Raw genomic sequence first — 142831 nt, forward strand, 5'->3', positions numbered from 1 at the left:
AGTTTTCACTTTTTGTAGGACTCTTTTTTGAGTTTCAGATCACTGAAGATCTCCTAGTTTACAGTTTGAATAGTATTTATACTGATAGTAACAGCATTTAGTGTAAATTAAACTTGACATGCATAAATTAGTTTCGTCCCTCCAGACTCCTGTAAATTGCCAGTGCCGTTCTTATACCTGAAAAGTTAATGGGTTATTTTGGAATGGTGAGGGCTGAAACAACCCCCAGTTAACTTAGTATTGCTCTGTGTGTATTTTCCCATTCACGAACAAGGCAGATTAATACTGGCTGAAAGGTAGTCTGACAACTCACTCTGGCCTGGCAGCCAGACCAGGTGTGTCTCAATAGCTCAAGAACTTGGGTCTTGCACAGAGAAAACCTAATCTTTCCCCCCACCCCACCTCCGATTAGCAACTGAGGGCATAGTGTGGGTATCTGTGAAATAGTTCATAGTTGCCTTAAGGCATTAGTAGCTTCTAGCTCTTGCTATTGTCTTGCACAGGGATTTGGGTAGTAAAATTTGAAAACATCTCTTGAAATTAGCTCAGTTCGAGCTGCGTCATGCTATCAGATTGGAGTCGTAATCTATCTGGTAGGAGACTGGGGAACAAGTCCATCCCCCAGCTGTGTTACTCTTGATGTCTTAGTTATTGCAGATACTGATGCTGATAGCGTATGATGAGTTGCTGGAGTATAGGTAGCAACAATGGAGGGAGAACCAAGTCTGTCTAAGGCACATTTAGGACCAGGGCTAAAACTAATGGACAGTCCTAATGTGAGCTTGTTCATAGCTTCATCTTCATCACTTGGCATTTTTATAAGACAGGCCATAGCATTCTACTTGGAGTGGGAAAAGTAACCAGTTAGGCCCTGGTGGGGCTCTTTTGGGTGTAGAGGATATGGCACCGTCTGTCATCCCCTCACAGAATAAAGCAGATAAGATCACTGCATCTGAAGAGACATTCTCATCTGGGAACGATGCATTTCCAAATCTTTCTTCTGAGAGGGAGGATGGTGAGACTCCCATGTTGCCAATTAATCATGAGGCAGGGGAGCATTCAAGAGCAAGAGGGAATTAATTGGTAAAGCTAGTGAAATAAGAAGGGCCATAAATATTATCACAATATCTGGAAATTTCTGTGATGCTGTCTCCAAAGGCAACCAGCACCTGTAGAGTACAATACCTGGTAAACGGCAGAGGCCAAAATCATGGGTGTGTGGGAGTATTTTTCCACTGACAGTGGAACTATCTGTGCATCTTATCTGTTGTATCAATGGATAGTGTAATATGAAACTGGCACCCTTTGTTCTCCACACACCCAAGCGTACTTCCTTTTGGAAAACCACACCCATGGTACCTCATTTGTGGGGAACTACATGAAACACAATGTATCACTGTGGACCTTCAAGAAGAGAAAGGGTGAACAGAACTACATCTCAGGTGGAGGAGAGCCTGTCACCAGAGCGTGTCTGAACAAATGAATCCATTGCACTCATCCCAGCCCTCAGCTTTCCTCTCTCCCCAGAAGCCTGGGGAAAGAGGTAGACTTTGCCAAGTGCCTTGAAAAAAACAGATCTGGCAGCTAGAACTCCGCATATTGTATCAGCACTATGGTTCTCATAGACCACTCCATTCCAGCTGAATAGATTCAACTTCTGAGTGTCAGACAGTGGGAATCCCTTGGCAGCATGACCCCAAATGTAGAGCTCCTTGCCAGAGAAGGTCAGACTGAATGCAAACTTGATGGTGTTGAGATCAAAGGATAAAATGCACAATTTCTGACTCAGTGTTTCTGACTGAACTGGTATTTAGCCTTGCTAAAAGCAAGTCTAATCAAAAGTTTATTTAGAGAACAGTGAAACTGTGTGGAATGCTTTTGTGTGTGTGGCTACAGTGTGTTTTACGAGTGTGCCAGGGAGACCACAGTGACTTTTTACACCGTGAATTTCTTAGAACAGCAGAAGTCACATTAAAAACATTGTTTATCCGGTACAAAACAAAATGCACATACACAGACCATAACAAAAGGTGTCAATGCCCAATTATAGCCCAAAAGGAACTCCTGAGCCTCACATGACAGCACAGCAATCTTTTTTAGACTGCAGTTCTGATTATATTGAAAAGCTCCAGCATGTTGCTGTTCTCCTCCTACTTCTCCGTTCTATTTTGTTAGGAACGGTAGTTTTTAGCATATAGCAACTGCAAGAGAAGGTAGGAAAAGTGGAGACAATATAGGAAGGGGAAGTTCACTACATGTAGTTTAGCAGACTCCAACCTGTCTTAAAAAAAAAAAATTAAAGGCAGTGTGAGAGATAAATTAATAGGAATCCAGACAGCCCCGCCTTGCTCCATGAAGGTGCTCCTCCCTCTTCATGTCTGGGTTACTAGGGTGCTGGGTTCTTCCTCCTTCTAACTCCAAATTTCACAGGAGAGCTGCAGTGTGCTAGAAATAGCAGCAGCAACGACGCATCGGCAGCAGAGCCAATTTTTATTTGTTTTATTTGGACACATCAAGCAGGTTTGTAGCTTAAGAGAAGAAGGGAGTGATCTACTCTTTGGGATCGAACTGCAGGTATTTACACAGCAAATCCTTCTACTAAGAATGTGTTGAGCAGAGAAATGCAGCAGCTGCTCCAACTGCAGGACAGGTCTAATGGGGGTGGGGTGGGGGGCATATTTAAAACCATTGAGAGGTTGGAAATGTCTCCTTGAAAATGACCAAAATACTGCACAAAAATCACCACTGTAAAATAAGATTTTTACTTCTCTTTCTGTAAGCAGTGAGAGTTGAACAGGTGATCCAGAGTAATAGAGACAGCCCTTCAAAGGGTGTTTCACTCATTCTGGGGAAAGGGCTGAGTTTCATTTTGAATTATGCTCTGTAGGCTGGTGTAAATTTATGTCTATATACTTTCCTAGCCCACAACAGATTTCCCATTGACGTCAATGGCTGGGTTTGCACATAGATCAAGGGTAAAATGTGGCTTTATTGAATAGTGAAATGTCTAGATTTTTTAAATCATAATTTGATAGTTCTTCAGCACTATTACATTAATTTAGATGAAATATATGGGCCCAATGAATCAAAGAGGTTAACATGACTCTGTCACTGTCCAACATTAAATAGTGTTGAAGAAGGTCTGGGATTTGGTATACAGAGATCTCAGCCAGCTTAGTACCATGGCAAGGATGCCATTAAAAATTCTTTTAGCCTTTTATTAAAGATACAGAAAAGGAGAAAAACAGTTAAAGTATTTGAAATGTAAAGTATTCAATAAGACTTTCATTTTACCAACATCCCTGTTTCCCTTACCTTTAGCTGGAGAGAGTCTTTAGTAGGAAAAAAGCCTTTGTTTGATGGTCTCCTAGATGGTAATAGCTGTCCTTTTTGGGGAAAAGAGAAGAAGTTAGTTGTTGTTGCTGTTGCTAAAGTCCAATTCCATTTCTTAGGCTATGTCTATGCTATAAGGTAGCGGTATGAGTCCCCTGCTCAGGTACACATATTTGTGGTAGCTCGGTGAGAACTAGTGTCAGTATAAATAGAAGTGTAGCTGCAGTAGTAGGGGTAGCAGCAGTGGAGGCACGGCTGTGTTACCAGCTTTCCCCGTTACTTTGGGGTACTCTCATTTATTAGGGTTACTCTTCTGGGGGGGTGGTATTCTGTACTTCTATCAATGCACTGCTTGTGTCACTTGTGTTCTCGTAGGGAGCTCTACTTCTCCCTGCTGCAAGTCCCCTCCCAATGGAGCTGTCCTGCAGGACCTACGGTTCCCCAGGGCTGGGTTCTTCCAGCCCTAGAATCAGATGAACACACACACACGCTAACAGAGCAAGTCTGAAAGGGCCGGGTCAGTCAGCACTCTCAAGATGACCCCTTATATGTCCCTGGACTCAGTGGGCTGGGTCAAGCAGTATTTCCAAGCTGCCACCCTCGAATGCCACAAGTACCAGACCGGAATAGAGTGCGCCTGAGCAGGCTGGGTCGAGCAGCACTTCCAAGCTGCCACCCTCATATGTCACAGGTTCAGCACCTCCCTATGCCCACTTTCATGTTACAATTGTTCTGGTAGTAACCCACTTGGGGAGCAAACCCCACAGGATTTTTGGGCGCTACAGGGATCTTTAGCTTAGGTAAGAGGAGTGTTGCTGCAGAGTAAATGGGGAAGCCAGAAACACAAAAGAGTGAAGTTCAGAGAGAGAGGGAAGGAAGCAACCAGCTTAATCCTAAAACTTATTGATTGAATAATAGTGATAACCACACAAGGAGAGCCTAAACAGACATAACAATTACATTATTAAAGATTACAAAAACTGAACAAAGAAGTCAGGGTTAAAAAGTTATATCTGAGGTAGAAAAGAAAACACACACAGAGAGAGAGAGATGGGGTCTCACCACTCCATGAAGCTTGAGCTGGTCAGGGTACCCAGGTGATGGTGGTAGCCCAGGGTCCTGAGTGCTGGAGACAGGCAGAGCCCCCAGCACGATCAGTCAGGAGAAGATGAAGTCCCAATGAAACTGATGCAGAGTTTGAATTTAGGCATCAGAACACTTACTTGAGCATGGGTAGGGGTCTTTTGTAGGGAAACAACAATGGTTCAAGGGAGAACACTAGATTTGTTTATGGGTAAACTGATGACTCAAGGGTTTTCTTTCGGCTAGACAATAGGAACTGATCATTGTGTTCCTTCAGGGGAGTTCAGAATGCAATTAGGCAGCTTCAGTATTTTGGATATCAATCAAGGATTCATTACTAGAATTGGTCTGATAACTGCTGAGTTGGGTGTGTGCAGGCGTGGGTTTATCAACATCTGGAGCAGAGATCCCCCATCATGCAGTGCTTCCCTGCTTTTCTGGTCCCAGAGTTCTGTGCGGTTCTTGCCTTGGAATCTCTGTTCTCCATTCTGTATGCTAATGGAGATGCCTCCCTGTCCCATCTTTGATGCAGATGAGGCTAGGGGAGTTGCCTTAATCTTGTCACCCTTGTCAGGAGGGGTTTAGGTGTGTCTCCCGCTGCCTTTTCATTGCTTTCTGAAGTCTTTCTTCTGATCGGTTTTGGTTCAAGCAGAGGCTGTGTGTGTGTGTGTATGTTTCATGAGTCAGACAGGCTGGATACTGTGCCCTGGTTCCTCAAGAATACAGAGCTGACTGGTATCAGCTGAGCCATGCCAAGTATGTACCCATACCATTTTCAGGGAGGTTTGTACTCAACATGGCTCAGCCATGCCTCTATTACCACTGCCTGGGCTGCCATGGCCCCATAGCTACTTATGCTTGCAGTAGCTGGATGAGAGCTAACACAAGTATGTGTATATGAACAGGGAAATCACACCCCTACTTCACAGAGTAGACATAGCCTCAGCCAGCTAGTGCCATGGTAGCCAGCTTCCTCCCCTGCACAAGTCATTTTTTTCAGAACCCCAAAAAGGGAGTGATGGGTGGAATAGCCCATCCCTTCATGATTGTGTCCACCAGTTAGGCCTAATTTCTGACACACCAATTTTGGTTCACTGATTTCTGGTCCCACACTTCACTTGTTTACTAGGCATGATCTTAACACAGTCCTTGAATTATAGTTTCATCGATTACAAGGCCACAAGGGCCCATTGTGATCATCCAGTCTGATCTCCCAGATAACACAGGCCATAGAACTCTCCCAAAATAATTCCTAGAGCATAGCTTTTAGAACAACAGCCAACCTTGATTGAAAAATTGTCAGTGATGGAGAATCTACCAAGACTCTTGGTAAATTGTTCCAATGGTTAATTACTCTCACCATTAAAAATTTACACCTGAACTAGTCTTGCTTCAGCTTCCAGCCGTTGGATGTGTTATACCTTTGTCTGCTAGACTTAAAGCCCATCGGGGTGCCGGAACACTGGGACCAAGGGGCCATAGCCCTCCCACTTTTTGAAACCGGACGGACCTGGCCTGTCCACTTTTCCCCATGGCGGACCCTGCCCCCTTCCCCTTCTTTTCTCCCTGAGGCCCCACCCCCTGGCCAGGCCAGCAGCTGGTGGAGCCCGCCTGGCCAGGGAACCCGGGCAGTTGTGGGAACCATGTGGACCCTCCACCTGCGCATGGTGTGGGGGGCGGAGAGCAGCCTCCGGTCTGTGTCCCTGTCCCCCGGGCTACCTGCCTGGCCCAGGGTAGGTGGAGGTGGAGGGTTTGCGATTCCGCACTGGCCCCCCACAGATGCCCATGTGGCTCTCCCTGACCCGCTCCGGCCAGGGAGGGAGGGGGCTCAGAGCTCCAGCCCTGCCATGATAAGAGCCATGTGGGCAGCTGTGGGGAGCTGCGGATCCTCCACATGCCCTGAGTAGGGACTCTGGGGGGGTGGGGACATGTGCGGGGGGCCTGAGGAGAGCAGCACCCAGCCCCATGGGCAGGAGGAGGGTTCGTGGTGGCTCCCCACAGCTGCCCGTGCAGCTCTTACCCTGGCCAGACTGCTATGGGAAGCCTGGGTCCCTCCACCTGCTCTGGATATGGGGCTGGGGGGCAGGAACATGGGCAGGGGGCTGCTTTCATTCATCCCAGGCGGTGGGAGGCTCCCTGGCCCCACTCTGGCTTCTGGCTTGGCTGGGGGTGGGGCCTCTGGGGGAAGAAGAGGGGTGGGACTGGAACGTCAGTGGGTTTGGGGGCCAGTCACTTTTGGGAAGGCTTCGATGCCCTTGAAGCCAATTATTAAATATTTGTTTCTCATGTAGATACTTATAGACTGTAATTAAATCACCCCTTAACCTTCCCTTTGTTAAGGTACAGAAATTGAGCTCCTTGAGTCTATCACTGTAATACATGTCTTCTATCCTTTAATCATTCTCGTGGCTCTTCTTTGAATCCTCTCCAACTTATCAACATCCTTCTTGAATTGTGGACAACAGAAATGGACACAGAATTCCATCACTGGTCACACCAGTGTGAAACACAGAGGTAAAATAACCTTTCTACTCCTACTTGAGATTCCCGTTTATGAATGTCACGATTACATTAGCTTTTTTGACTACAGCGTCACACTGGCAGCTGATTATGAACCACAACCCCAAAATCTTTTTCAGAGTCCTTGCTTTCCAGTATAGATAAGTATATAAGTAGGCCTGTGTGTTTGTATTAATTCAGTTTTTGTGTCTCTCTTTTGCACCTTTTCCAATCAGCATTTATTGTTGTAGGTTATTGTGACACTTCAAGAATTTTCTCTCACTTTTCACAGTTCAGCTCACAATTAGGGTGAATTTGTAGGTCAGGTTATCACAACAATACCCTATTATCATAACCAACATCACCATTGGGAAATTATACTCAACTTTAGGAACACAGCTTTTTCTGCCCATTGTTTCTCTTCTTTTCCTGACTTGACCTCTCTGATGATCTTCTCTGTTGCTCCTCTTCACTTCCTTCCTGACAGCAATTCTCCTTTCTCCCCTGACAAGGAGCTTCACTCTGAATTAAACATTGGAACAATTCACCAAGGGATGTAGTGATTACACATCACTTGAAGTCTTTAAATGAAGATTGGATGTCTTTCTAAGAGAAATATTGCAGTCCAGCCTCAAGTTACTGGGCTCGGAATTACTAGCAGTATTCTATGGCCCGTACTTCGCAAGAGGTCAGACTAGATGATCACAATAATCTGATTTCTGACCTTAAATTCCTATGAATTCCCATTCCCTTCCAAATCCTAGCCACTAAAATGATTAGCAAGGAAATAGTCAATGCTGTCACTTAAAGTGTCATAATTAGGCTTTAGCGGCAACATTTTAATGAGACTAATGAGGGTTTGGAGAGGGTGCACCCCTCTGAGTCATTGTTTCAGGCTGGCATTGTTTTAGGCATGCATTACATCCATTACACTTCAAGGATTTTGTCACAACCGCTATGACTGGAAATTTATTTTATTTCTAATGAAAGTTCAGGTTCTTCAGAATTTGATCATGCTAGGTGGGCCACAAATGAGTCCAGCAGGCCTGATCTAGCCTGCAGCACAAGTATTTTTCACCTTTGCCTTACATTAAAAAAATACTACAGCATTCTGTGCTAATGATCCAAACTGTACAGTGACCTGTAGACACCAAGAGCACTCAGGGGTAGCAGCAGCAGAACTTGTAACAGGCAGGAGAACCCCTTGAAGTGCCCCCCTATCTAGCAACCTGTGGGGATTGTAGTTTTTTCCTGATTGGTGGCAGCTTCTCTCTCTGATGTGAGTTTTGTGCCCTGGCCTGTATCCCCTGTAGGCCAGTGTTCTATGATGAGATGTTGGCCTGGGGTGGGAGGTGAGGGGGTTGGGGGTGGGCAGGGGACTGTTGCTTGGAGTAGTCCTGTTGGGTTCTGGGAAGTGCTTGCACCTGCCCACTGCTAAAGGACCCTCCCACAGTCTACGGGGAGGACCTACTGGGCCTGGGACTCAAATAATGATGTGCGGGAGGGGGAACAATGGAAAAAATAACAAGGACAGGTGTGGGGGGGTCAAAGGGTCAAAAGTAGGAAACCTGAAGGAGTTACTTGGAGTAGTGCTGCAGGGGAAATAGGCTGAGGGAAGGCATGGTGGATAATATTGGTGTAAAGAAGGAAGAGGGAATGAGGTGAAGGAGCAGCGGTAGGAAATATTCCAGATTCTAGCATTGCCGGGACTCTATCTAACCCAGCTCCATGTTGGATGGAACAAAGGTGGTGTGGGGACGAATATTACAGGAGCATGCAGTGACTGCCTAAAGAGGATGCCATCAAAATCCTCCACGTCATCAGGTGAAGGCACACAGGCAGTTAAATCAGGGGTGGCATTTCAGATTTTGGTGGGGCGGCACCTTTAACTGTGATTCCAAGGGCTAGGTAGGCACCTGTAAAATCTAGTTTTCTTTGCAGATAATAACTTTCAAATTAGCTGACAGGAGCACTGTATGCAATTCGCATGTAAAGAAAGAAAATTACATAAATATTAGACCCACTCAGCTCTTACACTAACATGTTCTCACATCTGTGTCAAGTCACTTAAGGGACACTGGTTAGGTTTAAAATGTTAATGTATATTCTTTGTTACTAACTCTTGAATACATTAATTGAAACATTTGTAGAAAAATCTAGATCACTTTCTGTCATTTAGGCTACTTACCTTTTGCAGTTCACCAAGCTTAGAATTGATCATTTAATGATTAGAAACATCCTACTAAGGCAAGACCCCAGGAGTTTATATTGCACCTGCCTGGGGCTCTTGGGGTGTTACCATACTACAAATAATAGATAAGAAACTGACTTTAAACAGGAATGAAACTGACACTTTCAAGTCTCTTTTACAGTATTGCCAATCCCATATGTTCAAAAATCATGAGTCAGGCTCATCAAAAATCAGAAGATTGGTTTAAATATGAGATGATGTAAAAATAATAGATTTGGGGTTCTTTTTATTTGCCTTCTGCTTTTTGAGCCTTTAGGGTGCACTGGGGTCATATATTGAAGCTTTCTCCACAGCCACGAAGGCTAGAAACTTCACTTTTTCTTAAGAATGAAGATTGATATCATCACATATCACTTGACTCCAGGAGCTGGAGCTTTAAAGAAAACAATAATTTAGCATGAGACTCATGACAAAATCATAAGATTTGGCAACACTGCTTTCACTTCTGTTTAAAGGCTTGTTACTTTCCAGAAGACTCTTAAACACAACACTACAGTGACTCACAGGAGAATATTTTAAACCAAACACCAAAGAAAATTCCACATTTTAAAGTTGAGGAAAAAATTGAGTTTTCTGAGGTATATCAGGGCCACTGCAGGCAGGAAAGGAAAATAAACAGGTGCAGGAGCTCTGGGCAGCTCTGCCTCTTGAAAAAAAAGGTTGGAGGGTCCGATCTTCCAGTCCTTAATCAGCTAAAACTCCTTTTGCCATCAGTGCCTCCACTCAGAGAAATTAACATGTGCTCAATAACTATACGCTTTGTACTTAAATATCTGAGTCATCTTATCCAAGGCTACACATTTTATACCCATTGGCTCAGGGACTATATTTTCTGTCATATTCTGAACAGTGCTGAGCTCACAGATGGTGCACAGTGAATAATACAAATCATGGCAATAATCATCGACTTTATGGACTCTGTGAATGAGATTTCTGTTCTTTTCGCTGGAATTGGCCCGAATACAGCTGAAACCCTAAGAATGTCAGGCATAAACACATCTGATACTCATGCAACACTTTCTCATTCCTTCCTTTTCTCAAACTCAGAACAAAAAATGACAAAACAAAATCATTTTCAGTTAAAATATAAAATTTCATAGCAGACATTGCTCTACAACCCAGCATGGGGCAGAAACTGCCACCTCCTGGGGACTAAGTGATCTCCTCTCATCTGACTCTCATTCTCACTCTTTCTTCATCCTTCCTGACCTCTGTGCTGCTTTTCATGCTATCAACCATGACATCCTTCCCAATCACCTGGGATCAATTGCTGGAGTCTCAGAGAACTGGCCTTCTTGGTTTTGCTCCCATCTGAGTCCTCTTTTTTTGCAGCATGCAGCAGATAGGCTGGTCCAGTGGATAGGGAACTAGCCCTGAGAGGGCTGTATCCCTCCCTCCGCCCTGCCCAGGACTTCCTGTATGACCTTAGGCCAGTCCCTTAGGGACAGAGTTTCAAAGTATTTTAGGCATCCAAAGATGCAGCTAGGCATCTAGTGGGGTTTACAAAGAACCTAACCTTCTAGGTGCTTTGAAAATCCCACTAGGTGACTAAATACCTTTGAAAATCTGACCTTTAGTCTGTGTGTGCCTCAGTGCCCCATCTGTATAATGGGGATAACCGAGGGGCTGTGAGGAGAAATAGGTTAGACATTGTGAGGCACTCAGATACTATGGGGATGGGGCCACATAAGAACCACAGGCAGAGTGGGAACTTCTCTATGCCACTGCTAGCCCTTCCTTGGGTTTTGGCCCCTTCTTTTCACCCATCCCCCTCACATCTCCCTCTTTTCTGGGGGCTTGTCTACACTACGCAGCTTTTAGTGACAAGGCTGTGTCGACACAGCCTTGTCGCTAAAAGTCAGCATGTATAAATGCTCTCTGTCAGTATTTGGTCAGCACTTTTGCCGCACTTCCAGCCGCATTCGCTTTGTCAGCAGGAGAGCGCTCCCGCATTCACACTGCTGCTTGCATAGGCAAAACTTTTGTCTTTCATGGGGAGTGCTTTTTTAAGCACCCATGAAAGACAAAAGTTTATCGACAACTTTGCAGTGTAGACATACCCATCATAGGCGTGCGCAGCACATTTCATTAGGGTGTGCACCCAGGGAATTTTTTTTTTTAAAGGCGAACATTTAGCACACAATTTTCCACACTGAAAAAAAACAGTAACCTAGTTAATATAATTAATAATAATAATAAAATCAACTCATAGAATTAATGAAAAATGTGTGTATACTATCTATGAGATTATTATATGAGAAATGAAAATGAGCTTGCTTTGGGATTTTACAAGGCACTTATATCATTTAAACACATTTGGTACCCTGAGTAATTATAACACTTCTTGCCAATCACATAAATAGGGATCTCATGGTCTCCTTCCTTCACTGCATTGCAGAGGCTCAGGTGTTATTGCTGGCTGCCCTAGGGCTGCAGAAAACCCTATAGGCAAAACATATGGAAAGAAGAGGATCAATTTATACAGAGGGCTGAAGGGGGACTCCCATAGTGCATTAATTAACACTTAATAAATACATCAAAATTAAATACATTACAGAGATAAGAACCTGTAATAACAACTTTACTTCGTGAGAAGCTCCAGAGAAAGAAGACCCAGAGGGAGTAAGGGTAGGGGGAATCCCAGGGAGACCAAAGGGGCTGGTAGAAGGAGCAGACAGAGAACAAGGGTAGAGGCAGAGTGGCTGCAGGGTTTTCCCAGTCTTCTGCATCTCCCCTGTGGGTGGAGACACTGATCTCTATCACTGTAAGAGGGAACAATAGAATGGAATGCCCAGAAGAATGAATGACTTGAGGACAATTCCTGAGGGACCCATACCCTTGCAGAGCTTTTCTAGCTCTGACATTTACATTTTTACATAGGGTGGAGGTTTGGCCCACAGAAATAAAAATCTGCACATCTTCCATGTGGTTTTGGACCAATGGAAAGAAACAGGTTTCAGAGTAGCAACCGTGTTAGTCTGTATTCGCAAAAAGAAAAGGAGGACTTGTGTCACCTTAGAGACTAACCAATTTATTTGAGCGTAAGCTTTCGTGAGCTACAGCTCACTTCATCGGATGCAAACAGTTACAATTCAAGTGACTTTTAAAATTCCCTATGAAACTGAGTTAACAAAATAAATGAGCTTATGAACAACCAGAAAATGTACTTCTCAAGTGAAAAACTGTAACTGGACTTCTTTGCAAAGAAATTGTAAGTTTTCACACAGGAAAAGCCACGCACTGTCTGGAAAGGAAGAGTAGATTAAATTACTTGCCTCAGTGAAACTAAATACCCAGAGAATTGCTGTGTTTGTGACGAGGATGACCAGGGTTTGCTCACCTGAGGCTCCCCCTCCCCGTGCTGTAGAGGCACAGCCGGGCAGGTCTCCATCTGCAAGCAGGCCCCCTGCCTGAGGTGCAGCTCCCATTGGCCTTGGTGGCCAACAGTCTGGGAGCCTCCTGGCCAATGAGCTGGGGGTGGGAGGGGGAAGGCAAAGGGGGAGATGGTAGGGAGCTTGGGAGCAGGGGAGGCAGGGGGGAGGGGAGCTGTCTCTAGAGGCACAAAGGGGGGGGCTCTCTGGAGAGGGGTGATGGGGGCACCGGGGCTGGTGGGGATCTTTCATGGGGGCAGACGGTTGTGTGGGTCTCTGTGGGGTTGGGGGCAGCGATAGACAGAGCCAGCTGCAGCCTGGGTCTGGTCTATGGGGGAAGGGAGTGTTGCTATACCCCCCCCCCACCTCCCCAGGAAGCCCCCTCTGTACTGTGTATTTTATATCAGCCCCAGGGTGCCCATCGCTGCTCCTTTCTCCTGCCCCTGGCTCCATCTGTTTGTCTGCCCCCACAATGCCCCCCCCCCATCTGTGTCTGACAGTGACAGACTCCTGCTCCTCTATCTGCATGCAGCTCCCTCCCCTTCCCTGCTGGGGAGGCGTGGTCAGGCAGCTCTGGGAGGCAGCGTGTGCAGGGACGCCGGGGAGGGGGAAGCCGCCCCTGAGGTGAGAGCGCTGCACGCCCCACACGTTGCCAAACAGTGGAGCATGGGCACCACGGCCCATCTCGCCGCCTATGTATCCAACCCACCCTGCTCCCTGTCCCCTGACTGCCCCCGCCCCTTATCCACCCCCATGAGGCTCCTAGCAGCGTTCGGCTCAGCACGGAGCCAGACACGCTGCCCTGTGGGAGCACGCAGCACCCCCCCCAGAGCTGTGCCCTGCATTAGGGTGTGCCTGGGCACACCTGGCACACACCATGTGCACACCTATGATAGCCATGTACACTTGGTTCAGAGGCCTTGGCTCAGGCTGTATTTCTCCTGAGTCCCATGCATTCTCTTTTCAACACATGCACACCTGCCCCTCAGAGGAATTCCTGTTTTACAGGTTCATCTAAGGACTTTCATTTCATAAGATCCTTAATTTAACTACCAGCCCTGTCTTATCTTAATCATGCTGCCTCTCTTTGTAAACAAAATACTGACCCCCTGCCCTAGGGGCACAAGCTGGGAGCAGCACCTCTCCTCTGCAGACCTCATATTCCACACTCAGGGTATGTCTACTCCACGAAATTAGGTCGAATTTATAGAAGTTGGTTTTTTAGAAATCATTTTTATATAGTTGATTGTGTGTGTCCCCACACAAAATGATCTAAGTTCATGAAGTGCATTAACTCGGTGGGGTGCTTCCACAGTACCGAGGCTAGCGTCGACTTCTGGAGCGTTGCACTGTGGGTAGCTCTCCCACAGTTCCCGCAGTCTCCGCCACCCATTGGAATTCTGGATTGAGATCCCAATGCCTAATGGGGCAAAAACATTGTCACGGGTAGTTCTGGGTACATGTCATCAGGCCCTCCCTCCCTCCGTGAAAGCAACGACAGACAATCGTTTCGCGCCTTTTTTCCTGAGTTACCTGTGCAGATGCCATACCATGGCAAGCATGGAGCCCACTCAGCTCACTGTCACCCTACATCTCCTGGGTGCTGGCAGACGTGGTACTGCATTGCTACACAGCAGCAGCTCATTGCCTTGTGGCAGCAGATGGTGCAGTAGGCCTGATAACCATTGTCATCATGTCCGAGGTGCTCCTGGGCGCAGGGACTGAAATAGGAGTGACTCAACCAGGTCATTCTCTTTAGTCCTGCCGGCAGTCCTATTGCACTGTCTTTTGGCGAGCAGGCAGGAGATGAGGATGGCTAGCAGTCCTATTGCACTCTCTTCTGCCAGCCAAAGATGTAAAAGATAGATAGAGAGAATCAAAACAAGAAATAGACCAGATTTTTTTTGTATTCATTTGCTCCCCCCTTCCTCCCTCCCTCTGTGAAATCAACAGCTGACAATTGTTTCGGTGAGCTCTGTGAGGGGCACCTTGAAAAGTTTAATGAAGATTCAGTCCTGCCTGAAATACCAGGAAGACAGATAGCTCAGTGGGTTGGGCATTGGGTTGTGCATTGACCTGCTAAACCCAGGGTTTTGAGTTCAATCCTTGAGGGGGCCATTCTGTGTGACAGTTGTTTTTGTTTCTCCTTGATGTAAAGCCACCTCCTTTGTAGATTTTAATTCCCTGTAAGCCAACCCTGTAAGCCATGTCGTCAGTCACCCCTCCCTCCATCAGAGCAACGGCAGACAATCATTCTGCACCTTTTTTCTGTGCAGACGCCATACCATGGCAAGCATAGAGGCTGCTCAGATCACTTTGGCAATTAGGAGCACATTAAACGCCACACGCATTATCCAGCAGTATAGGCAGCACCAGAACCTGGCAAAGCGAAACCAGGTGAGTAGGCGACATCAGTGCGGTGACGAGAGTGATGAGGACATGGACACAGACTTCTCTCAAAGCATGGGCCCTGGCAATGTGGGCATCATGGTGCTAATGGGGCAGATTCATGCAGTGGAACGCCGATTCTGAGCCCAGGAAACAAGCACAGACTGGTGGGACCACATAGTGTTGCAGGTCTGGGATGATTCTCAGTGGCTGCGAAACTTTCACATGCGTAAGGGCACTTTCATGGAACTTTGTGACTTTCTTTCCCCTGCCCTGAGGTGCAAGAATACCAAGATGCGAGCAGCCCTCACAGTTGAGAAGCGAGTGGCAATAGCCCTGTGGAAACTTGCAACGCCAGACTGCTACTGGTCAATCGGGAATCAATTTGGAGTGGGTAAATCTACTGTGGGGGCTGCTGTGATGCAAGTAGGCAACGCAATCAAAGATTTGATATGATATCAAGGGTTGTGATCCTGGGAAATGTGCAGGTGATAGTGGATGGCTTTGCTGCAATGGGATTCCCTAACTGTGGTGGGGCGATAGACAGAACCCATATCCCTATCTTGGCACCGGAGCACCAAGCTGGCGAGTACATAAACCGCGAGGGGTACTTTTCAATAGTGCTGCAAGCACTGGTGGATCACAAGGAAACATTTCACCAACATCAGCGTGGGATGGCCGGGAAAGGTACATGACGCTCACATCTTCAGGAACTTTGGTCTGTTTCAAAAGCAGCAGGAAGGGACTTTCTTCCCAGACCAGAAAATAACCGTTGGGGATGTTTAAATGCCTATAGTTATCCTTGGGGACCCAGCCTACCCCTTAATGCCATGGCTCATGAAGCCATACACAGGCAGCCTGGACAGTAGTGAGCAGCTGTTCAACTACAGGCTGAGGAAGTGCAGAATGGTGGTAGAATGTGCCTTTGGACGTTTAAAAGTATGCTGGCGAAGTTTACTGACTTGCTTAGACCTCAGCAAAACCAATATTCCCATTGTTATTATTGCTTGCTGTGCACTCCACAATATCTGTGAGAGTAAGGGGGAGATGTTTATGGTGGGGTGGGAGGTTAAGGCAAATTGCCTGGCTGCTGGTTACGTGCAGCCAGATACCAGGGTGGTTAGAAGAGCACAGGAGGGCGCGGTGTGCATCAGAGAAGCTTTGAAAAACAGTTTCATGACTGGCCAGGCTACAGTGTGAAAGTTCTGTTTGTTTCTCCTTGATGAAACCCCCCACTCCTAGGTTCACTCTACTTCCCTGTAAGCTAACCACTCTCCCCTCCCGCCTTTGAGCACCACTTGCAGAGGCAATAAAGTCATTGTTGCTTCACATTCATGCATTCTTTATTCATTCATCATACAAATAGGGGGATAACTGCCAAGGTAGCCCGGGAGGGGTGTTGTAGGCGGGAAGCACTGGGTAGAGTGTGGAGGAGGGAAGGACAAGGCCACACAGCACTTTAAAATTTAAAACTTTAAAACTTATTGAATGCCAGCCTTCTGTTGCTTGGGCAATCCTCTGGGGTGGAGTGGCTGGGTGGCCGGAGGCCCCCCCACTGCGTTCTTGGGCGTCTGGGTGAGGAGGCTATGGAACTTGGGGAGGAGGGCGGTTGGTTACACAGGGGCTGTAGTGGCAGTCTGGGCTCCAGCTGCCTTTCCTGCAGCTCAACCATACGCTGGAGCATATTGGTTTGATCCTCCAGCAGCCTTAGCATTGAATCCTGCCTCCTCTCATCACGCTGCCGCCACCTTTCAGCTTCAGCCCTCTCTTCAGCCTGCCACCTCTCCTCCCGGTCATTTTGTGCTTTCCTGCACTCTGACATTGTCTGCCTCCATGCATTCGTCTGTGCTCTGTCAGTGTGAGAGGACAGCATGAGGTCAGAGAACATTTAATCGTGAGTACGTTTTTTTTGCCTTCTAATCTTCCCTAGCCTCTGGGAAGGAGAAGATCCTGTGATCCTTGAAACACATGCAGCTGGTGGAGGGAAAAAAAGGGACAGTGGTATTTAAAAAGACATGTTTTATAGAACAGTGAGTACACTCTTTCATGGTAAACCTTGCTGTTAACATTACATATATAGCACATGTGCTTTTGTTACAAGGTTGCATTTTGCCTCCCCCCACCGCGTGGCTAACCCTGCCCTCCTCCCCCCACCACGTGGCTAAGAGCAGGGAACATTTCTGTTCAGCCACAGGCAAACAGCCCAGCAGGAACGGGCACCTCTGAACGTCCCCTTAAGAAAAGCACCCTATTTCAACCAGGTGACCATGAATGACATCACTGTCCTGAGGATAACACAGAGAGATAAAGAATGGATGTTGTTTGAATGCCAGCAAACATATGCTGCAATGCTTTGTTCTGCAATGATTCACAACTACGTGGTACTAGCCTGGCGTGGTAAAGTGTCCTACCATGGTGGACGGAATAAGGCTGCCCTCCCCAGAAACCTTTTGCAAAGGCTTTGGGAGTACATCCAGGAGAGCTTTATGGAGATGTCCCTGGAGGATTTCCGCTCCATCCCCAGACACGTTAACAGACTTTTCCAGTAGCTGTAATGGCCGTGAATGCCAGGGCAAATTAATCATTAAACATGCTTGCTTTTAAACCATGTATACTGTTTAAAAAGGAACACTCACCAGAGGTCCCTTCTCCACCTGGCGGGTCCGGGAGGCAGCCTTGGGTGTGTTCGGGGGGTACTGGCTCCAGGTCCAGGGTGAGAAACAGTACCTGGCTGTCGGGAAAACCAGTTTCTCCGCTTGCTTGCTGTGAGCTATCTACAACTTCATCATCATCATCTTCCTTGTTCCCCAAACCTGCTTCTGTGTTGCCTCCCTCTCCATTGAAGGAGTCAAACAACACGGCTGGGGTAGTGGTGGCTGAACCCCCTAAAATGACATGCAGCTCATCATAGAAGCAGCATGTTTGGGGCTCTGACCTGGAGCGGCCGTTTACCTCTCTGGTTTTCTGGTAGGCTTGCCTCAGCTCCTTAAGTTTCATGTGGCATTGCTTCGGGTCTCTGTTATGGCCTCTGTCCTTCATGCCCTGGGAGATTTTGACAAATGTTTTGGCATTTCGAAAACTGGAACGGAGTTCTGATAGCACGGATTCCTTTCCCGATACAGCGATCAGGTCCTGTACCTCCCGTTTGGTCCAGCTGGAGCTCTTTTGCGATTCTGGGACTCCATCATGGTCACCTCTGCTGATGAGCTCTACACTCACCTGCAGCTTGCCACACTGGCCAAACAGGAAATGAGATTCAAAAGTTCGTGGGCCTTTTCCTGTCTACCTGGCCAGTTCATCTGAGTTGAGAGTGCTATCCAGAGTGGTCACAATGGAGCACTCTGGGATAGCTCCCGGAGGCCAATACCGTCTAATTGCGTCCACAGTACTCCAAATTTGACCCGGAAAGGCAGATTTCAGCACTAATCCCCTTGTCGGGGGTGGAGTAAAGAAATCGATTTTAAGAGCCCTTTAAGTCAAAAAAAGGGCTTTGTCGTGTGGACGGGTGCAGTGTTAAATCGATTTAACGCTGCTAAATTCGACCTCAACTCCCAGTGTAGACCAGGGCTCAGGGCTGCTCTTCAGTTAAGAAACCTTGGGGGAGGGGGGAGAGCAGAGCCCCCCTCTCTTGTCGCCCCTAAATGGCACCCCTGAGTTGAATGCTGCCCTGAAGAACTGGTGGGGGCATCTTTTGTCCTTGGGGCTAATAATACCACCTTACCTCACAGAGGTGTTGAGAAAATAAAAGTTTGTGAAGCATTCAGTTATTGTAGTGATAAGCAACACAAATAAGCCCACGAGGAAATTAATAATTCTGTATTCAGAGCAGGATTTGTTTTGAATCATGTGCAGTAAATAAGTTCTGGGGTAATGCATTGTACAGTGAAGAGCAAACATAATAATGAATAGCTGTTCAGGAAGCAGCATTCTTCCTGTGCACTGAATGAGGCAGGGGTCCTGTGGAAAAAAATGGGATGTGATCATGTAACTAAAGAATGTCTTCTTTCCCAGCCAGTTCTACCCTCCCATTTGGGGCTTCCCATTCAAATCCCAGTCTTCCCTACTCATTGGGGTCCCCTTCCAGTCTCCTGCACAGCCCGGTCCAGTCTCCCACATTGGGCTCCTCTTTGGATCCTCAGTTTTCCTCCCCTGCTTACCACCATTCTCACTCTCTACCCCCACCCCAAGGATCCTTGTCTCAGTTTCCCCTCCCACAACAACTCCCATGTTCAGTCTCCAGGCCCCTCTCCCCCCAACTCCTTGTCCCAATCTACTCTCTCACTGCCACTGCTTGTCCCTCTCCCCCCGCCCCCCGCACCGGTCTGTTTTTTGTCTGCATGAGTCAGGTAGCCTTCTTCTCCACACTGACTGGGCACCAGCAGGGGTAGCCTTGAAAACACAGGAGAGACAGACTCCCTGCTCTCAGTTCCAGAGCCATAGTAGCCCCCAGCACCAGAAGCAATTGCAGTGAAAGTCCTGCTCAGTCCCTGAGGATGGAATCCTCAGAGAATTTAGCTGCCAAACTCTGACAAGTGTCTACTGAGCACATGTGAACTAAGAGTTTTCTGAGGCTTAGATACTCACTAAATGTGGGCTGTTTTTTGTGAGAATGGCAAAAAGCACAGCAGTGACACAATGGCCACCCCCTGCCAGATTTCAAACCCCTGCTCCAAAGCATGAGGATGCTAAACTTTCTGAGTAAAATAGTTGTCAGAAGTATTTTAACATGGGTAAAAAAACATATTTCCCCCTAATCTGTTTCTCAGAAATGGCTGGACCCTTTTTGTTGAAATTTTCCAAGAACAATATTGGGCCTGAGGCAGACATTTAGCATGGAAAAATTCAGCCCAGATGGTTTAAGTCTGGCCAAGACCCTCAAATCATGGTCTGATAATGGAACAACCTTAAGTGTAGGCAGTGCTACCAGTGCCACCTGTAAAATTGTCACCTACGTCTTTATTCTGGAATTACCGTTTCTCTGATGTTGATCTCAAATTTATCTCCATAGTAGAGAGAAACTGTTTGGGTTTGTGATATAAGACTACAGAGGTTCATGTTTGCTGCTACCCATACTGACTATCATTAAGGTTAAGCTTTTGTCATGATTATCTTTAGTAAAAGTCATGGACAGGTCACGGGTAACCAACAGAAATTCATGGAAGCCTGTGACCTGTCCCTGACTATTACTAAAAATAACTGGGAGGGAGAAGGGGGGCTGACTGCCACGGTGACTGACAGCTCCAGCCCCTGCTGCTGCCACAGGGGCTGAAGTCAAAGAAGTCACAGAGGTTCATTAAAGTCACGGCATCCGTGATCTTCATGACTAAATCGTATCCTTAACTATCGGATATATACTTCCTGATTTGCAGTTTACTATCCATGAACTTGACCCAGTGTAGGAATACCGCAAGATAACCAATCCAAAGTCACATGCCTCATTACTGACAACTTCCAGCATTTTCTTCATGTGAGGTTCTTATTGGTTCACCATCAAATTGTATTATAATAGGTCTGTTTCTCCTTTCACGCCAGAGGAAATCAGGAGTAACTGCTTTGTGGTTAATGGCACTGTATAAGGGTAAAAAGGTGTGATATCAGAAACAGGCCCCAAATGTTTAAGTTGTGTATGTCATTCTTAACTTTGCTTTTTTTATCTTCCTTTCTTTATTTTCAGTTTACTAACACGATTGGTTGAGACCTATTCGAAAAGTTTCTCACTTTGGAACATTACCCTTCAATTTTAATTTTCCCTTTGAGACATGACATATTAAAGTTATTCATTAATGTTATAATGTCACTCAATGTAATATTTTCTGAAAATCCAACGTGTATTTAATTTGTTTTATGCTAATAGTTTAATATCTTTTTTCATTTCTACTTTACTTTAGTTTTTCAAATGACTTTAGATGCTCAACCTTTCCTATATGATATTGGAAAAAGAACTGATTATGTGGGCTTTGGACATGAAGAGCAAGTGGAGCACATCAAGGCATATGTTTGCAAACCATCTTCTGTCACGGACAAAGCTGTGATTGTGATTCATGACATATATGGATGGCAATTCCCAGACATTAGATACATAACTGATCTAGTGGCAGCTGAGGGATACGTGTAAGCATTATTGTTTTACTGATTTCTTCCCAAAGAGACGCACTCAGGTTCACCAGATTCCAATTTCCAAATTGTGTTTTCCATATACAAGGAGAAATCATGTCATTTCAGTCTGAATTACTTATCTAAGAATAAAGGACACATAAAAAATGGTACCTTCCTGACAGCTCCCAGTGTAAAATAGATTTTCTCAGTTCAGGCTGCAACAATTCTCGGAACATAATGGCGGCACAAGCAGAGTTCTGAGAAATGTCAAGGTGCAGTGCACTAACAGAAGCACCAACAAAAGGTTGCTGTGTTTGAGTGCCCAGCAGTGTGGGTGATTTAAAAAACTGAAACTGTTTTAAACTGAAATTTAATTAGAAATACTAACAAGAAATGTATATTCATGGTAGGTTGTGCAACCTCTCTTTAAAACAAAACTTCTTTGAGACTAGACAACATGACAATATTTCTTTTAGCTTTCATTAGCAAAGATGTAACATGAGAGTGAGAGAGAGCGAGTGTGCATAGCAATGAAGATTTCTTTTAAATGCACTGGCCTTTGGATTTGATTTTTTAAAGATAAGGTGATATAGTATCAGTTTATTTTTCTACAGAAACACTGAATTTTTTTTAGAGAGACTAGGTGGGTGAGGTAATACTTGTTACTGGACCAATTTCTGTTGATGAAAGAGACAAGCTTTCAAGCTTCTACAGCTCTTCTTTAGGTCTGGGACAGGTGCTCAGTCTTACTACATCTTGCTAAGTAATTTTCTGACTACTGGAATAGCATGATGATTAGAAGGTGATACTGACACTAACCATGTGGGTGACCATTATGGGGCAAAAAAGGGCCAAATGAATATTTTGTTGTACATAGATTTTCCCTGTTGTTCTTGCCCGGACCTAAAAGTTGAGTCAATTTTATTTTTCATACAGAGCCATCTGCCCAGACTTTTTTCTGGGGAAAAAACCTTGGACATCCGCTGATCACTGGGCTGAGTTTGGTGACTGGTTGAAAGATCGAGATCCCACAAAAGTGGACAGGTAAGATGTATATTTATGCTGGAAATTTCAAAGCTTCATGGGCACCTGAACATAAAGATATGGATTTAATGTAGCAATTAAAGAGAATGTATGTGCCTTTAGGCAGCTGCATGGGCTAGCTCTGATGTAGCTAGATCAAAGCTAGCTTGAGTAATAACAGCAGTGAAGCTGCTGCAACACGGGTGGCTGCAACAGCTGGCCCTGCCTGCTCAGGATTCTGGGTACATATTCAAATAGCCTCCATCCATGTTGGCTTCACTGCTATTATTATTCAAGCTTGCTTTGATCTACCTATCTATGGTGTTGCAATCAGTCCTCCAGATTACAGAGTAGACAAATCCTGTGTGGGAGGGAGCATAACAGGAGTTAAAGGTTGAAAAGTTAGGCCATCCCTGGGCATACTAAGAGAGGAGAGCTGCTGCACTATGTTCTTCCTTGGGGCCAGGTCAGTGCTTCAAGGCTGCCTGGGGGGAACTGCAAAAGATGCCTACTGAGGGGGAAAGAGGGTTACTTCAAAAGTGTGGGATCACAAAGTGCTTTTTATTTTGCAAAAGTGTAAGGATGTGGAGGAGGGGTTACAGAAAGGGAGGAAAAACTAGGAGTAAGAAGAATTGCATGGATTTCAGTTTATATTTAAAAGTGCCATGAAAGGAGCTTATTTTTTAATTTACCAGTTATCTGACCAATGCACTTGTGGTGTGCTGCTGGCTGGGCACCCAGACGTGTGTGAGTGTCTCTTGAAAGTAGGATATGAGTCTGGGCTCTCCCACTTTGTGGAGATGGTGGCATAATTACGACAGCCACCTAGGACAAGGGCACACCAAACTTCTGGCACTAGTAGCACGCCGGGTGTACCGTGACTGAGGCAAACACTGAAGGGGCTTCAGCTGCTAGATCCAGTAGATGTTAGACCTGGTGGGTCCCAATAATCACTCTGATGTTTGGCTAAAGTGAAGGGGTATTTTACTAGGGCTGGCAAGAAAGGGAAGGGTTGCAGATACTCTAGGTCAGGGTGGGCAAACTAAGGCCTGGAGGCCGCCTCTGGCCCTTCAGACATTTTAATCTGGCCCTCAAGCTCCCGCTGGGAAGCAGGGTCCAGGGTTTGCCCTGGTCCGGTGCTCCAGCTGGGAGCTTGCCCCGCTCCACGCGTGCTGTGGCTCTGCGCTGCTCCCGGAAGCAGCGACATATCCCTCCTCCGGCTCCTATACATAGGGGCAGCCAGTGGGCTCCACATGCTGCCCCTGCCCCAACTGCTGCTCCTGCAGCTCCCATTGGCTGGGAACCATGGCCAATGGGAGCTGCAGGGGCGGTGCCTGCGGACAGGGCAGCTCGCCGAACCACCTGGCTGCACGTCCGTGTAGGAGCTGGAGGAGGGACATGCTGCTGCTTCTGGGAGCTGTTTGAGGTAAGTGTCACCTGGAGCCTGCACCTCTGACCCTCTCCTGCAGCCTAATCCCCTGCCCCAGCCCTGATCCACTTCCCACCCTCCGAACCCCTTGGTCCCAGCCCGGAGCACCCTCCTGCACCCCCAACCCCTCATCCCCAGCCTCACCCCAGAGCCCGTACCCCCAGCTGGAGCCCAGCCCCGCACTCCAACCTCCTGCGCCAGCCCGGATCCCCCCTTCCGCACCCTGAACTCCTCATTTCTGGCCCCACCCCAGAGCCTGCACCCCTAGCCAGAGCCCTCACCCCCTCCCATACCCCAACCCCCAATTTCATGAGCATTCATGGCCCACCATACAATTTCCATACCCAGATGTGGCCATTGGGCCAAAAAGTTTGCCCACCCCTGCCCTAGGTACAGTGGCTTAAACAGTTACAGCTGAAAGTGAAACAAAAGCAGTTCCTGTCTGGGCCTCTGGGGACAGTCCAGCCTTCAGGCCTATTGCCAGGGGTGCCCTCTGCAGTCCAGTCTCCTTCAAAGCAAATAGGGGCTTGCAGATTTCCAAGCCAGGATCTGGTAGGGGGGTGTCTCACTGGGATCCCTCTCCGCTGGCTCCCTGCCCAGTCTCTGCTGCTCCTCCACAAGTCTTGCACAGACCTGCTCCCAGCGGCAACGTATGGCAGTCATACCCTGTGCCTCAGCTTTTGCTGCAGCCTGCTCCGCACACAGTTCTTGGGGCTTGCCCCCTGCATCCAGAGTCCCTGCTGCTCTTGGCGCCATGCCACCACTGCTTCTCAAAAGTGCCAAGTCTCTTCGTGGGTCAGGGTCTTTCCATACAATTTCTGCCCCTTCCTCCTGCTGGGCTTGGGGAAGAGCATGTGCCATGGGAGGGGAGTTGATGGGAATGGTAGTTTCCAGTTCATCAAATTCAGGATAGTGGGATGGGGGGAAAGGTTGCAGTTCTGTAGTGGGCAAAGTCTCAGGGGGAGGAGATGCTGAGCCTTGCCTGGCTGTGCTTCCAGACGGTTTATGTGCGCAGGGTTTGGGCCAAATGGAGAGATACAATTCTATGTTTGGATGGATGCTGTGGGGCTGGAGTTGGAGTTTCCTGGTGGTGCACTGGAGTAATTTCCTCCTCATGCTCAGATCCACCATAGTAAGTAGTGAAGTAAAGGGTTATCAGCTTGGTGTCACCCCTCTCTTGACTCCTGTCTCTTCCTTTGCAATGGCCATGTCCTCTTCAAGGGTAGCTGGAGTTTGCTTCTGGAGAGGTCCCGGGTCACAGCAGGGGGTTCTTGTAGGAGGGTTGCTCTGGTCTACGTATTTTACACAAGGAAAATGGTGGGGAGAGGCACATCTTTATTACTGACAGACATACAGACCTCAGCCACTTGCTTGAATGACACTGTTGGCAGGGCAAGGTGCCTGCTGTGCTCTGTTAACCTTGTAAGGGCTGTGGCTTGTGCTTCACCGTGGGATGGACTGTTGTATTCACACCTGGGAATGCTCTGTCTTTCACATAAGGAGCTGCAAATCTTGCCACTTGGTGAGGGGCATTTTTGATAAATGCCCCACTCCTGGCTGCAGTGAGTCTCAGGAGTAGCAGTGGGAAAAGATCATGAGAATGTGGTCTTGTGAACAATATAAACGTGCAACACCCTGCCCAACATACTCACCTGGAGACAGCTGTTTCATGTGGGTGGTGGGCAATCCCCACCTGCTGTATGGATTGTAGCACCATTGTCTCCCCTTCTCCCCAACCACAGTTCTTTTCTTTGGCTTTGGCACACGCAGCTGCTGTCTTCTTAACCTCTCTGCAGAGTACCAGCCACTTCCCAATGTCCTCCAGACTACTCCTCTGGTGTCCCACAGCTTTCACGCCGCCTATCACCTGTATCCATAGGTACTGAGGCTGGCTTTGATCTTTCTCCAAACTCCATGTGGAAAGGAGGCAAAGTTTTCCATGAATCAGTTCTTCAAGTAGAATGCTCCCATTCTCTGTCAGCCATTGTCTGCCCATCTCACATCACACTTTCCTTCTCCAGTTGATGATAATAGGATTTATTCTCTTGCACAGCTCCTAAGCAAAATGTGCAGGATTACCCTAGAACATATTAAAGAGAATGTTTCCTGTGGGAGGGAAATATCGATGCCTGCAGAGGAAATGATCAGCTGAATGCTGATTCAGTGTGTCAATGGGAGGTCTGTCTAACATACATCCCATATATCTGATGCTTCCTTGACATATCGTCCAATATATTCACTTTACACAGTGTGTACATACACTAGTGAATTAGTATTTTGTCATTGCATGCCAGTGCTTGATTTCTGAGGGGAGCTTTCAGGTCCTTTCTGCAGCTCTTCTCTAAATACTTTGAGGAAGACATCTAAGTTCCTCTGATTAAATTTATCACTTTTAAACAGCAAATGAAATGTAGGTACAGTTATCTATAGTCCATACCGACATTTGCAACAAACCGGTTCCTGAATTCAGGGAGGCACTGTTAGTTCTTCAGTGTCCATCAGGAGAGCCTGAAACTTCAAGAAACAGACAATAAAGCCAGAGTGACACCCATCTACTCTGACATTGACTGATGGGCCACTAAGCACTTCCATAACCTCTTAGGAGTAGCTCAGTGCACCCAGCTTATCCCCTACTCCTGCCGGCCCAGCTTCCAACTATGCAAATCCCAGAATCCCTGTGTATAACAATATTACTGAATTTTCAGAACGGATAGTTGCTGAACATTTACCTTTTAGAATTCTTTCCCAAAACAAGGTGCAGATATATAAGCACTTACCTATCAGCTTAGACACCAAGTTTTGAAAATCTAGCTTAGTATATGCAATTACATTTAAAATTTAAAAAACTAAAAATCAGACCTCTGAAAAATAATAAAATGAAAATGTTTTCAAACTTGTTGAGACTTCTGAAATTAAAAAAAAGAATTGACCATGGTATATATTATATATTCCCAAATTTGTTACATTACCCTTCATATGCAGTACATGTGCCTTTTTGTGTAGTAGTTATTGTCAGTTTAATTTTGGAAAAATGTTTAGTTGGATAATTCTTTAACACTCTGTCAAGTGGTTGGCTGGAATTATTTTATGCTACATCACAAAGTATGAGGTGGGTCATAATATAGTCATGTAATTTGTTTACCTAAATAAGTATTTCATTTTTACAGAATCAAGCTAAGCTCTTCTGCTCCCACAATCCATCATGTAAAATTCTGTTTGTGCACATTTGCACTTGCTTGCATGTCTTGTTCTTATTAGTTCTCTTCTGGATGAAGTAATTCTTAGTCAGTTCTCCTGGAAATGGTAGGATAGCTCCCAATTCAGATAATTACTTCAGCCCATGATTAATTTACTCTACTTAAGTTCTACTGAAGAAAATGTTTAACTTTAAGCACATGCTTAATTGCTGTCCAATATAGGGATACTCTTCTGAATTAGGGCCATAGTTCCTAACCCATATTTAAGAATAGCAATACCTAATCTGGGGCTGGAATAATTTTAAATGACAGAAGGAGTAGATGGGGACAATTTTATGTATTTTTGGGTTTTCTTTTTAGATTTTCAGATTAAATCTGCTATAGATTTCTTAGTTCACTTTTGTTTGTATGTCTTAGGGAAGCTGACGTTGTCTTGAAGTATCTAAAGGAGCAATGCAGTGCAAAGAAGATCGGTGTCGTTGGGTTTTCTTGGGGTGGAATGGCTGTACATCACTTGATGCTGAAAAATCCTGAATTAATGACTGGCGTGTCCCTCTATGGTAGTGAAGATTGCATGTAAACTTGAGCAGGCTCACTTGATTATGTAGAGTATATATTTTAGATGTTGCTTTATATAGATTTCTATAAGTATTCAATTTACAGGTGAGCTGCAGATTTAAATATGACTATTTATTTCAGCAATATGTGCTATATGCTTCCACTAACTAAAGGGAAAGCCAGTATTTAAGATGTTCACACAACAGAAAATGTAATTTTTCATTTTTCACTGAATGTCCTCACCAGCGCTATAACTGCTTGGAAAATTGTGATCTTTTCCCCCAGAATATTTTGTTTTTCATCAGAATAAAACATGTGCTAATCTGTGAAATATATGAATGCCTTGTCTACCCTAACACTGTAAATTGATGTAAATTACACTAATTAAGTTATGTAAATTACATAAGTTGATGTAACTTATATTGATTGAAAATGGTGTCTACACTATGCTATGTCGATGGCAGAGTGCTCTCTCGCCAACTTATCACATCTTCACCAGACCCACTAAATCAATACCTCTGCATCAATCACAGTGGCGCCGATTAAGCTCGTAGTGAAGACTAGCCCTAAGAATCAAGTATTTCCTGATTTCCACTTGACTGGCTCTATGCTCCAGCAGGGTTCTCTGCTCTCAGCATTGCCATGGCATAATGCATACTGGGATATCCCAGAGCACAATAATTTGGGATATAAATGGTCTGAAAGGAGAAAAGGTAAGTTGTCTGTTGTTCATGTGCTGAATGCCCAACGGAGCCTAGTTTGTAGGAACATTGCAGGAAGTTAGACTGGACATTTGGCACAGACGATGGCAGAGAGGATTCTGCTGCCTATTCTGATGGGAGGAGCACATCTGCCGATGGTTAAGGAGTTTCACAATGTGGGAGCCATGTTGGTTCCCTGGTACAGCAGCAACCAAAAGTGCTTTCTTTCATCTTGGCTTGGCAAGGCAGGTACAGCGTTTCCTTTCAGATATGGACCTAGCCACACTTATCCATGCCTTCAGCCACTTCCAGTTTAGATTGCTGTAATGTGCTGAACATCAGTCTTGAGGACCACTCAACTTTCATTGACTGCAGAATGCAACTTCTCTTATCTGCTTAGTGATGCTTCTTACATCTTGGCGTTCCATAGACTGAACTACCCCCAATTGGAAGCCATTGCCAAGAGTTGCTGATTTTTAAATCCCTATCCAACTTGGATCCTGTCTAGCTTACATATCATCTTTCTCCTTATGCTCCATCCCAATTTTTGGGATGAGCAAGGGGCTGTTGACTCTAAAGTTTGCTGCCCTCACTGGTCCCAATAACCCACCTTTGTTGACATTCAGGATATCTTGCAGGGCCCATGTACATGAATATACTATCTTTCATTTGCTGGGTTGGCTTGAGGAAAGTTGAGCCTCTTGAGGTTCTCTGAGTGTTTTTTTACACTATATTTTATGCTGTGTGAGTTTAAAGCTGATTTACGCGTGCACGTAGCATTTGTGACAGAACATTTTTATAATAAAAAATAAATATTGCTGAAGTAAATAGAAGTTTTGTATTTAAATTTGCAGCTCACCTTGAAAGATGTCACATGATTTAAATACTCTCTCAAAATGTGTTATAGGAATAATCAGGGACTCTGATGACAGATATAATTTGCTGAACCCGACGTTTTTTATTTTTGGGGAAAAAGATCACACCATTTCGTATGACCAAGTAAGTGTTTGTCTCAAAACAGATTTCTCTTTTTCTGACATGCTTTTATCTTATAAAGCAGAATTCTGGCTACTGGATATCTGTGTAGGCCTGCTAGGAAACCCTTGGGGAGACAGGAGAGCAGAGCAGTAGCTATATTTTAGCTTCTCCTTGAGATTACAGAGAAGCCACTGTATAGCTTCTCTTTCGGGGGGACTGAACAGAAACATGGTGGGGCCAACGGTCAGCCTCTTTGTATCACAGCAAGCAAGGGCTGAATGTGTACAAAGAGACTCCAGTGGGTACAAACCATACACTTTAACCACTTCGACATTTGTGCTGCCTCTTAGAGGGCACAGGGTTAAGCCACTGAATTTAGACTCTGGAGACAGAGGTTCAGTTCTCAGCCCTGCTCCAGAACTCTCTGAGTGACTGTGAGCAGGTCACCTAGTCAGTCTGGGTATACTGGGAAACTGAACTAGGTTAGAAAAGTGGTAATGAACATATTTTACTTATAATACCTGTAAACCTTATGCCCTGGCTAGATGAGGAAATATAGTGTTTTTTTTTTAAAAAGGAATGATGTAAGATTAGCTATAATTAAAATACCTAGCTCTTATATAGGGCTTGTCATTAGTAGATCTCAAAGGAGGTCAGTATCCTTATCTCCATGTCACAGATGAGGAAACTGAGGCACAGGGAAGGAAGTGGCTTGCTCAAGGCCAGAGCTAGGAATAGAACCCAGCTCTCCTAAGGCCCACTCCAGTACTCTATCTAGTAGGCCACACTGGCTAATTAGTACATTTCCTAATATACTTTTTCCCAGTGTAGACATGGGTGACCATGCCTTGGTTCCCTCTGTAAAATGAGGGTAGTACCTCCCTGCCTAACAAAGGTGCTGTGAGGGTAAATTCACTAATGCTTGGTAGGCACTAAAATACTAAAATGACAAGGGCCCCATAAGTACATAAATAGGAGTCAAGAGCCTGGTCTGCATATAAATTCCCTGCCTGTGCAGTGACAGTGATGGCACATCACCACAACACCATAGTTTATGCTGTAGGAATAGTCCATAAGTGGGAGAGGACTGACAGGTTTCAGAGTAGCAGCCGTGTTAGTTTGTATCTGTAAAAAGAAAAGGAGTACTTGTGGCACCTTAGAGACTAACAGAGACTAACAAATGTATTAGAGCATAAGCTTTCATGAGCTACAGATGAAGTGAGCTGTAGCTCACAAAAGCTTATGCTCTAATACATTTGTTAGTTTCTAAGGTGCCACAAGTACTCCTTTTCTATTCTTCTCAGATATACTTGATATTTTTTCATAAGAATGTTATTTAATCCATGTAATGTGCCTACAGCATGGAATAGATGCATCAGGAAAATCTAAATTCCATACAAAAACTGCATTAAGAGAATCCTGAGGTGTAAAATGAAACACTTACATGACAGGAAATGCCAATATTAAGGTTGGATGAACAACTTTGTGCCCTTATCCATATGCATTAGGACACAGGATGAAATCCATTCAAGTGTTGGTATTGACTTCAGTGGGGCCAGGATTTCACCCACAGTGTTTAATTACATGATCCTTACATTATTTTTGTTCAGTAGAACTCTTGCCTTATTCACTGGGTAGTATGGATAGTGCTCAGTTAAGGAAGAAGCTGATCTATATTTATTTTTATTTGCATTATTTAAACGTGTGGATCCATGCCTCAGATATGGCTGTCCCTGCACTGACTGAACAAAACCTTCATTCACTACATACTGTCCAATTTCCAAGGTGAAGGACTCAGTACTCTTCCCCAGCCTCATTCACTACACAATGCTATTTCACCCACCCTGCAAACTGAATAAGGCTTGGGCCTTTTGGAAAATATAGTATGTGATTACATAAAGACTGCATTGTAATGCATACACACACGAGGGAACAATTAAGATTGCACAGGCCACATTACCTTTAATTTTTCTTCTAAGTGCTTTTATTTTTCAAGGGTTATTTAATATATTTTTTTTTAAATGGAAATTCCTAGGTTCTTAAAAAAAGAAAAACAAAAAATGCCCTAAAAGCTTCCATCATCTGTAATGCGCTGTACAGCAGTGGAACTCTCTGTCCTGCACTGCATGTGCTCCGGTGAGGTACCAAACCTAGGCTTCATTCCATACACTTCCCTATTTACATCTGAAAAAAATACATGAAAAGAATGTTCTGACTGCAAAGTAACAGAAATTTTACAGTTGCTCATGCAACCTTAATTCAGACCCTTTGGGCACAGGAATTATGATACATTCTTTAATTACACAAACACATACACTTTTGAGACCCTCCTTTCTCTTCCTTCCAACTAACAGACCTTCCAAATTCTGCAACAAATGAGACAACTGCCTCCTTCGCTACCCAACCTTGATTCAGCCCCAGAGCACAGTTCATTCTGTTTATTGAATGAGGCAGGGGTCCTGTGGGAAAAATAGTATGTGATAATGTAGTTGGAGACTGTATCATAATGAATATGCACAAAGAGGCTGAATTAAGATTGCAAAGCGGGGCTTAATTTTCTAATTTCTGAGTGGTTGGCTTTGCAACCTTAATGTTCTTTTAACATAGGATTGGGTATAGTGCAGAAGGAAGCAGGAATCCTTTACAGTCCTACCTGCTTACATACTCACCTTCACAGATAATACTGCACAGCCATCTGCACAGGTCTACACATTAAAAATGAAATTCCCCTCCACATCTGGCCCATGCATGTGCAACTGAGGGTACATTCACACTTCAAGCTTGAGGAGACATACCCACGTTAGCTCTGATCGAGCTAGTGCACTAAAAATAGAATGTAGCTGTAATTGCGTGAGCAGGAGCAGGGTCTTAGACAGGATTGTACTCAAGGCAGCTAGCCCCTCCCACCACAGAGACCTGTGTCTTTCTCCCTTTTGACTGGGGTTTGTCAAGCTGCACCATTTCTGTCTACTCTGTGATATTCCCAGCAAGCCAGACTGCCTAAACAGGACGGAGTCTGCACTTTGTTTTCTCTTTGAATGCTAAGAACAATGTAATTGCCAGCAATTATGAGTTACCACATCTTTTTCTAAGCAAGCACATTTATTCTTATGGTGAAAGCATTACAGAGCAAACATAGTAAAAACAATAAAAGAATCTACATACTTCTAAAAAGCTTACCAGAGATCACCTCAACTCCAGCCTCTGGCTCTGGTAGGTATCACTTGTTCAACTGGGTTTTCCCCATGGTTACAAGTTCATAACTGTCTCAGATTCAGAGCCAGAACAACCATGAATAGTTCAGTCTTTCCTTTATACAACTTGGGCTTTTAATACTGGCCTTACGTAACAGGTGATCCACAGACAAAGGCCTGCTCCTCAGGGTGTAACTTCAAAGGCTGGATTTTTGCATAACCGGAGGTGCAGAATTTGAATTCACCTTACCTGAGATATTTCCCAGGAAATCCACTTCACGCGTATTGTCCCAAAAGCCCATTCTTATCTGACACATTGTTCAGTAGAGTCCTTTGATCACTCAGGCCTTATATTGGATCTCCCCCTACCGAAGTTACATACAGTCCTGGCCCACAATAATACATAAACTTTGTATTTGGTACAATGAACCCCAAGGATACTAAGACTTAATTCACTAAGGTTTCTTAAGGATATGGGAGGAAATTACCATATCTTTCACAGAGTCATATTTCAAAGATAAGTTTTCTTCTTTGTTAGTTAAGAGCCTGTAAAAAGAGGTTCGTTAATAAAAATCTGGCCTGAGTGTTAGATAAGTAAAGAAGATACTAATCACATCTTCCAGAAAGCCAAACAATGGACAAACTGAGAGTTGACAAGTTAAACAAAAATTAAAAACAACACAATAATGGAAGATGCTCTGTGTTGCAGATCATCTTACTGGAGAAGAAACTGAAACAGTACTGTCAAGTTGAATATAGAATTAAAGTTTATCCTGGACAAGTTCATGGCTTTGCAGAGTTAAAGCCAGAAGATATGAAACCTCGAGATAAACCTTACATTGAAGAAGCAAGAAAGGATATGATGAACTGGCTGAAAACATATGTTTAACAGAAATATAAAGTCTAGTCTGTAAAACAATATAAAGTAATATATTTTGGGGATTTAAGAGTAGCACTTGATTGAATTATATTTTACAGAAAATATAAAGGTCCTATTCCTATAACTTTGAAAAAGAAAATCTGTACTGTTTTGTAGAGAATTTACAACAATTAAAAATAGTAACTTTTTCATTTGTAGTTCTTAATGTTTATAATCTGATTTCATATTGAATCATTGTTGAATGAAGAAATCATTAAGCATTAAAAAGTTGTTCAAATTCAGCCTATCTTAATATAGTTATAATCTGCCGGAAAAAGTTCTCCAATTTGTATAGGGCATATTCTTTTAATGATCATATTTTAATCATAATTAATACTAATGGAAATTGAGAGTGTGGACTCCTTTGATCTATACTATCATGACAAAAGTGACCATACATCCTAATTTCACCAGCAGAGCCATGTGTTTTTTCTAAATGATGTCCCAGGAAGTTTTTTGGGGGACACCTGCAATGTCCTGTTTTTTCTTTTAATAAGTCAAAACATTTTTTTTATTAACAACTACAAAACATTTATACAAGACATATTGCTGTACTTAGTAGAATTTGCTGTTTGTGTAACAGGAAGGAGCAGTCTAGCCAAGTATGGTGAACAGAGAGCAACCGATGTGAACAGATAAATCAAATGACTGCAGACACTGTCAAAAGGTGTTGTTCTGCAAACATGGATGACACCAGTCGAGTGTTCATTATAAACTCATTTAGAACCCTATGTCACTGGAAAAAATTCTTCCACTCTAAGGCCTGGTCTACACTGGGGGGTTGGGGGGGTGGGATCGATAGAAGTTACGCAACATCAGCTATGTGAATAACGTAGCTGAAGTCGACGTACGTAGACCTACTCACTGTGGTGTCTTCACTGTGGTGAGTCGACTGCTGCCGCTCCCCCGTCAACTCTGCCTGCGCCTCTTGCGGTGGTGGAGTACAGGAGTCGACAGGAGAGTTCTTGGGAGTCAATTTATTGCGTCTAGAGTAGACGCAATAAATCGACTCCCGCTGGATTGATCGCTGCCTGACGATCTGGCGGGTAGTATAGACATACCTGAAGGAATATGCTCATGTCATGGTTGAGTCAGAAGCTAGCAATAGTGCACAATTAAAAATAATTCTGTAAAAGTATTTTGTATTCTTAAAAATGACACCTCAAAAGTGCCTCCATATTTGATTTTGATACTAAGATCTCCTTAATCATTTAGATATATCATACGTCATGTTAGCTTCATTGTTTGTTTCGTGCACTGTCAAGCTCTTGCTGCCAAAGGAAAGCCTGAAAACTTCCACCATGTCTTTCTTTAAGCTGTTAAAATACTGAATTGCCTTCAAGGGTATGTCTACACTATGAAATTAAGACTCAAAGAACTGCCTTAAAGACTGCCAATACTTCTTTGCTTTTTGTATCACTTTACAATAACATAGGAACCTTTCATCAGCAGCCAGTACTGGGTTTACAATGGTGCCAGTCACTGCAGAAAGGGCCCACACAGGTGCCTGGACTGTGGCCCTACCCCCACTCCAACTCTTCTCCCGAGGACCCCCCTCACTCTGCCTCTCCCCAGCCCTGCTCCTCTCCACCCCTTCCCAACCCTGTTGCTCACCCTTAAGGCAGAAAAAAAGTGCCCTCCCATGGCTACCTCATTCCTGTGCCTCTGATGCCAGGTGTCTGTTTTTTTACTGGAAAGTCCAGTCAAAAGTCCAGTTATAGGAGTAACCGAAATCAGCCTCTCCACCAGGAGGGCGGGAAGAGCAGCTGCTGTTGCCTGGAGGAGCTGCAGCTCAGTTGGAGAGAGAGAAAGAGAATTCACTCCCAAGGACCCTGCTCTGGCAGATAGAGGTAGGTACCAGCTCCATGCTGCCCTGGGGGATCCTATCTGTCCCCCACCACCCCGCAGTACTTGCCCCTGACTCCTACCTCGCTCTGGCAGGGCACTGACACCCCCTCGCCTGCCCCACTGTGCTTGTCCCTTGCCCCTTCCTCACCCCCAGGATTGAGCCAGGCAGCCCTCTGCCAGCCCAGCCCTGGAATCCCCCACCCCAGCTCTGCTGGTGCCTCTCACTCCTGACCCACAGCCCAGCCCTGGGCTACCCCCCTCCACCCAAAAAAAAATTAAGGAATAGTGATAGTTGAAGGCAAAAAACCCCAACCCAACCCACCCTTTTCAGCGCAGTGAGAAGAGCATCAGACTTTTCTACTGTTGTTACTGGAATCTGTGCAGATATTGAAATCTCAAGGGTTTTTAACTCTAATCCTGCTCTGGTATATATACATATATATATAATACATATATATATACATATACATATAATATATATACAATATATACTTTTGTTTTATAATTTTACTATTATGTAGAGTTTGTTACCATGTCCAGAACTCTTTTTTTAGGATGCCAGAGAAATTAAACACTACTCTTATTGATCAGATTAAGACATTATTTAGTAATAAATGTAATTAAGGTCTGGCTTTAGAAAGTACTATGCACTGAGTGGTCAAAAATTGTATGGGGTTATGAAAGACCAAACTAGGCTCATATATGGGGAAAAGTTTCATGTATATTTATGCCTGCCTTTCTTGGAAGTGGATAGTTGGTCCATGTGATTAAGTTTTCTTGTTTGTCAGAAGGGAAGTATATGGACATATAAAGGCAAAGCATACAATAGCTTCATTCACTTTGCTTAAACCCCTAAAATGGGGAGGAAGGTGGGAAGGATCAAGTGATGAGGAAGGGGGAGGAGGGAGAGCAGGGAGTGGCAGGGTCAGGGTGGGGGCAGGACCTCAGGGGGAAGAGGTGGGTGGGGTGGGAGGAGAGGTTCCAGCACTCCTGCTGTAGTGTCCCATGGGTCCGAGTCCACAAAAAAATAGGTTTGGGGCCAAGCCCACAAAAGGTTAATCAGGCCCTGTCAGCAGCTCCTCTTTCATACTGAAGCAAAGCAGCTCTTACAAAATGAAATGCTAACTTGAATTCAGAGTGAAAGTGGAGGATTTCTAGAGTGATCAGCAGCTGAACTCTCAATGGTGGGTAGATGAATGTCCTGTATGTGCACCACATTTATCAAAAAATCTTGGAAATAGTGTTACATCAAGACAAATTTTTTTGAAGCAGAGGAATGCCATCAACTTGAATGGGACCTTGTTTTGCTCAGGTAATTAGTAGTTGTTTCTAGCATGGTTAAGTTTAGAACATTTCTGCTGCACAAGGTATTGGAGAGAGGGGTCAGGAAGCTTTTCTTGATCTGGAATGGGGCACCGGTGTGGTATATTTGGGAAACCTTGATTTAGATGAAGTACAGCTCCATACTAATGTAGCACCATTCCCTTCAGCATTCCTATTGACAGCCCTCTGTTCCCCAGGGCAGGAATTTTCAAAGGCACACAAGGGGTGAAAGGAGCATGTCCCATTTACTTTCACTGGGCCTGGTGTGCCTAAATTCCCAAAGCACTTTAGAAAATCCTAACCCCATGCAGTCCCAGCAGTAGCTCCCTCACATTTCCCTCTGCCTTGCCTCATTTATTGCCCACCCACTGCTGCTCTCACTTCTGTTTTCTAGGCTGTAAATACTGTTTCTTTTTACACCAGTGGGAGTCAGACCCACGCTCTTTCTCCTGGGTGCTGGAAATGGAGGACTGCAGGCTATTCACAAGCGATCTCCCAGTTAAATCATTTGGGGGTAGCCATAATCACTGAGGCACAGGTTGAGGGTGACAGGGCTCGCCCTCATGAGGAATAAGCATCTGCTTCGAAGACAGCCCAGCAGCGATTTTATGGTACCTTTCCCTTGGCAGTGCAGGGCTGTAAAGACGCTGCTCCCTACTCAGTTAAGGGCACAAGGGTGTCCCTCAACCTCTGACCGCCAGCAGCTTGGACTGGCTGCCAGGGGTGGCTCACTGGGTGATTGCCGGTTCTGTTCATTCCCCCCGAAGCAGCTGAGCAGTCACCCGGGCAGAAGGGTACTGGGCTAGCTGGACCATTGCTCTGACCAATCTGGCCACTCTTATGTACCAGATCCTTCCATGCTGGGAAGCCTCCGGCCCCACCCCTGCCCGCTCGCTCCTGTTTTGCTCTGCGCGTGTATGATAAGCGCAGGCGCCGGGAGCCGGGCGCTAAGCCGAGGGCCCGGGGCCGGGGAGGCGGCGGCGGCCAGGAGCACGCAGAGAGCTCAGCGCCCTCCCCAGGGAGGCAGCCGCGTCTCCGGCCCCTGCTGCGCGGGAAGGGGCGATCAGCGCCCTGCGCTCCAGGTGGGTGGCGGGGCGCAGCAGCCAGGGTAGGGGCCACCCACGCAGCGGCCGCTCCCTCCCGGGGCGGGGCGGCTTCAGGCCGGACGGGGCTTGGATCCGGCTCCTGAGAACGCCCCCCCCCCCCTCAGCGAGAAGCCCCACGTTCAAGCCGAGTCGCTGTGGCCGTGAGCAGGGTGCCCAGGGGAGCCGGGACACGGGCCCGACCCCGGCCGGCCGCCGCGCTGCGGTGATGCGCCGGCGGCGGGGGAAACGCGCGGGTATGGAGGGAGCCCGGCGGCGACCGCAGGGGGCAGGCAGGAAACACCGTCCGCTGCCGACAGGGTGTTGTTGCGTTTTCCTCACACTAAAACCAAGCGCGTTGGGAGTAGCACAGGTCACCGTGCCGCCCCAGGCACCGATCCTGCCGTCCTCCCTCTAGCCAAACCGGGTCTGGCCTGCAGGGGACCTGTCTCCTGTGACTGGGCCCGGGGCACTCCGCGCCTTTCCTGATCCTCCGCCAGCCCCGCTACCCAGGCAGGCTCTAGGACCCTGGCGTTCAAACTTTTTTTCTGGCAACCCAGTTGAAGAAAATTGTTGATGCCCCTGACCCAACAGAGCGGAGGATGAAGGGTTTGGGGGGTGTGTGTGGGGTGGGGGGGCTCAGGGCTGGGGCAGAGGGTTGGGGTACGGGGGTGAGGGTTGCAGGGTGGGGTGAGGAACGAGGGGTTCAGGGTGTGGAAGGGGGACTCTGGGCTGGGGCAGGGGTTGGGGTCAGGGCTCTGGGTACAGGCTCTGGGGTGGAGCCGGGGATGGGGGGTTTGAGGTGCAGGAAGGTTCTAGGTTTGCAGGGGCTCAGGGCTGGGGTAGTGGATGGGGGCATGGGGTTACCTTGTGCGGCTGCCAGTCAACAGCGCAGCGGGGGTGTTAAGGCAGGCCTCCTGCCTGTCCTGGCACCACGGACCATGCTGCACCCCTGAAGCAGACAGCAGCAGGTCCGGCTCATAGGTGGAGGAGCGTGACACTTGCCAGCAGGTGCCTCCCCCGCCTCCCCCGCTCCCATTGGCTGGTTCCTGGCCAATGGGAACGTGGAGCCTGTGCTTGGGACTGGGGCAGTGCACAGAGCCCTGTGGCCCCCCTGCCTAGGAGCTGGATATGCTGCTGGCTGCTTCTGGGGCACTGCATGGTGTCGGAACAGGTAGGGACTAGCCTGCCATATCCGGGCAGCACCGCCAATGGGACTTTTAATGGCCTGGTCGGCAGTGCTGATCAGAGCTGCTGCGACCCAGTGCCTTACGTTCCACAACCCAGTACTGGGTCACGACCTGCAGTTTGAAAACCACTGCTATAGGACAACAGCAGAATGTCTGTCTCTTAACAGCCCCCTGAAGACTTGAGGCTTTTTAATAATGCTAATAAAGTGGGTTTCCTAAGAAAGTAGGGGGAGGGGAGTGTCACTGGTAAAATGTTTCTGTTGGTTTTCAAGTAAGCACAAAATCCAGAGAAGAAGGGAGACAGTCAGCATCCCCCCCTCCACCCCCATACTGTTACCAATCCCAAATTTAGACTGTCTTCCTGTTGGCAAGTTCTGTTAAATTATCACTCTAAAACACATCTTGGAAATATAAATATAGCACCTTTCCTACAGTCTCTGTCCCCACAGCAGAATGCAGAATGATGGAGGTGGGAAGGGCTGTAAGTGTGACAGCCTCCACCTTGGCCATCACTGGGGACCTTCACAGCTAAAAGCAGGAGACTCTACAGCTTGCACTCAAGATCCAAGCTCTGTAATCACGGGCTGTAACAAACTCCTATCCTCTGTGGATCAGGTACAGAGGCAGACACATAACTTGCACTGACCAGTAAGGTTACATAAACTAGTTTTGCAGAAGAGCTCACTGGCAGCTTTTCAATTAAGGTTGGTTGTTTTTCTAAAAGCTATGCTCTAGGAATTATTTTGGAGGAAGTTCTATGGCCTGTGTTATACAGGAGGTCAGACTGGATGATCACATTGGGCCCTTCTGGCCTTATAATCTATGAATCAGTGAAACCTATTTGTGCTGTAAGGGCTAAATCCTCCTGCACACAGCGAGCCTGATTGGCCAGGTTCAGTGCAGGGGATTCCTAGGGGTACTTAGGAGGAGGCAATTATCACCCCTTCCCCTCTCCCAGATTGTGAAGCAGCTACAGAGCTGCAGTGTAATGGCTGCTGTGGCCCTTGGGAAGTTGCTCCCATGTCCTAGCTGTGCAAGTGCTAATGGCTGATGGATCTGCATAGTGATTGATCCACTGGTCCCTTTCCTTCCTGCCCCACCTCTAACCCCCAAAACCTTGTGCATGGGGACAGTCAGGGAGCTTGCAGGCAGTGTGCAAACTCCATGTATGTGTTCCCCAAACTACGTTCCTTTCCCCATACTCCATTTTTGATTCAGATAGGAGCAGGACTTGCCCGAAGGCAAGAATGAGATTTTGTTGAATGTGTTGTCGCTTTGTCCTGGTTGCAACAATGAAAAACAGAGGAGTCCAAAGCCCTGAATCACTGAAGCATTACTCCATTTCCACATCAACTTAGTTAAAGTTAAAAGTGCCAGTATTTCATTAAAGGCCTGCATGTAACAGTATAAATATGCCGTGAGCTCTGATGGTGCATCTGATGGGGCGTATTCTACAATGTAGGAGACCTTCAAATGGTAATTCCTTGCTGTTGGTCTCCGACAATAAAGCTTTCTGTTCTGTTCTATGTAGGTTCTTATGACCACCCTCATCACTGTAATATCTGAGTGCCTACGAGTAGTGCATTAAGCAATGTGATGAACATCTGTCCTGTGTTTGTTCACTCCAGGAAATGTCCACAAGGTGGACCCACAGACTGGCCAGGAGGAGGATCTCTGAGGTAGTTAGTATAAGCCATTCAGGGCTTTAAATATAACTACTAACCCTTTGGCTGTAATAGATAGGTAGAGTAGTGCATTGATATAAAAAGGGCAGAGGGATCCTGGCAGCTGTCTGCACCAGCTGAAGTCACTGAATTGTGTTTAAGTTTACACCAAAGCACAGTGCATTGTCATAATCTAGTCAGCAGTTCTGTGACAAAATTCAGGACCTAGAATTCAGGACCTTTTTCGAAACACCACGGTTAGTGAACATCAATGACTTGATTGTGACTAACAAATGCAGACACAGCGTGATAAAAGTTTTTATTTGCAAGATCCAACATGCCAGACAATTGCTTCCCAAAGCTTGCACAATGATGTTGCCTTTGGGATATTATTAGAACTTGATAAACCTGCCAGTTCTAAAAAGCAAGGTGGGAACTGTATCTTGGGGGTATTATATGCATGGTATTCATTGTCAAATAAGATTTTTTTTCTACCATAGAAATAGAAGTAGTGGTATACCAGGCGGCTTAATGGAATCTACTCTCCATAAGTCAGCATTAATTTCAGAGGGCTGGATTTATCTCATGGGAATAATTTATTTTTGTTAGTTAAATTTTAATGAACCAATCTGTACAAATTCACATTAAAATGAAGTTCATCAAACAAAAACATAGTTAACAGGAGATACGCCCTGTGCAACCCAAATACATATCAATTAAGAAACAGCATTAAATGGATGCTAGCAGCCAGTGAACTTGTTCCGCCAGTGCTTCAAAGAGCAGCAGCAGCATTCCTAATAGGGAAGAGAACCCTTGAAGTGCCTCCTATCTGGCAACTTGGAGTCTGTCTTCAGATTTTCTTGGGGATTGTAGTTTCTTCCTAATTGGTGGCAGCTGCTCCCTCTGATGTTAGTTGCATGCCCTTGTCTGTATCCCCTGTAGGCCAGTGTTCTGTGATGAGAGGTTGGCGGGGGGAGGGGACTGCTTGCTTGGAGTAGTGCTGCAGGGGAAGTAGGCTGACGGAAGGCATGGTGGGTAGTACTGGTGTGAAGAGGGAATGAGGTTAAGGAGCAGGGATAGCAGATATCCAGATTCTAGCATTGCCGGGACTCTATCTAGCCCAGCTCCATGTTGGGTGGAACAAAGGAGGTGTGGGGATGAATATAATGTGGCCACACATTCACCCTCTGCCTAAACACCAGATCTCGCCAAAATCCATTTACCATTTAGTTTTATTTTTAAAGGGGTGGTGTTCACCCACCATTTGAGTGGTGAGGTCCACCTTCTTCAACTGACCCAGTCAGAAACATAGCTCAGGTTCATTTCCACAGCTGCTGAGCTTGAGGCAATTTCCCCCAGGATCCCCAAAGGCCTTGTCTGCCCCATACTGTACGGTGGTGGAGCTGACTTTCAGTAGCCATTAAGTAATAAAGAAGGGTGGCTTCTTCCATTATTTGTGGGAAAACAAATGTATAGGGGGCAGGGACGGATTAACTCTCCTGTGGGCCCAGGGCTATTAGATTTTGTGGGGCCCCTGTATACAAGTCTCTTTCCTAATTTAAAACAAAAAAATCACAATTATGGCATCGAGGCTATTAACGTTATACTAAACTTGCCTTTTAATTAACATAAAGCCATTCTGTGGTAACATTTCAGTCTTAAAATATATAGAATATAGCTGAGTTAATTCAAAATAGCCTACTTCTTACCCTAGAACAGCTGTTATATTAGTTTCTTTCTGGAAGGGAGTTTGGGTACAGGAGGGGGCTCTAGGCTGGAACAGAGTGTTGGGGTGCAGGAGAGGGTGAGGGGTGTGGGCTCTGGGAAGGAGTTTGGGTACAGGAGGGGATTCTGACCTGGAGCAAAGGGTTGGGGTGCAGGAGGGGGTGTAAGGTGTAGGCTCCGGCCGGGAGGCGCTTACCACAGGTGGCTCCCGGCCAGCAGGGCTCAGGCAGGCTGTCTGCATGCTTTGCCCGCAAGCTGCTCCCAGAAGTGACCGGCTTCTGGCATGTCTCTATGTGCCCTTGGGGTTCCCGGCCAATGGGAGCTCTGGAGATGGTGCTGGGGGCGGGGGCAGTGCACGGAGCCACTTCTCCCCCCCCCCCCCCCCCCCGGTCAGGGGTTGCAGAGACATGCCAGCAGCCGGCTGCTTCCGGGAGCAGCATGGGGCCATGGCATGCAGGCAGCCTGCCTGAGCCCTGCTGCATCGGGGCCCCCTTTAGCCTGGGGCCCTGGGCTGCAGCCCCTAAAGTCCCTGTGTTAATCCATCCCTGACAGCGGGGTGTTTGGCTATTCACATCTTTGTGCTTGAATTACGTATTTCCCTGTTGTAAAGCCCTGTTCACTTTAAATTTGCCTTGGTAGCTTCAGAGAGAAATTGCCCAAGGCAGAATTGTGAGGGGAGATTCCCCCCTGCTCTCCAAAGGCACCAAGGCCCCTGTGGCCCTACCGCTCCCTCCCAGCCATGTGGGCTTGGGAAAGAGAGACCCTCCAGGGAGGAACCAACTAGAGAGAGCTGGAGGGAAACACAGAAGCTGGTGCAGCAGGACACTTCTGATGACTGCTGATGTCATCAGACTCCTTTTTCACAAGTCTAATTTCTACCTAATCTGAGTTAGATGAAAAGTGTTACAGACCTGCTGGCTCATTACTGGGTACCTAGTGCTCTCCCTGGCTGAGATGGAGGGAAATGAGCTAGCCAGAAGAAGGGTCTATAATATCTTGGGTACAGGAAAAGGAAGTAACACGGTGAGGTTCGAAGGGACCAGGCATGTGAGCAGGAGCAGCAGCCTGGCTGCTGTCTGTGTGGAGGGAAGGCTGGGTAGCAGGCAGAATGAGAGCTGAGACTGAAGGCTGGACAAGGGGCTCACAAAAGCAACATGATCAAGTTGCAGTGGGGGAGGTTTAGATTGGATATTAGGAAAAACTTTTTCACTAAGAGGGTGGTGAAACACTGGAATGCGTTACCTAGGGAGGTGGTAGAATCTCCTTCCTTAGAGGTTTTTAAGGTCAGGCTTGACAAAGCCCTGGCTGGGATGATTTAACTGGGAATAGGTCCTGCTTTGAGCAGGGGGTTGGACTAGATGACCTTCAGGGGTCCCTTGCAACCCTGATATTCTATGATTCTATGATCCAGGGACTCAGCCTATAGGTAGGAGGTGTGAGATGGCTACACATATGGGTGGCCAGAGCATGGTGTGGAGGGATCTCAATGAAACAGTTACCCTTCCAGTGGTTTGCCCCATGCACAGAGCTGGGAACTGTGGGTTGAATTTTGTAGCTGTCAAAGTGAGTGCCCTCATGGTATTTATTTTCCCCCAATATAGTTCTTTCCTGTTACGCTTAGACTCCATGAACATTTATGAGGACCCACTGATGGCTACAGCCTGTTAAGCAAGGTGGCCACTCTCACATTTCCACAATACCACATGGGGGGCATTTGTAAGAGCCAGAGGGTGCGGAGCGGTATCCCCGTCTAATATTAGACAAAACCACATTTGGTTTTATCCCAGTACTGGACAGGGGACAAACCTCTCAAAAAGAGGACTGCCCAGTTCAGTACTGGATGAGTGGCCTCTGTACTGTAGAGCCTAGTGCATGGAGTGCCTATACCATATGCCTCTGAGCCGGTGGCACACAGCACACCCTATTATCAGGCATCTAGAGGGCATTCTGTACTACGGCAGTTGCAGTGATGCCCTGTAGTGGGGTCAGTTACAGTACTTTGAGATATATGAATCTTTGTCCTTTTAACTTCACATCAGATTTCCAGATGGCCAATGAAGCGAGACCATGCCCATGTGACATTGGAGACAGGTTTGAGTATGGGGGGCTTGGGCATGAAGTGCAAGTGGAGCACATCAAGGCGTACGTTTGCAAACCATCCACCAGCACGGAAAAAGCTGTGGTTGTGATTCAAGATATATTTGGATGGCAACTCCCAAATACCAGATACATGGTTGATATGCTTGCAGCTAATGGATACATGTAAGCAATTCTTTTTTCTTGTTTTCTTCCTAAAGAGACATTCTCAAGTTCACTAGGTCCAAATTATGACCTGGTCTATGGTGTCTTCCATACCCTAGGAGCAACCTTATACTTTCAGTCTGTATGACTTATTTTAGAACAAAGAAGACAAAAGAAGAAAAAGTGGACTCTTCCTGAGAGACCGCAGTATACAGCAGGTCTCCTCTGCATAGTTGTTTTCAGACATGATTGTTGTCAGACATGGCACAGCAATTGTCAGAACATAGTGGCTGCACAAGCAGAGTTCTGAGAAATGTCAAGGTGCAGTGCACTAACAGAAGCACCAACAAAGGCTGTTGTGTTTGAATGTCAAACAATGTGGGTGATTAAAAAAATTAAACAGCTTTCACTGAAATTTAATTAAACAATAACAAGAAGTGCATGTTCATATAAGGTTTTGCAAATTCTCTTTAAAGCAAAACATCTTTTAGTCTGAACTACATGATGGTTTTTCTTTTAATTTTTGCCAAAAAGATGTAATGGACTGTATGCACTAGAGCATTGCATACAATCCTTCTTTCCCCTGCTCCCAGCTAGAAACAGCTTGTCTCAAGCTTCTGAGGTTCATAAGAGTTAAATCCAACAGTGGGGCACCAATTTCTAGCAAATCCATGTGCTGTAAACAGGCAGTTACTGTGTAATTACAACCATACCTGGGGAGCTGGAACTTGACCTCTGCTCCAGAAAAGTGGGCCTCTGCCTAATTTTGTAATGTTCTGGCTTTGAGTGCTGGCCCCCTTTAGTGGCTGCAGCCCATTGAGGAAAATGGAATTAAAATTAGTGGCAGCGAAGGACAATTGTTAATCTCAAGAAACTGAGGTCTGGTTTTGGAACTAGTGCCTATCCTATAATCTGGTTTCGCTTTATCTAGTAGTTGAATGCGTCAATCAGCAGGACAAGAATGCTCTGTTTGAATTCTGTGTATGCTCCAAAGCTTGTCCACCCTGGGTCTGTAGCTCACTATCTCTCCACTGCCCATTAATTTCTGATCATCTGATGTTTGCACTTCCCTCGCAAGGTGGGGAGAGAGTGGAAAGCTGGGAGGCAGGCAGCTTTTGGCTCCCTCTCGTGTAAGGTAGTTAACTGGCTGAGTACACAGAGATGTGAGCAGGGTGGGCATTCAGTGTAGGATGTGACTGGTTGGACTGGCACATTACCATCTAGTGGCAGGAATGCAGGAGTTTATTTTAAGTGCTCTCCAACCTCCCGCCAGAGCATCACTGGGATGGAGAGCCCTTGAGCCTGAATTTCAGGGCCCTTGTTAAGGAAAATACCCTGTGTTATCTCAACAGGCTTGCTCCTGTGGAGAGGAATGTGTTCAATATTTGTAGTGCAGTCCTGGGTGATAAATTCATTCTCCAAATAATAGTCTGATTTAAGTGACATTACGTATAGCTCATGTTTAAATCTCACATTAAGCTTAATAATACAGGGCCATTTTGTGTCAGCATTGTTTAAACAGAACTTCCCATTACATTAAATGGGGACTGTCAAGGTTCCTTCCCCACTCTGAACTCTAGGGTACGGATGTGGGGACCTGCATGAAAGACCCCCTAAGCTTATTATTACCAGCTTAGGTTAAAAGCTGCCACCACGAAAGTGTTACACAAAGAACAGGGGAAGTGCCCACTTGGAAATGTCTCCCCCTCCCAAAATATCCCCCCAATCACTACACCCTCTTTCCTGGGGAAGGCTTGATAAAAATCCTCACCAATTTGCATAGGTGAACATTATGGATCTTAACCCTTGGATCTTAAGAACAATGAAAAGCAATCAGGTTCTTAAAAGCAGAATTTTAATTAAAGAAAAAGGAAAAGAATCACCTCTGTAAAATCAGAATGGTAAATACCTTACAGGGTAATCAGATTCAAAACATAGAGAATCCCTCCAGGCAAAACCTTAAGTTACAAAAAGACACAAAAACAGGAATATACATTCCCTCGAGCACAACTTATTGTATCAGCCATTTCAACAAAACAGAATCTAACGCATATCTAACTAGATTGCTTACTAACTCTTTACAGGAGTTCTGACCTGCATTCCTGCTCTGGTCCCGGCAAAAGCATCACACAGACCGAGAGAACCCTTTGCGTCCCGTCCCCGCCCCCCCAGCTTTGAAAGTATCTTGTCTCCTCATTGGTCATTTTGGTCAGGTGCCAGCGAGGTTATCTTAGCTTCTTAATGCTTTACAGGTGAAAGGGTTTTTCGTCTGGCCAGGAGGGATTTAAAGGTGTTTACCCTTCCCTTTATATTTATGACATGCCCCCCAAATCACAAATAGGATGAAACGCTGGCTGTGATTTCTTCCTGGAGCTCTAGGAGAAAACAGAGTTAATAAGACACATGCACCTCTAAATATACTACCAAGTATATAAAGACGAACAATATTTTCCACATCTCAAGGACGATTTGAACCAGTTGATTCTGGGAAACTTTCATGGGAGAGTGCATCAGCCACTTTGTTAGAAGCTCCTGAGATGTGTTGGATGTCGAAATCAAAATCTTGGAGAGCTAAACTCCACTGAAGAAGTTTTTTTGTTATTTCCCGTAGCGGTATGAAGCCACTGTAGCGCAGCATGGTCGGTTTGCAGGTGGAAACGCCATCCCCAAACGTATGGGCTTAGCTTTTCCAGAGCATAGACAATGGCGTAACATTCTTTTTCACGGACTGACCAGTTGCTTTCCCTCTCAGACAGCTTCTTGCTGAGAAACACGACAGGATGGAATTCTTGATCCAGTCCTTCCTGCATTAAAACTGCTCCCATACCACGCTCGGACGCATCTGTGGTTACTGGGAATGATTTGTCAAAGTCTGGGGCCCTTAGCACAGGGTCAGACATGAGTGTCGCTTTAAGCTGGTTAAAGGCCTTCTGACACTCTTTGGTCCAATGAACAGCATTTGGCTGTTTCTTTTTGGTTAGGTCTGTCAGTCGGGCTGTGATTTGGCTGTATTGCGGCCTGTAATATCCAGCCAAGCCTAAGAAGGATTGGACCTGTTTCTTTGACTTTGGGACAGGCCACTTTTGGATAGCATCCACTTTGGCCTGTAGGGGGTTGATAGTTCCTTGACCCACCTGGTGTCTAAGGTAAGTCACTCTGTTTAGGCCTATTTGACACTTCTTAGCCTTAACAGTTAGTCCTACTGGAATGCGTTACCTAGGGAGGTGGTAGAATCTCCTTCCTTAGAGGTTTTTAAGGTCAGGCTTGACAAAGCCCTGGCTGGGATGATTTAACTGGGAATTGGTCCTGCTTCGAGCAGGGGGTTGGACTAGATGACCTTCTGGGGTCCCTTCCAACCCTGATATTCTATGATTCTACCTCCCTTATGTGCTCGTAGACTTTTTGTAGATGTTCCAGGTGTTTTGCCCAGGAATTTGAAAATATGGCCACATTGTCAAGGTAGGCGACTGCATATTCTCCTGATCCCGTCAGGAGACCATCTACAAGTCTTTGGAAGGTGGCGGGTGCATTCCGCAGCCCAAAAGGGAGTACATTAAATTCATACAGCCCAACCTGTGTGGTGAAGGCTGACCTTTCCTTGGTGGATTCATCTAGCTGTACCTGCCAGTACCCCTTGGTTAAGTCCAAGGTAGAGATGAACTGGGCCCGTCCCAGTTTCTCTAATAGTTCATTTGTGCGTGGCATTGGATGGTTGTCTGGGCGAGTTACAGCATTTAGCTTATGGTAGTCCACTCAAAAGCGTATCTCCCCATCTGGTTTGGGAACTAGAACCACTGGAGATACCCATGCACTGCCAGGGGGGCGGATTACCCCCATCTGTAGCATATAGAATGGGAGATCCAGGATAGCAGTTTTAGCTTGAGGAGACACCCGGTAAGGTTGGACTTTAATTGGGTGAGCATTACTTGCCTCAATGGAGTGGTATGCCCGTTCAGTCAGTCCTGGGATGGCTGAGAACGTCGGCTTGTAGCTAGTGCACAGCTCCTGGATCTGCTGTCACTGCATACGCCCAAGGGTCATGGAGAGGTTCACCTCTTCCACACCACCAGCACTTTTCCCTTCATAGTAGACACCTTCAGGCCACTCAGCGTCCTCTCCTCCCTGGGCTGTAAACTGACAAACTTTTAATTCTCTAGAATAAAAGGGCTTTGGAGAATTAATATGGTACACCTTAGGCTTTCGGTTGGAGGTGGGGAATGCTATGAGATAATTAACAGCTCCCAGGCGCTCCTGGACCGTGAATGGCCCTTCTCACGACGCTTCCATTTTATGGGCCTGGAGCGCCTTTAAGACCATGACCTGGTCCCCTACTTTGAAGGAACACTCTCTGGCATGTTTATCATACCAGGCTTTTTGCTCTTTTCGAGCATCCTGTAGATTTTCTTTAGCAAGGGCTAAAGAGGTTCAGAGGGTGTTTTGTAGGTTGGTGACAAAGTCCAGAATGTTAGTTCCTGGAGAAGGTGTAAACCCTTCCCACTGCTGCTTCACCAACTGTAATGGCCCCTTAACCTCACGGCCATATACAAGTTCAAATGGGGAAAACCCTAAACTGGGATGTGGTACAGCTCTGTAGGCAAAGAGCAACTGCTGCAACACTAGGTCCCAATCATTGGAGTGCTCATTTACGAATTTATGTATCATGGCCCCCAAAGTTCCATTAAATTTCTCCACCACGCCATTTGTTTGATGATGGTAAGGGGTGGCAACCAAGTGATTCACTCCATGAGGGGTGAGGGGAGGATAGCTCAGTGGTTTGAGCATTGGCCTGCTAAACCCAGGGTTGTGAGTTCAATCCTTGAGGGGGCCGTTTAGGGATTTGGGGCAAAAATTGGGGATTGGTCCTGCTTTGAGCAGGGGGTTGGACTAGATGACCTCCTGAGGTCCCTTCCAATCCTGAGATTCTATGAGCATCCCAAAGGCTTTCCATAGTTCCTGCCAGGAAATTAGTTCCTGCATCTGTGAGGATGTTGGAGGGCCAACCTACCCGGGCAAAAATGTATGCTAGTGCCTGGCACACACACTTAGCCCTGGTGTTGCTTAGAGCTACTGCTTCCAGCCACTGGGTGGCAAAATCCATGAAAGTCAGTATGTACTGCTTCCCTCTGGGTGTGTTTTTCGGAAAAGGACCCAGAATATCCACAGCTACTCGCTGAAATGGAACCTCAATGATGGGGTGTGGCTGGAGACGGGCTTTGACCTGGTCTTGGGGTTTTCCCACTCTTTGGCGTACCTCACAAGACCGGACATAGGTAGAAACATCCTTGCCCATTCCCTCCGAGTGGAATGATCTCCCCAAACGGTCTTTGGTCCTGTTTACCCCAGCATGGCCACTAGGATGATCATGGGCTAAGCTCAAGAGCTTGACCCTGTACTTAGTTGGAACTACCAACTGTCTGAGGATGCCAGTCTTCCTGGTGTCCACCAGAAAGGGTTTCCTTGTGTAAAAGTCCTCTTTCTACAACAAACCTGGATCGATTAGAGGAGCTGAGAGGCGGTGGGTTGCTCCGTGCCACCATCCAAGCTCTCTGGAGGCTTTCATCTGCTTCCTGTTTGGTCTGGAACTGTTCCCTTGATGCTGGAGACATCAGTTCCTCATTGGATTGTGGACCTATGCTTGGTCCCTCTGGAAGCAATGTAGGGGATGAGCCTGTTTCCGTTGACTGTGAACCACTCTCCAGTGGTGCACTATGTTGGGGTTCAGGCTCCAGCTGAGCCTCTTGTATAGAGTTATCAGCTGCTGCCGGTTCAGGTTCAGTGAGGCCCTCTGGTGTTGGGGTTGCAAGTACTGGATTCAGTGCTGGCAATGGTTCTGCGGCTGGCTCTGTCTGGGTCTCTGGGATTGGATCTACTACTGCTGTTGCAGACTTGGCATGGGGTTCGGTTCTATCACCTCTGACCGGGTCCTGGTAGAAGTTTCTGGAACAGAGCTCGGCGTGACTGCTTGCTAAGCCTGGCTGCAGGTGACCATTCCCACCCTCTTGGCTAGCTTCACATGATTGGCCAAGTCTTCCCCCAACAGTGTGGGGATGGGATAATCATCATAGACTGCAAAAGTCTACGTTCCTGACCAGCCCTTGTACTGGACAGGCAACTTGGCTGTAGGCAAATTGAAAGAGTTGGACTTGAAGGGTTGAATTGTCACTTGGATCTCTGGGTCGATTAAATTGGGGTCCACTAAGGAAGCATGGATAGCCGACACTTGTGCTCCGGTGTCCCTCCACGCGGAGACCATCTTCCCGTCCACATTCACAGTTACCCTCCGCTCTGAGGGAATCTGGGAGGTATCTGGGCCTGAGACCTCTGGTGTGATTCCGGTGCAATGAACTGTAATCTGTTGGGGTTCTTGGGGCAGTTGGCCTTTACATGCCCCGGCTCGTTACATTTAAAACATTGTCCAGCTGATGGGTCACTGGGGCAAGGTGGGTTGCTGGGGAACGGTGTGGCAGGACGATAAGGTGTCTGGAGTATTCCTTTGTGTGTAGTTCGGGCCTTGGGCTGCCCCCGGTAGTAGGGTGTGGTCTGAGGGTGTCCCTTCTGGTATCCGCTCCAACTGCGACCAGGGTTGTTCCTCCCTCCACCTCTTTTGTTCCAGCTTGCCCCGCTTCTCTGGTGGTCTGGGACTGCTTGTATTGATCAGCATAAGAAGCAAGATTTTCTGCTGAGTCCATTTCCTTATCCCATAAACATTGTTTTATTTCCTCCTTGGACATATTCAGGAATTGCTCCTGAGCTATCAAATCACACATTCCATCAAAGCTAGTGACACCCCTTCCTTCAACCCATTTATCTAACAGATCCTTCATCTGGTTTAGATAAGCCACATTACTTAGTCCAGGCCCTCTCTTAAGGGTTCAAAATTTTACTCTGTACTTTTCAGAAGTAATTTGAAATTGCTTTAAAACCAAATTCTTGAACTTATTATAGTCAGAAGCCTCATCAGTAGGCATCTTATTGAATATGTCCAGAGCTCTTCCAGTCAATTTTGCGACCAATGTGGTCATCTTGTGAGCTTCAGGAATTTTATGGAGAGTGCACAGTCTCTCAAAGGTGAGAAAATATTCAGCAATATCACTGGATTCATCATACTGTGAACATAGTCGCTCCCATTTGTGGATTGTTGGGGAAGGATGGTTAGGGTTATCTAGTAGATTCCGCTCCAGCCCTTACCTTCTCCAACTCCAGTGCATGCTTCCTCTCTTTTTCCTTCTCCGCCTCGGCATGCTTCCTCTCTTTTTCCTTCTCCTCCGTTTCTTTTTCCCTTGCCTCCATAGCTCTCCTGTGGGCAGCCTCTTGGTTTTTTTCTGCCTCGTTCGCTGCCTCCAGTTCTCTCCTGTGGGAATCCTCTTTGGCTGTTTCTGCCTTGGGCTCTGTCATGGTTGCCTCTCTGTTTTTAACTAACTTTACACCCGAAAGTTAGAAATAAAACAAACAAACAAAAAACTTGGCTTGTCAAAAAAAAAAAAAAAAAGGTTGTGCTGTGACCGGATACCTGTGTTCTCTGATAGTGATTGTCAGCCTACAGAAAAATCCTTTTAAAAAAAACCCTAACACCTTTGTCTCCAGGCAAATAGGCAGAAAACCCTCTAGTTGCTCTTAGCTAGAAAAAACCCCCACGTCTTCAGGTCTGTGAAGAACTTGTGAATTTCCCTGCAGGAGGTTAACTACCCTGCCTTTAGGTAGAGAGAACTCCAGCTCACAAAAGACAATTCCCTTTTGTCTCTGCTCTGGACCCCAAGCAGAGACAAAAAAACTCTAACTGCTTTCAGCTTAAAACCTGCTTTCAAGCAGCCCAAAGGAAAAAAAAAAGTCCTTTTAAAATCTATGCTTTTGGTTCACAAAAATCTCAAATTGATCTCAGAATGATTTCAAGTTAATCCCACTGCTCTGCCACCATGTCAAGGTTCCTTCCCCACTCTGAACTCTAGGGTACAGATGTGGGGACCTGCACGAAAGACCCCCTAAGCTTATTATTACCAGCTTAGGTTAAAAGCTGCCACCACCAAAGTGTTACACAAACAACAGGGGAAGTGCCCACTTGGAAATGTCTTTCCCCCCACCCCCCCAAAATATCCCCCCAAGCACTACACCCTCTTTCCTGGGGAAGGCTTGATAAAAATCCTCACCAATTTGCATAGGTGAACATTATGGATCTTAACCCTTGGATCTTAAGAACGATGAAAAGCAATCAGGTTCTTAAAACCAGAATTTTAATTGAAGAAAAAGTAAAAGAATCACCTCTGTAAAATCAGGATGGTAAATACCTTACAGGGTAATCGGATTCAAAACACAGAGAATCAAAAGACACAAAAACAGGAATATACATCCCATTCAGCACAACTTATTTTATCAGCCATTTCAACAAAACAGAATCTAACGCATATCTAACTAGATTGCTTACTAACTCTTTACAGGAGTTCTGACCTGCATTCGTGCTCTGGTCCCGGCAAAAGCATCACACGGACCGAGAGAACCCTTTGCGTCCCGTCCCCCCCAGCTTTGAAAGTATCTTGTCTCCTCATTGGTCATTTTGGTCAGGTGCCAGCGAGGTTATCTTAGCTTCTTAATGCTTTACAGGTGAAAGGGTTTTTCCTCTGGCCAGGAGGGATTTAAAGGTGTTTACCCTTCCCTTTATATTTATGACAGGGACTTCTGTGTAGGCACTGATAGCATGATATTGCCCACAAAATCTGAAATGTGGACTATCAGGATATCAGCACTTGAGTTTGGCCATTTATTTCAGCCAGTCATTCCTTAGGAGGTCAGTTAATAACTATTTTATTTTTTGTATTACTGTAGAACCTTCAAACCCCATCTCAGACTGGGTCCCACTATGCTGGCATTGTAAAAAACACAGTAAGAAATGTTATCTTCCCCAAAGAGTTTTCAGTCTAAATACTCAAGACAGACAAAGGATTGGAAAAAGGGAGTATCCCTATACCCATTGTCATGGCAAATGAGCTTATGTGATTTAATCATTAAAGGAATATTGTTAAGCAAATCGTATTTATTTGTATATATATTTAAAATAATGATTTATACTTTTAAAGAATTATTAATAATATTTAACAAAGGACAAAATTGAGGGGAGTGAAATCACTACCATATCACAGATTAATGGAAACATTCCTTGGTTTAAAAGATTACAAAACATCTCAGGATTTGATAAATAAACTTACTTTGATTTTTCATACAGAGCCATCTGCCCCGACTTTTTTGTGGGAAAAGAACCTTGGAATCCTTCTGATGACTGGTCCACGTTTGGTGAATGGCTGAAAACACGAGATGCCAGAAAAATAGACCAGTAAGATGCAAGAGGGATGACATCCCTTGTCATGGATCAACTATTCTTTTCTTTGGTCTGAGATTGGGGTGCACCTAGCCTACCAGCCTGATGGGCTGGTTTAAATGTTCCACCTTTGGCGGTGGCGGGGACCAGGCTGCCTTAAGGGATGAGGTTGCTCTTCCAGTGGAGAACTCTATCATTTGTTGATAGGACTTTATTATAGTCTTTGGATGTTGGTGCAATAGCTGCTAAACATTGTGTCCACCAGCTTCCTCCTCACAGGTCACCAGAACTTATAAATGACCTGTGAGAGAGGAGACAGCCAAAGGCACAAGTCTCTTTCGGAGACTGACCAACTGAAACATATCAATATTTTAAGATTATATGACAGTGGTGGTTAGGGGGCTTCTTCCTTCACCCACTTACTTCCCTGGTCCTTCTCACATGAACAGAGAGCAACAATACCCGAAGTCCAAAGGTGCAAACAATTTGATGTTTATTGGTGTGAACTTCCAGCAAGCATGATTCCAGTTTCCTTCCTTCGTGTCCCCCTTCCCAGCTCTGACACCATAGAGCCTTACCTGTGTCCCTGTTCCCATTCCTGCCCTTAGCTAAACATGATTCCAATTTCCCGACCCCCATTCCCTGTTTCCATTTCCCCCCCACACACACTTCCTGATTGACTGCAGACTACGTAGTAAAACTTGAGTTCTGCTTAGCTATACCTTAACCAATCATTTTACTGAAATTTAACGAACCAATCCTAACATATTGTAACATGATTATGTAACCAATTATATCCGACCACCTTAATTAGTTTACACCCAGCAAAATTAATTATACAGCAGACAGGAACAATCACAGAACCAGATAGAGATTATGCAGACAAACAATAGGGAAATGGGGACTACAGTGATAGAACAATCACAGAAATGAGGATTTAACATCCCAGCTATTGATAAGTGAGTTCTTGCCAGACAGGATGCTATCAAACTAAGTTTCCTTTTACATCTTCTAGGCACTTTCCTTTCTCTGGAGGCGATAGGTGTTATCAGGACAGGATTGTATTCCTAACAGCCCAATAGCACCTTCTTTCAATGTGACTAGGTTGGAATGTGAGGATGTGACCGGTCCCTTCCCAGCTTATGGCTGCCCCAGCTGCTTAGCCAAAGGTCTTAGCCTAAGAACAGGGCCTCAGACTGTCACAGTAAGAGAAGGCTCTTATACTGGCAGACAGTGATTTTGATTGTTTCTTTTATACCTCTATAACTAGCCAAGTGATAAGAATACACCTAAATTCTTAGCGTATAAGCCTTCACAGACAGGCCTGAATATCTATATCCTAACAGTGGTGTGGAAAGGTTTCCTTGGTTCCACCATAGTTTCTGAAAAGTTGTGCACAGCATAACTGTCCCAAGTGGTTGACATCTGGATGAATCTTTACTGCCTAACTAAGAGAGTTAGTATGTATAGTTAGAATACAATCTTTTTTACTGTCAAGAATGTTCATATTACTTTGCAGACTAAATTGCTTGGATTTGGATTCAGTTGTTTATTGCAAGGAAGAAAGAACAATAACTTGAGGGGACAGGCATTGAGTCTTCCCTGGTTGGGTTTCAGCTAGTTTTGCTCACTGAGGTAATGGAGATACTGAGGTGCTTCATGCTAAAACCTATGAGTCGGACCCTTTTCCTCCTTGGCCGAGTAAGGCCAATAAGAAAGTACTGGTGCATTGTCAGTTAAGATTTTCAGGGTGTCCCTGTGGTAGGTGGGGTGAGGGACAGAGCTTCGGTAGCTCTGAAAGATGCTATTGTGAGGCCATTGCTCAAGAAACTATCCTTGATATCAACTTTGCCCAGCTATTGAGCTGTGTCCCTCATCCCACTTTTGTGGAAAGGTAGTTGAGAAGGTTGAGGTGGGGCCGCTGTGGCAGTTTCTTGATTCCTTAGTTGACCTTGACTTCTGTCGATCTGGACCTGGGTAAAGGGTAGAAAGTGCACTGGTTGCATTAGTTGATAAACTCCACCCAGAAATGGACAAAGATAGTGTCTGTGCCAATTTCTGTAACAGTCATTTGATGATGAGATTTTGTTGGCTTGTTTATGGACCCTGGCAGGGTCGATGGAGCTGCTCTTGTATGGCTCTGTGCGTACCTCTGAGAGATCCCAAAGGTAGTTTTGGGGATTTGTTCCTCTGTCCCAAAGGCTCTTTCCTACAGGGTACCACAGGGTTTATATTATTATTTCTCTTGTACAGTGTATACATGAGGCCTGTGGGAGGAGATACGGAGTCTGATTTATTCAGTGTGTTGCTGATACTTAGATCTGCATCTCAATCGTATGGTTGGAGCAATAGAACAAATTACTCTGTGATTAGAAAGGGTTGTGAATGACAGCTAGCTGGCTGCAACTCAATCCAGACAAGATGAGAGAATGTTGGTGGCCAGTGGAAGCAGGCAGAAGAATCGGCAGGAATTGTACCAGTACCTCTCATTGAGAGAGCATGGCCGCTATTTATAAAACTGGTACACGTGGGCATTGTTAGATTCTGAGCTGCTCCTGGGTGCCCAGGTACTGGCAGTAGCCAAGAGCGTTTTATTCCATCTGCACCTGGCAAGACATTTCTCTTTGATGAAGGGACATTGCCACAAATATCCATGTGTTTGTCACCTCAGGATTAGATTGCTTTCATGTGCTCCACTTAGGGCTACACTTTGGGACCTTTTGGAAGCTGAAGCTGGTGCAGAATGGTGCAGTTATTAAGTTGCATGTTGGAAGCACAATTACACCAGTGCACTGCACTAGCTTCTAATAAGCTTCCAAGGGAATTCAAGGTGTTAGTTTCTACATGTCAAGCTTAAAATGGTTTTGGTCTTGGTTGCCTGTGAGATTCTCCCCCCCCCACCTGTGCCATACTGCTACAGCTGTGATCAGCAAAGGTGCTGGAGTTGGTGTCTCCTGAGTATAAATGAGAAGGAACCATTGGCAGGGTGCTTTCCATGAGGGTCCTTGGCCTCAGAATTCACTTCCCCCTTGGTTCCTCAGAGCCCAGATTTGTTACCCTTCCGGGCACACTGCAAAGCACATCTCTTTCTTGGGATTTTGAGCGGGGGTGGGGTGAGGGTTGTCAGGGTTTTGTGAAGCAGTGCAGGGATTATGGAAGACACAACTGATCCACATCCAGCATACTCTTGGCTCATTGCTCTCATTACCCGTTTGTAGGAGAGCATCACACCTCCTCTGCACAAGACAATGGCTCAGGGGAGGAGGTGTTAGGCTCTGCCTGGCATTTCCTCCCTGTACCTTACATGTTCTAAATGTTGGTCCCAATTGGACAGACAAAGTGTCTGGCGTTTCACTGGAGGTTTTAGTGCTGAGGGGCTGGTGGTAGAGTCTTGTGTTGGTCTGATTCATATTTCACATGCCCAGGTGCAGGGGAGTAGGGGATAGTGTCTGAAGTAAAGAGTTGTTTGGGTAGAGTGTAGGCTCAGATGTTACATCTCCCCCCTCCTTCCCAACATCAACTCCCTTTAATACAGTGGTTCTCAAACTTTTGTACTGGTGACCCTTTTCACATAGCAAGCCTCTGAGTGCAACCCCCCCTTATAAATTAAAAACACTTTTAAATATATTTAACACCGTTATAAATGCTGGAGAGGAAGTGGGGTTTGGGGTAAAGGCTGACAGCTTGTGACCCCCCCATGACCCTCTGAGGGGTCCTGACTCCCAGTTTGAGAACCCCTGCTTTAATACCTCTGCAGTGGTCATGTCTCCCTCTGGGCTGGCTGGTGTTTGAGGAGTACCTCATGTTTTGGAAATCCAGCTGTTAGAGCAATATGCAGACCTTTTCCAGATTTGTTACACTTCCCTTCCTGCAGTACACCAGACATTTTGTGTAAGAGCTAAATTACAGTTATCATCAATGTTATAATTGTTTGTTTAATGGCATTCCCTGGAGACTGCTCTACCACTTTTTAAAATACTTATATACAAGATAAGAATTGAGCCATCTTCACAGATCAGTTTTAATTCTTCTGCCTCTGAGGTCTGTAGTGTAATAAATTATTCTGTTTCCACACATTTATATTTCCTTCCAATGTGTGTTATTCATGTCTTCCTCTCATACCTCTCATTTGTCCCTTTCTGGATGAACTAATTATATTAAATACTCATCTCTTTTTGGAAACTGAGTTATGGTTGTCAGCCTGCATTTTAGATTATCAGCCCCTAATCTCGGGCTCGAATATCTCTCTTTAAAAAAAGCATATATAAATTAAAAACAAACAGAGAGAAGTTGTGGGGGGGACAATTTTATGTACTTTTGTATTTTCTTTTCTGATTTTCAGGGAGTGCTTCTACTATGGATTCCTTAGTTCACTTTTGTTTATATGTTGTAGGGAAGCTGATGTTGTCTTGAGGTATCTAAAGCAGCAATGCAGTGCAAAGAAGATTGGTGTTGTTGGATTTTGCTGGGGTGGCATTGTCGTACATCACCTGATGATGAAATACCCTGAGTTAAAGGCAGGTGTGTCTGTCTATGGTAAGTGGAGAATGCATGGGAATGCAATCAGGCTCACTTACATATGTGTAATAGTTCCAACTGAGGTGGCCAAGAGTGCTTTCTTTCATCCTGAGTTGGCAAAGAAGTTGTGACATTTCCTTTCAGGTATGGACTTCTCCTTATGCTCTATCCCAAAAGATGAGGTCAGCTGAGTTAGCCTTGCTAACAGTCCTGGATTATAATTCTTTGGCTGTTTACAATAGAATTTGCTTCCCCCATTGGTCCAAAGGAGGCCACAGGATAACTTGCAAATCTTATTAATTCAGATATTCAGTCTTTTGCTTGAGGGGTTAGTTCGAAGGGGATTTAGTCTCTTGAGTGTCTCAAAGGGGTTTTTAGCTGTGTTCTAAATTGTGTGATTTTAAAGGTGATGTACACCTAGTATTTGGTGCAGAAACATTTGAATAATGAAACAGAAATGAATATTGCTGAAGCAAAGAGAAACTTTGAACTCTGAAAATACAGTTCACCTTGGAAGCTGTATCACTACATTTTAAACACTTTTTTGAATTTTTTCCTAGGAATAATCAGGGACTCTGATGACAGATACAATTTACTGAAGCCCACATTTTTCATTTTTGGTGAAAAAGATGATGTCATTCCTCTTGATCAAGTAAGTTGCTTTTTTAAATGAAACCTCTGTTGATCAGTATTATTTTCTTTTTTGGACTTGAACCTGTCCCATCAGTCTTGGAAGCTGAAACACAGAACAGCCTGGTGGTAGTGCATGAGAACCAGAGAGTGAGAGAAGAAAATGGAAATTTACTACCTTTGTTTTCATTGTCTAAGCTGAGTGAAGGACCAAGGAACCAAAGCCAAAACAAAACCAGAAAATGGCATTGAAAAAGTTTTGCCTTTTCTGCCTCAGAATTGGTATTAGTAACACTTTTTTCCAAAAATCTCACCCCTCCCTTGAGATGTCAAAGCAATTTTGATCCTTTGGAGTTGCTAAGGCTGTCACCCTGCTGTAATCGGGAATGGGGCATTCTCTGAGCAGACTAGCTGGCTATGGAACTCACATCCCACCTTGGTTCACAAAAGCATGGATTTAGGTAACCCTCATGACACTGAAAGTCTCAGCTGTTTTTCCAGGCTTCCCCAGTGATGGAGGTATTGAATAGGGACTGAGATGGGGACAGCTGGATAAAGGATGTTTGGTGACAATGACTGGAGGCCTGGTTTTTGTAGATGCATTTCACATTTGTGTTCTGTGGACCCCTGCCTCATTTACTACACATAGCTTCGGTAGTGACTGATGCAGTACTCTTCCCGAGCCTCACTCACCATCAGAGCCATGTGCTGAAAGAGACTGGGGCCTGGACTCATAGACTTTAAGGTCAGAATGGACCATTGTGATCGTCTAGTCTGACCTCCTGCACATTGCAGGCTACAGTACCTTACCCACCCGCTCCTGGAATAGACCCCTAACCTCTGTCTGAGTCACTGAAGTCCTCAAATTATGGTTTAAAGACTTCAAGTTACAGAGAATTCTCCATTTACACGAGTTTAAACCTGAAAGTGATCTGTGGCTCTTGTTGCAGAGGAAGGTGAACCCCTGCCCCCCTCCCCCGGGTCTCTGTCAGTCTGACCCAGGAAAAAATTCTTTCCCGACCCCAAATATGTGTGGTCAGTTAGACCCTGGACATGTGGACAAGACCCACCAGGTAGATACCTCGGAAAGAATTCTCTGTGATATATGTGCATCATTCAAGCAGTATTCAATACGCAGTATTCAAGCAGTGGAAAACAGGTAAAGTCCTTGTCTCCACATTTGGAATTCCAGAATTCAGTTTTCTTGATAAAAGCATTCACTTTGTCATAGAGATTCAGAATGTTAGTGTCACGGTCTTGCATGGACAAATTTAGATCATTCAGCTTGCTAAATATATCTGCAATGTAGGCAAGTTGAGCTAACTACACAGTGTTGACAAACAGAGGTAAGAGGGGATGAAAGATCAGAAAGAAATGCTGGCTGTATTTTAAAGAATCCTTATTGAGGTTACAGGGACAAACCATCCCGATGTGTAGAAAGAATAGTAAATATGGCAGGCGACCAGCTTGGCTTAACAGTGAAATCCTTGCTGATCTTAAATACAAAAAAGAAGCTTACAAGAAGTGGAAGATAGGACAAATGACCAGGGATGAGTATAAAAATATTGCTCAGGCATGCAGGAGTGAAATCAGGAAGGCCAAATCACACCTGGAGTTGCAGCTAGCAAGAGATGTTAAGAGTAACAAGAAGGGTTTCTTCAGGTATGTTAGCAACAAGAAGAAAGTCAAGGAAAGTGTGGGCCCCTTACTGAATGAGGGAGGCAACCTAGTGACAGAGGATGTGGAAAAAACTAATGTACTCAATGCTTTTTTTGCCTCTGTCTTCACGAACAAGGTCAGCTCCCAGACTACTGCACTGGGCAACACAGCATGGGGAGGAGGTGACCAGCCCTCTGTGGAGAAAGAAGTGGTTCGGGACTATTTAGAAAAGCTGGACGTGCACAAGTCCATGGGGCTGGATGCGTTGCATCCGAGGGTGCTAAAGGAGCTGGCGGATGTGATTGCAGAGCCATTGGCCATTATCTTTGAAAACTCATGGCGATTGGGGGAAGTCCCAGACGACTGGAAAAAGGCTAATGTAGTGCCCATCTTTAAAAAAGGGAAGAAGGAGGATCCTGGGAACTACAGGCCAGTCAGCCTCATCTAATTGCCTTCTATGATGAGAGAACTGGTTCTGTGGATGAAGGGAAAGCAGTGGACGTGTTGTTCCTTGACTTTAGCAAAGCTTTTGACACTGTCTCCCAAAGTATTCTTGCCAGCAAGTTAAAGAAGTATGGGCTGGATGAATAGACTATAAGGTGGATAGAAAGCTGGCTAGATTGTCGGGCTCAATGGATAGTGATCGATGGCTCCATGTCTAGTTGGCAGCCGGTATCAAGTGGAGTGCCCCAAGGGTCGGTCCTGGGGCTGGTTTTGTTCAATATCTTCATAAATGATCTGGAGGATGGTGTGCATTGCACCCTCAGCAAGTTTGCAGTTGACACTAAACTAGGAGGAGAGGTAGATACGCTGGAAGGTAGGGATAGGATACAGAGGGCCCTAGACAAATTGGAGGATTGGGCCAAAAGAAATCTGATGAGGTTCAACAAGGACAAGGGCAGAGTCCTGCACTTAGGACGGAAGAATCCAATGCACCGCTACAGACTAGGGACCGAATGGCTCGGCAGCAGTCTGCTGAAAAGGACCTAGGAGTGACAGTGGACGAGAAGCTGGATACGAGTCAACAGTGTGCCCTTGTTGTCAAGAAGGCCAATGGCATTTTGGGATGTATAAGTAGGGGCATTGACAGCAGATTGAGGGACGTGATCGTTCCCCTCTATTCGACACTGGTGAGGCCTCATCTGGAGTACTATGTCCAGTTTTGGGCCCCACACTACAAGAAGGATGTGGAAAAATTGGAAAGAGTCCAGCGGAGGGCAACAAAAATGATTAGGGAACGGAACACATGACTTATGAGGAGAGGCTGAGGGAACTGGGGATGTTTAGTCTGCGGAAGAGAAGAATGAGGGGGGATTTGATAGCTGCTTTCAGCTACCTGAAAGGGGGTTCCAAAGAGGATGGATCTAGACTGTTCTCAGTGGCAGCTGGTGACAGAACAAGGAGTAATGGTCTCAAGTTGCAGTGGGGGAGATTTAGGTTGGATATTAGGAAAAACTTTTTCACTAGGAGGGTGGTGAAACACTGGAATGCGTTACCTAGGGAGGTGGTGGAATCTCCCTTCTTAGAAGTTTTTAAGATCAGGCTTGACAGAGTCCTGGCTGGGATGATATAATTGGGGATCGGTCCTGCTTTGAGCAGGGGGTTGGACTAGATGACCTCCTGAGGTCCCTTCCAACCCTGATCTTCTATGATTCTTCTATGATTCTAACTTCTGTGCGTAATTCAAACGGTCTGTCAAGTACTCTCCCTCTTGAAAGCCAGCAAACCTCTGTGTGAAGCAACAGTTGCTGATGTTCTGACCCCATCTCTTCGCAAAGAATGTGAAACAGGCAAGCATTGAGTGGCCTGGACTTGATAAAGTTGACAATTTTGACAGACTCGTTTAAAACTTCCTGCAGCGAAGAAATCATCTTTTTTGAAGCAAGTGTCTCTCTGTGTATGATATAGTGCATCCATTGCAAGGAAGGATTTTCTTTCCTGATTCTAGCTACATGTCCATTCACTCTCCCAGTCATTTCAGGGGTCCCATCAGTGCAGATGAATTTGCATAAATTCCAACTCAAATCATGTTCCGAAAAAAAAGTCAGTTAGTTTAAAAATGTCCTCTCTGGTTGAAAAACAACAAGGAGTCCGGTGGCATCTTAAAGACTAACAGATTTATTTGGGCATAAGCTTTCGTGGGTAAAAAACCACTTCTTCAGGTTTTTCCCCATGAAATCTTAAGCCCAAATAAATCTGTTAGTCTTTAAGGTGCCACTGGACTCTTCGTTGTTTTTGTGGATACAGACTAACACGGCTACCCCCTGATACTCTCCGGTTGAGTTTGCCTTTATACTTTTGCAACACGGTATGTGCTTGTTGATATCAGTGGTTTCAGGGTATCAAACATAAGAAATCAACTGAGCTTCTCCACTGATATCCGTGGACTGATCAAGCTGAAGGGCAAATGCTTTTGCCATTTTAAGTTTCTCTACAAGTTGAGAGACAGTATCCTCAGCCATGTCTTCAATTCTACGACACACAATGTCATTTGATAAGGATACTTTTTTGAGAGTATTGGCTGCTTTTTTATCAAGCATGTTTTCTACAGGCTCCACAGTGGCAGGCAGAATCAGATCGTGTGCAGTTGTCTACAGCGTCTTTGGTTTTGCTATAAGAAGGGAGACGGCATATGAAGCTTTGAGTGCTTTTGTAGAAATAGTTGAAGTTTTTTTAATTATAAGCTGGCCAGTCTGGAACTCAGAAAGCTTTCTTTGAAAATATTCTACTGGTTTACTGATATGCACAGAGTGTTTTGTCTTCAAATGTCATTGCAAATGCGCTGGCTTCATACTGTTATTAGATACCGTTTTAGTTTATCCTATAATACAAACCAGTGTGCATGCACAAAGTACATTTTCTAAAAGCCTTCACTCAGCAAAATTAAAACTGATTTTCATAGAACTACTGACATTCGCATCAGTGACATAGGGATTGAGTCACTGCCAAATTTCCCACTTCTACCACCTTCTGCTGAGCTCCTCAAAAAGAGTCTCAAATGTTTCTCCCCTATCTCAGCTGCACTTGCTTTATACTAAAAATTGGCTGCAATGTTTTTGCCTGAAGTTTTCAGTATCATTCACTCACAGGTTGTCAGATGTGCCAAACTGCAGCCCAACATTGTAAACTTCTATAGAGAACCCTTTAGAATAAGGATCTAACAATGGCCATACTTGGTCAGATCAATAGTCGATCTAGCTCAGTATCCTGTCTTCCAATAGGGGCCAATGCCAGATGCTTCAGAGAGAATGAATAGAATGGACAATCATCCAGTGATCCGTCTCCTATCGTCCACTCTGAGCTTCTGGAAGTCAGAGGCTAGAGACACCCAGAACATGGGGCTGCATCCCTGACCATCATGGTTAATAGCCATTGATGGATCTTCCATGAACTTATCTAATTCTTATTTTGAATCCTGTTATAATTTTGGCCTTCACAACATCCCCTAGCAATGAGTTCCATACGTTGACTGTGCATTGTGTGAAGAAGTACTTCCTTTTGTTGTATTAAACCTGCTGCCTGTTCATTTAATTGGGTGACCCCTGATTCTCGTGTTATGTGACGGAGTAAATACAATGTCCTTATTCACTTTTTCCACACCATTCATGATTTTATAGACCTCTATAGTATCCTCCCTAAGTCCTCTCTTTTCCAAGCTGAAAAGTCCCAGTCTTTTTAATCTCTTCTCGTACAGAAGCTATTCCATACCCTTAATAATTTTTGTTGCCCTTCTCTGTACCTTTTCCAGTTCTAATATATCTTTTTTGAGATGGGATGACCAGAACGGCACACAGTATTCAAGGTGTGGGTGTGATGTTGATTTATATAGTGGCATTATGATATTATATATCCCTTTCCTTATGGTTCCTAACATCCAAAATGTTCAGGGGAACTATCCAAAATGACTCCAATATCTCTTTCTTGAGTAGTAACAGCTAATTTAGAGCCCATCATTTTGTATGTATAGTTGGGATTATGTTTTCCAATGTGCATTACTTTGGATTTATCAACATTGAATTTCATCTGCCATTTTGAGGCCCAGTCACCCAATTTTGTGAGCTCCCTTTGTAACTCTTAGTTAAGTCCAAAGCTGACTGCTATCTTGAGTAATTTTGTATCATCTGCAGATTTTGCCACCTCACTGTTTACCCCTTTTTCCAGATCATTTATGAACATGTTGAACACCATGTTGAACAATAAGATCCCTGGGGAAAGAGTATTTATCTCTTTCCATTCTGAAAACTGACCATTTATTCCTAATCTTTGTTTCCTCTCTCTTAACCAGTTACTGATCCATGAAAGGACCTTCCCTCTTATCACATGACCGCTTACTTGGCTTAAGAGCTAGGTGAAGGACTTTGTCAAAGGCTTTCTGAAAGTCCAAGAACCCTGTATCCACTGGATCCCTCTTGTCCACATGTTTGTTGACCTTGTCAAAGAATTCTGATCGCTTGGTGAGGCATGATATCCCTTTACAAAAGCCATGCTGACTTTTCCTCAGCAAATCGTGTTCATCTATGTGTCTGATAATTCTGTTCTTTACTCGAGTTTCAACCACTTTGCTTGGTACTGAAGTTAGGCTTACCAGCCTGTAATTGCCAAAATCGACTATGAGCCTTTTTAAAAAATTGGAGTCACATTAGTTCTCTTCCAGTCATCTAGTACAGGAGCTGATTTAAGTGATAGGTTACTGTAAGGTTTCTGAGGTCTTCTCTGGGGCACCCCATTCGGTGGCAGCAGGAACTTGGTGCTCATGCCAAGTGGAGAGGTTAGTCATCCTGCTTTGTGGCCGAGCCACTGGGCATGTGCTAGCTCTGGCCTCCTGGATGGGTGCTGGACTAGTAAGAAGTCTGTGGCTCTGGTCTCCTGGCTGAGAGCTAAGGCAATAAATAGCCAAGGGCTCAGGCCGTCTGGGCATGGGCTGAGTAAACAGTCAATAGTTCAGGCCCCTTGAGTGTGGGCTAAGCAGTAAACAGCCAATGGCTCAGGCCCCTTGGCCTAGGGGTTAGGGGCTGGATGAGTGCAGAGTGTGGGGCAGGGTAGGGGGACCCGGGCCCATCCTGCTCCGTTGGGTCCAAGCCCAGGGTACTTGAAGTGATGGGTGATCCTGTTGCTGGATTGGTGGGGAAATGCGAGGTCACTGCTTCACCTCCCGGCAACACAACAGGTCCAGTGTCCCCTTTCCCTGGCCTGCTTCCTACTGGTGTTTGCTTGAGTTGCTCCATGGCCTCTGGGGGCCTGGTTCCTTGTCTGTGAACTGGATGTCTGTCTCTGCGTGTCTGCTCTGGATTCCTTGCCTTTCCCTCAAGCTGGCTTAGAAGCGTCCGCACCCTGTTGTGAGCTCTGTGGGTGTTTCAGCTTCCTGGAAAGGACATCTGGTTCCTTCCCTCATCTGACCCCCACTGAACTGCGAGACCCTGCCCTTATACTTCCTGTCCTGCCCTGCACTTCCTGCAAGGGGGAAGGAGCAGGGCTAGCTGTGTCCAAAAGGGTGAATTAACCCCCTCAGTGCAGGAATAAGGGCACTCCACCTCATTACAGTTACATACCACACTTAGTAGTTCTTCAGTTTTCATGAATGAAAATGCTTCTGCAGCTTTAACTTTAAACATTACTACATATTCCACCTGTAACAAATAACAATGTGTGATCTTTGCATTAACTCCTGAGAGGCTATTGGACTTGTCAGTATGTTTTGTATATATGAGTGCGTGCCTGCATGGGCCACACTGAGAACGCCACACTCAGGGCAGAGTGCAAAAAATAGGGCAGACAATCCCCCCCAAATGGTGGTTTATTCTATATTTAGATTCACCAAGCCAGTAACAAAAGAGCTTCTGTAGCACCACACTGGTTAACAAGAAACCAAAGATGCCTTTAAGCATTCCACCCTTTGCCTCCTATCTAGGCAAACAGGTCTAATATAGTGAGAGGTTACTGAAAACCTGATTCACTATATGTGAGGTTCACCAGTCCCAAAGGACCAGACACTTATCCCTAGGTCAGTATGAGTCTCAGATCTTACTCAATAATCATGCTGATGCCGATTCTTTAGTAACTGAAAAACTAAAGGTTTAATAATATAAAAAGAAAGAAAAGAAGAAAGTTATTGAATGGTTAAAGGATCGTATACATACAAGTGATTTTCAGTATTCATAGTTCAGGATCATAACAATGTTGGAATAAACTGCTAGATTGTAAAAGTCTCTCTGGAATCAATTCAAAGGGTTATAGTCCAATAGGCAGTTCAGATGTAGAGTCTGTTAGAGTTTTTCCATGAGAATTCCAGGATAATCCAGGTAATTACCTGGAGATCTTGGTCCTGTGGTTTAGACCTTCCCTGCTTAATGTTTAAGCAGACCTGAGATGACAGGATCAGGCCCAAGGCTTCTCTTTCATAGCTCACTAGCAGGCTGACAAGTCTCCTCACAGAAATTGTCACAGCAGGGCCTTCCCCAGAGGAAGAATAGGCAGTGCAGATAGTTTGTTGACATTTGCTTTTAAATTAATTTTCTAGTTCCTATGTATACACAGGTGATTTAGTTACACTATAAGACACCAGCTGGTCATTCATTATAACACAGATAATTAAGCTGAAGACAATATAGATAATATTATTAGTTTCCTACGGTATCTTGCATCTTTGACCTTAAGGTTAACTGAACCATTTGCATACATAATGTCAGGCAATTAAGACATGAAAGGAAATTAGCATTAACAAGCTAATTTAGTTACCTTGTTAAACTTCTAAAAGGATATTCGTAAACACAGACAAATACACTTAACACCTCCCCTTGATTTCTGTTACTACAAATGAATGCTGGTCTAGTACATCTCTTTGAAGTTCACATACAAGTAAATTGTTTTGATTACAGTTGTAATGCCGCCTGTTAAGTTGTTATTGGACATACACAGATTGGCTGGTCTGTCAGTGTCACAGTATCATTTTATAGAGTCCTATTTCAAAGATAGTTTCTCCTGTAGTTAAAAGAACCTGTATAAAGAGGTTGGCCTGAGTGTGAGATTAGTAGAGAAAGTACCAGGGTGAGGATACAGCATGGATTTCAAGGAGTCAAATAGTAGGCAAGATGAGAACTGGCAAGATGCACTAGGTTAACTTGGATTTTAACTTGAAGAGTGGTCAGTTTGGATGAGCTATTACCAGCAGGAGAGTGAGTTTGTGTGTGTATGGGGGTGGGGGGGGATGTGAGAACCTGGATTTATGCAGGAAATAGCCCAGCTTGATTGTCATGCACATTGTGTAAAGAGTTGTCACTTTGGATGGGCTATCACCAGCAGGAGAGTGAATTTGTGTGGGGGGGTGGAGGGTGAGAAAACCTGGATTTGTGCTGGAAATCACTTTAGATAAGCTATTACCAGCAGGACAGTGGGGTGGGAATAGGTATTGTTTCATATTCTCTGTGTATATATAAAGCCTGCTGCAGTTTCCACGATATGCATCTGAGGAAGTGAGCTGTAGCTCACGAAAGCTTATGCTCTAATAAATTGGTTAGTCTCTAAGGTGCCACAAGTCCTCCTTTTCTTTTTGCGAATACAGACTAACACGGCTGCTACTCTGAAACCTAGGTTAAATCAGTATCCCTTATGGAAGAATGTTCTGTGTTACAGGTCACCTTACTGGAGCAGAAGCTGAAACAACACTGTAAAGTTGATTACAGAGTTAAAACTTACCCTGGGCAAACTCATGGTTTTGTACATCGGAGGAGAGAAGATATTAATCCTCAAGATAAACCTTACATTGAGGAAGCAAGAAAGGACATGATCAGCTGGCTAAATAAATATATTTAACAGAAGCATATAGCCAGACCTGCAAAACAAAATCACTTAGTATACTGTGATAATCATCTAATTAAATTATATTTTTATGGGGAAAACATTTTCTATAATTATTTTAGGGATAAATATTTGATAAATTATATTTTAGGGAAAACACACAGGCCATATTAATAGAAGTTTGACAAAGAACGTTGGAGAGACTTTTTGACACTAATGAATTGTACTTTTATTTTGTAGTTATTCACACATGATTTCAAGTTGAATTCTATTAAATGATTCTCAGATTCAACTTAACTTAATATTGTTCTAATGTGCTGGGAAAAGTTCTCCAAGTTCCTTGAGGTTTATCCTCCTCACATTTTTGGTGAGTTACAATTAACTGTGCATTGTGGCCCCAGTTCAGCAAAGTATTTATTGAAGCATGTGCTTAAATCATCAATACTTAATTTAAGCACATGCTTAGATTCTTTGCTGAATCCAAACCTGAGAGATTAGACTTGTAAGACCTGTACTCTCATGGCCACTTTGGATTTCTTAGATGTCATCAGTGGAGTAACTTTCCCCCAAAATTTGGGGGGTGGACAGGGCAACAACAAGGAACTGCTTTCTCAGATGACCCTGGGTCTTTCCTTTCCCTATGAGGATCCTGGCTGCCACTTGGCCTACGTTTACCTCAGGTTGGGAATTTACAATGATAATGTAGTGCAAGTATGGGGACTTCTTACTGTGAAATTGCATACTGTGGTTGCTATTAAACAAGAAACTTTTACTTTATCATCTTATCTACCTTATTGTAATTTGATGCACTGTTTTACATTTCTGGCATGTGATAATCGTGGTGAAAAAAAAAACTTGGTAAAATTAAAGGATTTCTTCGTCATGGCAGCCTCTGAGTATAAACATACAGCATCAAATAATTCTATGTTAATATGTTTATATTTCAAAATAATAAAGAAAATAGAAAATAAGAAAATTAACTAACTGTATTTTTGTTTGTTCTAGTTTATCGTTCCTTTTTCCCCTTCCTGCTTTGATGGGCACCACTCCCACACATTTTTATCCAGGAGGGAAATAGATATAGCGATATTGGTCTTATTTTTGCCTTCAGTTACTCTAGTGTAAATCAGGAGCATCTCTCCTCAATTCAACAGTTACACCAAAGTAAATAAAAGAAAAATCAGGCCATATATTTAGAGAAATGGTGTATGGATTGTACACTGTATTACAGAACATGTCAATCTTGTGACTAAGCAAAAAACTAAACCTAGAATCAGCACAGCCTTTGTTTAAAATGAAAAGATAAAATATCTGAATACACACACAGTTAAATCTTGTAGATAAAATTGTGATTCATTAACTAAGAACTGGCAATACAAGTCCAGGTCAGCACAAATTCCAAACAACTTCATTGTCAGGACTCGTTATGTCTTCCTGAACAGCCTCGTTCTTTCTTCCTGAAGTTGAATAGTTTTAAATAAATCACCCTCAAATAAAAAAATTGCTGTGTTTCTAAACAGCAACAGAACTGAATCAGCTGCTCAGCCAAGCACAAGACACCAAAGGTTAGTATGTAATTTAATCTACAATTTTAGGTGGAGGGAAAAGTTTCAAAGTACATATGATTAACTGTTTTAAAAACAAACAAACTCAGAGAACTGCAACACCATGACACAGGGAAATGAAATGGAGATTGAGATATTTCAGATGAGAAAAAGGTTTTGTGTAGGCTTTGCTCTCATTTCTTTTCACTTTGAGTTGCTTTATATACATTTAATACATTGTATGTGAGGTAAGTTGTATTTAACTTTTTCAGTGATTCAAGCCAAACAAACCAAAGAAATCCTGAATTGATTCTAGAACTCTTTCCCCTCCCCATGTAGATCGAGATAGGGGGAGTAGGGGTGTGTGATTTAGCATGTTGGACTCCTGTCACATTTAGGATATGCCTTCCCTAGGCTAAAAAGTGTTTTTAACATATCACTAAGACATTTGTTAAAACCTTGGTGTAGAAAGCACAATTTGTATTTTAACACATTGGCTAGTAAAGATCAACTGAAGGCTCCCCTCTAGAGTTGACTGATAACAACTAATGTGCTAGAATAATGGATTTGGACTGTATGAGTCCAAACTTTTGAGCTTACACAGAGCTCTTCTTCAGGTCTAAGCTCTATGTAAGCACGAAGGCTTGTCTGTCTCACCAACAGAAGCTGGTTCAAGAAAAGATATTACCTCACCCATCTTCTCTCTCTAATATCCTCAGACAGACATGGCTACAACAGCACTGCATACATCAAGAGCTAGTAAGTCGGATCAATCAATCAAAGTCTTATCAGAAAATTTTATTACACAGGTGAAAGTATCCTAGCAATGAACTATTCTGGACAGGTGATTTTGGTACCAGCACTGAACAATGGATCATTCAATACAGATCCCTACTAATCTATTAATCAAATTATGGGACTGTCTGTTGCCAAACATTACTCTAAGGTTAGAATTTAGAATGTAGACAGTTAATTACTAAAACATGAATTTAATTTAAAATTGCCTCTCTAGGTGATAAATCATAGCCTTCATCACACACTAAACCACAAATATAATATGCAATTAATGATGCAAACTACCCTAATTTCACAGGAAATTCACTGCTACTGTAAGCTCTTAGCCATCTAAATAATTGCAGCCTCGTAATGCTGAGTGGAGTAACACCTACATACTATTAAAAATCTGGGCCTAAGTCCCATTTTTAAAAGTGACGTAGGCACTTAAGAGCCTTTCAGTGGGAGTTAGGCACTTCTGAAAAACCCAGTAGGCACTTATCTGAATCTTTAGGTCCTTAAATACCTTTAAAAATCTGGCCTTTAGTGCCATTTAATTAAAACGAAACCACTGAAAGTTACTTTTGCCTTTTACTTTAGGGAGCTGCATGTTTCTTCCGATCAACTGTGTATCTAGGCTGATTGTTTTAGACACTAAAGGTTTCTCTCAGTTATCGTTTGCTATAAGCAAGCATTCTTGTTATAAGTAGTGCTAGGCTGAGTTCAGTCACCTTGATCAATTGGTCCATCAGCCCTCTCATAGAGAGCGCCGATCACAACACACCATTCGTGTTGTTCTAGCCATTTCTTCAGCTACCCACTGGCCAAGCTGTCTGATCGGCGTAGTGCACTGCAGCCCTGAAACACTGAGCCCAAGCGATCCACCAGCCTCAGCCTCCAAAATAGCTGGGATTACAGGCACGTGCCACCACGCCCAGTTTTGAGATGAGTTAGTGTAATTAATTCTTCCAACCTCAGCTCTCTCAATTACTTGATGTAGCATTATTTCTATACGTCTAAGATAGAGCTTGTTAGTGAAACACAGTATGCTATACACTTAAGTCATTTCTGAGATGCATTTTGCTTGAAAATAATCAAGTCTTCCTTTGGGTACATATATTATTGAAACTTGGTTGCTACTTACCAGTTACAACTGGTGTGAAGGTAAGTTCTCCAGCTCAGCTTGACTTTGCAATGAATAGTTTCTTGAGACAAATGGAAAGTTCAGTTCAGGTAGTTTGCATTCAAGACCTTCTGATATCTCTATTTTTTTCTGAATTTTGCAGAAGTCTCCTATGGGACTTCAAAGGAACAGCATTAAAACGTTGCTTGTCTATGACAAGACTTTAGTTAGGACCAGACAACTGGTATGCCAGTGAAGGCCTTCTCAGTCTCTCTTGTCTAGATGTTTCAGTTTGGGAACAAAGTTCTGATGGCATTAAGCTACATTTATCCACTTATGGGCAATACGGCCTGGTTCTTCTTAGCAAAGCTGATCTAGGCCAGTCAGAAAGTGATGCATGCTTCTGATGAAGAGTTGAGATAATCCAATGAATTCCTCCATTTGAAAAGCTGATTTGACTCAAACAACATACAACTGATACTTCTTACTAAGTTTTGAAGTGGCCTATCAGAGTACAAGTCCTGTTCCTTCTCACCATCCAAAGACAGAACAAATGCTGTGTTTTTTACTCTTGGAATTGTTCACTGCTTGTGGTTTGTGTTACTGGAATTTGAAGTCCATAAGTACAAAACCGCTTGAGCCATACCAATTTGTGTAAATCATCTGGTCATATGGGTATGCAGACTTTTTTGTCCTCAGTTTTGCATTTGGACAGACAACTATTTAGATCATCCTATACCAGGGCCTAGGCAGCAACCTGCCTCCACAGGATGGTTTCCATGAGCATACTTAGTGTAGTCAACTTTATACATCTCCTTTTATGTACCAGGCAGCATGTTCTTTGTCAGTGCTCTTATGTCTTTGCAACATGTCCATTTTAAAGTTTATACAGAATTTTAAGTAAAATTTCTCCACATTGTTTAATACAGGGGTCTCAAACATGCAGCAGGCGGGGTGATTTTTGTGGTCCACCAGCTTCCCGTGGCCCCCCCAGCATTTACCTAGAGCGGCTCCGGCCTGGTGTGCACTGGGGTCAGGGCAGCCCTGTCCTGCCCCCGCGCCACTCCAGGAAGTGGCCGGGACCTGGGGGAGGGGGGCAACAGGGGTCTGTGTGTTGCCCTGGCCGCTCCTCCAGGTACCCCCCCGAAGCTCCCATTGGCCGCGATTCCCCATTCCCAGCCAATGGGAGGTGCAGGGGGCGGTGCCTGGAGGTGCGGCCAGGGCAACACACAGACCCCTGTGCCCCCCGCCCCCAGGTCCCGGCTGCTTTCTGGAGCGGTGCAGGGGCAGGGCGGGCAGGCAGGGAGCCTGCCCTGGCCCCGGTGCATCCTGGGCCGGACCCGCCCCTGAACCCCTCTTGCAGCTGAACCCCCTGCCCTGAGCCCTCTGCTACACCCCACACCCCTCCTGCACCCCGACCCCCTGCCCCGGGCCCAGTGATGAGCTGCCAGAATCTGAAGAACTGGTTCCTTCAGTCACTCGGGGTCTTCGGCGGCACTTCAGCGGCGGGTCCTTCACTCACTCCAGGTCTTCGGCGGCCCTGAGGGACCCGCCACCAAAGGGCCGCTGAAGTCCCGGAGCGAGTGAAGGACCCACTGTCGAAGACCCAGAGCACTGCCGGGTGAGTATAAAGGCATTCTCAAGGGGAGCCTCCCCAGCCGGGAGCTCAGGCAGGCTGGACAGGATGGTCTTGCAGGCCAGATGTGGCCCATGGGCTGGAGTTTGCCCAACCCTTTAACAACCAGTTCTAAACCAGCTTCTAAATTTAACAACTGGTTCGCGCGAACTGGTGCAAACCGCCTCCAGCTCACCATTGCCTGAGCCCCCTGCTGCACCCTGCACCCCGACCCCCTGACCTGAGCCCCCTGCGGCACCCTGCACCCCGCACCCCTCCTGCACCCCAACCCCCTGCTCTGAGCACCCTGCTGCAGCCCACACCCCTCCTGCACCTCAACCCCCTGACCCCCTGCCCCACCCTGCACACTGACCCCCTGCCCTGAGCCCCCTGCTGCACCCTGCACACTCCTGCACCCCTTGGGGGCAGGGTGGGGGCGGAGTTGAGGTAGGGATTTCATGGAAGGAGTTGGAATGGGGACAGGGAAGGGGTGGGAAGAGGTGGGGCAGGGGCGGGGCCTCACGGAAGGGGTGGAGTGGGGGTGGGGCCGGGTCAGCAGTAGGGGGTGGTCAGTGGTGCGGCCCTCGGGCCAATGTACTAGTCCTCATGTGGCCCTCATGGTCATTTGAGTTTGAGACCCCTGGTTTAATAGTTTGTATACTATTCAGTCCACAATGAAGTAATTTATATGGATCACTTGAAATATTCTGCAGCAATATAAAGTAATTTGATTAATTTGGTTGGTCCGACACTAGCAGAATGTAGCCATTAACTTAATGAAATAGTAAGACAAAACAGCTATATAAATCTCTGTATCAGCTCTGTTCTCTTTACTCTGTTTGAGTCACTTGTATATGCTGACCTCTCTCTGTATAATAGCTAATCAGCAGTTAACCAGGCCTTGTGGTCATTTCATTCTTATAACATTTTTGTTCACCTTAAAGATTTTCACTTCTCATGAGCTTTTTACCATACTGGCAGAATGTATCACTTCCATAATATGTAATAAATACCTCATAAAAATTTTGTGAAATATTTGTTAGGTATGTTCTTATTGATCACATTCCATATATAAAACAAACACCTTTCTTCAACCTGGGCTGGAAGTTGCTTTAGCAGTGGCATTTCTTCAAATTGAAAGAGCCCATTACAGAATGTTTTAGAGAGCTTTAATTCTTGCCATAAAATGTCTTACGTTTAATCAAAACTATGTATGTATCTTTACTTGCTCAGAAAAGATTATTCACTTCCAAAGCACTGTGTCACATATCAAAACTTCAAAATGACTAGACTAATATATACTATGAGTTACTGAGCACATCACAGAAAAGAAGGAAAAGAACCTACTTCATCACAACAGCAGTTTGCGATGATCTTATCTAGGGAGATATTACTCTTAATTTTTTTCACTGTTTTATTATTTGTACTACTGTTGGATCATATTAAAGAAGTTCTGTATTAAAATCACAAATGAGTTTGGTTCCCCAGAGTTTAAATTCCAGGGTATTACTAATGAAGAGGTCTCTTGGTTTTTGGTACTCTTTCTCTCCCTCTATGTGTGAAACTTGCAAGCTGCTAACTGTGTTAGTACATTCTAAGACAGAGTCTGTTCTCAAAGCAGTTCACAGAGAGAGAGACTCAAAGCAATACTCTAACAACAGAAACAGCACCCAGAGACTCCCCGCCCTTTTGTTGTATTAACAATTGTGATTAAAATAGAGATAGAGGATGTATGTGGATGGATGCTTGGTGTGGATAATAACTGAATGATCAGGGAGGTGCCAGCCTAAGAATCCAGTGTCCATCGGCTGAAGAAGGCGTCAAGTGGAAATAACCAGAGGACCCCACCCAGAGGGCAGACTGGAATCCACCCAACAGCCTCAAGAATGGGAGAACCAAAGAACAAGATAACATCTTGGAGCTGTCAGGAATGTGCTATCTGCTGATTGATTCAGCAACAGCATGATGAAGCAATTCCCATAGACTGGCATAGGAAGAAATTCCTATAAAAATAGACTCTAAAAAGTGAGAACTTTGGGGTCTGATTCTGCAAACCAACTTCCAGGAGCATCAGATGAGCATCTGACAAGGCCCTGCTCCCTCCTCATGTCCAGGCCACCTGGCCAGTGGCTTGGCATGAGCAACTCTAAGGCTGGTAACTATGATAACAACCTTGCAGAACCTGTGTGTGTGGGTGTGTATGTGTGTGTGTGTGTTTGTATGAATGAATGTGTGAATAAATATGAGATTGAATGGAATGTTATAGCTATAACTAACTGCTTACTATGATTCTTTCTGTATTCACAATAAATGTGGTATTTTGCCTTTTTCCCTTTAATAAGATCCTGCTGGTTTTTATTTTATTGGTACAACACTACCACAGCACCTAGGAACCCTAGTCATGGCCCAGGACTCCATTAACCTCGGTGCTGTGCAAACACAAATCAAAAAGATGGTTCTCTGCCCGCAAGAGCATATAGGCTAAGTAACCAAATTACAGCTCTCTGTGAAATACAGCAAAAATGCTGCTGTTTGACAAGTATTAGAAGTTCATACCTAACATCAGTGCTATGCCTAACATTATCAATAGATTCCATATTTCACGGTGCCATCATCACATTGCGTTCAGACATTTTCTGCGTGTGTACTTAAATATTAATAGTTTAATATCTTTTGTCCTTTCCATGTTTGTATCCCAGATGGCCAATGAAGCGAGACCATGCCCATGTGACATTGGAGACAGGTTTGAGTATGGGGGCCTTGGGCATGAAGTGCAAGTGGAGCACATCAAGGCGTACGTTTGCAAACCGTCTGCCAGCACGGGAAAAGCTGTGGTTGTGATTCACGATATATTTGGATGGCAACTCCCAAATACCAGATACATAACTGATATGCTTGCAGCTAATGGATACATGTAAGCAATCTTAATGTTTTCTTCCCAAAGAGACATGGTCAAAGTTGCTAGGCCAAAAATGTTATAGACTTTTTTTTAAAACCACACCACGTATGAAGAATTTCAAAGACTTTGCTAGCATGTGTTTTTTCTAAACACATATGTCATCTTAAAACAGTGCAAGTAGCTGATCACTAGTGAGTAACCATACAATTAGGGCTGTCGATTAATCAGAGTTAACTCACACAATTAACTCAAAAAAATTAATCGCAGATAAAAATATGAATTGCTATTAATCACAGTTTTAATCGCACTGTTAAACAGCAGAATACCAACTGAAATGTATTACATTTGATGTTTTTCTACATTTTTAAATATATTGATTTCAATTACAACACAGTATACAAAGTTGACAGTGCTCACTTTATATTAATATTTTTACTACAAATATTTGCACTGTAAAAATGGCAAACAAAATAAATAGTATTTTTCAGTTCACCCCATACAAGTATTGAAGTGCAATCTCTTTATCAGTGGTGGGCAACCTTCGGCCTGTGGGCTGCATGCGACCTGTCAGGGTAATCTGCTGGCAGGTCACCAGACAGTTTGTTTACATTTGTACGGCCGCCCGCAGCTCCCAGTGGCTGCAGTTCACCATTCCCGGCCAATGGGAGCTGTGGGAAGTGGCGTGGGCTGCATGGACATGCCAGCAGCTAAATTTTTTGTTATATCTAAATTTTTTGTTGCACTCAAAAATAAAACAATGTAAAACTTTAGAGCCTACAAGTCCACTCAGTCCTACTTCTTGTTCAGCCAATCGCTCAGACAAGCAAGTTTGTTTACATTTACTGGAGATACTGCTGCCAGCTTTTTGTTTACAATGTCACCTGACAGTAAGAACATGCATTCACATGGCACTTTTGGAGCCAGCATTGCAAGGTATTTATGTGCCAGATATGCTAAACATTCATATGCCCCTTCTTGCTTCAGCCACAATTCCATGCTGATGACGCTCGTTAAAAAAATAATGCATTAATGATATTTGTGACTGAACTCCTTGGGGGGAGAACTGTATGTCTTCTACTCTGTTTTACCTGCATTCTGCCATATATTTCATGTTATAGCAGTCTCAGATGATGACCCAGCACATGTTGTTCATTTTAAGAACACTTTCACTGCAGATTCGACAAAACGCAGAAAAGGTACCAAAGCGAGATTTCTAAAGATAGCTACAGCACTCAACCCAAGGTTTTAGAATCTGAAGTGCCTTCCAAAGTCTGAGAGGAATGAAAGCATACTTTCAGAAGTCTTACAAGAACAACACTCTGATGTGGAAACTACAGAACCCAAACCACCAAAAAAGAAAATCAACCTTTCTGCTGGTGACATCTGACTCAGATGATGAAAAGAAACATGCATAGATCCACACTACTTTGGATGTTTATCGAGCAGAACCCATTATCAGCATGGATGCATGTCCTCTGGAATGGTGGTTGAAGCATGAAGACATATATGAATCTTTAGCACATCTGGCAAGTAAATGTCTTGCGACGCCAGCTACAACAGTGCCATGCGAATGCCTGTTCTCACTTTCAGGTGACACTGTAAACAAGAAAGGCAGAATTATCTCCTGCAAATGTAAACAAACTTGTTTGTCTGAGCAATTCGCTGAACAAGAGGTAGGACTGTGTAAACTTGTAGGCTCTACATTGTTTTATTTTTGAATGTAGGTTTTTTTGTACATAATTCTACACTTGTAAGTTCAACTTTCATGACAAAGAGATTGAACTATAGTACCTGTATTAGGTGAATTGAAAAATACTGTTTCTTTTGTTTTCTACAGTGCAAATATTTATAATAAAAATAAATATAAAGTGAGCACTGTACACTTTGTATTCTGTGTTGTAATTGAAATCAATATATTTGAAAATATAGAAAATATCCAAAACTAAATAAATGGAATTATATTGTTGTTTAACAGTTGGATTAATCTCTTGATTAATCGCGATTCATTTTTTAATTGCTTGACAGCCCTACTTACAATAATTAGACAGTGTGTAGATGCATAAAGAAGGAAAGGAAAACAAAACCAAACATCTGATTTTCAAGTTTCTGAGATATTATTTAAAATATCTGTAGTATCTTTTAAACAGCCTTGTACTTTTTGGTCCTAATTAGCATTACTTATAATGGCAAAAGTCCTAGTGAAGAAAAATGGAATTTTGCATGAGTGTGAAGGGCTGACCCTATAAGAGTACTATATTCAGAAATATAGTAAAAACCTAAAGTCATTCCCACAATATTAGGTTAACATTAGTTCCAGCTCAAATTTATATTCTTGTAAATTGTAGAATATCTGCAAAACTGATAATCAGTTCTTAGGGTATTTTAATAACAGTTAATAACTTATCAAATTCCTTAATTAACAAAGTCTAATAAGTCAAAGTAAACTGCCATGCTCTGGAAGTTCTATCAAATCATTCTATTAGATTTAGACAAGTAATGGGAACAGATCTGTATAACTGTGTGTGAGCATTATGGAATAAACAGAATGAATACACATTAAAGTATACAGACTGTCCCATAATTACTCCTTACTGCTATTCCATGGACCTAAAATTGTTTTACTTTTTCATATAGAGCCATCTGCCCAGACTTCTTTGTGGGACAAAAACCTTGGGACCCTTCTGATGACTGGTCCATCTTTAATGACTGGCTGAAAACTCGAGATGCCAGCAAGGTAGACAGGTAAGATGTATATTTAGTAGACTGTTTGTATACACAGCTCTCATTGATAGGAGTTTTGCCCTAGTAAAGACTCCAGGATCAAGTCCTAAAACATAATGGACCAGATGCAGCTTGGAATAAGAAAGCACAAATCCCATGGAAATGTGTGGGTCAAATTAGTAGTTATGTAAACGGTGGAGTCAATAGCAAAGTAGTGACATTAAGCAGGTGTGCAAAACAGCTATAAGTTATACATGTCAGGAGTGGAGATGGAACCATCGAAGGAAAGGAGGTGGGGTGGAAACCCTATCAAAACTCAGCAAGATAAAGCAGGCTTCTCCTACTTTAACTTAGGTCACACTACTCCCGTGCTTCCTAGGGTACCATTTTGCCCTGCTGTAATTGTAAGATGTAAAATTAGTCACCAAAGACTACCAAGCTGATGTAACTTACATTTGTATTGCACACCCACAAAGTCCCAGGTCAGCGTAAGTTACACTACTTTGCCACTCTACTAGTCACTTAAACTTGTTTTTTACCATTTACACCTAACTGCACTTCACCATTACACCTATTAGTTCACTGCTGAATTTCATTCAGCATTTTCAAAATTTGCTTTACTGACTTCATGCAATGTTTACTTCCCTTGAAACAGTTCAAGTAATAATTTGATCATAAATGGTGTTCTCTTGAATGGGCTTCACTTAAATTTTATTAATGTTAATTGATAAGATAAGAAATCGGGTCCTTTGTCCAACTGTATTTGTATTTTTAGACTCAATTAAAATTCTAACCACTAATACGTGTAAAGTAAAAGATTGTTCTGATTGCACCTCATTACACATTCAGTATGTTATTCGTGCATTATGCTGTTTTCTTCTCTAGGATGAACTAATCCATTAAATATTCATGTGTTTCATATAATTGCCAACTCATGTTTCAAAACTGCAGTTTAAATTCTGGAGTTGTTGTGTTCCAAGAAGATACTAAAAACCTAAACAAAATTAGAAGTGACTATTTTATAAACCAATTGTATTTTCTTTCCAGTTTTCCAGTGCTATTAGATTCCTTAATTTGCCTTTCTTTATATGTGTTAGGGAAGTTGATGTCATCTTGAAGTATCTAAAGGAGCAATGCAATGCAAAGAAGATCGGTGTCATTGGATTTTGCTGGGGTGGAATGGCTGTACATCACTTGATGCTGAAAAATCCTGAATTAAAAACTGGGGTGGCAATCTATGGTAAGTTTAAAATGCATGTAAACTTGAGCTCACTCACATACATAAATATAGCATGTAGTTTAACTATTACTGAATATAATCCATAATGATTTAGATTTATGTGCTGTGGATTATGGGGAGAGTTGGGAGAACTTCCTGGGGGCCTTAAAAGCTCATATTGCTGCTTTGATTTGCTGATCAGCCAAGTTAATTAATTATTTCTATATGGTTATTTTTGTTGCTCTATGGTCATCACTTGTGAATGTATGTCTAATTATTTGTCAGAGCACGTAGAGCTTTTTCTATGGATTTTATTGTTATTTAAATGTAAATAAATAGTAAAATACAAATACAATATAGTTTGCCTAGTGATTTGCATCATTATTTCTGAGTATATTTAAATTGAAATCATAGATGTATATATAATTATGAATGTTTATATGTGTCTTTGTAGCCCTAGATCTATGAAGCTTTCATAACAGAAAAAATGTGAAATCAACTTTGTATAGTCTGCTACAGCATGCTGATTCTTATACCATTTCTAACTGATAATAAAGGCACATCACATTCAGTTCAATTGTGTCTCAACCATTTGGTCTGTGTCAAAACTAGATCTGTAGGCTTTTTCAGTGGGGCAAAATGCCAGGCATGCACTCAAGGCTCAATGTAATACATACAATTGTCACAAAAGATTGACCCAAGCTGTGAAGTATGGATTTTGAACAGGACCTGAATCAGATGTCCCCACAGATCTTTGGGTTCAGTGCTGCAGTGTCTGTCTACGCTGGCAAAAGTCAGGTGATTAATTCACCACCAGTACAGCTCCACCAAGGGTATCAATGATGGAAGTTGTAGGATAGCCATCCAACCTGGTGATAAAAATGCTTGTCTACAATACAGATTTTTCCATTGTTCTTACTAGGGGAACTGCACTGATGGGGAAATACATCAGTGTGGTTTTTTTTTTGCCAGTGCAGGTCCAGGTAGACCAGTTATAGAGCTGGGCCAAGACACTGGATCTGGAGCCTCACTTCCCCAGAGCTGGAAGAGAGGAAGTTCAGATCCAGTGTCTCCATCTAAAAAGAACGAGGAGTACTTGTGGCACCTTAGAGACTAACAAATTTATTTGGGCATAAGCTTTCGTGGGCTAAAACACACTTCATCAGATGCATGCAGTGGAAAATACAGTAGGAAGATATATATACACAGAAACATGAAAAAATGGGGGTTGCCATACCAACTCTAAAGAGACTCATCGATTAAGGTGAGCTATTATCAGCAGGAGAAAAAAAACTTTTGTAGTGATAATCAGGATGGCCCATTTCAAACGGTTGACAAGAAGGTGTGAGTAACAGTAGGGGAAAAATTAGCATGGGGAAATAGTTTTTAGTTTGTGTAATGACTCATCCACTCCCAGTCTTTATTCAAGTCTAATTTAATGGTGTTCAGTTTGCAAATTAATTCCAGTTCTGCAGTTTCTCACTGGAGTCTTTTTTGAAGCTTTTTTGTGGAATAATTGCGACTTTTAGGTCTGTAATTGAGTGCCCAGGGAGGATGAAGTGTTCTCCAACTGGTTTTTGAATGTTATAATTCTTGACATCTGATTTGTGTCCATTTATTCTTTTGTGTAGAGACTGTCCAGTTTGGCCAATGTACATGGCAGAGGGGCTTTGCTGGCACATGATAGCATATATCACATTGGTAGATGTGCAGGTGAACGAGCCTCTGATAGTGTGGCTGATGTGATTAGATCCTATGATGGTGTCCCTTGAATAGATATGTGGACAGAGTTGGCAATGGGCTTTGTTGCAAGGATAGGTTCCTGGGTTAGTGTTTTTGTTGCGTGGTGTGTGGTTGCTGGTGAATATTTGCTTCAGGCTGGGGGGCTGTCTGTAAGCGAGGACTGGCCTGTCTCCCAAGATCTGTGAGAGCGAGGGATCATCCTTCAGGATAGGTTGTAGATTCTTAATGATGAGCTGGAGTTCTTACAACTACAATACCCACCTGCTGAAGTGAAGAAACAGATTGACAGAGCCAGAAGAGTACCCAGAAGTCACCTACTACATGACAGGCCCAACAAAGAAAGTAACAGAACGCCACTAGCCATCACCTTCAGCCCCCAACTATAACCTCTCCAGCACATCATTAAGGATCTACAACCTATCCTGAAGGACGATTCCTCACTCTCACAGATCAGCCACACGATCAGAAGCTTGTTCACCTGCACATCTACCAATGTGATATATGCCATCATGTGCCAGCAATGCCCCTCTGCTATGTACATTGGCCAAACTGGACAGTCTCTACGCAAAAGAATAAATGAACACAAATCAGACATCAAGAATTATAACATTCAAAAACCAGTCGGAGAACACTTCAATCTCCCTGGACGCTCAATTACAGACCTAAAAGTCGCAATTATTCCACAAAAAAACTTCAAAAAAGACTCCAATGAGAAACCGCAGAACTGGAATTAATTTGCAGACTGGACACCATTAAATTAGACTTGAATAAAGACTGGGAGTGGATGAATCATTACACAAACTAAAAACTATTTCCCCATGCTAATTTTTCCCCAACTGTTACTCACACCTACCTGTCAACCGTTTGAAATGGGCCATCCTGATTATCACTACAAAAGTTTTCTTCTCCTGCTGATAATAGTCCACCTTAATCGATGAGTCTCTTTAGAGTTGGTATGGCAACCCCCATTTTTTCATGTTCTCTGTGTGTATATATATATATATATCTTCCTACTGTATTTTCCACTGCATGCATCTGATGAAGTGGGCTTTAGCCCACGAAAGCTTATGCTCAAATAAATTTGTCAGTCTCTAAGGTGCCACAAGTACTCCTCATTCTGTTTGCTGATACAGACTAACGCGGCTACCACTCTGAAAAGTGTCTCCATCTGTAACTTTCATGTTTTGATTTAGTGTTAATCATTATAAATTGCTCACTATAAACATTTTAAATGTATTTAATTTTTCTAGGAGTAATTAAGTACTTTGAGGATAGATACAGTTTGCTCCACCCCACATTCTTCATTTTTGGTGAAAGTGATGATTACATCCCTCTTGAACAAGTAAGTTCACCTTCAAACACATTTATATCTTCATTGCTTTTTAAACATTGATTTAATAAGATAACATTTTGTTCAGAGAAATTAGAAAATGAATTAGTATCTTTCTTGCCTCTTAAAAAAGGATATAAAAACTCCTGTTATTGTTCTCACAAATTATTTAAAGGCATACTGTCAATGTTTCCCATCTCTAAGTATAGATTTTATAAAATAAGGGGGTCATGGTAAGAGAGGGACTAGTAGCTGTAGATGGAGTCAAAAGGAAGGCATTCGGCAGGCACAGGAGATGAAACCCTCCTTAATCAAAATGAGGTTAGGCATTAGGTCAACACCCTGCAATTGGGATCAACAGTTACAGAGGGACAGCTCATTCCTAGGCTTTCCCTCTTCTTCCTGCGAGCTCATTCCTAGGCTTTCCATCCCACGAAGGCCAAGAGAGCCACTGCTCTTTACCAGGCTTTCAAACAGTTTATGAAGTCCAATCAGAAGGCAAAAAGCCCTGCAAACAACTGGGGTCAGATCCTCTTCTGGTGTAAATCAGCATAGCTCTGGTGAGGCTGTAGTGATTTATACCACTTGAGGATCTGGTCTCCGGGTTCTCTGTTTACCTCAGGGAAATCCATCCTCCATCAGGGCAGCCAGCTCTCTGTCCCCTTCTTCGGTGTTATTGCCTATTTCCCTCCTAGTTATTCCCTCCTACTGGAGCCCCCTCCCTTCAGGGTTGACATTTCTGGCAATTTTGAAGGTTTCCCTGGAAGGGAAAACTAACTAGTGTAGTTTCATTGACCAAGCTGAGAGATGTGCAAAAAGAAAACAGAGGGGGAGATTATGAACCCTGTAGCGAGGCAGAGTGGCCTCCCGCCGAGCCTGAGCCCCAAGGACCCCTACACTCCCTTGGTGGGCGAAGCAGGGCCAACCCCACCCCCTTGTACCTGAAGCAGAGGGGAGTGGCAGGAAGTGTAGAAGGAGGGCCCTGCAGCTCAGTTCGGCTGGAGCCATGGAAGGAGGCAGACGTTTCCAACCAACTGCAGAACTCCAGAGCTGAATCAATGCTGTGCTGCGCCCTGCCCCCAGAGGAGACCAGCCCATGATAGGAGTTGCCAGGACTGCTGTCAGCCCTGTATCCTGAGATGATGGAATATCCTTGGACTACAGAGTCCTGCACCTGGACTAGGGTAGGAAGTAGCCCAGAGAAACTAGACTTTAGTCCGCTTTTGTTGCTGGAGCATGAGTAAGAATGTTTCAGTTGGATCCCACTGACCCAGTGGCAGAACCCTCCACCACTGTTAGGGCTCTGGGCTGGGACCCAGTAGAGGAGAGTGGGCCCGGGTCCTCATACCCCCTGCTGCCAGCCCCACCCTGTTCTATCCCTGTTTATTATCTAAAGGCGTTATTAGTAACTAGACGTAAATCTGGATTCCATGTAGGCTAAAGTTCCAGGCTTAAGCTTGGCTCAGGCTCTGGTTCAACAACACTAAAATACTGCAAGCTTTTCTTATAACATTTCAGATCCATCTGAACCAAAACACTTATATAGGCACAGTGCTCAATGTTTTCCGGATCAGAATATAGATTTTTTTTGTGTTGTGACAGGGTCGGGCCAGATGGCTATAGGAGAGTAATAGAAGGCAGCTATATTAGCCCCAGGCTAAGTAGGTCCCTTTTCCCTGGGTAGGATAACAGGGAAGGTTCTAGAACAATCAGGAACCTTCTGGAGACAATTAAGACAGGCTGATTAGAACACCTACAGCCAATCAAGAAGCTGCTAGAATCAATTAAGGCAGGCTAATCAGGGCACCTGGGTTTTAAAAAGGAGCTCACTTCAGTTTGTGGTGTGCGTGTGAGGAGCTGGGAGCAAGAGGCACTAGGAGCTTAAGAGTGAGAACGCGGACTGTTGGAGGACTGAGGAGTACAAACATTATCAGACACCAGGAGGAAGGTCCTATGGTGAGGATAAAGAAGGTGTCGGGAGGAGGCCATGGGGAAGTAGCCCAGGGAGTTGTAGCTGTCGCACAGCTGTTCCAGGAGGCACTCTAGACAGCTGCATTCCACAGGGTGCTGGGCTGGAACCCGGAGTAGAGGGTGGGCCCGGGTTCCCCCCAAATCCTCTCAACTCCTGGTCAGACACAGGAGGAGTTGACCTGGACTGTGGGTTCAGAAAAACGGCCAAACTGAGGGCTGCCGTGAAGCTCCAAGGCGAGCAAATCCGCCAATAAGCACAAGACCCACCAAGGTAGAGGAGGAACTTTGTCACAATGTATAGAATCATAGTAGGAGGGAGCTGAGTAGCCTTTGCAGGAGCCCAAAGGAAGATATGCTGCAGGCTTGCATCCACTTGTAGATTTTTTTTTTCCATCAAAAATCATAGGAACAGGTTAGAATCACAAGCTTTGAATCTGTGCAGCTTCCACCCGCCCAAACACAAATTCAAAGTGATTCCAGTTTTGTCCCTTTTCTCGGTCCAGTCTCCACTACTTACTACTTGCTGTAGTGCTTGCTACCAACTGGACTACTCATGGTAGTAAGCCCCACATCAGGAAACAAGTGTTTTTATCTTTGCAGAGACCTTTAAAGATGCGATTCCACTTACCTACACAGTTTTTGTAATTTTGTACAGTCATAGCTCAATGATTACTAGAAGAAAATAGCCCATAAAAATACAATTGGGGTAACAAATCTAGTCTGGCCCAAGTGTGAGATTGGTAAAGAAGGAACTGAGATGAGGATACATCACATCTTTCAGGAAACTAAATGATGAGCAAGCTGAGAATTAGTAAAAATAATAGGTTAAATCAATGTCACTAACGGAAGGATGTTCTGTTACAGGTCACCTTACTGGAGCAGAAGCTGAAACAACACTGTAAAGTTGATTACAGAGTTAAAATTTACCCTGGGCAAACTCATGGTTTTGTACATCGCAGGAGAGAAGATATAAACCCTCAAGATAAACCCTACATTGAAGAAGCAAGAAAGGACATGATCTACTGGTTAAATAAATACCTTTAACAAAAGTATACTGCCAGATCTGTAAAACACAATCAAGTAATTTGTTAGGTAGACTTTAGAGCACATTGTACTTTTATTTTTGGAAAAAATAAAAATCATTTTAAATTTAATTAGAAGATAAAAAAAGATAAATGGTTGTTTATTTACTTTTCAGCAGTAACACTTTCTAACAATTTTTATTTGTATTTTTGAACTTCCTTGAATAAGTTGATGCCAAAATATTTTCAAGTGTAGAACACCTTAAATTTAGAAAAAAGTTTTGAAATCTGACCTATATATCTTAAGATTGTTACAATCTGCTTCGAGATATACCCCTATCTAAGGGGTTCATATATCCCTCAATATTTATGAGTAATTGTAAGAAAAGCTAATGACAGTTATGTGAATGCACTGAGAAAATATTTCTCCTACAGCCATCGTACAGTACCTTGAGCTGTGGCTTCGTCTGCTCTAAACTAGGCAGGGTTGTGCTTGGACATTAGATGGGAGACTTCCCAGGAGAGTGGCATCAGTGACTCAACAATTAGTACCACTCCTGCTGAAGCAAACATTTACTAATTCTCCAATCCCAGCATGGTGTTAGGGCCACTGTTTTTCTGATAAGATGTTTAATCAAGTTGCTTGTCCCACATACTTGTCCCATGAACTGTTGCAATAGCTAGGGAAATTATGAGAAAAGGTGTTGATGTGATGGTGTCCCCAGGGTGCAACATGGAACTGGGGTACCGCTGAGCCCTCTGTCCCACGAACCTGGGCTCCCTCTCACACTGTGATGTTGTGACAAGCTGCAAACCTCTGGCAGCTACTGCACTCACACAGACATCCACAGGTAGGGACACACTTAAACGAGTTACATGAATACTTCTCCCAACCACTCCTGAACTAACAATAGAGAAGCTCCAGACAATTCCCTGCAGCTTCCCCAGCCTAGGACCCCAGAGCTGTACCTTCTTGCCCTAGTCAGAAGCCTGACCAATGTATGTTTATTACCCAGGCCGCACTCTCGCCTTCACTCAGTGTGGAGAGGACATGCATAAGCCTTTGTAACTGTGCAGAGATTTCCCAAGCGCTTCAACCAAAACACACTGGTTTAGTTAAAGTATAAAACAGATCTATTAACTACAGAAAGATAGATTTTAAGTGGTTATAAGTGGTAGGCATGGAAGATTAGAGATAGTTACCAAAGAAAATAAAAGATCAATGAACAATCTAAATCTTAAACCTTATTTCATTCGGCTGTGTTTAGATCAGCATTTTTCTCATCCAACTGGATGTTACAATTCTTAATACACAGGCTTCCACTTAAGCCTGGACCAGTCACCTCAGATGATCTTCGTCTTCTTGTCTTTCCAGTTGCTTCCAGCATAGGTGCAGGGAGGAGAAACGTGCTGCAACATGTCCCAGTGAGCTTTGCTGAGTCACAGTGATTGAGTAAACCTCCATTGTGTGGACTTGGGCAAAAGTCATTGAATTGTAAATTCCTTGATTACAACTCTCCTGCGGATTAATGGTTGTGGAGCACCCTCCTGGGCGGGCTCCTTTGTATGTCACTATCAAACATACAGCATATTTCAGTAACAACCATACAGCAACATCTCAGAACTTTATACACACTAATTATATACATATTTGGACAGAACAATGGGTTTCAACAGTCATGACCTTTCATATGATATCTTACATGGCATGCTTTGTATGAAATATTACAACCACATACGAATGATGAATATGGGGGTTACAGAGTGCCATTTTGAGGTACAGTATGTCACAGCTGATTTAACCATGTATTTACCTCAGTTTGCTAACATGTCTGAAAACTACAACTGCCTTATCCACACTAGAATTTTGCCATGTGATAGTTACCATGTGGTAGGGAAAAAAACCTTTCCCAGTGAAGACAAGGCCTAAGTGTCGTGTCCAATTCCAGCTTGGATCATTCTATTTTGCCTATACAAATTCTCCCTGTAATTTCAGTAGGAGAAGCTATATTTAACTCTCCTTTAAAAAATAAACAAAGTATCCTGTTGTATGGCTAGCTGTGTTAAATGGCTGTCACATTCCTCCTTGGTGGTAGGGATGGAGCAATTTGTGTATGCCGTTTAGATAGATTAGATAGAAGTCAAAAGTCAAGAAGGCAGGAGGCGTGTGGAAAAAATAGCATATGATCACAATGTTGTATAATAGTTCATATGCACAAAGGAGGCCAATTAATGTTTCACATGTAAATTAAACTTCCATTTCCTAATTGTTGAGTGCTTGACTTAGTAAGTTTAACTTTCTTTTTGTGTAGTTTTTTTGTTTATATTCTGTTAAAGCAACATTATCGAATGCCTGTAATCTCACACATAGAATCTTTTGCCTCCCCGGTACCAGATTATGCCTGCTAGCATCACAGATATGTGATGGGGTAGGTTTGCATTGTCAATTTTAATTCAGAGAATCTATTTGTAGACCAAGTTCCTGATACCCATTCTGTCTAGGTACTCATTAAGGCCCACATCAATCATAGAACTTCACATACATTAATTAACACCCCTGTGAGTTAGGGAAATATTGTTATACCCACTTTACACACTGATATACAGACATATTAAGTGACTTGCCTGAGGTCATAAAGGAAAACTATGACACAGCTAGGAACTGAACACAGATCTCAAGCATCTTACTATAGTGCCATAAGCATCTTTCAGGAAATTATTTCAAAATCGGTTCCAGATATCGGCTTTAAAAGTGTTGCCTTTTCACTTCATTATGTTTCCCCTTGCCCATGCTCAATGAGGTAGGGTAACCAGAAGAACCATCAGATTAGTTATTGTAAATCATATGTCCACTAAAGTAGCCCTGCTATTATCTGTCAGTTACTGGGGAACATGTTATGATTTTTTACAGATTTATTCTTGATTTGTAAGCTTCCGAGTTGGGCCAGGAGAGCATGTGCGTCCCACCTGAATATGTGAACGTTTTCTTAGAGGGCACCCCCTGTGCATCCTAGCTCTGGAGCACTCTCTGTGATAGAGACGCCACACTTCCTGTACACTCTGCATGCAGCCTTTGGTTTCTTGTGACACGCTTCCTGCTGGGAAGCAGAAATAAAGGAGTCCAGCTCATGGCAATCACAGGCTGCAGCTAGAGAAATTTAGGAAGTTTTGTTACCTTACTTCTGTACATCATGTCTTTTCTCAATAAAGGGTTTATCTTGACACCAGTCTGCTCACCAGTAAGATACTACACGCTCCCTGCTGTTGGCTTGGTTTTCAGGACAGGTCTCTCAAGCCTCTCCTGGTTGCTTGGGAGACATCTACTAGAGGAGCTTCTCTTTGCAATGGAAGAGATTTGGGGTGTGGTGCAAGCAGCCATGCAGATCCCTTTAAATACCTCAGTCAAGGCTGATTTTCCACTCTGGCACTTCGAGTGCAGAAGGTGGGGGCTCATAAGGATTCTAAAAATTAATACTGACTACTCCAGGCTTGTATTAAACTTCCAAGGTTACAGCTTTTCTCTGACCTTGGATGGGTAGATGCTGCCACCACCCAAATGCAAAAAACCTCTTTGAACCCGGGAAGACGCACTTGTGAATTCCTCCCTATGGGGTACCCTCAAGCCCTTTCACCCGTCCCACACACCCTTGTTACACTAATAAAATAATACCAATAGGATCTTATAAGAGGGATAAGGCAAAATTCTGCGTTTATTGTAAATACAACCGTTAGCATATGCTTTTCAATCTCACACACATGCACACCCTGCACACAGTCCTGCCAGTTGATGTTTATCGTTACCAGTCCAGAGTCTGGATCAATCTAGTGGCCGGCCAGATTGGTCGCAGAGGGGAGCAGGACTCTGTTGGTTGTGATCCAATGCTCCTGGAGTGTGGCAAGACAAACCTAAAATCTCATGGCAAAGCACCCTGTTCTTATAGTCTTTTCTCTCTGTTGAAGTCTATGGATTTTTCCGTGTCAGTTTCTGACCGGTTAATCCTTGATTGGTGTTAACATTTCAAAACTCCTTTGAGAGGGTCATCCTGTCCTGGTTTTGATTTAATCAATTGTCTTTAGGGGTGCCAGCCTTCCCCTCAGGGTCGTCAATCTGCCCTTCCTTCATTATGGATGCGCATTGATGATTTTCTGGTGTCATTAAGTCTCTTCACTACTTCTTCCTTGACCATCTGGCTATAACAATGACCTTCACACCTTATCTTTTCCTGATGCATGCATTCCTCATTCACACAGTCTCTCACAGAGAAGACAGAAATTAAACTTCACTAAATCTTGTGGTCAAAAACCGTTTATATTGTGCTCAGGCCTTCAACATTCCTTTAATTTAATTAACATAGACACAATACAAAATCCTGTCTCTTATTAACTAAACTTTATAACAGGTCCTAATTGTAATGCATATGGGAAAACAGAATCTCATAGTCCCAAAGGGTCATTCCTTTCTGCTATTCAAATGGGAAGGGCTAGCAGTATGAAATCAAGACATACATTAATTCTTATAGCACAAATATAAAAGCCTGCTCGTACACCCTCCGGGAAAGAGCTGAGAAAGAAAACAAAGGAAATCAGCTGTTGCCACCAGCTAATTAAACAACATGTGCACAAACTTCTTAGGACACATAAACCAAATCCTGTTCTTAAAAAAGGTAAATTTTATTAAAAACAAAAAAAGAAAGAAAAATACGTCTGGAACTTAGGCTATTGCTAGATTTAAAAAGAGAAAATATAATAATTAAGCATCAAGAATGGTTTTCCTGAGGTCCAGCTTATTGGTTACAAGCAAAACAAAAGCATTTGGGGGTTAGCACAGAGGAGTCCACAAGTCTTACAGAAATAAAAGAGAGAAACTTTTCTAGACATTTCCTGATCTACTTACATATCTAGAGTTTCAAACTGAGTAGTTCCTAGGTGTGATCTGGTGGTTTTCATACCTGGTTCACAGCTTTTTACAACATAGCTCAAGCCCTGTCTCTGCTCTGTCCTCTCCCTCTGGAGAACAACAACAGACAGACAAAGGGAAAGTTTTTTCCCAATTTTAAAAAGTTCAAGCCCTCTCATTGGCTCATTTGGCCAGGTACTTACTCCTTTCCTTTTACCTATGGGCTTTTTTAACGCTTTACAGGTAAAACAAGTAGAGAACAGCCACTAACAGGGATTTTAAAGCTAACTGGCTGGCTGGGTGTCCATAAAAGGGAACTACCCTTCATTTATCACAACCTGCCTCAAAGACTGCCTTTAAGGCACTCACACAGATAAAGAAGGGTAGCCAAGCAAAGTCCATTCGTGTTCATCTGGCAGCTGCGTTGACCTGTCTCAGATGCGCGGGCAGACCACCTGTCTCTCTGCAGCCTTTGCTGGCATGTTCATGTGTGGTGTGATACATTTGTAAAAGCCCCATTAAAGAGACCTTCCTGTCCTGGGATGTTAACATGACCCCAACTAAGCTAATAGAAGCAGCTGCGTGCACCTGTGACTTCAGCTTGTAGAGTGAGTAAATCTATTTCCCTCGTAGTCTGTTGTTTTCCAGAATCTGGATGGGAAGGTCTTGATGGTGTAATCTACTTCCACAGATAGTTCCATGGACTTCCAAACTACACATAGACTTAGTGTTTGTAGGATAAGGCTTTGGCCTTTAATATTTTTCCTTGGTGTGGCATCTGCAACCAGATTGCAAAGATTGTTTATTCCAATGGTCTGATATTTTTCAGACTCCTGGTTGGACTGGGTCCCCTTTGTGGGACAGTCAGCCAATGAAGGCAGAAGTATTTATCCCCAGCTGTTCGAATATGACCTTGAAATAAAAGGTTAAGGCACCTTTTAGTAAGAATGGACCTTAGGTGAGAGTTTGTCTCCATGCAACAGGATAATTTATAGTGTTGTGAGTTCTGTTGTTCAATATATCCAGGCATAGGTGTGAGGGCTTTGGACACAGCCTCCCCCATCATTTCTGGGCTTAGGCTAGATTTATGTTGTTCACTAACAACATCTGCTGATTTCTCAGTAGCCCCACTGCTTGGGTTTCCCTTGCCATTAGGGCATTGGCTTGGAGAGAAAGCTGACCTGCATTTCTCTTGGGTTAGGAATTTCGGTGGCATTTCTCACTGTAGTGTTTGTGTGCCTCACAGACTGTGGTACATTTCTCTCTCTCAACACTTCTGTGAGGAAGGAAATGCTATCGCCATGTTACAGGTGGGAAGAGAGACACAGATTAAGTGACCTGCTGAAGGTCATAACAGAAAACAGTGGCATGGAAATAAAAATGTTCTCCTGTTCCCCAGCCCAGTGCCTTAACATACGGCCAGCTTCCCTCCCTCCTTCATATGCTCCCCCCTCCATAAGGAGATATTTTAAATGTAGTGACTTCTGTATTGCTTGGCCAGCTATAACTGAGCTGTCACCTCTTGCTATACTGATTCTGTTTTGAATGGAAGACATTTTGAAGATTTTACTCATTCCTGTTGCAAAATCTCCATGGATTTGTTAATGAAGCCTTAACTGTATGCGCATGACCAGTTTAGGAACAGCCACAAATTATTGGGCTTGATGCAGGAATTACCGGTGAAATTTTATAGCCTGTGCTTTGCAGGAGGTCAGATTAGATCAGCGGCTCAGGATCAGACATTACCCCAAAGAACCACAGTAGTGTGACTTCATTGTTTCATTTACTGTAGTACCACTGTAGGGACCAAGACATGGGCAGCCAGGCTTAATGGTTTGAGTCAGGAGTTGCCATCAGAGTCAAGTACCATGCCAAGGGTCAGAGCCAGAGCCACAGTCAGGAGTCAAGCCAAGGGGTTGAAGCCAGAGATAGCACCAGGGGCAGGGTGTAGGAGCAGGGACCTGGAATAAGGCAGGAAAGAAGGAACCAGGAGCAGCCCAGGATCAAGGTCGGGGGCCGCTCCACGTGGATCCTGGAAGCAGCAGCATTGCCCCCCTCTGGCTCCTACGCGCTCCAATGTCCCCACTCCAGTGGCCCCCTCTGGCTGCAGGGGAGCTGCAGGGGTGGTGCCTGGGTACGGGTCAGCGCGCAGCAGAGCCGCCTGGCCGTGCCTCTGAATAGGAACTGCAGAAGGGACATGCTCCTGCTTTTGGGAGCCATTTGAGATAAGCGTCGCTCGGAGCCTGCACCCCTGAGCCTCTCCCCATGCTCCAACCCCCTGCCCCAGCCCTGATTCCCCTCCTGCCCTCCAAACCCCTTGATCCTAGCCTGGAGCATGCTCCTACAGCCCAAACCCCTCATCCCCAGCCCCACCCTAGAGCCCACACTCCAACCCCAATTTTGCGAGCATTCATGGCCCACCATACAATTTCTATTCCCAGATGTGGTCCTCAGGCCAAAAAGTTTGCCCACCCCTGATGCAGACGGTCTCTGGATGGAGGCAGGCTGATCCCTCAATATATCCTCATAGTCAACACAAAACTGAAGTGGCTTGCAGAAGATTTAGTTCTATCCAGGTAGTAATGAAAGACCCGTAATAGGTCAGAATACAAACCTTAGCCTCTCCAGGGTGAGAATGGGGTTTTGGTAGGCTGATTAACCAGTTCAGGTGGAAGTCTGAAACAGTCTTAAAAATTCAGGGCAGATTTGTAGCACCACACTAGTCTCAAGGAACACTGTGTATTGTGAGTCAGCTGGAAGTGACTATATTTAATTCACTCTTTGGGACCCTGCAATAGCCACAAAAAAGGCAGCTTTAATGGACAGAAGGTATAAGGAGCAGTCTTTCATGGGTTCAAACAGCATCCCATTAACTTTGTGAGCTCTACCCTGAAGTCCTAGCATGGGGTCAATTCCTGGAAAAGTGGGTACGAGAGAAAATTGTGGTAACTTTGACAGGAGCATTGACAGACAGATATTGCTGCTGGATGAACTCTCACCAAGGTGATATTGGGGCTGGATTGCCTGAGTGAAGGAGGTGACCTAGGATTATGAGTACTAGTGAGAGAAGGTGGTCATGTCCTTTATCATTGGCTCAGATGGAGAATCTCTTCCATTTCGTGGCTTAGACAGACTTATTAGCAGGCTTCTTGCTCTGGACCAAGATGTTTCCAGACCTCTGTACAGCAGTTCCTGTCATGACACTTAGTGAAATCCCTACATCCAACAATGCTAGGATTGAGATGGGGGATCTGGCCCTGGATCTGAGACAGAAGGTCCTGTACATTTCGAAGTGGAACTGGTGGATGTATAGACAGACGTAGCAGGTCTGCAAACCAAAAAACAGTCTTGTGAGGAGGGAGCTATAAGGATTACTGTAGTTTTGTCTTGCCTGATCTTCTGGAAGACCTTGAGAATGAGAGGAGTGGGAGGAGGGAAAGCATGCAGGAATCTTTTAAATCAACTCATGAGGAAGGCAATCTATGGGAGAAACTGGACTCCTGAATCATCTGGAATAGAACAGTTAGCTCGATCTATTTTGTAACTAACTGGAGCTATGTGGGGAGAGCCCCACCTGGTAAAGAAAGGCTGGAGAATGAAATGTTCCAGGAACTACTGATGGTGACCTGAATACTGCCTACTCAGATAGTAGGCCAGGTTATTATTTACTCTAAGGAAGATGGAGGTTCTATAGATATTAAATGCACCAGTTCCACACCTTGATGGTTTCCTGATACAAAAGAGACAACTGAAATCCAGTGTGTAGATTGATATACTACAGGGGTGTAATCTGGGGAAGAAACAATTCTCAGGCCAGGCAAATTGGCTGGACTTCTAAGACATTTGTGTGTAGTATGTGGAGTCTTGTCAGTTTCACAGACCTTGTCTGTAGGTGATCCAGAGAGAAGATATATGTTACCAGAGTTGTTGAAGGGCATAGTGGGCGGAATGAGATGCTGTCATAAATATAAAGGGAAGGGTAAACCCCTTTAAAATCCCTCCTGGCCAGAGGAAAAATCCTCTCACCTGTAAAGGGTTAAGAAGCTAAAGGTAACCTCGCTGGCACCTGACCAAAATGACCAATGAGGAGACAAGATACTTTCAAAAGCTGGGAGGAGGGAGAGAAACAAAGGGTCTGTGTCTGTCTGTATGCTGCTTTTGCCGGGGATAGAACAGGAATGGAGCCTTAGAACTTTTAGTAAGTAATCTAGCTAGGTATGTGTTAGATTATGATTTCTTTAAATGGCTGAGAAAAGAACTGTGCTGAATAGAATGACTATTCCTGTCTGTGTACCTTTTTTGTAACTTAAGGTTTTGCCTAGAGGGATTCTCTATGTTTTGAATCTAATTACCCTGTAAGGTATCTACCATCCTGATTTTACAGAGGTGATTCCTTTACTTCTATTAAAAGTCTTCTTGTAAGAAAACTGAATGCTTTTTCATTGTTCTCAGATCCAAGGGTTTGGGTCTGTGGTCACCTATGCAAATTGGTGAGGATTTTTACCAAACCTTCCCCAGGAAGTGTGGTGCAAGGGTTGGGAGGATTTTGGGGGGAAAGACGTGTCCAAACTACTTTTCCCAGTAAACCCAGTTAAAGTTCGGTGGTGGCAGTGGAGATCCAGGGACAAAGGATAAAATTAATTTGTACCTTGGGGAAGTTTTAACCTAAGCTGGCGAAAGTAAGCTTAGGAGGTTTTTCAGCAAGTCCCCACATCTGTACTCTAGAGCTCAGAGTGGGGGAGGAACCTTGACATGGTGGCAGAGTGGTGGGATTAACTTGAAATCAATTTGAGATTTTTTTGAACCAGAAAAACAGATTTTAAAAAGGAAATATTTTTTTTCCTTTGGGGCTGCTGGAAAGGAGGTCCAACTGAAAGCAGCTAGTTTTTTCTCTGCTTTGGTGCCAGAGCGGAGACAAAAGGGGATTATCTTTGTGAATTGCAGGTTTTCTTTGCTTGGAGGCAGGGTACTTAACCTCCTACAGGGAAATTCACAGTCTTCGCAAACCAGAAGTTTTTTTTCCCCCTAAAAGTAAATCGGGGGGTGTTCTACCCATTTGCCTGGAGACAAAAGTGGCAGGGGTTTTTTTTTTTAGGATTTTGATTTTTTTTGTTTTGTTTTACAAGGAGCACAGGTTTGAAAAGGAATTTTTTTCCTTTGGGCTGCTGGTAAGCAGGTTTCCAAGTAGTTGAAGGTTTTTTGCTTTGATTTGGGGCCAGAGCAGAGACAAAGGGAATTGTCTTTTTCTGTAGGCTGACAATCACTATCAGAGAATAGGTATCCTATTCCAGCACAGCAAAAATTTACAGCCAAGTTTTGTTTGTTTATTTCTAAACCTCGCTTGTAAAATTAATTAAAAACAGAGAGGTTAGGATGACAGAATCCATGGCACAACAAAAGATGGAATTAGCCAGATTTCAGGCCGAGGAAAAACAAAAGGAACATGAAAGACAGATAGAACTCATGCAGCTGGAGAAGGAGGTACAGAAGGCTGCCCACAGGAGGGAAATGGAGGCAAGGAAGCATGTGGAGGAGGAGAAGGAAAAAGAGAGGAAGCATGTGGAGGAGGAGAAGGAAAAAGAGAGGAAGCATGCACTGGAGATGGAGAAGGTAAAGGCTCAGCAGAATATACCAACAAACCCTAGCAATCCTTCTCCAGGTACCACTTCCCATCCCAGAAAGTTCCCCACCTACAAGGCAGGCGATGATACTGAGGCCTTCTTAAAAAACTTTGAAAGGGCCTGCCTTGGGTACAGCATCTCTACCGACCAATACATGGTAGAGCTGAGGCCTCAGCTCAGTGGACCCTTAGCTTAAGGTGGCGGCTGAAATGCCTAAAGAACACATGAACAAGTATGAACTGTTTAAATCCAAGGCAAGAGTCAGAATGGGGATAACACCCGAGCATTCTCGTCAGAGGTTCAGAGCCCTAAGGTGGAAACCAGACGTGTCATTTACCCGACATGCCTACCACATTGTGAAACATTGGGATGCCTGGATATCAGGAGCAAGTGTTGAATCTCCAGTAAATTTGCCCTTCCTAATGCAAATGGAAAATTCTTAGAGGGTGTTCCTGAGGAAATAGAAAGATACATCCTAGATGGGAAGCCCAAAACTATAATCAAGGCAGGAGAGATTGGAGCCAGATGGGTGGAGGTGGCAGAGAAGAAGAAAACTGGTCACAGTTGGAGCGGAGACCAGAAGGGACAACCCCAGACCACACCCTGTTACCGGGGGCCGCCCAAAGCCCCACCTACCTCCCAAAGAACCCTCCAGACACCTTATCGTCCCACCACCCCGTTCTCCAGCAACCCACCTCGCCCCAGTGACCTGTCAGCTGGACGATGTTTTAAATGTAACGAGCTGAGGGGAGGGATAGCTCAGTGGTTTGAGCATTGGCCTGCTAAACCCAGGGTTGTGAGTTCAATCCTTGAGGGGGCCATTTAGGAATCGGGGGCAAAAATTGGGGATTGGTTCTGCTTTGAGCAGGGGGTTGGACTAGATGACCTCCTGAGGTCCCTTCCAACCCTGATATTCTATGATTCTATGTAAAGGCCAACTGCCCCAAGAACCCCAACAGATTACAATTCATTGCACCGGAATCACACCAGAGGTCCGCAGGCCCAGATACCTCCCAGATACCTTTGGAGCGGAGGGAAACTGTGAGTGTGGGCGGGAAGAAGGTCACCACATGGAGGGACACCGGAGCACATGTGTCAGCTATCCATGCTTCCTTAGTGGACCCCAATTTAATCAACCCAGAGATCCAAGTGATGATTCAACCCTTCAAGTCCAACTCTTTCAATTTGCCTACAGCCCAAGTTGCCTGTCCAGTACAAGGGCTGGTCAGGAACGTGGACTTTTGCAGTCTATGATGATTATCCCATCCCCATGCTGTCGGGGGAAGACTTGGCGAATCATGTGAAGTGGGCCAAGAGGCTGGGAATAGTCACCCGTAGCCAGGCTAAACAAGCCGTGAGGCCTAGCTCTGTTCCGGAAACTTCTATCAGGACCCTGTCAGAGGTGATGGACCCGGACCCCAGTCCAAGGTCTGCAACAGCAGTAGTGGATCCAGTCCCAGAGACCCAGATGGAACCAGTCCCAGAACCGGAACCAGCGGAACAACCAGCACCAGACACATTGCCAGCACTGAATCCAGTACTTGCAACCTCAACACCAGAGGGTCCCACCGAACCTGAACCGGCAGCAGCCCATAACCCTACACCAGAGGCTCAGCCGGAGCCTGAACCCCAACATAGTGTCCCAGCGAAGAGCGGTTCACAGTCAACGGAAACAGCCCCATCCCCTACATCGCTTCTAGAGGGACCAAGCATAGGTCCACAAACCAATGAGGAACTGATGTCTCCAGCATCAAGGGAACAGTTCCAGACCGAACAGGAAGCAGATGAAAGCCTCCAGAGAGCTTGGACGGCGGCACGGAGCAACCCACTGCCTCTCAGCTCTTCTAATCGATCCAGGTTTGTTGTAGAGAGAGGACTTTTATACAAGGAAACTCTTTCTGGTGGACACCAGGAAGACTGGCATCCTCAGAGACAGTTGGTGGTTCCAACTAAATACCGGGCCAAGCTCTTGAGCTTAGCCCACGATCACCCTAGTGGCCATGCTGGGGTGAACAGGACCAAAGACCGTTTGGGGGGGTCATTCCACTGGGAGGGAATGGGCAAGGATGTTTCTACCTATGTCCGGTCTTAAGTATGCCAAAGAATGGGAAAATCCCAAGACCAGATCAAAGCCCCTCTCCAGCCACACCCCATCATTGAAGTTCCATTTCAGCGAGTAGCTGTGGATATTCTGGGTCCTTTTCTGAAAAAGACACCCAGAGGAAAGCAGTACATACTGACTTTCATGGATTTTGCCACCCGATGGCCGGAAGCAGTAGCTCTAAGCAACACCAGGGCTAAAAGTGTGTGCCAGGCACTAGCAGACATTTTTGCCAGGGTAGGTTGGCCCTCCGACATCCTCACAGATGCAGGGACTAATTTCCTGGCAGGAACTATGGAAAACCTTTGGGAAGCTCATGGGGTAAATCACTTGGTTGCCACTCCTTACCACCATCAAACCAATGGCACGGTGGAGAAGTTTAATGGAACTTTGGGGGACATGATACGTAAATGAGCACTCCAATGATTGGGACCTAGTGTTGCAGCAGTTGCTCTTTGCCTACAGAGCTGTACCACATCCCAGTTTAGGGATTTCCCCATTTGAACTTGTATATGGCCGTGAGGTTAAGGGGCCATTACAGTTGGTGAAGCAGCAATGGGAGGGATTTACACCTTCTCCAGGAACTAACATTCTGGACTTTGTCACCAACCTACAAAGGTTGTAGACATGCAGTCTCAGATCTGCATTTGGGACTTTGTATCAAATGCTGTTTCAGATAACAAAGTTAGTAATTTATGACACTGGTGCTCCAATGGGATACAGGAAATTCATCCATGTAATGCCCACTACCATTAAAGAGTTGGAGGGGGAGTCTTTGGAGAGGAGAATACATCCTGAGGCGTAGGAGGGGTCAGCTGCATTCATTCTTGATGACACTCATAGGTATATGTGATGGGGCAGCATGCCGCGCACCTGATGTGGCCAGAAATCTGATTCCTCTTCCTTGGTTAAGAACCTGCTGGGAACAGCGCTGATTCCTTCTGACTTATGACCAGAAATAGCCTCAGTGACAACAATTATTGGGACACAGACTTGTTCTGGGAACTGTGACTTCTAGTCCCCTGGCTCCCTGTGGCCCTGACTGATGGCCTCATCTGGCGGATACTTCATGGAGTTTGCCTCAGCTGATGGGCTGTGTTTCTCCACTGCTGAGAGCTCAGCACACTGTCTCTTCCCTTCAGTGATGTGTTGCAGGGACCTGACCGCAGAACAACCCGAATCTAGTTAAAATCATAAATCAGGAGAGAAAATGCGCTGATGGTTAAAAGCTGCTATGTCTGCACAACACCTCCAGCCTGGTACTCAGCAAAAGCTACAGCGCTGGTCCCGTGTGTCATTGCAAAGAAGTGAAAATGCCTTATGTGCAGATGCATCCTCTGCCAACAGGGTCCATTCTGCTCTGCCCCTGTCTCGGGCATATCCTCACCCACCCACTGCGGGGCTCTGGCCCTCTAACTCCTTTCCAGCTATGTCTCAGTTTTCCTTCCTAAGCCCAGTCTGCACTAACATATTTGTGAGACTCTCCCAACAGGCGCTATCCCCAGTGCAGCTTGCCCGGAAGGAGCAGTGGCGGAGCGTTAGTGCCAACCAGCTGCTGGCATATTGATGCCTTTTTGTTAACACCGAGGGTTAGAGGACACGATGGTTAAATCAGCAATGGCCACTCTATACTAGCGCTCCCAGCATTGCTGCTTCTAGGGAAGCTACACTGGCAAGAGATCATCCCCCCACACACTAGTTTAGATAGGCTTAAGGGGTCAGTTAGGCCCAGATCCTCAAAGGTATCTAAGCACCTAACTCCCACTGAAATCAGTGAGAATTAGGTGCTTAAATATCTGTAAGGATCTAGGCCTTAAAGTTTGATCCTTTTGATGGTCAAGGTTTTGACCTGGCCATCATAACCTCAGGCACCCAAAAGAAGCTGAGGAAGGATAATTTAGCCACTGGTTACTCTCAGAACTAGGACTGTGCAGGACTAGGGTTAGGAAACAGCAGGGCTCTGTCCATGTGTGCGTGTGCGTGTGTGTATGCATACACTGCTGTTATAGGCAGGTAGTCCCAAAGCCCACAAAGGAGAGAGCCTGGCAAGAAAAAGCTGGTGAAGATGTGTGTGAGGTTTTCAAAGGCTCTTTCAGGTGATTAGCTCTTTGGGGCAGAGAGGAATTTGCTGTTGTTTGGAAAGTGCCCGGTGCACTGTGGGCAGCAGTACTGTGTCTGTGTGTGTGTTGTACAATTGATGTTATAGGCAAATAAAACTAAAGTGTGTGAAAGGAAGACTGGCAGGAAAAGCTAGTGAAGATCCTCCTCTACACTATGCAGTGCCATTCTGAACAGTCAAAGCGAGGCTACACTTGTCAGAGCACAGTATGTGATGCACCAGCTGCGCTTTTTTTTATTGCTTATCTGTCAGCTGGCATATTTCCATCATTGGCATTAGGTTGCCCCAGTAATTGCTGGGAATTAGTAATACCTAGCTCTTATATAGCGAAATTCACTGCAAATCACCATCACTGAGCTATACAATCCCCTTGCATAGAATCATAGAATATCAGGGTTGGCAGAGACCTCAGGAGGTCATCTCGTCCAACCCCCTGCTCAAAGCAGGACCAATCCCCAACTAAATCATCACAGCCAGGGCTTTGTCAAGCCTGACCTTGACAACCTCTAAGGAAGGAGATTCCACCACCTTCCTAGGTAATCCATTCCAGTGCTTCACCACCCTCCTAGTGAAAAGTTTATCCTAACGTCCAACCTAAACCTCCCCCATTGCAACTTGAGACCATTACTCCTCGTTCTGTCATCTGGTACCACTGAGAACAGTCTAGATCCATGCTCTTTGGAATCCCCTTTCAGGGAGTTGAAAGCAGCTATTATGAGGTTTCCTCATGCTCTGAGCATCTCCTACCTGATAAGGAGTCCTCGGGGGCAACATGTTAATGGAGCTGATGCAGCTGAACCCAGTATTCACCAGTCCCTCCCACAGCAAAGTTTCTATGTGAGCAATGTTTTGTTCTGGTGGTGGTTTCTCTCAGACCTGCAGTGAACCACATGAATGGGCATTAGGTCATGAGTCTCCAGACTGTGTTGTCATTGCAGCTAATGCCGAGCAGTGTTCCCAGGGAGAGCGATCCAAAGGCAGGCCGGTTGGATGGTGCTGTGTATGAGGTAGTGGCAGTGTGTTCCTTGGCTGCTGAGGTACATCCGAGGCTTGTCACATGGGTGGGTGGGGGTTGGTAGCAGTTTGGGCAGCTCTGGGCACGTTGGGAGCTGGGAGAGAGCTAAGCCCTGGACAGGGGCAGTAGCTGGAACCTGGGGGAGGTGAGTTTGGCACATCTCCAGGGAGCTGAGAGACTTTTCATCAGCTCAGGAAGGATTTCATGCGTCAGTTTATGCCAGCGTGGGTGGGGCTCTGAGGCAGGGAGCTGTCTGCAGACTCCACCATGCTCTAGGTCTCTTGTTTTCTCCCCTCATTGGCCAGGGAGGGCAGAGCTGGGACCGGATTTGCTCTCCCAGGAGTTTACAAAACCCCCTTTCACAGGGTGAGAAATCTTCCCAGAAATATCCCTTAGCTTCCTACTGATTATCTGGGAACCAAGCTGCAAAAGGCTCTTGTGCCCTTCCCATCCACATGGGTGGGACTGGCCCCTACAGGCAAGGCTAGTTTGAAGGCTGTTCCCTGAGCAGGCATAGGACACAAGTGAGGACAAGCTAGTCAGGGAAAGGCAACCAGGAGGCTACTCAGTCACTGACAATTTAGATGTTGGGTCAGGTTCTCTCTGAAACTTTCACACACAAAAATCCCCATTGACCGGGACTGAAGCTGAGGCTCTGCAGGCACCAAGGGACTGTGCTGGGAGGGTGAGATGGGGGTGCAAAGTGGGGTCTCACCCCGCAGCTCTGGCTGCCCTGGGCAGGGAGTGGTGGCTGCACACTCACCACAACACCGTGTCTCTCAGGAGTTACAATACATACATTTTTACAGGCAAGTTCCCAGAAAGTTCCCGTGCCTGGAGCTGGTCAATCCCATGATCCTCTCTGCCCCAGCATTCCTGAATGAATCAACTGAAATTCAAGCCTGCTCCAAATCCCCAAGGCCTGCCTGTGGTCCTGGAAAAGGGAGCAGAGCAAGAGCACAAGGAATTTAGGGCTGTCCACAGTGCCCTCAAGAGCACCATTGGGTGTGAAACCCAAGGCAGTCGTGGGTCTGCATCTCTTTGATAGGACTAGTGAGAGGGGACATGTCTGCTGCTGTGTGAAAGATGCAAGCCAGAGGGCATGTTTTCAAACAGCAGCCTTTTGCCTCCTGGTCCCCCTGTCTAGGAGCTGGACCTTCTTCCGGGGCACAGGACAGTCAGGGAGCCTGCCTTAGCGCTGCTGAGCTGCTGACCAGGAGCTGCCTGAGGTAAGCACATGCCCCTGCCCCAGCCCTGAGCCCATCCCAACCCAGAGCCCCTTCCTGAACCCCAAGCTCCTCATCCCTGGCCCCACCCCAGAGCCTCACCCCCCCGCACCCCAGCTCAGAGCTCCTCCCATGCCCTGAACTCCTCATCCCTGGGCCCAGCCCAGAGCCTGCACCCCAAGCCCAGAGCCCATACCCCTCCTGCACCCCAACCCCCTGCCTCAACCCACAGACCCCTCCTGCACTCCGAATCCCTCGGCCCCACCCCCAGCCTGGAGCCCTCCCACACCCTGAACCCCTCATTTCTGGCCTCACCCCAGAGCCCGCACCCCCAGTTGGAGCCCTCACCCCCTCCTGTGCCCGAACCTCTTGCCCCAGCCCAGTGAAATGAGTGAGGGTGGGGGAGGGCGAGCCATTGGGGGAGGGGGAATGTGGTGAGTAGGGGTGGGGCCATGGGAAGGGGCGGGGCAGGGGGTGGTGCTTCGGGAAGAGGCGGTGCTAGAGTGTTCAGTTGTGTGCAATTAGAAAGTTGGCAACCGTAGCACTGTAGCCAAGTGGCAACTCTTCAAAATGGGACCTAATGCAACCTCCCCACCCCCTGCTTCAGCCCCTACCCCCAGCAGCACCCACCCCTGACAGCAGCAAAGCCAATTTGTGTGTGGGCTGGGCTGGGCTGAGCGGCCTTTCTCTGGCCCTAGTGAACTTGAGACCTGTATAATGGGAAAACCCCCTCTGATTGGCTGCCTGCCCTACCCTCCCACCTCCTGGGGCACAGCAACCAATCAGAGCTGCTGCAGGAACAGCTCTCTCCCTGCCTCCCTTCCTCTCCCCAGCAGTGCAAAGATACTCTCGCGGGGGGCAGGAGGAGCAGAGCTTCCCCAGGCTGCTGGGCTCTTTAGCTTCATCCTCCCCCCAGCCCTCCCACAAACATGGGTTTGGGTTGCTGAGGGGTGAGGAGGCTAAAGATCCCAGCAGCCCAGGGTGGCTCCACTCCTCCTCCCCTCTCCCCTCCTGTGGACAATAGGGACAAGTTGATGTGTCTGCTCCCTTCCGCCTCCCGCAACAGCCAGCGGGGAAGGGGCATAGGAGGGATGGGGGGGCTGACCTGAAGGGGATGTGGAGGTTGGGGGCAGAATTACTTGCTGGGCAGGGGCTAGGCAGATGGAGGGTGTGAGCTCCAGCAGTGGGGACAGAACCGCCTGCCCCAATACATTTGGGAGCATTGGCAACACTTATTGTTTCGCACACACACAGTGGGTGAGGTAGTTTGGAAATCAAAAGACCAAAAAACACAATATAATTCAGATAAATTCTCATGATTTGTTGGGGGCTGACTCATGGGTTTTGATCTGTCGAGTCTGGCAATACAGAACAGCTCCCCTCACGCGGGACAGCTCCCAGATATCCACGTCCTGCCTCACTCACACAAAGTCAACCTCTCCTGCACCTGGGGGTCTGGCCAGCCCACCCTGCTGTGCTGGGAATCATGGTGGGCGGGCAGGGGGAGGAGGGGAAGATGGGGGTCGGCCTGAGTATGCCCGCCCTCTAGTAGGGCTGGGCTCTTTCTGCATGGGATGTGTGTGTGTGGGCGCGGGGGGGCTCTGAGTCCCCTAGGCCCGTATGAACTGCTCAGCTCACCAATATGGAGCATTTGCTTGTCATTGCCTAGGAGGCTCATGTGGAAATTGAGTCACTGACATGGGAAGGGATGCACATTGTCACGCTGCAGCTCAGGCACAGAGCCAGGGAAAGAAGTCAGGAGTCCGGGCTCCCAGATCCATCCCCCTCACTGTCATGCCCTAAGCCCCACTCCTGCTGGGGGCCCAATGTGGCTGGGAACCCATGTCACTCACAAACCCATTTTGCAGTCAGGCTCAGCTGGTGGCTTCCATTCCCAACTGGACCCAGTGCAGTTCATTCCCCTGCAAGGTGCCCACAGGGAGTTTCTGCACTCAGTGAGTCCCATGGTGGGGAGGGGAATTGTGCTGACACCATCTCCCCACTCTGGAAGAGTGCAGCTGCCCTATGGCCCTTGCTGGCCCCCATCCCATGCAGCCTGAGCCATAGCCCAGGGCTGGGGCAATGCAGGAAGGTGCTACTCTTCTGCAACTCTCCATCCACACCTAGTGCTGTCAATGGGCCATTTAACCCCAGGGACACCATGGACTGAGTGCTCTGCACGTGCAGCCCATGCCTGAGCCCAGGGATGGAGGCACAAGGAGAGTCCACTGGGACAGAGAGAGTAAAATGCATCCTGCACTGAGCCCACAGCCCACTTCTTGCAGCACAGGTCCCTACTGCGGCACTGGGGCATTGGGGTCAGTGCTGACTGTCAAGGGAGAGCGCTCTCCACTGAGTACTATTTTGCTCCCTTGTGTGTGTGTGTATGCACGTGTGGGTGTGTAAGTGTGTGGGTGGTGAGGAGAAGTCAGGGTGGCATCAGGGATGGTTCATGGCAGTGGATGACATGGGTAGCACAAAAAGATCAGGCTGGCAGGTGGGACTTGGGGAAGGATCCTGGCAGTGAGAGACCCTCCTTGATCCAAACTAGATCTGCCTCCCCAGTATCCAAATCCCCTAATTCCAGGGCCATGGCAGCTCCATGAAACCCAGCTGCCCAGTTCCCTGTGCCTCTTCTCCCTGCTGCTGGAGCCCCCAGATTTGCACTTCCCAGCCCACGCTCCAGTGGTCAGAATCCTGGATATTAAGGTGCTGTCTGGGCCGTAGGAGATGGGTGGGATGAGTTCTTGGGCAGCAGGATGCTGACTCACATTGCACTCTGTCATCTGGCTGGTGGTGGGGGTGGGACCCTGCCTCGCACGTTTGGGAAGGGGGCCAGCAGATTCCAAAGCGATGGCATAGAGAAAAATGACCTCACAGCACAACTGGCCTGTGCAGCTGGCAGCAGCAACTGAGAGCCCTACCTATGCTTGGGAGCTGGGTGAGCACATGGCCCCAGCCCCACTTTCATGGGAACAGAGCAGCCACCCCCATCCTGCACCACTGTCTGGCACAGCTTGGCCTCCTGCTGGGACTGGGCAGGGGTGCTGACAGGTCAGAGGTATATTAATAGTAGGAGAAGGGAGAGGGATCTCCCACACCCTAGCTTCAGGCTCCAAGCAGGCTGGTGCTCTCTGGAAGGGGGGAAGCAAATGCAGCCCACCCAGCAGAGCTGGGCATCATGGGACCATAGCGCCTGTGCAGAACTGCCAACAGTGTCATTCTATCCAAATTCTAATAGCCTATTTGCATATATGTAAATAGCTTACATATTACCATAAACTTCACCTTAAAAATAGTTTTAGTGCTGGTGAAAGGCATCAGCATGAGAGTCCTGGTAAACAGAGCCCCGTTTGTATGCAGGAAAACCGTCCCCACATACAGCTCTGCCAGCTGCTCTCAGCATTGGTGTGGTGTGGGGCTGCTGTCACTGGGGTGCACCGGAGCAGCTCGTTCTCTCTAGCCCAGGCAGTTCCTGGTATCTCTGCTGAGTTTGCTTGTTTGTGCAGAGCGAGGATGGGGGTGAATTTGTGAAAAGGGAGCTGAAGATGAGACCCACCGAACAAATTTCACACAGGGGCTACTAATTGGCCATTAGCTGGGAACAGCTGTTAGTGCTGTTGTACGGGGCTAGATTCACACTGGGGAATAGCAGATGAGAGGCTCTGTAGCCTGTTAGAGATGTCCTGGGGCAGTAAGTCCCAGCCGTTGCTAATGTTGCACTTGCCAGAGAGAAGCAGATTTCTGTTTTAAGGGGCAGAGTTAAGGTTCTCCAGCTAACTGAAAATCTTTGCCTAGCCTTTGAGTATTTGACTTTGCAACCTTAATGTTCTTGTAATGTTGTTTATTTGTGTGCAATTTCCTAGGTTCCTTTTGTATACAAAGGTAAACACAAATTCTATTAAATGTAACTATAATGACTTCTTCATTATGCATCATCAGCAGGGTTTGAACACTGAGCCTTCCGCATTGACGGCTATGCTTAAGCTACAGCATTGAGTACATTTACTGGTAGCTGAAGAAGGCTGGGCAGGGGGAACCAGGTGCTGGATCTGGGAGGTTGTTTCGGGGGACGTCCAGCTCCGCTATATCCGCCCTCAGATAGTGGCAGTTCCCGGTTGTTCCTGGTGCAGTATCTGTTGCTGCTGCTGCTTTTGCAGTATAGCTGCATGTCTGGCTCTCGAGAACGTCCATGTTCAGTTATTATTTTTGTAGCGGTTGCTTTTCTGACGAGGAGGTCCTTAAAGGACATTCGGTCACCAATTTCATGATATTTGTTGTTCCTTCAAACATAACAGGAGACCACATGAAGGCTGTCATCTCCTCCCCCAATGCATGGAAGGTGTCAATGTTTCCTCCACAAATGGAAAATTAAAGAATCACTAAATTGTGATTGTGGTGAAGTACAAACTATCCAACACATTATGGACAACTGCCCCATTTGTACTTAGAGTGGTGGCATTAAGGGGATCTACGTAGCAATCCCAGAAGTATTAGAATGCCTTTCGAATGCCATAAGAAAGATGATTTTGGTCGCTGCCTATGCTTCCTGAGGAAGGCATGCAAGAGAAGGAAAATGGCGATAGTTAACATGTTATATCTTAGCCAAACACAGCAGAATTTCACAGGGCAAAGAAGAGGCAATGTTGTGGCTCAAGGACTTTTCTGCTGCAGAATATCAAAGCTCAGCAGCACCAAAAAGCAGTAGTAGCAGTGGGGGGACGGACGTGAGAGCTTCTCAAAGAAAGGAATCTTTTATAATGGAAAACTTTTGGCAACCTAAATATAAGGGACACTAACAAACCCCCTATAGTATAATTCCTGCCCTGCCCATGGGCTATCAGCAGGGTTTGAGTGCAGGACCTGTAGATCTATCGCATAGGAGGAATGGCTGGTGAATTGCTGTTATCCAACCATAGAGGAAGACACAGCACCCACTTTGCTAGTGGGATAGACAACTCTGTGAGACGCCAGAGGAATGTTGGCTGTTAGGATTCCTGGGTTATGCTCCAGAGTAACAGGCTTCAGAGTGTTAGCCGTGTTAGTCTGTGTCAGCAAAAAGAACGAGGAGTACTTGTGGCATCTTAGAGACTAATACATTTATTTGAGCATGCCCACGAAAGCTTCTGCTCAAATAAATTTGTTAGTCTCTAAGGTGCCACAAGTCCTCCTCCTTTCTTTCTGGGTTATGTTCATGATTCTCGGTGCAAAGTGTGGTCTATTGGTTAGAGACAGCATAGTTAAGTACATAGTTTGGACCATTCCTTCTGAAAGGCAGCATGACACGCTGGCTGAGACTTGGCTTTGCCGTATCAGAAACCTGGGTTCTTTCTCCAGCTCTGCCTGTACTGACTGTGTCCAGTCTCCCAGTTACCTGAGTGGTGAAATGGGTGCATGACAGGACAGGTAGATGTGTGAGGCCTTAGTTGGTGATAACGGTTGTGAAAGCGCACAAATGTTGATTGCAGTCAATAGAAGAACAAGGGCTAGAACTCCCAGCCTGCATCTCAGTGCCTCAGCCCCCAAATACAGCACATTATGTTTCCTCTGAGCTCCGGGAACGCGTGACAAACCCGCTGCATGTATGAATGGCATACGAGATGCATATCGTTCAGCAACTCTGCCCCTGGCTGCCACACGCTGGCTCACTGCCCTGCCCCTCAGCTTGCCTGGCAGTGCAATGGCAGCTCCATGGAAAGAGGAGGACGTGGGAAAGGAGGGTGAATGGCACCGGGGGTGGGTGCAGAGGCCTCACAGAGCTCCTGATGGACGCTGGAGTGGAGCCCCATCTGACATGGCTTGAAGCACCAAATGAAAATCCCCTCCTTGCTCCCCACTGACAGCATTGCTTGCCCACCAGCCCAGCCCACCGAGCCTGGATCCCGGCTGCTCCTGTCCCAGAGTCCTTGCTGTTTCCCTGCAACCTGGAGTCCCATACAAATCTACCTATCCATCTATCATTTCTTTGTCCATCACTATGGTAGCTGAGCGAGTAATGGGACCCTTTGCAGACAGGCCAAGGACCAAACATGGAAACTGAAGAGTGGCTCTAAAGCAGGTACCTCCAGGTGTGGGGAGTGGTGTGCAGAGGGTTTTGTGCCCCCTTCCCTGGAACACACCAGGGTACATTCTCCAGGAGCTGCTGAGCTGGGGTCTCCCCTGCTCTGAGTGGCACCAGCATTGGGCTGGAGCAGTGCATTCCCCAGGAGAGTTCCTCTGCTGGTGGGAGCCCTCTGGCCATCAGCCCCAGTGCACCATGCTTGCACCCAGCCCAAAGCCCTGGCTGCAGTGGGCTTTGCAGTACAGAATGCCCTGCATCCAGCTCTGCCCCGCAGTACAGTGACGCTCCCCACCCTGGGTCTGAGTGGGTTGACTGGGGCTGCTTCCCCTCCACAGAAATTGCCAGGAAAGGATTAGCAGTGGGCTGGGTCCCTGCAAGTGGAGGGGATCCTTCAGCCATGGCGGTTGAAGCCAGAGGAAGCTGCTTGTTGGTGGGACACAGACCCAGATGAGGCTATGGCAGCTGCCTTGTCCCTGAGCCAAACACAAAGCGAGAGTCACAGTCTTGATGGACTGTGGAAAGGACATGGGAAAGCAGGTTGTTAGAAAGTCAGTTATGAAACTGAGAGTCAGGATACCTGGGTTCCAGCTGCAGCTTTGGGAGGGAAGTGGTCTCTAGTGGTTAGAGCAGGATGCTTGGGAGGCAGGACTGTTCTATCCCCAGCACTGGGAAGGGACTATTGTTTAGTCATTAGGGCACCCAGGGGTGGGTGGGAGGGGAAGAGGAGGTGTCAGGACTGCTGGGTTCTATTGCTGGCTTTGTCCCTTAATCTCTGTGTGACTTTGAACAAGTACCCAAGGCCAGTGTTCAACAGTGGCCTCTGATTTGCATCATAAAAATGGAGGCATCCACAATCAGAAGCCACATTGTTCTTAGCCTCTCTGTGCCTCAGTTTCCCCATGTGTATATGATGACTGAGTTGTTAGGGGGCTGGCAGGGCCTGTGTACAATGGGATCAGGCAGCCCTAGCAGGGTGCCTCCCTATCAGCTACCCCAGCATGTGGCTCTCAGACACCCATCCAGCCAGGCCCAGGATCCCCATCTTTCTGCTGTGGTTGCTCAGGTCCCACCAGCACAGGGGCTCCCTACATTCCACGTTGAAGGCCTTTCCCCATCACATGGGTTGGCCCAGGCAGCCTTCAGGCATGGGATGTGGAGGGGGAGCTGCTCTCATCAGCCCCAGCTGCCACGGGATCTTTGTTGCATCAGCCACCCAATCACAATACCCAGAGCCCTTCTCTTGCCCAGGTGCAGGGGCAAAGCCCTGATCCTGATGGACTGTGCTCCTTTTGCCCTCTGCTCTCCTGACCTGCCTGTGAGGCACAGGGGATGAGGCTGGTTCCCCAAGGGATTGTGGGTCTGTAACAGGCCAGGTGGGTCTCTCCTCACTGCCTTCCCATCAGGCAGGGCACCCAGTGACAGGCCCTTGGTGAAATATCCCTCCCTCTGGGCAGCACACAGAAGGGCTGAGTCCCTGTGCTGGAGAAGAGCAGCCCCAGAGCCCCGGGCACTTGTGCTTGCAGAGGCCACACGGCTCTCCATGGTGAGGGACAGCCTCTGTCTTTCTCCACTGCCCCTTGTCAGTCCCCCAGACAGCGCTGCCTTCCCAGGGATCCCAGAGCAGTGGCAGTGAGAGCTGAGCATGGGCACGTCACCTGTGCTGCTCTGGTCATGTAGAACAGGGAGCAGAGCACTCAACTGCCATGCGAGAGCCAGAGGACTTATCCCCATGCCAGAGACGCAGCTGCACATACACAGGCCTCACAGTCACCAGCTAAACAGCACGCAAGCGGCACTGACCATCTGCTCCAAAACACAGGCCCCTGCTCCACGGTCACGTGCTGTGATCTGGGTCACGTCAGTGCCATCACTGGGAGCAGATTCTCTCTCTTCCCACAAGTCCATGATGAGGAGAAAACAGCTAAGTCCCGGCCAAGGAGACAACCTCTACACAGGGGTCAGCTGGCTGCAGCTGTGGGGCATACCCCTGGGTAGGTCAGTGCAGCTGCCATTGTGGATTTCCATCTTCCCCAGTGGCACCAGCAGATGCAATGGTCACTGTGAATTGGCTGGGCCCACGAGGCCCCACTGTGATAGAATCGTAGAATCACAGATTATCAGGGTTGGAAGGGACCTCAGGAGGTCATCTAGTCCAACCCCCTGCTCAAAGCAGGACCAATCCCCAACTAAATCATCCCAGCCAGGGCTTTGTCAAGCCTGACCTTAAAAATATCTAAGGAAGGAGATTCCACCACCTCCCTAGGTAACGCATTCCAGTGTTTCACCACTCTCCTAGTGAAAAAGTTTTTCCTAATATCCAACCTAAACCTCCCCCACTGAAACTTAAGACCATTGCTCCTTGTTCTGTCATCAGCTACCACTGAGAAAAGGCCCCTGTCACTTTCAGCCCCTCAGGCTCCCCAAGGCAGATAACTGTGACTGAAGGGACTTTTGCTGCTCAGCAGCCATGGTGCCGTTCTGGAGAGTGGTGCTGTGCTCTTCCACAGTGGGTGTGGCTCCAGAAGGCCCTTTCCTTGGGCACTGTCCCACTGATCACTGCCTCTGCAAGCATCACTGAGGGCAGGGGGCAGGGCAGGGTGGGGGTTTGAGGAGCTGAGGCGGTGCTAATGGGAGCTGATGTGGTGTCCAGTGATTACTACACAGTTAGGTCAGTTTAACTACATCACTCAGGGCCCTGAAAAATTTCACACCCTGGGTGATGTAATTAAGCCTGAGCCCTGGTGTAGACACCACTTTGCTGACCGAAAGAATTCTTCCATTGACTTAGCTACTGCCTCTCGGAGAGGTGGATTTACTACAGCGAGGGAAGAATCCCTCCTGTCTCTGTAATAAGTGTCCCCACTACTGGGCTACAACGGCGCCTGTAAGAGCTCTGCTTTGTTCTGTGTCAGGTTCCAACTTGCAACTGGCTGTGCACAGCAAGCGCTTCACAGCGCCTTGCCAGGAAAGCTCAACCCTTAAAGGCACAGTCCCCAATTCCACTGATCGAGCCCCAAACCCCAGGTGCCCTCCCAACCCCGAGCATCCCTGAGGTTCATGGGATTAAGACTCCGTGGGCAGCAGTAGCCCCATTCCAAGCACTGTGAGGGCAGAGGACCCAGTATCACCCTCCTTTCCATGTGCCCTATCAGATAGATAACACACCAGGCACCTCCCCTCTGCTGTCACCTTCAAAGCAGAAGCAGCAAGTCCCCCAGGGCCAGAAATATGGGGAGGGGGCGGAGCGTCACGCTCAGCCCCGTAATGCCTGAAAGCCCCTCCAGCTGCACAGCGCAGACTGAGCTGAACCCTGCAGCAGCAACAGGAGAAGCAGGACAGCCTGCAGCAGTCAATCCTGAGCTGCTGGAGAAGGTGAGAGCCTTGGGGCAGGCGGGGGAGTGGGGGTCATGCAGTCCAGTCACTGTCAAAGAGAAAGGATAGGCACACAAAGAGGCATGACTAGGTATCCCCAAAACCAGCACCAGAAAGCAGGGGTAATGCACTGCACAACATGGAGCCCAGCACTTCCAGACATCTAGCAGCCAGTGCCATCTGATCAACAGTGAGACTGTTACACGGTTCTGCTTGGTGAGATTGTTACGTGGCTTTATCCAGTGAGATCACTATGCAGTTCTGCCTGGTGAGATAATTTAACAGCTCTGTCCTGGTGAAACTGTTATACAGTTCTATCCTGGAGAGATCGTTAGATAGTTTTGTCGGGTAAGATTGTTACATAGTTTTATCCGGTGAGATTGTTATACTGCTCTGTCTGGGTGAAAATGTTACACAGCTTTGTCCCAGTGAGATCATTACATGGTTCTGCCCAGGGAGATTAAGAACTGGTTCGCTGACTGATCTTAAAAAACCAAAGACAGATTATTAGGCCAGAAGAGACCACTGTGATCATTTAGTCAGATCCCCCTAGAACTTCCCTGAATTAGTTCCTGTTTGAACTACAGCATGTCTTTGAAAAAATCTTTCAATCTTGATTTTAAAATTTCTAGTGTTGGAGAATCCACCATGACCCTTGTTAAATTATTCCAGTGATTAACTACCCTCATTTTTAAAAAAGTATACCTTATTTTGAGTCCGAATTTGTTGGATCTTTTTATGCCTTTGTCAGCTAAATTGAAGAACTCATTATCAAATAGGTTTCAGAGTAACAGCCGTGTTAGTCTGTATTCGCAAAAAGAAAAGGAGTACTTGTGGCACCTTAGAGACTAACCAATTTATTTGAGCATCAAATAGTTCACCATTGAGGGACTTACAGCCTATAATTAACTCACCGTTAACTTTCTCTTTGATAAACTAAATAGACTGAGTTCTTTAAGTATATCACTATAAGGCATGTATTCTAATCCTTTTATTATCGATCTTTTCTGAGCCCTCTACAATATATCAACATACTTCTTGAACTGTGGACACCAGAACTGGAAATGGTAGCCCAGTAGCGGTCAGACCTGTGCCAAACACAGAAGTAATATAGCCTCTCTACTCTGCTCTAGATTCCCTTGTTTATACAGCCAAGGACTGAATTAGCCCTTTAGGGCACAGTGTTGCATAGGGAGCTCATGTTCAGTTGATTATCCACCATGACCCCTAAGTTTTTTTCAGAGTCACTGTTTCCCAGGATAGAGTCCCCCATCCTGTAAGTATGACCTACATTCTTCATTCCTAGATGTATGACTTTACATTTGGCCATATTAAAACACTTATTGTTTGCTTGTTTACCAAGCAATCCAGATCACTCTGTATCACTGACCTGTCTTTTCATTTACCACTCCCCCAATCTTTGGGTCATCTGCAATCTTTGTCAGTAATACTTTGAAGTTTTCTTGCAGGTCACTGATAAAAATGATAAATAGCATAGGGTCAAGAACTGATCCTTACAGGATCTCACTGCAAATGACCCTATCGATAATGACTCCCCCTTTATTATTATTTTTGAGACATATCACTTAGCCAGTTTTTAATCCATTTAATGTGTGCCATATTGAATTTGTATCAATGTCATGTTGAATTTGTATGAATAGTTATCAGTGGGGAACGATCATGGAATGGGGGTGTTTCTAGTAGGGTTCCACCGGAATTGGTACTCGGCCTGACACTATTCAATATTTTTATCAATGATCTGGAAGTAAATATAAAATCACTGCTAATAAAATTTGTGAGTGACACAAGGATTGGCAGAGTGATAAATAAAGACAAGCACAGGGCAGTGATACAGAGCAGTCTGAATGGCTTGATAAGTTGGGCCAATTCAAACAAAATGTTTTTTAATATAGAGCTGGGTAAAACAATTTTGGTGAGTGGTATGTTCACCAAAAAAAAAAAAAAAAATGCCTTTTGGGGACATCAGAACTATTTGGGAATTTAGGTTGAAGTTGGCCAGAAAAGGAAATTTTTTATTTTGATGTTTCATTCTGAAACAGCGTTTTGTTTTAAATTTAGCTATTTAAAAAAAACAAAACACCAAAAAGGGTGAAACACCTCTAAAAATGATCCATAACAAAATGAAAAATCACTTTGGGTCAAAAGAAATGTTTAGCTCAAACAAAAATGTTTTTTTTTTCATTTATTTTTGTTTTGATGGGAAAAACCAAAAACTCCTCAGTTTTGGTTCAAACTGAACAGATAGTTTTTTAGGATTTTCACAGTTTGGCTCCTGAACCCCAGAATTAATTATTCACTCAGCTCCATTTTAATACAGCCAAATGCAAAGTAATACACCTAGGAACAAGGAATGCAGGCCATACCTACAGAATTGGGGAGTGTATCCTGAAAAGCAGTGACTCTTAAAATGATTTACGGGGTCATAATGGACAAGTAACTCAGCATGAGCTCCCAATGCAATGGTGTGGGAGAAAGGGCTAATGAAATCCTTGGATGTATAAATAAGGCAGTAGGGTGTAGGAATAGGGAGGTGATTTGTATTTGGCATTGGTGAGACCAATACAGGAATACTGTGTCCAATTCTGGTTTCAACATTCTAAAAAGGATGTTGAAAAACTGGAGAGGGTAAAAGAGCCACAAAAATGATTTGTGGACTGGAGAAAATGCCTTAGACCTGCTCTACACTAGAAAATTAGGTTGGTTTAACTATGTTGGTCAGTGGTGTGAAAAATCCACACCCCTGAGTGGCATTGTTAAGCCGACCTAAGTCCCTATATAGACAGGGCTAGGTCAATGGAAGAAATCTTCTTTCAACCTAGCTGTTGCCTCTCTGGGAGATGGATTATGTAAATTAATGGGAGAGGCTCCCCTGTCAACTTTGGTAGTGTCTACAGCTGTGCAGCTGTACTGTTTTAAGTGTAGATAAGCCTTTAGAGTGAAAGACTTAAAGAGCCCAATCTGTTTAATTTATCAAAAGGAAGACCAGGAAGAGAGCTGATTACAGTGTACAAACACCTTCATGGAGAGAAAACATAGGATACTAAAGGACTTGTTAATCTAGCATAGAAAGGCATCACAAGAACCAGCTCCTGGAAGCTGAAGCCAGACAAATTCAAACTGGAAATAAGACACACAATTTTTTAACAGTGAGGGTGATTAACTATTGGACCAAACAACAAAAGGGATGTGGTGGAGTCTCCATCTCTTGAAATCTTTAGATCAAGACTGTACACATTTCTGGACAAACGCACCATATCACCTGTGGGTGAACACTTTTCACAAAAGGATCACTCCATATCTGATCTTTTGGTCCTCGTCCTCAAAGGAAACCTGCACAACACCTTCACAAGATGAGCCTGGGAACTTAAATTCATAACTTTGTTAGACACTAAAAATCATGGTTTTAATAAAGACACTGGATTTATGGCTCATTACAACACTGGATTTATGCCCCTCTCCTTTTTTGTCATATTACTGCAGGAGTGTTTAATGGGCCCCTTCACCTTGAATGGTCCTTTAGAATACGTGTTAACTACTTATGCTAAACAATTTGTTCCACTTTGTATATAGCTGTAACACTCTGAGGCCTGGTCTACACCATAAAATTAGGTTGTCTTAACTATGTTGCATAGGGCTGAAAAGCCACACCCCATGGCAGTGTGGTTAAGCCAACCTAACCCTCACTGTAGACCACACTAGGCTGACAGAAAAATTTGCCCTTTGACCTAGCTACCACCTCTTGGGGAGGTGGATTATTTGTGTTGATGGGAGAGCCCCGCCCCTCCATTGGCATGGGTAGCGTCTACACTGAAGTGCTACAGTGGTGTGGCTGCAGCTGTGTCGCTGTAGCATTTTAAGTTTAGACCTAGACAGTGTACTTTTCCCAGACCTGAAGGAGAGCTTTTTGTGCCTCAAAACCTTGTCTCTCTGATCAGCAGAAGTTGGTCCAACAACAGATATTACCTTACCCACCTTGTCTCTCTGGAAGATATGCTTTAGCCAGAGAAGTTATAGAGCTCGATACACAGGTAACTGTGTGAAAGTGTGAAATTCTATGGCCTGTGTCAAGGTTCCTCCCCCACTCTGAACTCTAGGGTACAGATGTGGGGACCTGCATGAAAACCTCCTAAGCTTACTTTTACCAGGTTAGGTTAAAACTTCCCCAAGGTACAAATTAATTTTATCCTTTGTCCTTGGAATATCCACTGCCACCACCAAACTCTAACTGGGTTTACTGGGAAGCGTAGTTTGGACACATCTTTCCCCCCAAAATCCTCCCAACCCTTGCACCCCACTTTCTGGGAAAGGTTTGGTAAAAATCCTCACCAATTTGCATAGGTGACCACAGACCCAAACCCTTGGATCTGAGAACAATGAAAAAGCATTCAGTTTTCTTACAAGAAGACTTAATAGAAATAGAAGTAAATAGGAGTAAAGGAATCACCTCTGTAAAATCAGGATGGTAGATACCTTACAGGGTAATTAGAATCAAAACATAGAGAATCCCTCTAGGCAAAACCTTAAGTTACAAAAAAGACACAGGCAGAAATAGTCATTCTATTCAGCACAATTCTTTTCTCAGCCATTTAAAGAAATCATAATCCAACACATACCTAGCTAGATTACTTACTAAAGTTCTAAGACTCCATTCCTGGTCTATCCCCGGCAAAAGCAGCATACCGACAGACACAGACCCTTTGTTTCTCTCCCTCCTCCCAGCTTTTGAAAGTATCTTGTCTCCTCATTGGTCATTTTGGTCAGGTGCCAGCGAGGTTACCTTTAGCTTCTTAACCCTTTACAGGTGAGAGGATTTTTCCTCTGGCCAGGAGGGATTTTAAAGGGGTTTACCCTTCCCTTTATATTTATGACACACACCCCCAATCTCAGCCAGAGTGAAATATTCCTTAGATATTTCTTCCTGGAGCTCTAGGAAAAACAGAGTTAATAAGACACATGCATCTCTAAATATACTACCAAATACATAAAGACTAACAATATTTTCCACATCTCAAGGACGATTTTAACCAGTTGATTCTGGGAAACCTTCACGGGAGAGTGCATCAGCCACTCTGTTAGAAGCTCCTGAGATGTCGAAATCAAAATCTTGGAGAGCTAAACTCCACCGAAGAAGTTTTTTGTTATTTTCTTTGATGGTGTAAAGCCACTTCAGTGCAGCATGGTCGGTTTGCAGGTGGAAATGCCGTCCCCAATCATATGGGCGTAGCTTTTCCAGAGCTTAGACTATGGCGTAACATTCTTTTTTACTGACTGACTAGTTGCTTTCCCTCTCAGACAGTTTTTTTGCTGAGAAACACTACAGGGTGGAATTCTTGATCAGGTCCTTCCTGCATTAAAACTGCTCCCACACCACGCTCGGAACATCTGTGGTTACTAGGAACCGTTTGTCAAAGTCTGGGGCCCTTAGTACAGGGTCAGACATGAGTGTCGCTTTAAGCTTGTTAAAGGCCTTCTGACACTTTTCGGTCCACTGAACGGCATTTGGCTGTTTCTTTTTGGTTAGGTCTGTCAGTGGGACCGTGATTTGGCTGTATTGCGGTACAAATTGTCTGTAATAACCAGACAAGCCTAAGAAGGATTGAACCTGTTTCTTTGACTTTGGGACAGGCGACTTTTGGATAGCATCTACTTTGGCCTGTAGGGGGCTGATAGTTCCTTGACCCACCTGGTGTCCAAGGTAAGTCACTCTGTTTAGGCCTATTTGACACTTCTTAGCCTTAACAGTTAGTCCTGCCTCCCTTATGTGCTCAAGGACTTTTTTCAGATGTTCCAGGTGTTCTGCCCAGGAATCCAAAAATATGGCCACATCGTCAAGGTAGGCGACTGCATATTCTCCAAATCCCGCTAGGAGACCATCTACAAGTCTTTGGAAGGTGGCGGGTGCATTTTGCAGCCCAAAACGGAGGACATTAAATTCATACAGCCCGAGATGTGTGATGAAGGCTGACCTATCCTTGGCAGATTCATCTAGCGGTACCTGCCAGTACCCCTTGGTTAAGTCCAAGGTAGAGATGAACTGGGCCCGTCCCAGTTTCTCTAATAGTTCATCTGTGCGTGGCATTGGATAGTTGTCTGGGCGAGTTACAGCATTTAGCTTACGGTAGTCCATGCAAAAACATATCTCCCCATCTGGTTTGGGAACTAGAACCACTGGAGATGCCCATGCACTTTTAGAGGGGCGGATTACACCCATCTGTAACATATCCTGGATCTCCCGTTCTATAGCAGTTTTAGCTTCAGGAGACACCCCGTAAGGTTGGACTTTAATTGGGCGAGCATTACCTGTGTCAATGGAGTGGTATGCCCGTTCAGTCAGTCCTGGGGTGGCTGAGAACGTTGGCGCATAGCTAGTGCACAGCTCCTGGATCTGCTGTCGCTGCATACGCCCAAGGGTCATGGAGAGGTTCACCTCTTCCACACCACCAGCACTTTTCCCTTCATAGTAGACACCTTCAGGCCACTCAGCGTCGTCTCCTCCCTGGGCTGTAAACTGACAAACCTTTAATTCTCTGGAATAAAAGGGCTTTAGAGAATTAATATGGTACACCTTAGGCTTTCGGTTGGAGGTGGGGAATGCTATGAGATAATTAACAGCTCCCAGGAGCTCCTGGACCATGAATGGCCCTTCCCACGATGCTTCCATTTTATGGGCCTAGAGTGCCTTTAAGACCATGACCTGGTCTCCTACTTTGAAGGAACGCTCTCTGGCATGTTTATCATACCAGGCTTTTTGCTCTTTTCGAGCATCCTGTAGATTTTCTTTAGCAAGGGCTAAAGAGGTTCAGAGGGTGTTTTGTAGGTTGGTGACAAAGTCCGGAATGTTAGTTCCTGGAGAAGGTGTAAATCCCTCCCATTGCTGCTTCACCAACTGTAATGGCCCCTTAACCTCACGGCCATATACAAGTTCAAATGGGGAAATCCCTAAACTGGGGTGTGGTACAGCTCTGTAGGCAAAGAGCAACTGCTGCAACACTGGGTCCCAATCATTGGAGTGCTCATTTACGAATTTACGTATCATGGCCCCCAAAGTTCCATTAAACTTCTCCACCATGCCATTTGTTTGATGATGGTAAGGAGTGGCAACCAAGTGATTTACCCCATGAGCTTCCCAAAAGTTTTCTATGGTTCCTGCCAGGAAATTAGTCCCTGCATCTGTGAGGATGTCAGAGGGCCAACCTACCCTGGCAAAAATGTCTGCTAGTGCCTGGCACACACTTTTAGCCCTGGTGTTGCTTAGAGCTACTGCTTCCGGCCATCGGGTGGCAAAATCCATGAAAGTCAGTATGTACCGCTTTCCTCTGGGTTTCTTTTTCGGAAAAGGACCCAGAATATCCACAAGATATCCATCAAGAAACATCCTTGCCCATTCCCTCCCAGTGGAATGACTCCCCCAAACGGTCTTTGGTCCTGTTCACCCCAGCATGGCCACTAGGGTGATCGTGGGCTAAGCTCAAGAGCTTGGCCCGGTATTTAGTTGGAACTACCAACTGTCTCTGAGGATGCCAGTCTTCCTGGTGTCCACCAGAAAGAGTTTCCTTGTATAAAAGTCCTCTTTCTACAACAAACCTGGATCGATTAGAAGAGCTGAGAGGCAGTGGGTTGCTCCGTGCCGCCGTCCAAGCTCTCTGGAGGCTTTCATCTGCTTCCTGTTCGGTCTGGAACTGTTCCCTTGATGCTGGAGACATCAGTTCCTCATTGGATTGTGGACCTATGCTTGGTCCCTCTGGAAGCGATGTAGGGGATGGGGCTGTTTCCGTTGACTGAACCGCTCTCCGCTGGTGCGCTATGTTGGGATTCAGGCTCCGGCTGAGCCTCTTGTGTAGGGTTATGGGCTGCTGCCGGTTCAGGTTCGGTGGGGCCCTCTGGTGTTGAGTTTGCAAGTACTGGATTCAGTGCTAGCAATGTGTCTGGTGCTGGTTGTTCCGCTGGTTCCGGTTCTGGGACTGGTTCCATCTGGGTCTCTGGGACTGGATCCACTACTGCTGTTGCAGACCTTGGACTGAGGCCCGGGTCCATCACCTCTGACAGGGTCCTGATAGAAGTTTCCAGAACAGAGCTAGGCCTCACGGCTTGTTTAGCCTGGCTACGGGTGACCATTCCAACCCTCTTGGCCCACTTCACATGATTGGCCAAGTCTTCCCCCGACAGCATGGGGATGGAATAATCATCATAGACTGCAAAAGTCCATGGTCCTGACCAGCCCTTGTACTGGACAGGCAACTTGGCTGTAGGCAAATTGAAAGAGTTGGACTTGAAGGGTTGAATCGTCACTTGGATCTCTGGGTTGATTAAATTGGGGTCCACTAAGGAAGCATGGATAGCTGACACTTGTGCTCCGGTGTCCCTCCACGCGGTGACCTTCTTCCCGCCCACACTCACCCTTGGAGCGGAGGGAAACTGTATCTGGGCCTGCGGACCTCTGGTGTGATCCCGGTGCAATGAAATGTAATCTGTTGGAGTTCTTGGGGCATTTGGCCTTTACATGCCTCAGCTCGTTACATTTAAAACATCGTCCAGCTGACGGGTCACTGGGGCGAGGTGGGTTGCTGGAGAACGGGGTGGTGGGACGATAAGGGGTCTGGAGGGTACTTTGGGAGGTAGGTGGGGCCTTGGGCGGCCCCCGGTAATAGGGTGTGGTCTGGGGTTGTCTCTTCTGGTCTCCGCTCCAACTGCGACCGGTTTTCTTCTTCTCTGCCACCTCCACCCATCTGGCTCCAATCTCTCCTGCCTCGATTACAGTTTTGGGCTTCCCATCTAGGATGTATCTTTCTATTTCCTCAGGAACACACTCTAAGAATAGTTCCATTTGCATTAGGAAGGGCAAATTTACTGGAGATTCAACACTTGCTCCTGATATCCAGGCTTCCCAATGTTTCACAATGTGGTAGGCATGTCGGGTAAATGACACGACTGGTTTCCACCTTAGGGCTCTGAAGCTCCGACGAGAATGCTCGGGTGTTATCCCCATTCTGACTCTCGCCTTGGATTTAAACAGTTCATACTTGTTCATGTGTTCTTTAGGCATTTCAGCTGCCACCTCAGCTAAGGGTCCACTGAGCTGTGGCCTCAGCTCTACCATGTATTGGTCAATAGAGATGTTGTACCCAAGGCAGGCCCTTTCGAAGTTTTCTAAGAAGACCTCAGTATTATCACCTGCCTTGTAGGTGGGGAATTTCTGGGTTGGGGAGTGGTACCTGGAGAAGGATTGCTAGGGTTTGTTGGTATATTCTGCTGAGCCTTTACTTTCTCCATCTCCAATGCATGCTTCCTCTCTTTTTCCTTTTCCTCCTTCTCCAGCCGCATAAGTTCTATCTGTCTTTCATGTTCCCTTTGTTTTTCCTCAGCCTGAAATCTGGCTAATTCCAGCTTTTGTCGAGCCGTACATTTTGTCATCCTAACCTCTCTGTTTTTAACTAACTTTACAAGCGAGGTTTAGAAATAAACAAACAAAACTTGGGCTGTAAAATTTTGCTCTGCTGGAATAGGATACCTATTCTCTGATAGTGATTGTCAGCCTACAGAAAAAGACAATTCCCTTTGTCTCTGCTCTGGCCCCAAATCAAAGCAAAAAACCTCCAACTACTTGGAAACCTGCTTACCAGCAGCCTAAAGGAAAAAAAATTCCTTTTCAAACCAGTGCTCCTTGTAAAAAATTCAAAATCCTAAAAAAAAAAAAAAAAGCCCCTGCCACTTTTGTCTCCAGGCAAATGGGTAGAACACCCCCCCTATTTACTTTTAGAAAAAAAAACTTCTGGTTTACCAAGACTGTGAATTTCCCTGCAGGAGGTTAAGTACCCTGCCTCCAGGCAAAGAAAACCTGCAATTCACAAAGATAATCCCCTTTTATCTCCACTCTGGCCCCAAAGCAGAGAAAAAACAAGCTGCTTTCCAGCAGCTCCAAAGGAAAAAAAAATTTCCTTTTTAAAAATCTGTATTTCTAGTTCAAAAAATCTCAAATTGATCTCAAAATGACTTCAGGTTAATCCCACCACTCTGCCACCATGTCAAGGTTCCTCCCCCACTCTGAACTCTAGGGTACAGATGTGGGGACCTGCATTAAAACCTCCTAAGCTTACTTTTACCAGCTTAGGTTAAAACTTCCCCAAGGTACAAATTCATTTTATCTTTTGTCCTTGGAATATCCACTGCCACCACCAAACTAACTGGGTTTACTGGGAAGCGTAGTTTGGACACATCTTTCCCCCCAAAATCCTCCCAACCCTTGCACCCCACTTCCTGAGAAAGGTTTGGTAAAAATCCTCACCAATTTGCATAGGTGACCACAGACCCAAACCCTTGGATCTGAGAACCATGAAAAAGCATTCAGTTTTCTTACAAGAAGACTTTTAATAGAAATAGAAGTAAATAGGAGTAAAGGAATCACCTCTGTAAAATCAGGATGGTAGATACCTTACAGGGTAATTAGAATCAAAACATAGAGAATCCCTCTAGGCAAAACCTTAAGTTACAAAAAAGACACACAGGCAGAAATAGTCATTCTATTCAGCACAATTCTTTTCTCAGCCATTTAAAGAAATCATAATCCAACACATACCTAGCTAGATTACTTACTAAAAGTTCTAAGACTCCATTCCTGGTCTATCCCCGGCAAAAGCAGCATACAGACAAACACAGATCCTTTGTTTCTCTCCCTTCTCCCAGCTTTTGAAAGTATCTTGTCTCCTCATTGGTCATTTTGGTCAGGTGCCAGCGAGGTTACCTTTAGCTTCTTAACCCTTTACAGGTGAGAGGATTTTTCCTCTGGCCAGGAGGAATTTTAAAGGGGTTTACCCTTCCCTTTATATTTATGACAGCCTGTGATACACAGGAAGTTAGACTACATGGACCCTTCTGGCTTTAAAATCTATGGGTCTATGAATGTACGGTTACATAATTCTGTCTCAGTGAGATCATTACATGGCTCTGTCTAACTTTGGCTCCTGGAATGTATGGAGTGCCCCTTTTTTGACACTCATGTGCCAATCAGCCTAGTAAAAGTACCAGTTACCAACCCAGGAGACAATGTTACCCATCCAGGAGTAGATTCCTCTGGTGATAACTGTGGGATGAGGGTGCTGGCTGAGACTTTGTACTCCCATGGCCTCTCTCCTCTGCACAGATGTTCAGGAGCATTTTCTAAGAATGGGGGATTTTCCTGGAGTGACCTTGGCTTGCATTTTATATCCTCCCTCTTCTTCCCAACCACTGCTACACCAGCTGGTGCTCTCCAGAAAAGTCTGGCACCAAACACATGTGTGGGCCCCCATGGGGAATGATTGTAAAAGACAGGAGGGGAGGTCGGTCCCCGGAGCAAGGCAGGGGCTGGGGCAAGCACAACAGAGCAGGAGGGGGTGGACAGGATCGTCCCCAGGGCGGCACATAACCGGTACCTACCTCTGTCTGCTGGAGCTGGGTCTTTGGGAGCCAGTTCTCTCTCTCTCCAGCTGAGCTGCAGCTCCTCCAAGCAGCAGCAACTGCTCTTCCTACCCTCCTGACGGGGAGGCTGACTGCGGTTACTCCTGTAGTCAGATTTTTAGTGTCTGGTCGGCAGTACTGACAGGACATTGCCAGGTCTGCTTTTTGACTGGACTTTCCAGGTGAAAATCAGACACCTGGCAACAGGGGCACCAGAAAGGGGGTGGGGCAGGGGGCCATGGCCCCATCACTTTTAGCCCTCCCACTTTTTTCCTGCCATAAGGATGCAATGCGGGGCCGGAGAGGAGAGAGCGGTGGGCAGGGCCTTGGGGGAAGAGGCCAAGCGAGGGCCAGGCTTTAGGGCGGAGAGGGGGTGGAGCATAGGCAGGGCCACAGGGAGTGGAATGGAGCAGGGGGATGGGGCCACAGTCTGGGCGCGGGTGGTCCCACCCACTTTGAGGGAGCTTCCAGTGCTGCTGCCTGGCAACCATAATGGGCCCCTTCAACGGTGCCATTGGTGCTACTGTAAACCTGGTGCTGCTCTCCAAATAAGTCAAAGGTGTAGATCTGTAGGTGCATGGAGTGTGGGATGTACTCAGGACCTACAGTAACTAACAATAACCAATAATAATCATTCATCCTACAGCACCTGTTTTTTGTTCAGGAAGGAGCTGAATTGCAGCTGCCTATCAGGTGATTCAGCATATCCAGTTACTGCATTTAATACAGTTCCAAGGACAACACAGCCAGACCATCTCCTATCCTCATGTACTACCTCAACCCCTAACCTGCCCAAGGAAGAGAGGTGGGCTAGATCCCAGGAGTGTGGTTCCCAAACACCCTGTTCTAACCCACTAGATCACACTCCTCTCCCAAAGCTGGGGATAGGAGCCTGACTCCCAGCTCTTGTGCTCTAATCACACAGCCTTCCATGTAAGCATTAGCTGTATTGCCGATAACAATAATAGCATTGATAGTAATCAGCTGAAAAGAGAGAGATGCAGTGTATGAGCAGGAAAGGGCACGTGACCTGCCAGGCTGTGGGGAAAGCAGACTGTTCTACCCCAGAGGCATGCGGAGGGCAGGGAGAAGCAGAGGGGCAGTGTCATCTCCTGTGTGGGAGGTGGGTGCACCAGGGATATGGATGACTTATGTTCTCTGATGGATCCATTTTCCAGAGATGATCATAATCATTTTAATTCCCACACTCTGCACCCAGCCCCTATGCCCATCCTCACCAATGGGCTCAGACCTGTCAGTGAGGGCTCCTCACCTGGGCAAGGGCTGCAGCTGACCCTGAAAGCAAGCGGTGCTGAGTCTCAGCCCATATGACAGGCTTTGGTGGGTTCTGGGGGTCTTGGCTCCTTCTCTCAATTCTGGGTAAATGCGGGGTAGGGGAGATACGAGTTTTTTGCACTCCTGACTGGGGCCAGGTTTCCAGAGATTCCCTTATCTGTGCTCACTGAGAAGCTAGCCCCAACTGGGGAGGCTGAGCCCCATCACATCAGGCCCTGAGCTCTTGTGCAAATCTGGTCCTTAGAGCTTTCCCTAGCTGTAGCAATTTCATGGCTAAATCACTAGATTCCAGAGTTCTGGTCTAATTTAGCAACAGCAGAGGGTGCGGGGAGGAAGGAGGAGGCACAAGCTTTGGCTTCTGATTTAGATGAAGCGATGTAAACCCAAGGGAAAAGGCTACAAACCTTTTATTCTTGCTCATTCTCCCAACGCTGCACCTGCCTGTATAGCAGCATGATGCCGCTCACTCAATAGAGTCAGAGTTTTTCAGGGCAAAGGTCCTAGCAGGCCCATGGGGCTCTGACCTCTTGTGTCTGGCTTAGACACTTGGGGCAAGGTGTTCTGACCTACCAGTCCAGTGTGTACCACAGTCCAGCCAAGTGACTAGTGCTGCTGCCTAAGGCTGGGACCCTGTTAGCTCGAGCTATAGAGGATGGTCTGTGCTGCTGACTCAGGAACGTTGCCCACTGAGGTGCTGTGACTGGGGGTCATTATAGAGGCTGCTCTGGGCTGGGCTGTAGGGGACAGAGGGACTGGATCCTGCCCCCAGAGCTCTGTGGATGGTGAGCAGCTTAGAAGCACTGAAATCCCAGGATAGAGCAGGATCAGAGCGAGGGGCCTGTCAGGAAAGCAGAGCCTAGAGACAATTGCTACAAACCGCATAGGGCAGACTCGGGCCCCATGGCACTGCACCAGCTCCAGAGAGAGGACTTGGAGCAGGGGAGGGAGGAAAGGGGTAGAGTCACACACAGCTCTACACCCAATGTGCCCGGAACCAGCTGTGTGTCCAGCTCTCTGGGAAACTTGGCATGAGAGTGAGTTGCGTCAGTTAACCCTCTGATGTCATTTGACACTGGATAGCTAGCTAGATAAGATTAGATTAGATGATAGATCGGTGAAGAGCATCTAATCACTATACAATGATATCCAAACTTCAGATCACACAAGTCAGAAATAATCAGTTGAGAGTTTGGTTTCAATGGACTTGAGGGGCTAGGCTCTGTCCTGATTCCCACCACTGTAAATCCAGAATGACCCCATCCACCCAGTGTGGTTTGCCCTAGTGTCACTATGAGTCTGGCTGCTGGCATCAGGCTGGCAGAAACCAGTGAAGTTCAGGGTGACAGCATGGGACAGATAGACGCTGTAGGGGCCCTAGGGTAGAGCAGAACCAGGGCTTAGCTGCGATGACTAAAAAGAGGGGGCTGGACATGGACAGACCCAATGGCTCTCTGGAACCTGCCCTGCTCAGTGTTGCCACCTGGGCCTCCCCATAGGGCCTGGCCAGGCTAAGCAGTACCAGGTGAAGGCACCCCTAATCAAAAGGGATCAATTCCTGGTCTCTGAGAGTGGGAGGGTCTAATGAGTTGGGCATTGCCCCCTAACCCCACCCCCACTCCCTGTAAAATGTGTCTGAGATGCTCAGGCTCCAGGGGACCTTGCCAGGCTCTGAGTCAGAAGGAAAGTGCAGTGCTTCTAAGTGCGCTCTGCCCTCTCCAAGCCTGGAGGCACCAGGGACCCTGAATGGCGCAGCTGGCAGGGAGGGACGAGTGTGGAGCTGCAGGTCAGGGTGGTGCCAGACCGTCCCAGCTGGGCAGGAGGGTGCTCTGTTCAGTGCACAGATGGGGCTGGCTGCCTGGGGATGTTTGGAGCTGCCGCGCCCAGCCAGTGTCCCCAGGAGAGCTGGGGGACATTTTTGTACCAAAAACTTTTTCAGCGAAAAATGCAGATTCAGCGACACTGAAACATTTTGCGAATTCATGTCAGTTTCACCGAGTTCTTTGTTTTGAAAAAACAAACAAAAAAACCTGAACAAATTTAAATGTTTCGATTTTTCTTTGAGTTTGAAATTGCCAGCGACCCAAAAAACATCACTTCTTCCCCCAGCACTAGTCCCAGGCACCCCTGAGCGTGTCCTGAGCAGCAAGGGAGCAGTCACTGGATCCAAGTGCGGATGCCTCAGGAGCCATGTCAGGGCAGGCGGCCAAGCCTCACAGCCAGAGGCTGTGCAGTGGCAAGGGTTTACAGATTTCTGAGGCGTCAGGCCTTGCCCCTTTACACACTGCGCCTCTGGCAGGATCCCTGCAGGGCTTGGGCTGGCAGCACATGAGAGGCACTGTGTAGGGCTGGTGTGCCTTTGGCTCTTACACAGCATCTGCAATAGGAAGGATCCACATGGGCAGGGTTTGGGGTATTTTTCCCAAATACTATACACAGCATGCAAGGTCTAGCCACATCTACACACTGCTGCTCTGGTGGGGGTTTGGTGGCTTCTGAACACAGAACACAGTGAGTGCCCTGTCCATGGGATAATCTGTCCACTCCCCCATTAGGTGGGATCTGGTCTCTCCAGAAGCACTTAGAAGGGCTGCTGGAAGGGCTTTAACTCAGCTCCAAGCCTTAGTCTGAGCCAGAGGGACCCTGCATCTGGGATGCGGAATGAGGCTGGCACATTTGAGCCTCTTGCCATGTGCAGCGGTGATGGCCCAGACCTCACAAGGAGCTGATCCTGGCCCCCACCCACCGAGTTGGGCTGGGGAGGCTTGGGAGGGCTGTTCCTGGCAGCAGTCCCTCCTCCCACTCGAGGCAGCATCTCATTGGCCTGTATGAGATGAATGGGAGTCTCAGCTGCGTTCCCTCTGGACAGTGCCATTCCACCCCGCACTAACCAGCCCCTCGCCCAGGACAAACAAAGGCGGATCAGGTCACCAAGCCAGTTCTCCCCTCGCCTGTCACTTTGTGCCTGCAGTGCAGGAGGCTGCTGGGCAGACAGGGCACCATCACCTGGGTGCTGGGCTAGGCACCATTCTCAACAAGCCCCCATGCTCCTGTAGAGCACTTAGGGATGGGGCGGTGTATAGGGTGCCAGGTCTGGCTCTCTCTGTCCAGTGAGAGCTGCCCCTGGCTCAGCCTGTGGTGTCTCTGCAGGACTCAGCGATGGCCCAGTGCCCAGGAGCAGCGGCATTGGCCATGCTGGATGAGATGCTGGAGATCACGGCCCAGAGCCTGGTGCACGCCGAGGTGGCTGAGCACTACCAGGTCATCCGGGAGCTGGGCAGGGGCAAGTATGGCCATGTGGTGCTGGTGAAACACAGGCAGAGAGGTAAGGAGCTGCCCTCACCTTGGACCTGCACACCACCTCACCTCTGCTCCCCCCGCCCCTCAGCTCCTCTCTCCAACTGCCCCGGGTCAGGCCAATGGTCCCATCTCACCTGGAATCCTCCCTCTAACTGCCCCGGATTAGATCAAATGGGTCCATCTAGTCTGGTATCCCCCACCCCCTGCTGTCCCACGTCAGACCCTGCCCACCCAGCATGCAGCTGGCTGGCCCAATCTCAGGATGGCTAGGAATGGCCATTCCTCTTAACCAGCTCCTACAGTGCACCCCTGCCCTCAGGATCTGGCTAGAGATCCCCCTGTGGCAGTGAGTTCCACAGTTCCATGCCCCGTGTCTGCCCAATGCCCTGCCTGTCTGGCTGGCCATGGTGTGAGCTGCTTTTCAAGGGGAACCTAACCTCTCTCCCGCATCCTCAGGGACCCCCATGGCTCTCAAGCTGCTGCCCAAAGCTCACACCAAGCTGCACACCTTCCTGTATGAGTACTGTGTGGCACTCTCCCTCGCCACCCACCCTGCTATCATCGGCATGTTTGGCATTGCCATTGAGTCCAGCCAATACTACGGCTTTCTCTACGAGCCAGCGCTGCACAGAGACCTCATCTCCATCATCAAACCACGGGTGAGTGCCACCGTGTGGGAACAGGAACTGGGACTCAGCAGCAATCCAGATCCAGGAATGGGAATGAGACATGGGGCCTTCTCCTGTTGGAGGCACTCGCACCCATCTGGCCAATCTGTGGGAGACAAGCTGGCTTAGGAGGTGTCAGGATAGGGCTTTCTCCATTAGGGGGCACCAGCTCTGATCCAGCCCCAGCTTCTGGGACTGGCTGGCGGAGGGGGGCAGGGAATGGGCCCTGCTCAGGGACTGGGCATTGCCCTGCCAGGGGCACCATCTCCTCTCAAGCTGCAGGTTGTGGGGAATGACTGTACCCTGAGAAACCCCATCTCCAGCATTCGAAGTGCCAGAGTTTCCCCTACATGCAAAGCTGGCTGGTGCACGTTCGGCTGGCGGGGCTGCCATGGTGCTGTGGGTTGCAACATCTCCTCTCTCTGTCCCTGCCCAGGATGGGATCCCTGAGCCAGCTGCCAAGCAGTGTGCCAAGCAGCTGGTGAGTGCCCTGGAGTTCATCCACAGCCGGGGGCTGGTGTATCGAGATGTCAAGCCTGAGAACGTGCTGCTCTTTGACCCGGAGTGCCGGCGCATCAAGCTGACCGACTTTGGGCTCACCCGGCCCAAGGGCACCCGGCTCAAGTTGGTGGCTGGGGTGATCCCCTACACTGCTCCAGAGCTGAGCAACACCACCAGTGCCCAGGGCCTGCCCATTGATGCCAGCCTGGATGCCTGGGCCTTTGGTGTGATGCTCTTCTGCCTGCTGACCGGCTACTTCCCCTGGGAGCAAAGTCTGCCAGCTGACCCCTTCTTTGAGGACTTCATGCAGTGGCAGGAGTCGGGCCTGGATGAGGACCTGCCACGCCATTGGAGGCGCCTGACTGCTGAGGCCACCCGCATGCTGCGGAGCCTGTTGGTCCTGGATCCTTCCCAGCGCAGCCCTGTCAGTGGGGCCCTGCACTACGTCAATTGCCCCTGGAGAGTGGAGAACTGGCCTGGTGAGGAGCAGGCTGTGGGGTCCTAGAGAACCTCCTTTGGGGGAATGGAGGCCATCTCCTTGTGGGGCCTGTCTATAGAATGATCAGGATCCAATGCCCCACAACGTGCCTCCAGCAGGACAGGAATACGTTGAAAGGGGCTGTCAAAATAACAGCCATGGCAAGATCTGTTCCAAGGAACTGAGCTCCAGTTCCTGCCGGGCACCAATTCTCTTCTGGGTGCCAAATCCCCCACGGGTGCCAGTTCCCACTGGGCACTGATTCCCCAGTAGACACCAATTCCCCCTGGATACTGATGCCCACTGGGTACCAAATCCACCCTGGCCACTGATTCCCCAATTGGTGCCACTTCCTCCCACCCGGGTGTTGATCCCCTCCAGGCACCAGTTCTCCCCCAGGCACTGATTCAGCAATGGGAGCCAATCCCTGCCCCCCCCCCGCCCCAACTACCATACCCCCTCCCTGATAAAGGCAGGTCTAGTTGCTATGGGGAGCACATCCCCCTGGAGCAGTTTCTGCCCACCGCAGCAATTGAATTGTTACAGAAATAGAAATTTATTCATCAATAAATTCTCATCTGTGGCTCTTTTTCACTTGTAATAAAATCTCCAAGCGGGGGCCTGTATAGTGTGTGAGAACAGGTTACAATGGGCTCTCTCCCTGCTTGGGGGATCCACCCAGGGTCCACTGCAGGGTGCCAGTAAGTAGCTGGGGGACAGGTGCTGGGGAGCCAAGGGGCTGGAAGGAGGCAGCTAGAGGATAGGTTCCAGGTCTGGCAGGAAGCGGGTAGATGGGTATTGGGGGCGGGAAGGAGTTAGAGGGGGGCTGAGGGGCTAGCATGTGGTTGTCATGGGATAGGTGCCAGGTCTTGCTGGAATGGGGTAGCTGGGGACTTGGTGTTGGGATGTAGTTCTGTAGTGTCCTGTCTCTCACTCTCTGTCTCTAGCTAATAAGTGTCCAGCTCAACTGCCAAGACCCCTTGCAGCAGTGCTGGGAACGTGGGAGCCGAGAGGAGGCTGAAGCAGGGCCTTAAATAGCCCCACACCGGCATTAGTCTGCCAGGTTTGGCTGTGGGTGCTCGAAGCCTGAGCTGGGTCTGGGATTTCCAGCAGTGACCTACCAGCGAGAGTCAGTGCCAGACACACACACTGCATTCTCTCACCCCTCCTGGGCCAGTTTGTTTCATTTTGTCTTAAATGGAGCATGGTCAGACTCCAGCAACAACCACCACAGCCGCTCCAGCCCATCTCCAAACGCACAGTTAATACCAGCCAAACAGATTGCCTGGCAGGGGCTTCCCCTGGAAAAGCCTCTCCAGCCAATGGGAAAGGGCTAAGGGGATTGTTCCAATGGAAGCCACACAGAGTGCTGTCCCTCCCAGTGCTATCACTGTTTCTTCCCCTTTGCTGTGTGTTTGATAATGGGCTGATAGGGTGGTTGTTACAATGGGAGCCTCCAGGGCTGGCGTTGCACAAACCCCAACCACCATTACCTTCCCGATGTTGGAACAATGATCATTAAGGCTTTCATTACTATTGTCGCCCTTTAGCAACACAAGAACAGGCACAAACTGGCTGGGACAGTCAGTGCAGGGGGGTGCTTGCTCACAGTGGGTGGGTGTGAATGAAGCAGGCATGACAAGACAGGGGCAGAGCACCATGTGAGATGTGGGGCACCTGGCAGTCTGGGGCATGCCATTAGCCTAAGGGTCACTGAGATATATTGGCAGGGATTGGCTTTGCTAACCAGAGTAGGGGTCAAACCCTGCAGTATGAGTAGCTCAATATCTCTACGAGCGACATCAGGCCTTTCCCATCCCACAGGAAGAGAGTCTCAACTCATAGTCACAGTCAGTGTGGAGAAAGCTCAGTGTTATGTCACCAGCCCTACACCAGGATCAGGCCCCACAATACAGAGACCAGCTTCAAAATCATGAGATTTACACAATAATCCATGTGGGGTCTTTTGGGGTTGGAGCCTTTAGAGGGCCTTGTTTGTTAGCTTTTCTCCCCACCCCAAGGGTAAGAAACAGAGTTTGTTTTGGAAGCTGAGATTGTCCTATAATCTCATGACTCCAGGTGCTGGGGATTTATAGGAAACACCAGACATACTGAGAACTGGCAGCACTGCAGTGTTGGATGCTGGGACAGAGTTAAATTGGTGAAGTCAGAGCTCCAAGTGAAAGGTGGTTTCAGAGTAACAGCCGTGGTATTTTCAGAGGGGGCCCAAGTGCACTCAGCACTCAGCTCCCACTAATGCTATGTGATCTAGGTACTGAGTCTACTCTGAAAACCCCAGGCTCAGTGTACAGGAACCACATTTTGAAAAGGGGCCTCTGGTTTAGGGTGTCTCAAACCAGAGGCCTCCTGTAAAAAATTGGCCCAAGTTTCTCTCAAGTCAAGATCTGAAGGAATGAGCTTCTATAACATCTAAAGGGACAGCTACAGTCACAGCGATCAGGGGAAACAGCCCTTACTTTTCTAATGGGTTTTCTTTGTGCATTTCCCCATGACCTGTGTAGTTGCACTGGGAGCTCATGTTCAGTTGATTATCCACCATGACCCCTAAGTTGTTTTCAGAGTCACTGGTTCCCAGGATAGACTCCCCCATCCTGTTAAGTATGGCTACATTCTTCGTTCCTAGATGTATGACTTTACATTTGGCCATATTAAAACACATATTGTTTGCTTGTACCCAGCTTATCAAGCAATCCAGATAGCTCTGTATCAGTGACCGGTCTGCTTCATTATTTACCATTTTCCCAATCTTTGTGTCATCTGTAAACTTTATCAGCGATGATATTATTTTTTCTTCTTTATCATTAATAAAAACATTAAATAGCATAGCACCAAGAACTGATCCTTGCAAGACCCCACAGAAACACACCTGCTCATAACCTTGGAATAATGAGGAAATTGCAGACTACTGGAAGAATGCAAATGTCATGCTGATATTCAAAAAGGGCAAGCCGGTAACCCAGGCAGGCAACTATAGGCTGGTTATCAATCTCGAGCGAAATAATGAAAATGCTGATCCAATATTCAACTGACAACAAATTAAAGGATGGGAACATAATTAATTAACATGGTTTTATGGGAAATAGGTCCTGTCAAACAGACCTGATTTCAGTCTTTGATGAGATTACAAATTTGGTTGATAATGTACACAGACCTTTGCAAGGCATTTGTCTTAGTACCACATGACAACCTAATTAAAAATAGCACTATATAATATCAATAAAAACACATGAGGTAGATTACAAACTAGTAAACTGACAGATCTCAAAGAGTAGTTGCCCTTGAATGGGGTGTTTCTAGTGCGTTTCCTTAGGCCGGATGCTAGTCAACCTTTTTACCAATGAGCTGGAAGTGAATCTAAAATCACTGCTGCTAAACTTTGCAGATGACACAAAGATTGGTGGGGCGGTAACTAATGAAGAGAACAGGGCAGTCAGACATAGTGATATGGATCACTTGGTAAGCTGAGCCCATTCAAACAAAATTTGAATGCAGTTGCGCATCTAGGAACAAGGATGCAGACTATATGTATAGAACGGGGGACTGTATCTTGGAAAGCAGTGACGCTGAAAAGGATTTAGGGGTCATAATGGACAAGCGACTCAGCATGAGCTCCCAGTGTGATTCTGTGGCAAAAAGGGCTAATGTGATCCTTGTATGCATAGGGGAAGGAGGAGGAAGAGGGAGGTGAATTTTACCTCTGTATCTAGCATTACTGGTGAGACCAATACTGGAATAAAGCATACAGTTCTGGTGTCTATGTTATAAAAGCATGCTGAAAAATTGGAGAAGGTGCAGAAGAGAGCCACAGAAATGATTCGAAGAGAGCCACAGAAATGATTCAAGGACTGGAGAAAATGTCTTAGAGTGGAAGACTTAAAGAGCCCGATCTGTTTAGTTTATCAAAAAGAATATCAAGAGATGATTTGATTATAGTGTATAACGACCTCTACGTCAAGCAGGGCTGCCCCACTGGCCCAGTGCGGGGTTGGTACACCCTGACACACAGTCATTGGGAGTCCCTGTGGGATCAGGTAATTGTAACAAGGAGGGCTCAGGACCTTGGCCAGGTTAAGCAAACAATCAGTTCGCAGCCCCCACAGGGCAGAACAATCAGTCTGTCTGTATCCCCTGGGTGGGGCAGAGCAAACAAATAGTGGCCATACCTAGTGGCAAACTGGTGATGTGAAGGGGAACCCAGGCCCACCCTTCTCCACCGGGTTCTGACCCAGGGCCCTACGAAGTTGGGAAATTCCCCATTAAGTGTTTAAGCATCAGCTTTTACTATATTCCAAAGGTCACTTCCTACCACAAAGTGCATCTCAGACATCTCCCCAGCTGGCAGCAGCTGTGTTACCAGCTTTGCCCATTACTTTGGGGTACTCTCATTTATTAGGGTTACTCTTCTGTGTGGGGGGGGGTGGTATTCTGTACTTCTATCAATGTACTGCTTGTGTCACTTGTGTTTTCATATGGAGCTCTACTTCTCCCTGCTGCAAGTCCCCTCCCAATGGAGCTGTCCTGCAGGACCTAGGTTCCCCAGGGCTGGTTCTTCCAACCCCAGAATCAGATGAACACACATACACAGATTAACAGAGAGTGTCTGAGAGGAGCGGGTTAATCAGAGCTCCCAAGCTGACCCCTTATATGTTCCTGACTCAGCAGGCTGGGTGGAGCAGCACCGCCAAGCTGCCACCCTCATAGGCCGTGGGCACCGCACCGGAATAGAGCGCACCTGATCAGGCTGGGTCAAGCAGCACTTTCAGTCTGCCCCCCTCATATGCCCCTGGACTCTGCAGGCTGGGTTGAGCAGCACTTCCAAGCTGCCACCCTCATAGGTTCCAGGTTCAGCACATCCCTTTCCCCACTTCCACATTACAATTGTTCTGGTAGTAACCCACTTGAGGAGCAAACCCCACAGGCTTTTTGGGCGCTGCAGGGATCTTTTATCTTAGGTGCAAGGAGCGTTGCTGCAGAGTGAATGAGGAAACCAAAAAACACTCACGGGGGGGGGGGGGGGGGGAGAAGTAACCAGCTTAATCATGAAAGTTATTTATGGCCAGGTAAAAATCACAGGAGAGTGAAACAAACAAAACAGCTATAATATTAAATCTAACTTAAATTTGATTATAAAAGTCAGGTTTAGAAAACTATAACTGATCACACAAGTCAAGGTCAGAAGGCTATACCGAGAGAGAGAGAGAGAGAGCGCGCGAGCGAGCGAGCTGGGTTCTCACCACTCTGTGAAGCTGGAATCAATTGGGGGTTCCAGGTGGTGGTGGTAGCTGAGGGTCCGGAGTGCTGGAGACACGCAGAGTCAGGAGAAGATGAAGTCCCCACGGTATAGAGGCAGATTTTGGATGCAGGCATCAGAACACTTACTTGAGCATGGATAGGGGTTTTTGTAGGGAAAGAACAATGGTTCAAGGGAGAACACTAGATTTGTTTATGTGTAAACTGATGGCTCAAGGGAGTATACCAGAGTTGTTTGGTTCAGTGGGAGCTGATCATTCCTGGCTATGTGCGTTGTTTCTTGGAGGGAGCTCACAATGCAATTAGGGAGTTTCACTATTTTGGATACCAATAAGGATTTATTACTAGAATTGGTCTGATAACTATTGAGTTGGGTATGTGCAGGTGTGGATTCATTAACATCTGAAGCAGAGACCCCCCATCATGCAGTGCATCCCTGCTTTTCTGGTCCCAGAGTTCCATGCGGTTCTTGCCTTGGAATCTCTGTTCTCCATTCTGTATGCTAATGGAGATGCCTCCTTGTCCTATCTTCAATGCAAATGAGGCTAGGGGAGTTTCCTTAATCCTGTCACCCTTATCCCAGGGGTTTAGGTGTGTCTCCTGCTGCCTTTTCATAGCTTTTTGTAAGTCTTTCTTCTGATGCAGATTTGGTTCAAGCAAAGGCTGGGGGCAGGGGGAAGGTCTTTGTGTGTCAGACAGGCTGGGTACTGTGCCCTGGTTCCCCAAGAACACAGAACTGCTAGGTAACGGCTCGGTGACCCAGTCAGTCTCCACGGTCGGAAGGTTGTCCTCTGTGTAGTCCGGGCCCATGGTTCCCATTGCTTGGAGAGTCGCAGGAGCCTCTGCAGGAGCCTGTAGCACACATCCTTCCTCCTCCTCAGCCAGCCCAGACTGAGCTAGGCGGTCTCCTTTTATCTGTCCCTACCACCTGGAGCATGTGCAGCAGGGGTGAGGCGGCGTGGTCTCCTGGGTCCACAGTGATTGGTCCAGTCCTGGTGGCCCAGTGCAGGGTTGGTACACCCTGCCACAGGGAGAAAAAACAGGGTATGAATGGGCTCTTTAATCTAACAAAGAAAGGTAAAAGAAGAACAAATGTCTGGAAGCTGAAGCCAGACAAATTCACACTGGAAATGAAGCACTTTTTTTATTTTTTAACCAGTGAGGGTAATTAACCATTGGACCACACTATTAAGAAAGCAGTGAAATCTTCATCTCTTGGTTTCTTCGGTGTTATGCTCTGTGTGCTGAGTCACAACATGAAAGGACTTCACGACTGCAAAACTAAACTGGCTCTTTTTTAAAGAGAACTATTTACAGAGATGATGCAGAGAGATAGCTTTCTAGCCAGGTGCACAGAATGACTTTCTGGTGCCTCCTCCAAACTCTTCCTTCCTGCAACCGGTCTCCATCTTCCTTACAGGTTGCTATATCTTTCCTTTTAATAATTGTTGCTATTGTTTTTGTCTTTGTGCAATGTGCAAGCATTTGCTGGCTTGCTGGGACCAGAGGTTATGAGTACATAGCACACTCCAGGGACGTGGCCTTCACCATCCCATTGTAGTCCGCTCAGCCTCATAGTCCTTCAAGTGTGCTGGTCTTCAAACCAGTCTCCCATTTGTCATTTGTGTTATTGCTGTTTGTAGGACACTTACTCCACCCTGTTGCTGGTCTGCTCTTTCTGTTGGGTGCTGTCCTGTTGGTCCCCTGTGTTGCTCATATACCTAGTTTCTGACTGTCCTAAATCAGATCAGCTGATGGCAGAGGCTCTTTCTATGTTCTCCTGGTCCTGGCCTTCGGCCTGTCTGCGTGAGCCAATTGTCTGCCACTACTCCACAGTTGTCTTCAGTTTCATCACCACTGCTGTCCTGAGTCTGTAAGTACCTCATATGAACTGATCACAATTCTTGCCTGAATGTCGTCCTGATAATCCACCTCCTAGAAGTTGGAGCAGTGACCTACTGTGACCATGTAGTTCCTGTCATTAAAAGTGAACAGGTCTGTTTTGACCTTTTCCCAGGGACGGGCAGGGATTTCATGAGGCTGCATAGTCTCCTTCTGTTGTTGATCCCCATGGGAGGAGCATCTAAAAAGCTTGGGGAGGCTAAACCTCCTCAAAATAAAAAAGGTTGGCTATGCAGGGGGCAAATGTCAGATGCGGGTCACTTCCGTTTGGAGGTGTGCTGGCCCGCCACCTTTGCACCCTGGGAGAAGGAATGCTGGAAGCTGCCTAGAAGAGTGGGGGCCACCAGCACCCAGACCATGGCCCTGCTCTGCCGCTCCCCTTAAGGGCAAGCGATGGGTTGGAGGGGGTAGACAGGAGCACGCAGTGGGTGGGGCCTTGGGGGAAGAGGGAGAGGGGGTGGGAAGAGATGGAGCAAGGGCAGGGCCTTGGGGGAAGAGGCCGAGTGTGAGCAGGGCCTCGGGGCGGGGCCACAACAGCCCCCCCCCCACTTCTAGGGAGCTTCTGGTGCTCTTGGGAGTAGCATCCCCAAACAAAAGACTCACACACTACCTACGTCGATCACTATACTATTTGTACACCTCACACTGTTTCATGTATGCTCACAAATGGGCATTCACGCCTGACCAATAGATTCCCTGGCTGGTCTCGGGTATGGCTTTATACCCAGGTGTGAGCTGTGTATCTATCTCATGATGTCAGCTCCTAAATCTGATGGGGTTACTGCTCAATCTGCTTTAAACAAAATCCCACCTTGCACACACAGCTCATCCCTCACCTGGTAGTAAGGCTAACCTCCTGTGGCACTTGCTTCTTGTGATCTGGCCAAACCTGGAGTATCAATCATTCTACTGCCTGTAGCAACGATCCTGTCTGGTGTTTTGTTAGATTGCCCGGAGCATCCCATCAGAGATGTGAAGGGATTGTAGCATTAGTAGATACTGTCTCCTGTTCCAGAGTCATCTGTGTTCTAGTCTGGAAGCTACGCCCTGCTCACTGTATCTGCCACCAGTTGTGACTCTTCTGGGCAGGAACTTGCCGTAACATTGTAGTGCTGGATTCTCAGTAACACATGCTGTAGTCACTTGGGTGCACTCAGCAGTGGATTTTTCATGATGCTTTCTAATGGCATGTAATTAGACTGCACATCCATGTTGTGCTCAACAGTGAACTGGAATCGTTCCATTCCAAAGACCACAGCTTGTAGTTCCTTTTCTACCTGAGTGAAGCCCCTTTCTGTGTCTGTCAGAGCTCTGCTAGCAAATGCTATGGGCTGCTGGCTTTGCATCAGTGCTGCTTCTAGACTTCCTTTTGAGCAACCCATTGTAGCTGTTCCGTAGGGTTGTAGCACTTTAGGACTGGTGCGTTGCTTATGATTTTCTTTACTCTTTCAAATGCTTGTTCTTGGGTCTTTGACCTTCCCCATACTGCATCATTGTGTGTCAACTGCTGGAGTTGAAGGGCTCACAGGTTTCTGATAGGGACTCTATCAGTGGGTGGTACTGCTGTGTCAACTGTGCTAAACTCCAAGCGATAACGTTTCTTGTTCTGTGAGTTTCTTATTGACAGCCCATCACAAGCACTTGGCCACATTTCTCCACATTTCTTCATCTCATCTAATGTTGCTGCTTACCACTGTTGCTGGGATTATATTGCAGCTGGCTCCACAATCCATCTGGAATCAAATTGCTTGTTGATCTAATAGCATAGTTACAAATATGGCAGTTGAATGACTGGCAGCCTTCTTCTGCACTGCATGTACACAGAGCCTTTGGATCTGCTAAAGCAGGGGTCAGCAACCTTCAGCACGCAGCCCATTAGGGCAGTCCACTGGCAGGCCATGAGACATTTTGTTTACATTGACCGTCCGCAGGCACAGCCCCCAACAGCTCCCAGTGGCCGCAGTTCATCGTTCCCGCAGCTCCCATTGGCCGGGCACGGCAAACTGTGTCCACTGGGAGCTGGGGGGGGGCTATGCCTGCAGGCGGTCAATGTAAACAAAATGTCTCTTGGCCTGCCAGCGGATTACCCTGATGGGCCGCGTGCTGAAGGTTGCCGACCCCTGTGCTAAAGTCACATTGCAAGTACTCTCCTCTTTGCTGGAAGTCTGTGTCCTCAATCACAGCATGTACTGCTGCCTTTTTCTTTCTAGAGTAGCTGTGGCATTGGGACATAGGAATGGTTCTATTTCTCATCCACCCCTTCCATTGTTGCCCATAGGCTGGGCTTTTTTCTTTCTGCCTTTCGGATTGCTTTCCCTAATAGATATACATGTAACCCTTCTGCCCATCAGAGTTGGCAGCAACAAGGGCCGGGTTCAGTATCTAGGGGCTCCATTCCAATAACACAATGCAAACCGGCTCGAGCCCCCACCCAGTGACCTGGGACAAATATATACCACCCCCGCTGGGCGCCTCCAAGAGGCAATACTTCCCCTCTCGCAAGCACCTAGTCTGAGTGCAGCAAAAAGCCTTTTAATAACAGAGAGAAACAATGTGGCATTATGTTGGGGAAACACCACCAACAGGATTCATAACACAACCCATGAGCAAAAACCCACCCCAAGCAAATTGGGGCATGCCCTTTCCCCTTTGGTTCTTGAGTCCAGCAACCCCAAATCACCCAAAGTCCCAAAAGTCCAATGACCCAAAAGTCTCTGTCCCTGGTCAGGGCAGGCCCAGAGTTCAAAAGTTTATCTGCAGAGCTTTACCTCCCAACCTGGGTGGAGATGGCGGAGTGGGGGGGTGAGAGAGAGGTAAGAGGCACCTTACATGATCTGAAGCTGACCGCCCCACAGCTCCATAGACCTTCGCTCCGCTCCGCCAGCCGCCCCACAAACTGCTTTGCTCGGCTCCGCAGCCCACAAGCAGCTCCCGCCGTCCCATGAACTGCTCCACCAGCCTGTCCACAAGGCGCTCCAGCCGTCCCACAAACTTCTCCACCATATATCTTCAGGCTCCCCCACTACTTAACACAACGCTCAGTGATTTCAGCTCTTAGGTGATGTCAGCTTGTAGTAGGGGAGCCTCAGTGCTGGTGCACCATTAGCCCAAAGTGAGCTCAGCAGCCTGTAACTAGACTCCTAAGAGAATCAAAATTAGCTCTGATATTCCACAGTGGAGGAAATGCAATTAGCATGTAAGGCCCTCACTAAGGGGCCCATATCACCAAGCATTAATACCTACCCCCAACCTCCCTCAATTCACAGAGTTTTGGAACCCATGACCCTTGCCTAGCAAGTGCTACTTAGTTGATGGTGAGTCCCTCCATCATAACAAAAGGCCAAGTACAGTTCCAAGCACAGTTCCCATAATCAGGGTAATAACAATTTATTCTTCCTGCCCCAATAACAGAGACACTGGGGATCCTACAGCAGCCAACGTGACCATTTGGGCAGCTACGGCCTCATTCTAGGCGGGGTGGGGGTGCCTATGCAAATGAGATCAGCCCCTGAAGTTCTTTTCCACAACTTGCCACACCTCACCACCAGATGTCAGGGTGGAGCTCATCCTGACACTGCTTACATCCAGAATCATGATGCCTTCATTCTTGGTCAGCCTGTCTCTGGGGTTTCTTTAGCTGGAGCCTGTTTACTTGTTCTGCACTGGTGGCTGTTACTGTTTTGATCTTTCCCTGGAGAGTTCAGCTGCCCTTGCTATTTGGAGGCATTTCTCTAGGGTTAGATCTGTATCTCTCAACAATCTCTCCTGTAAGGTGGAATCACGTGTCCCACAAATGATGCTGTCTCTAATAGGAAACCTTTAATGTCTCCAAAGTTATATGTGGATGCCAGAGTTCTCAGTTCTGTAACCTAATATGTATTCCCACTTCTGCTTCTTGGCTTTGGGTAAATGACAGCTTGTCTACAGCCTCATTCTGTCTGGGATCGAAGTAGTCATCTAACATCTTTATCAGCAGGTCCAGTGTTTTGGGCATTATTCCTGGCAATATTGTCTCGCTCACTTCTCGTCTTTTTTCCCCAGTGAGATATTAAAAAAGCTTTACCTTCATTTTCTCATCTTTACCCCATGGTCAGCTCTGTGTACAGATTCGGTTCTTGCTTGCATGACTGTGCGAGATTTTTTTGTTGAAATCCAGTATTCCCAGTGGTCTGAGTCCCTCCATGCTGCCTCTGCTCTGTTTCTAGGTGCTCTGCTTTGTTTGCCTGTTAATAACACTCTGTTTCTTGCTGTGGGTCTCACTACACTGGCTGGGTCAATGGCCACCATGTTTCGTGCACTGCATACAGAGTAACAACATGACAGGACCACGGTACTGGCTCTAAACTAAACTGGCCCTTATTAAGAGGACTATTTACACAGGTGCTGCAACAGCAGCTGCCATTCTAACCATATGCACATAGAGTGACTTCCTGGTGCCTCATCCAAACTCTTCCCTCCTGCAACCTGTGCTCCTCCTTCTAAGTCCCCAGCAGGTTGCTACCTTGTCAAATCCAGGACTGGATGCCTTTCTGCAAATTATGCATTAGCCAAACACAGATTGCGCTTCAGTCAAACAAGTTATTGGGCTTAGTACGGGGTAACTGGATGAAATGTAATGGTGTGTGGTACACAGGAGGTCAGGCCAGATGATCGAATTGTCCCTTCCGGCTTTAAACTCTAAGGAGTTAATGGTTAGAGTAGTGGCTGTTGGGAGTCAAGACTAGAGCCGGTCGGAAAAAAATTGATGTAACTCTTCGTTGGAAATTGTCAGTTAGTCAAAATTAAAGTCTCCTGGAGACCACTCAGTTTTGATGAAATTCCGCTAGAAGCCAGGTAGATTTCCAATGAAACCTGCCTGGTTTCCTGCTAGCTGATTACCTGGCTCCTCAGCAGGCCACCTAACAGGTTACTAGGGAGCGTGGGCTTTCAGGCTCCTGGCTCCGTGGGGCCCTAGGGTACCTGTTTCTGGAGCAGCCTGCCAGGCGGACTGTCCTGAAGCCAGGGCTCCCAGTGGAGCTGGGCAGAGAAAAGTAATTCCATTTCACAGAATATTTTGAATTGTTTGGTTTTCATTCTAAATCAGAACAAAACAAATTTCAAAATCTCAAAATCCTTCATAAAATGGAATCACTGGTCTCCACCCACCCTTGGTCCAGGCTTACCCTTCGTGTGGTGCAGTCTCCACATCTGTCAGTGGGGTGCAGTGATTCTGAGCCACCCCAGAGGGGTTGCAAGGTGAAGTGTGCAGCTATGGCAGTGCCCAGGATTGTCTGTCACTGTTCTGCATGTCTCCTTTAACTCAAAGAGTCCTGTCCCTTTGGACAGGCAGGATCTCTGCCTCCAGGGAGCTCCGTCTGGTGCACAGCTCAAGGTCAGACCCAGCACTCTGACTGCACCACACCTTTGGTGTTGGTGAAACCAGCATAAAGACAGTGCCCCTGGCTTCCTCACAGGTTGGGCTCAGAGGCACAAGTGCCTGGGGAGGCCGGGCCGGATGCTCTGCACCTGCCCCTGCGCTGGGCTCCCTTTCCCTGGGGCCTCGTGCTCACAGTCAGGTTTCTTAAATCAACTAATAAGCAGGCATGTTGAA

The 142831-nt window shown here is 46.2% G+C and overlaps 4 protein-coding genes across 8 annotated transcripts; all 4 read left to right on the forward strand.

The window, feature by feature from the left end:
* Window positions 1-2427: 2427 nt before the first annotated feature.
* Window positions 2428-33113, forward strand: LOC311515302 (carboxymethylenebutenolidase homolog). Of its 2 annotated transcripts, none has more exons than XM_084618285.1 (6): window positions 2428-2574; window positions 20814-21036; window positions 21958-22065; window positions 27088-27230; window positions 28837-28928; window positions 32811-33113. In XM_084618285.1, exons 2-6 carry the CDS (start codon window positions 20822-20824, stop codon window positions 32988-32990), a joined length of 738 nt encoding a protein of 245 aa, XP_084474411.1. In that variant the 5' UTR covers window positions 2428-2574; window positions 20814-20821; the 3' UTR covers window positions 32991-33113. The 2 variants fall into 2 exon arrangements, with proteins under 2 accessions (XP_084474411.1, XP_084474412.1); XM_084618286.1 differs by having other exon boundaries at window positions 2428-2520.
* Window positions 33114-37116: 4003 nt separating this feature from the next.
* Window positions 37117-68909, forward strand: LOC311515301 (carboxymethylenebutenolidase homolog). Of its 3 annotated transcripts, XM_084618283.1 has the most exons (7): window positions 37160-37273; window positions 40092-40142; window positions 43892-44114; window positions 53308-53415; window positions 57794-57936; window positions 58479-58570; window positions 67837-68909. In XM_084618283.1, exons 3-7 carry the CDS (start codon window positions 43900-43902, stop codon window positions 68014-68016), a joined length of 738 nt encoding a protein of 245 aa, XP_084474409.1. In that variant the 5' UTR covers window positions 37160-37273; window positions 40092-40142; window positions 43892-43899; the 3' UTR covers window positions 68017-68909. The 3 variants fall into 3 exon arrangements, with proteins under 3 accessions (XP_084474410.1, XP_084474409.1, XP_084474408.1); XM_084618284.1 differs by lacking the exon at window positions 40092-40142 and having other exon boundaries at window positions 37117-37273; XM_084618282.1 differs by lacking the exons at window positions 37160-37273; window positions 40092-40142 and adding an exon at window positions 37423-37530.
* A 490-nt stretch (window positions 68910-69399) lies between these two features.
* Window positions 69400-86073, forward strand: LOC311516939 (carboxymethylenebutenolidase homolog). The gene is made up of 6 exons (XM_084621383.1): window positions 69400-69566; window positions 75757-75971; window positions 78591-78698; window positions 79775-79917; window positions 82890-82981; window positions 85805-86073. The coding sequence occupies exons 2-6, from the start codon at window positions 75757-75759 to the stop codon at window positions 85982-85984; spliced, it is 738 nt and encodes a 245-aa protein (XP_084477509.1). The 5' UTR covers window positions 69400-69566; the 3' UTR covers window positions 85985-86073.
* Window positions 86074-102901: 16828 nt separating this feature from the next.
* On the forward strand, window positions 102902-130497 carry LOC311515683 (serine/threonine-protein kinase SBK2-like). Of its 2 annotated transcripts, none has more exons than XM_084618929.1 (4): window positions 102902-102944; window positions 128272-128446; window positions 128878-129080; window positions 129526-130497. In XM_084618929.1, the coding sequence occupies exons 2-4, from the start codon at window positions 128281-128283 to the stop codon at window positions 130093-130095; spliced, it is 939 nt and encodes a 312-aa protein (XP_084475055.1). In that variant the 5' UTR covers window positions 102902-102944; window positions 128272-128280; the 3' UTR covers window positions 130096-130497. The 2 variants fall into 2 exon arrangements, with proteins under 2 accessions (XP_084475055.1, XP_084475056.1); XM_084618930.1 differs by lacking the exon at window positions 102902-102944 and adding an exon at window positions 112246-112374.
* The last annotated feature ends 12334 nt before the right edge of the window (window positions 130498-142831 follow it).

This window comes from Lepidochelys olivacea, assembly GCF_965140295.1.
Source record: "Lepidochelys olivacea isolate rLepOli2 genome assembly, chromosome: 2".
Lineage (NCBI taxonomy): Eukaryota > Metazoa > Chordata > Testudines > Cheloniidae > Lepidochelys > Lepidochelys olivacea.

Excerpts from the sequence above, each read along its gene's own strand:
- LOC311515302 (XM_084618285.1), top strand. The coding sequence starts at position 20,822 with ATGACTTTAGATGCTCAACCTTTCCTATATGATATTGGAAAAAGAACT. Across the intron at positions 22,066-27,087 it reads GATCCCACAAAAGTGGACAG|GGAAGCTGACGTTGTCTTGA; the intron begins GTAAGATGTATA and ends TGTATGTCTTAG. Across the intron at positions 28,929-32,810 it reads ACACCATTTCGTATGACCAA|ATCATCTTACTGGAGAAGAA; the intron begins GTAAGTGTTTGT and ends TCTGTGTTGCAG.
- LOC311515301 (XM_084618282.1), top strand. The coding sequence starts at position 37,503 with ATGCGCCGGCGGCGGGGGAAACGCGCGG. Across the intron at positions 53,416-57,793 it reads GATGCCAGAAAAATAGACCA|GGAAGCTGATGTTGTCTTGA; the intron begins GTAAGATGCAAG and ends TATATGTTGTAG. Across the intron at positions 57,937-58,478 it reads GGCAGGTGTGTCTGTCTATG|GAATAATCAGGGACTCTGAT; the intron begins GTAAGTGGAGAA and ends ATTTTTTCCTAG.
- LOC311516939 (XM_084621383.1), top strand. The coding sequence starts at position 75,757 with ATGGCCAATGAAGCGAGACCATGCCCATGTGACATTGGAGACAGGTTT. Across the intron at positions 78,699-79,774 it reads GATGCCAGCAAGGTAGACAG|GGAAGTTGATGTCATCTTGA; the intron begins GTAAGATGTATA and ends TATATGTGTTAG. Across the intron at positions 82,982-85,804 it reads ATTACATCCCTCTTGAACAA|GTCACCTTACTGGAGCAGAA; the intron begins GTAAGTTCACCT and ends GTTCTGTTACAG.
- LOC311515683 (XM_084618930.1), top strand. The coding sequence starts at position 112,267 with ATGCCTGAAAGCCCCTCCAGCTGCACAGCGCAGACTGAGCTGAACCCT. Across the intron at positions 112,375-128,271 it reads ATCCTGAGCTGCTGGAGAAG|GACTCAGCGATGGCCCAGTG; the intron begins GTGAGAGCCTTG and ends GTGTCTCTGCAG. Across the intron at positions 129,081-129,525 it reads TCTCCATCATCAAACCACGG|GATGGGATCCCTGAGCCAGC; the intron begins GTGAGTGCCACC and ends GTCCCTGCCCAG.